General features: G+C 38.0%; 11 protein-coding genes across 11 annotated transcripts in view; 6 read left to right on the top strand and 5 right to left on the bottom strand.

Moving 5' to 3' along the window:
• Window positions 1-1,382, top strand: part of LOC145889564 (transcriptional adapter 2-beta-like) — a 3,886-nt gene extending 2,504 nt beyond the window's left edge. Inside the window, exons 6-9 of the mRNA XM_082980543.1 lie at window positions 1-106; window positions 179-286; window positions 576-715; window positions 1,225-1,382. The exon at window positions 1-106 is cut by the window's left edge and continues 46 nt beyond it. Of these exons, the coding sequence (XP_082836669.1) occupies window positions 1-106; window positions 179-286; window positions 576-715; window positions 1,225-1,341 (471 nt within the window). The 3' untranslated portion in view covers window positions 1,342-1,382. The remainder of the gene's footprint in view (window positions 107-178; window positions 287-575; window positions 716-1,224) is intronic.
• Window positions 1,383-3,123: 1,741 nt separating this feature from the next.
• Window positions 3,124-3,624, bottom strand: LOC145890186 (gamma-glutamylcyclotransferase-like). The gene has a single exon (XM_082981216.1). The coding sequence runs from the start codon at window positions 3,622-3,624 to the stop codon at window positions 3,124-3,126; it is 501 nt and encodes a 166-aa protein (XP_082837342.1).
• Window positions 3,625-5,984: 2,360 nt separating this feature from the next.
• On the top strand, window positions 5,985-10,878 carry LOC145888666 (cysteine desulfurase-like). The gene is made up of 9 exons (XM_082979467.1): window positions 5,985-6,188; window positions 6,487-6,639; window positions 6,881-6,963; window positions 7,029-7,137; window positions 7,232-7,399; window positions 7,511-7,669; window positions 8,310-8,499; window positions 9,341-9,506; window positions 10,183-10,878. The coding sequence occupies exons 1-9, from the start codon at window positions 6,024-6,026 to the stop codon at window positions 10,334-10,336; spliced, it is 1,347 nt and encodes a 448-aa protein (XP_082835593.1). The 5' UTR covers window positions 5,985-6,023; the 3' UTR covers window positions 10,337-10,878.
• A 1,991-nt stretch (window positions 10,879-12,869) lies between these two features.
• Window positions 12,870-24,825, bottom strand: LOC145890185 (uncharacterized). The gene is made up of 19 exons (XM_082981215.1): window positions 24,217-24,825; window positions 23,802-23,999; window positions 23,403-23,534; window positions 22,425-22,592; window positions 21,695-21,895; window positions 21,263-21,421; window positions 20,825-21,055; window positions 20,054-20,334; window positions 19,667-19,810; window positions 18,953-19,172; window positions 18,647-18,742; window positions 18,023-18,144; window positions 17,421-17,615; window positions 16,891-17,134; window positions 16,499-16,609; window positions 16,255-16,434; window positions 15,572-15,741; window positions 13,508-14,552; window positions 12,870-13,187 (listed from the first exon to the last, which is right to left on the bottom strand). The coding sequence occupies exons 1-19, from the start codon at window positions 24,823-24,825 to the stop codon at window positions 12,870-12,872; spliced, it is 4,824 nt and encodes a 1,607-aa protein (XP_082837341.1).
• Window positions 24,826-26,069: 1,244 nt separating this feature from the next.
• Window positions 26,070-30,783, bottom strand: LOC145890184 (multicopper oxidase mco-like). Its single transcript, XM_082981214.1, has 13 exons — window positions 30,648-30,783; window positions 30,411-30,595; window positions 29,379-29,480; window positions 28,900-29,031; window positions 28,468-28,667; window positions 28,267-28,407; window positions 27,921-28,125; window positions 27,241-27,494; window positions 26,940-27,036; window positions 26,725-26,842; window positions 26,523-26,665; window positions 26,353-26,458; window positions 26,070-26,263 (listed from the first exon to the last, which is right to left on the bottom strand). The coding sequence occupies exons 1-13, from the start codon at window positions 30,781-30,783 to the stop codon at window positions 26,070-26,072; spliced, it is 2,013 nt and encodes a 670-aa protein (XP_082837340.1).
• Window positions 30,784-33,038: 2,255 nt separating this feature from the next.
• Window positions 33,039-37,777, bottom strand: LOC145890183 (multicopper oxidase mco-like). The gene is made up of 14 exons (XM_082981213.1): window positions 37,642-37,777; window positions 37,231-37,415; window positions 36,927-37,028; window positions 36,653-36,784; window positions 36,005-36,204; window positions 35,784-35,924; window positions 35,452-35,656; window positions 34,977-35,230; window positions 34,743-34,839; window positions 34,517-34,634; window positions 34,307-34,449; window positions 34,142-34,247; window positions 33,848-34,073; window positions 33,039-33,087 (listed from the first exon to the last, which is right to left on the bottom strand). Exons 1-14 carry the CDS (start codon window positions 37,775-37,777, stop codon window positions 33,039-33,041), a joined length of 2,094 nt encoding a protein of 697 aa, XP_082837339.1.
• Window positions 37,778-43,380: 5,603 nt separating this feature from the next.
• On the top strand, window positions 43,381-46,392 carry LOC145889839 (thyroxine 5-deiodinase-like). Its single transcript, XM_082980878.1, has 3 exons — window positions 43,381-43,450; window positions 43,703-43,897; window positions 45,673-46,392. Exons 1-3 carry the CDS (start codon window positions 43,397-43,399, stop codon window positions 46,048-46,050), a joined length of 627 nt encoding a protein of 208 aa, XP_082837004.1. The 5' UTR covers window positions 43,381-43,396; the 3' UTR covers window positions 46,051-46,392.
• Window positions 46,393-48,652: 2,260 nt separating this feature from the next.
• Window positions 48,653-51,112, bottom strand: LOC145890600 (tubulin gamma-1 chain-like). The gene is made up of 3 exons (XM_082981717.1): window positions 50,293-51,112; window positions 49,702-49,978; window positions 48,653-49,207 (listed from the first exon to the last, which is right to left on the bottom strand). The coding sequence occupies exons 1-3, from the start codon at window positions 51,084-51,086 to the stop codon at window positions 48,920-48,922; spliced, it is 1,359 nt and encodes a 452-aa protein (XP_082837843.1). The 5' UTR covers window positions 51,087-51,112; the 3' UTR covers window positions 48,653-48,919.
• A 6,179-nt stretch (window positions 51,113-57,291) lies between these two features.
• LOC145890182 (IgGFc-binding protein-like) lies at window positions 57,292-75,654 on the top strand. Its single transcript, XM_082981212.1, has 42 exons — window positions 57,292-57,360; window positions 57,694-57,899; window positions 58,295-58,554; window positions 58,739-58,927; window positions 59,477-59,615; window positions 59,781-59,871; window positions 60,027-60,182; window positions 60,443-60,581; window positions 60,801-60,915; window positions 61,052-61,146; window positions 61,369-61,553; window positions 61,902-62,030; window positions 62,315-62,403; window positions 62,579-62,744; window positions 63,301-63,478; window positions 63,631-63,776; window positions 64,234-64,341; window positions 64,500-64,671; window positions 64,898-65,015; window positions 65,344-65,473; window positions 65,837-65,966; window positions 66,324-66,434; window positions 66,588-66,679; window positions 67,056-67,200; window positions 67,434-67,699; window positions 67,915-68,079; window positions 68,451-68,623; window positions 68,912-69,041; window positions 69,405-69,568; window positions 69,947-70,068; window positions 70,321-70,457; window positions 70,774-70,868; window positions 71,186-71,345; window positions 71,558-71,679; window positions 72,094-72,261; window positions 72,474-72,889; window positions 73,070-73,161; window positions 73,452-73,590; window positions 73,722-73,844; window positions 74,291-74,386; window positions 74,731-74,887; window positions 75,459-75,654. The coding sequence occupies exons 1-42, from the start codon at window positions 57,292-57,294 to the stop codon at window positions 75,580-75,582; spliced, it is 6,207 nt and encodes a 2,068-aa protein (XP_082837338.1). The 3' UTR covers window positions 75,583-75,654.
• A 5,854-nt stretch (window positions 75,655-81,508) lies between these two features.
• LOC145890181 (IgGFc-binding protein-like) lies at window positions 81,509-99,643 on the top strand. Its single transcript, XM_082981211.1, has 42 exons — window positions 81,509-81,601; window positions 81,807-82,012; window positions 82,408-82,667; window positions 82,847-83,035; window positions 83,611-83,749; window positions 83,918-84,008; window positions 84,164-84,319; window positions 84,579-84,717; window positions 84,930-85,044; window positions 85,181-85,275; window positions 85,463-85,647; window positions 86,015-86,143; window positions 86,426-86,514; window positions 86,608-86,773; window positions 87,321-87,498; window positions 87,650-87,795; window positions 88,256-88,363; window positions 88,518-88,689; window positions 88,920-89,037; window positions 89,370-89,499; window positions 89,863-89,992; window positions 90,337-90,447; window positions 90,596-90,687; window positions 90,959-91,103; window positions 91,332-91,597; window positions 91,813-91,977; window positions 92,331-92,503; window positions 92,782-92,920; window positions 93,285-93,448; window positions 93,788-93,909; window positions 94,161-94,297; window positions 94,611-94,705; window positions 95,199-95,358; window positions 95,558-95,679; window positions 96,098-96,265; window positions 96,476-96,891; window positions 97,073-97,164; window positions 97,455-97,593; window positions 97,724-97,846; window positions 98,291-98,386; window positions 98,746-98,902; window positions 99,484-99,643. Exons 1-42 carry the CDS (start codon window positions 81,533-81,535, stop codon window positions 99,605-99,607), a joined length of 6,216 nt encoding a protein of 2,071 aa, XP_082837337.1. The 5' UTR covers window positions 81,509-81,532; the 3' UTR covers window positions 99,608-99,643.
• A 9,106-nt stretch (window positions 99,644-108,749) lies between these two features.
• On the top strand, window positions 108,750-130,991 carry LOC145889026 (IgGFc-binding protein-like). Its single transcript, XM_082979900.1, has 42 exons — window positions 108,750-108,855; window positions 109,307-109,512; window positions 109,747-110,006; window positions 110,174-110,362; window positions 110,613-110,751; window positions 110,883-110,973; window positions 111,106-111,261; window positions 111,492-111,621; window positions 111,789-111,903; window positions 112,012-112,106; window positions 112,898-113,082; window positions 116,947-117,075; window positions 117,254-117,342; window positions 117,843-118,008; window positions 118,405-118,582; window positions 118,817-118,962; window positions 119,115-119,222; window positions 119,456-119,627; window positions 119,930-120,050; window positions 120,355-120,490; window positions 120,697-120,826; window positions 121,113-121,223; window positions 121,507-121,598; window positions 121,962-122,106; window positions 122,312-122,577; window positions 122,770-122,937; window positions 123,497-123,669; window positions 123,871-124,009; window positions 124,343-124,506; window positions 124,949-125,070; window positions 125,174-125,310; window positions 125,452-125,546; window positions 125,944-126,103; window positions 126,345-126,466; window positions 126,942-127,109; window positions 127,373-127,788; window positions 127,966-128,057; window positions 128,323-128,461; window positions 128,793-128,915; window positions 129,300-129,470; window positions 129,890-130,046; window positions 130,296-130,991. Exons 1-42 carry the CDS (start codon window positions 108,787-108,789, stop codon window positions 130,417-130,419), a joined length of 6,294 nt encoding a protein of 2,097 aa, XP_082836026.1. The 5' UTR covers window positions 108,750-108,786; the 3' UTR covers window positions 130,420-130,991.
• The last annotated feature ends 11,574 nt before the right edge of the window (window positions 130,992-142,565 follow it).

The raw sequence follows: 142,565 nt of genomic DNA, 5'->3' as shown, positions 1-142,565 counted from the left end.
GAACAAATGTGCAAACTCATGGAGGGAATTAGCAAAGAAAGGAAGTTAAAACACAGAATAAAGAAACTAAAAAATTACAGGAAAAATGGGATAACAAAGCTTGATGGTAAGTTGACCACTCACATAGAAATTATATTCCATGTTCAAATGTCCATAAAATTAATGGATTTTATTTCAGGTGGTACAGAATTTGAAGCTGCCTGTTTTAAACGAATCAAGCAGAAAGAAAATGTCCCTAAACCACCTGACCTGAATGAAAACAGTCTGGCACTTAATCTAATCGCTGGTAAGCACATGACCTTCAATCTGCTAACAGTACATTATAAATATGTTGTCTTTGCTATCCTATGAGGTGGGAAAAGCTTGCAGTTAATAACTTATATAAGAAAGCCAAAATATAGTATGCCGGTCTGCCTGCTGCTTTGGGCACAAATTTGTCTTTAAAACTTAGTTAGTTATAGCACTTATGATGAGCACAGTCATGTTTGAAACATTTGCTAAAGATATATTAGCATATTAGCTTTGGCTATTTAAAGCTATTTAAAAAGTTTTACACATAATTTATGTACTTTTAGAAGCAGATGGTGACAATGACTTTGGTTCCTTGTCTTGTCTTCCATATTTCAATTATCTGAGCAACAGTGAAAGAATGCAATGCAATTCTCTCAGCATGACCCCCTCGCAATACCTCACTTCAAAAGCCCTTATCATAAAGGTATGTCCTTAAATACACAGGGAGGCGTGTACTTCAGAGTAAAGCCTGTGTAATTTTGCCTGTTACACTTATTTTATGCCATGATGTGTGAAGGCACATTGGAACAATAGGTTCTTCCATTAGGGGTTTGGTTTTTACACATACTTATGGGCATTTTTAAAAATTTATTTGTTAAAATGTGAATTTTAACTATTTGATTACCACAGAACAGATACACAAATGATTATGACATGGGTGGGCCAAATCTGACCGTTTGGGTCTTTGTATATGAACCGCCAGAGGTTAATGCGAATTGGTTCTATTTAAGATAATTGTTTATACATTTTATCGTCACTATTTTTGCGGCGCTGCATTTACAATATTGATCATTGTAAACAGGTTATTATATTAACTATAGTGTAATACTGTTTGTCCACTTTTGCTCTTGTGATCCATAACAATCCACAGCCCTCCAGTAAATCATTACAGTAACCAAAATAATATAATTGTTGTTATCATGTGTTTTTCAGGATGCCTCATTAAAACACTGTGGTCTCCAAATGAAGCCAAGGTATTCTACTGTTATTGACAAATCCCAGCGACGAAAGATATCTGCCTTTTTACAAGAACAGGGATGGCTGCCTTAACACAATTTCTAACACATGGTGTCTGAAGTCGATTTTTGCCAATCCAGTTTTATTATCAAAATTTTCTATTTATTTTATTTTACTTGCTGCGTGCATTTTTCCAGTGGCTCATTACTGGGTTAGTGTTTAGCTGAGTTCAGAATGATTAGCCGACGTTTATAACATACTGTACAGTTTATAAAGTTAGGTAGGAAACTATGGGCACATATGTGGCTCACTAATTTTGTAGTTTAAAACATAAAGCATTTTCCACAGCACAGAAAAAATTTTAGTCCTGTTTTGAGAACAAACCAAATATGGAAATAGTTCCTCGACTGTCATTAAACACTAGCAACGAATAGTATTTGTTCGGCAGAGCAGGCCAACGAACAATGTCACAAAACAGCGGTTCCACAGCCTACGTGTGTGACGTATGTTATCGCCTCCTAATGTTAGCTTAGTTACGCAGCAGACATCATAAAACTGCACGGAAGAGAAAGGTATTCCAACGTATACCAAAGGGCAATAGTACACAAAAACATAACTGTGTCATCACAAACCAATTGATTATTACAACGGCTTATTATAGTCTGTGATAATCGGCAAACCAAAAGGTACAGCAGCAATAATAACATTACTCTGTACTTTAATAAGACCGGGATGGTTCAGTGAAATCACTTGACGTATCTTCTTTGGGTGATGCCATAACTTTAAACCTATACCTTTGTGGTGACGTTATCTGACGTTTCTAACATTCCTTGACGAAATAAATTTGCGCAAAATACGTTGGTGGTTGATTGTGGCGGAATTAAAAGTAAAAATAAACTTGAACAATAACTAATGAAGTACCACATAGTTTAACCAGGTTATTATGACTGAAACCGATTATTCGGCGGTTCTAATTAATCGCATCACTTATGATGTAACGCGGACCCATTGGTTATACGCTACTGCCAGAAAGTATAGTGCTATGACTTGATTACTGTGTTCCATTATTATCTTAGTTTAATCGTTTTTTACCGGCGATCTGATTTGGCAACGCATACTATAATAAATACTAATTCCATAAATAAACCAATAACGACTTGTCTTGATCGTGTTTTTGAAAAATTTATGAATGTAGTTGGCAATCAAAACGTCGAAACCGTGGCCATCTGTCTGCAGCCCAATAAATAATCAAAATCCGTTTGTTGATGAGCTCCTCATTAACGCAAGGCTACTAAAGCAACGTTTTTTATTGTTTCGCATAAGCCTCGCTGGCAGCTCTCGTACGACTACGAAAAACGCCTCCTATGAGGTCACGCAACAATTATCTCGTTTTCACACGATCACGTTCGCAAAGAATCAAACGTGACTTAATCTGCTCCCAGAAACCTGTGGCCGTATCAAGCTACTTTTTCGCCAAAACTTGTTAAAAGTCCCCATAAAAAGCCTCGAAAATATCTTAGATAAGTCGAGCACAGTCGATTTTTTTTTGTTCCGCACAGTCACAAGTGCTGATATGCCAATTGCACACAATTAAGAAGTCCAAAATAAAAAAAAACGATTATAAGTACTTTATATATAGGCCCACAGAAAGAATCACTACTTATAGCCCTTTTAAGCTAAATGTTATCATCAATATTAAATAGGAATTGGGGGTGCAGCGGTTCAATGGTGTCTGTTTATGCGTCGCCACTGCACTAAACATGGATAGATCACTGCTGATCGGTCGCAAAACGGGTGTTCTGAAACTTTTGTGCCAACCTTTCACACCTCGATTACAAATATGAAAAACACTCAGGTTTTGAGATGTGTTTTTATTTACTCCAAAGCATTTTTCATTCCGTCGGTAATAATTGTGTTGCCATTTGTTGGAAATGACTTTAAAAAGTCCACATACTTCTGCGGTAAATGGTTGCGAACAGCCCCCTGTATTCCCAGCTGCAAATACTGTGGAGATGGAAGTTGGGCATCCACTTCAATAACACATGGCCGTTTAAACAACAAGCAACTGTATGTCTCATTTTCTTGACTCACAATCTCGACAGTGGGTACAGAAAAATCAATGCTAGCCCCTTTTTCTGTGCCTTCCAAATCTTCCAGCTCACTCTTGGCAACTTCCCATATAACGCCCCACAGCTCCTGGCATTCTGCTGGAACGCAGTTGGCACAAGCTCCCTTCCATTCTTCCTTGTAGCCAATGAAAACAAGCTTGTAGTTGGGAAGCTTGCCGATACCTTTAACTTTGGCACTGGGACAGGATTGCAAAACGCGCTTTGGTGACATATTGCTCATATATGCAAAGTAGAAAACGGTGGCCATCTTTCAGGTCACAGCTTGTTGCTGTATACCTAAGTGTATTCTACGGACAAACACAAAATACTGAGCAGAAAACACTTCAACCATATTCGCAATAAGCCCAAAGGCGCCTGACCAAAATATACCAAGTCTGACCAGAATAACCTGGCTCCAATGCCCGGCGCGGTAGAACAAAAAAATGGGTCTAAAAATTAAATAATACTAAAATCAACCCATGCAAGCCACTTCCTATAATGTTGCAAATTAGAAATCTGACCATACAAAAAATGGCCGCTCGATCGGTGTCACATAAAACGTTTGAATTCCACTTGTCTGTTGAGTATTTACGAGCACTTTATTAATAATTATCAAAAACACTCATCAATGCGCCTGTTTGAATGGACCGCTGACATTATTGACCTATATTGGCTGACGCACTTGAACACTGCAACAAGCCAATGCTAAACCAAGTCTTCCGTGCACCACAGGCTATCTCCTATAAAAACAAGTGTGATTTGGATACGTTTATTGTTCGACAATGGCTAGCTGAACAAGATTAGGCTAATAAGCATATATGAAGTTACAAAAAAGGGCTATTTTTTAACAAATTAAATAAGAAACCGATTACCGCACTCCTTTAACCAACAGAGAATGCTATCAATCATTTCGAAATTCGTAAATTTAAGGATGGTAGCAAGCTTAATGTATAAGTAACCGACTTTGCTTCCTTACCTTGTCTTTCATCTTTCAATTATCTGAGCGAAAGAGTGCAATGCAAATCTCTCTGCATGACCCCCTTGCAATACCTCACTTCAAATGTCCTTTTATATACATAGGGAGACTATATGTACTTGAGAGTAAAGCCGAATAAATCGTGTAATTTTGACTGTTGCACTTGTTGTATGTCACGATGTGTGAAGGCACATTGGAACAAATAAGTCATTTTATTAGGTGTTTGGTGTTTACACATATTTATGGGCATTTTGTTGAAATTTCTTTGTTAAAAAGTGAATTTCAACTATTAGATTTCCAAAGATATACAAATGATAATGACATGGGTACACCTAATCTGGCCATTTGGGTCTTTATATTTGACCCGCAAGGAGTCAATGTAAATTGGTGCCATTTGGTGCCATTTAACAGTTAAGTTAATTGTTTATACACACTGTATTTTAACTATCTATTTATTTGCGCTTTATTTACAGTATTTATCATCCTATAAAAACAAGTGTGATTTGCATGCGTTTATTGTGCGACGATGGCTAGCTGAACAAGATTAGGCTAATAAGCATATATGGAGTCATATGGAAGGGCTATTTTTTAAAAAATAAACAGGAAACCGAACACACCCCTTTACCCAACAGAGACCGCCACCCAGCAGACTAAAAATTCGTAAATTTAAAGATGGTAGCGAGGATTAATGTATAAGTAACATGTAACCAAAGTGTTTTACCTACCGCTGAAATCCTTTTTGACAAAAAATAGATTTAAAACACCCCCATTGCCACTTTAAAAACTTTTTTAAAATTCTATGGTCATTGTTTTTTATTTCTACCACGTGATATTTTTGTTCGTTTGCATGTCATGTTGTTTTTGTGCTTGTCAATGGTTCGCTTTCTGAAAATATCGTCTGGTATTTATTGGAACTTTGCACGATGTCATTGCAACTATTCGTAGTTCCGACTTCGCGTCATCAATGGGTTTCACGTCAAAATGCTGCAGGTAAAGATTAACTGAAAAAATGCATCGGTTTACAAAAGGAGTTATTTAACAAAACGCGTGAGCGCCGCGGTAATTTCGTTAGTGGGAAAATTTTTTTGTGATTGGTACTTACTATTCCGAACATAAATGCCAAAGCTATTATGCTCATTGAGCTGACTTTCGAACACAACTGCGTTCATCATTAGTGGTAATTCAGATTGAGTTGCAGCAAGACGCGCGCATGCGCAGTTATGATCAGATTAATTCACTCCCAAGTTTTTCGCATTTAGGTAGGCTACCTACATTTTTCGATAATTTCTGCTTTACCTAAACGTATGCAAACACATTGATGATGCATCAATGCTTTTTTTGGTTTGATTTTGTGTGTGTTAACTTTTTTACTGCTTTCGTTACCTTCCACCACAACAATCACGATTTCTTCTTTCTCAACATGTATTCCTTCAGAATTTAATTTAATTCATCCACTTTCTCCAGACAGCGTTTTCACAACCGCTTTTGGTTCTTAGCTGGTCGGTTCTCGTTAATTTTGTGCAAAAATTACATTAAATTGTATTTGGTAATGAGACGAGAAAAATATATTGAATTGATGCAAAGTTGGAACCATGAATGGGCAACTTTTTTGTTAAATTAATTTTCAATTAATGGTGATTGCGGATAGTCTTTTTGCAGATTTAACGTTACATAACAAAATTTATAGCACAATGACAAAGTTGCTTAAGAATGCATGCAGCTTTTTAAATCGAAATTGTCGAGACTGGACAATTCCCTCAGTGAGAAATAATAGCAAGAGTGTTGCTCAAGCAACGATCGACAAGGGACATACAGAATGGAATGAAAACATCAGACCCATATATTTGGATGCACAGGTTTAAATATCTACCCTTGCTACAATTTAAGTTTAAATGAGATAATAACAAATAAACTACCATCTATAGAGCATCAATTGTGCTGCAATGGTTAAATCATTTTTAAATGCTCCAGTTAAATACTGAAATTCAGGTATTGGTTATATCCTTGTAGTTGTAGCCATATTGGAATGTAGTTTACGGTTTGGAACATTTGTTGCATTGGAAAAACTTTGCCAACCTATTGTGGGTTTCAACATTTATTTACATAATTTCCTTTCTTTTGGACAAATCCCAGAACTCTGAATGATTGTTTTAGGCCACCACACCGATGGACCCTAGAGTTCTTGACAAAATGTTACCGTATCTTGTAAGTTATTATGGAAACCCACACAGCAGAACACATGCTTATGGCTGGCAAGCAGAACATGCCATGGATGTTGCTAGAGAACAAGTTGCAAGTTTAGTAAAGGTGCCATTGACGTTACATTTTTATGTGGTATTACATTCTTATTTGTATGTTTTGTTGGCTGACCTCTTTCATTGCATAGGAAATAATTGCAGTAAGGCATTATTTCAATAACTGGTATCCTTTTCTTGTGCAGCTTTGTGTTTAATGTGTATCATGGGCAATTACGTTAATCCATTAGGTTGTCTTTTTAGGCACTCACACTGCAAAAAAATCATAAACAAAGTGAATTTTATAATTGCAGGCTGATTCACGAGAAATTATTTTTACAAGTGGTGCTACAGAGTCTAACAATCTGGCAGTGAAAGGGGTGTCAAGATTTTATGCGTAAGATATTAACATTCTACATAAGCCACATGGGCAAAAGCACCACTAACATTGTTAAAATGCAGATCAAGAAAGCGCCATATCATTACATCACAAATTGAACACAAATGTGTCCTTGATTCATGCAGAGCTATGGAAAACGAGGGATTTAAAGTCACATATCTTCCTGTCAAGGTCTGTTTAAAGCTGTTGACCAAATTTAAACGTGGACAGCTTTTGTTTTTGGGGCAAGAAAGCAATGAAATGGTAATGTGTTTTGCATTAACAGAGCAATGGATTGATTGACCTCAAAGACTTGGAAAACGCCTTTCAAGATGATACATCTTTAGTTTCAATAATGTTTGTCAACAATGAGATAGGCGTAAAACAACGAATTGCTGATATCGGGGCAATGTGCAGAGAAAGGAAAGTGTTTCTACATACTGATGCTGCACAGGTGAGCCTGCACAGTGTACACAATATTGGGGGTGAAATTGCCTCATGGCTAGTGAAACAATGCTTAGCATACAAAACAGTTTTTTAAACTGTAACCATTACAATGTTTCAGGCCGTTGGCAAAATTCCAATAGATGTAAATGAAATGAAGATAGACCTGATGTCGATCAGCGGACACAAAATCTATGGACCTAAAGGAATTGGTGCATTGTATGTCAGACGAAGACCTCGAGTCCGATTGGAACCTTTGCAGAGCGGTGGAGGACAAGAGGTGATAAAAAGGACATGAATTTTAATGTGAAAAGAACAACTGGGAAAACCAAGAGTGCTGAATAAAATAAATATGATAGGAGATGAAAAGTAGGAATTGAAACAAACATGTCTGATTAGATGTTTGGCACTCAATTATAAACTATTTTTTTCATGTAGTTTGCAATCTGTTACACAGAGTGTTTATGTGCATTTTCTTACCAAAGCCTGGGTCATGCTTGCTAGCCATTTCTAGTCTGTGGTTACTTGTGCCAGTAATGCCCAAATATGAAGAAAAACGTGTAAAAAACATCCTATTTTAATGTATAATGTATTAAAATCCAAACACAGCGATCTTCAGACAGCTCAGATCGACTTATTTAGAGAAAAATATATTTCGCCTAAAACGGCATCATCAGTTTCTCCATTTACCAAAACTTATTCAAATAGAGCGCACTTGATCCAGATTTGATTTACTAATCACCTATTTTAATGTTTTATTTTTATTTTAACATTTGCTGTATAGTGACAAAGCTGTGTGACGGCATGACAATGAATATGTTTACTGCTAAAAGAGCCCCTTTTGTACATCAGCAACATGTCTGTGACCTTCACCAACATAATTCGTTTACATAAACCGATAAATGTAATTTTGAATGCAGAGAGGATTGCGGAGTGGAACGGCACCAGCACCCTTGATAATTGGATTGGGAGAAGCATGTAGAATATGTGAAAATGACATGGAGTTTGACAGAGTGCACATCGACCATCTATCACATCGATTAAGGGACAAAATCCAAAGTGCTCTTTCTGGGGTCATATGGAACGGTGATGATGACTCTACTTACCCAGGTTAGTATTCAATGGTCTGTAGGGGCGAAGTTTGTTGGCTTCAATTTCCTATCTCTGATATTCTATGTTATATCTACATTTGCAGATCACATAAAAAATCCAAACAGTTCTCCTTTCTCAGACTGTCTGTTTCCTTTTTTTGGGATTTGTTGTTCTGTAGAATTGGATTTTTCCAAGTTCTTTAAAAACCATTCTTCCTGTAGTCTTCCATGTTTTGCACTGCAAGCCACACTTTTAGTTTATCAAAGTACTTTCAAGCTGCAATACAGAAATTTTTTAACTTACCCTGATCTCAAATACAAGAGGAAATGACTTCAGGAATCAGCCTGAGTAGTATGTTATTGTTCAACGGATCTGTCTTTTAGTGTATCATGTATTCAGAGAACCCAGAAAAGAGTAACAAAAAATCAGTGTTAGCAGCGGCAGTTCTAGAAAAAATTTAAGGGAGATGTTCGGTTTCGGTACCTAATTAATGAAACCGTTAGCATGCAAATTCAGCTTTAAAAAACAGGTAGCACATTATAATAGTTGGGAGAAATATCGAACAACTTCCGTGAAACACAAGACCTTTTAGTTGGTGTTTGTGCATGTTCTGACACCAAAACACACCCCCTAGATCCCCACTGAGTGTCAGTATATGAGGTCTTTTTTCAAAATAGAATCTATTTGAATATGACAGTAACCGATGATGCCAATAGGTAAAATTAATATTTCTGTTTGATAAAAGATGACATATATTGACGCTGATCATATGTTACTCTTGTTTAGTTTCCGAAACTGATCAAAATTATTGCATAATCTAATCATGCACAGCAAAGTCTTCCATTTTCTCTTTGTTTAGGTTGCATCAACCTCTCATTTTCTCACATTGAAGGTGAAAGTTTGTTGATGGCATTAAAGCAAGTTGCACTTTCATCGGGCAGTGCCTGCACTTCAGCATCACTCGAACCTTCTTATGTGTTAAGAGCAATTGGATCAGATGATGTCCTTGCCCACTCATCTATCAGGTCGGTCGTCATAATGCAAACGCCCTTTATATGCGCAAAAGAGCCATAATAATCAATGAGAGCTGCAGACAGGGTGTATACACGCACTGTTTCGACCTGTAAGGTCTCATCAGTGCAGCTGTTGATGTGGCACTGTGCTAGCTGGTAGACTAGCAGGCACACAGATTTCCACTTTGTGGTACCTTTCGGACAATCGTCGATATGTTGGGTACCAAACTAGGTATCAATCAACACAGACGAACCACGTGGAGCGCACTATGGCCAAAACAACTGTTAGGGACCCAATAGCGCTATCGGCTCGGCTTTCACCCAAATCATATTATATGCGCAAAAGAGCCATAATAATCAATGAGAGCTGCATGTATACACCCTGTCTGCAGCTCTCATTGATTATTATGGCTCTTTTGCGCATATAATATGATTTGGACATATCGTAGTTACATGGAATATTGTTGGTAGCTTTAACAAAGCATGATTGATTTTACTTTACCTTTCATCATAAGCTTGTTGATTTAATTTTTTGATAAGGATAGCAGTGGAAAACAATAGTTAATTTACCACTTATTAAAAGATACTGTGGCAAAAATGGTCAACTCAAAACATGAAGTCTTACCATAACTAGAAAAATGTATCACGATATTCCTGCTTAGCTAAATTCTTATTGTTTTTTATTCAGATTTGGCATCGGGCGTTTTACCACAGAGGAAGAAGTGGACTTCACAGTTGATCGCGTGATCGACGAAGTTAACAAACTGAGAGCTATAAGTCCACTCTGGGAGATGGAACAGGAGGGAATCGATCTCTCCAAGATCCAGTGGACACAGCACTGATCACATGACTGTAATTAAACTGATATTCCACGAAAAAGTCCAGTGCCAAGTTTGTAAAGAAGAGTGTGTCACGTATTTACTACACAAATATTCATGGCTAAATGCTGGATGACAATTGATGTTGCAGAAACCATACTGTTTCTGGAAATGTTGGCTACCTTTAAATTCTTTTGATGGTATAGGGTTAAAGGCGGTGGTACTACCTCAATTCATTACACAATTGATTCTATATTGCAAACCATTATGCTTTGGATCAAGTTTTGACCTAATTAGCTGAATGCTTGACTGCAATAGCACAGTGTTATAGCAGAAGCCTGCATAACTTTTTTAGCTATAGCAGACCCTAATGTTACTTTCGAAAAAACTATTAAACTGTACTGAATTTAAATGTTCGTTATTATTTAGGCCTACAAATCCCAGTTGAACAACTGATGTTTATTGTCAGAGCTTTATTGCTGAGCTTATTTTGTGGGGTAACAAATTCACTGGCGTATCTTGTTGTACCATTGCTTCTTGTAATTTTTGGTCAATTAAATTCATTCGAATAATTTTGTTGAGTACATTGGCGTATCCAGGAAAAAGAGGGTTCAATATTTGTTCGAGTATTTCCTGTTTTTGTTTTTACTATAATAATTCGATAAAATGATATATCAGTTGTACCAGAGCTGACGACGCACATCCTTATATGTGCTGTGTTCGAATGAAGTGAGGTTCACGTTGTGTTACGTTTCCAAACAAAACAAGTGCGTCAGATAAACAACATATTTGTTGCACTTGCTTTTATTTTAAAGGAAAGGGCTCGACTTGATTTTACGAAGAATCGTATAAAGAACTTAATTGTAGGCTACACCATATTCAGCACACAAAAATTGGCACGCGACTTTATATTCTGCAACAAAAAAAGAGAGCCATTTGTTAGCAAATAATAGACAAGTCACAATGACAGACGATTGTAATGTTTTTTTTGCCAACAACACAACGTAGTACCCGCAAGGTAAATTTGCAAACAAAAAATACCATGAGGGATAAGCAATTCCGAACTGCCCACCAAACAGTCACGACTGACCACATTTTTTGTTGGCAATGCAAAGCCTCGCTGTTGAAAAGAACGTCCGAACAGCTGTGGCCAGACAACAGTCAACTCCAACTCTGACCCATTCCATGTTGGCGTGCTGATTATTGAATAGCCGTTGGTTGGCGGACAGCACCAAGCTTGCTCTCGTTTAGCGTGTGGGTGCCGACAAAGTGCTTCAGTGTTTTTTTTTGTAGATGCAAAACCTTTCGCAATGAAAGAAACTTTTGTACATTACTGCAATTTCGAGCGGACTCTGATGACGATGACCTCAGGCAGCATCTGGAAATGGGAGCTTAATGCCATGTATACCAGTGGTTTAATACAAAATGAATTAGTGAATATTATTAGGGAAATGCTCAGGTCTGTAATCGTTGTTGAGGGGAAATACAATGCAGGTTTTTTTCGGTATTGGCAGATCAGATGAGGTCACTTGTATCTCCGACAACGAGCAAATGTTTATTAGTGCCCTGTATGTGGACGATACAGCCGATGTTCCCATTCTGAGAGATGACTTTTTAGGCTTTGTCAACGTTACAGATTTGACAGCCCGAGATCTTAGAAACACCATTCTCCAGCCACTGGCTTCTTGGCGCGTTGATTTAGGTGCATTAAGAGGTCAAGATTATGATGGGGAAGCATCTATATCTGGTGCTATGAATGGTGTCCAGGCGTTTATACGTAGGTGTACATACCAGATAATTAGAATATCGGTCTTTTTTTGCGAGAGTATTTTTTTTCCTTAACACATAAAATTTCACAAGCGTTGATCCGACTGGGGTTTGATTTGCATGCAAGCCAACAATGTTTTTTTTTACCAACTGTGCTGCAAATTCTTTTTCGTCGCCAATTACTTTCTACGTGTGCATTAACTTATTTAAGTTTGCTATAGTTACCATGGTTGTGGAATTGCAAAAGTAATTATTGACTTCGACTCGTTTGGTTTGTGAGAGTTTCATCAACTAGACTATGATCGCGGCTTTGACGTCACAAATATTTTGATTTGACTGAATACCCAAAGGCAATTATTAGGATTTAAATTCAGAGTAATTTTGTTTTGCAACATCCTTACTTTCATGTTAGCCAAAACAGGTGGGACGCCCCTGATTTAATCTCTGAGCTGCATACAGATGGCCACTGTTTTTATCAGTGTAGCTTGGTGCGACTATAAACGACCCTGCTTCGGTTAAAAGGCTATAATAGCAGTTAAGATGAAATATGTACTATCGGCAAGGAATAAAAGTCTCACAAAACAGCGCCACACAAATTTGCAGGAATGTATTCGACGACCACCACGGTTGTGTAAACAGAAAGAAAAAACAAGAACGAATCGAAGAGAAAACCACAAATATCACAGCACAGATGACACGTGCAGATCAACATAATTGTGTGAAACTGAAAACAAAGGGAATGGAACATTGGACAAATAAACACTTTGACTATCAATTTGTTGTTGCTGCGTTACTCTGTAACATGTAGAGCCGTTAGTAGCTGTGCAACAATGGGACAAGGTTTCCCATCGTTGTTCGAATACAGTTTAATGCAAACGTCTTCACCCCGAACAGACTTGACGGAACAAGTTAACACTTGGGGGCCGATGAGGGCTATCAGTGTATTAATGACGGCCGTTTCTGGAAGGTATATCTCTTCAGGATGGGGCATGTCGCTCAGAACACATTTCAATGCTTGTGCTCTGGGCTCTCGATGTTCGGCAGTGAGGACTCGAATACGTTCTTGGACGGACACGACTTCACAGGCGCCGTAATCGACGTATATTACCTAAATTGAACATTTCTCAAATAAAATTTTAGAAGAAATGGTGGATTGTCTCCACAACTGCTTGAATTGACTTAACGGCGCAGAATAAATTTGTCTCACGCCGAAGGACATGCACACATTTTGATTTTAACGAAAAAGCCAGTTTCAAAACGTCAACTACCAGGAACTGTAACCTTCTGGTAAAAAATATAAACGTTTAATTTTGTCACCCATGCCACAAGATTTCATTAAGGTCACGATCACAAACAATTAAATACTTTTACCCCAGGTTTCAGTACTTTCGTTGTAAAAAGTATATAATAATGCACAAAATTGCTTACCTTGGCGAGCCCCTGGCTCTGATAGTATTTCCTTATCTCAGCTCTGTACCAACGATCGTCGTCCGTAAACTGCGCGGCGCACGGAGTGCCTGGACGGAAATCCTCCAACTGTTTGAGACGCAATATCTCTTTCTCGCTTGGGCACAGTTCCTCAACGGGAGTTGGACGTACATACAAAATATTGTAGTTCTCAATATGTGTCACGATGCATTGGAAACGGCTGCCTGGTTTCGGAATACGAGTCTTTCCTATCCTCGATTTCGGCTTGAGGATTTTGTATTTAGGTGCAGCAGACTGGGAAATTTGTTCGGCGTCGATTTTTGCTGAAGGACACTCTGGCGGGTCTGGTGTACTGTGTTGTGTGCTCATGGATGAAGATGCTTCCTCGTCAGTTGATGACGTAAGTTTAGGGTGATTTTTCGTTTCAATTTCCTGGATGTTGCACTGCTCGTTGCTAGCTGTGCTGGCAGAAGAAGGTCGGCTGAGCAACGGCTCCTTGCACATATTATTATTATGAATAGAAATTGTCTCTCCCACATGCGAGTCATTTTCAGAGTCAACCTCAACTTCCTCGTGCAGTTCGGCATCATCAAATATACCATTTTCAAAACTTTCCGCTTCCAAAGGAGATGATTCTAAAGACTTATCAGACACATCTCCGTCATCCACTGGCTCCATTACTTTTGCATTGAGGGATCTGTTTAAAGGACTTTCTGCACAGTCATCCACGTTTAATCCACTTTCTTGTGCAACAATTTCCTGAATCTCCAGGGAATTATCATCAGGTGTGGAAGCAAGCGGAAAATCAAATTTTTCATCATTGTCAGTGGTTCCGTAGCGAGTGCTTGGGTCCATAAGATCGCTTATGCAAGGTTTCTTTAATTTTGACGCTTTTTTAGGGGTTAAAGGCTCTGAGTGGTGAGTTTCTCGAAGAAACCCTGGTTTCAAGGTTGATTTGCGGGAAGAAGATTTCAAGTTGATGGTCTCGAATTCGGATTTGTTGTTGTTTGAATTTTCGGCCAATTGGAAAGTTTGGTTTGTCACACTGAGAAAAAAAAACATGAGGCAAACCAACAGTAAAATATTCAGAAGGCAAATTTCAGTATAATAAGAAAAATGCATATGTCATTTAATCAAACACATGATTTCATGATGGCATGATTCATAAACATGGAAATTTTTATCAATATTAACATCTTGGCTATTCTTATGTTGACCACACAAGTACATTCTGGGCATGGGACAATATGGTAAAACCATTAGGTCAGTCCGTCATTCGTTGAGCCATGGGCGTATCCAGGGGGGGGGGGGGTGCGAGGGGTCCGGACCCCACCCTTTTGTGAAATATTTTGGTCTTTTTTGATAACTAAACAAACGCCACTGTATTTTTTTGTCAAAATCCGCGTGAAAACCAGAAATTTTCTTTGACGTTGACCTGAAAACCGCATCGTGCTTGCATTCGCCATTGTTTCCAAACAGGGAGCATTGTTACAGAAAACTTGGCATTGTTACCAAACATGTTGCATTGTTACGAAACAAAGGTCATTTTTCGTCAGTTTACGGACGAAACGTCGTTTTTCAGTGGCCACGTTGCAATGACAAGCGGAAGCGGTTTACTTGCGTGAAAGTCAATTAGTTTAGTTGTTAAACTTTGAAAGCAGTAGTAAGAACACTACGGCGCAAGCACTATACGGCAAAACCTCGCATCGAGTGTCCCATAGCGTTACACAATTGCGCAAGCCAGAAAGCCACCGTTTATATGACGATTGGCGCGAACACCGGCGTTCGTATTTTGCGATTCTCGCCCACAATTAACCTTAGTTTATACCTGAAAATCGGGGAATTCCATAAAAAATTTGGACCCCCCCATTAAAAATTCCTGGATACGCCCCTGCGTTGAGCTATTATAGGCAAACTTACAACAACAAAAATAAACAATCAACAGCAGTATGGCATTCCTTAACAACAATATGTGTAAATTGGCAAGAAATTAACTAGTAAATAAGCACGATGCTTAATCAATCCTATATTTATATTAATGATATGGATATACAATTCAACTACCATTTAAACATTCCAGTCTTGCAAGGCAAAGCAACTCCATTCATAACCAATTCCTTGTTGACATTTGTTTTCATTTCACCATCAACAACAAACAGATCAACAGGTACTGGGTGTTTATTTAAGTCGTCCTCATTACACAGCATTTGGCATTCTTTGCCAACAATTAGGTTCTGCAACAAATTAGATACAGAATTTGAGATATCAAGAAAGAGACATGCCTCACACTCAGTAAGTATAGCACAGTACTTCCCAAAAGCTCTTTATCGAGGGCTGCAAAGCATGTTACCATTTGTATGGGTCAGTTTAAGTCTAAAGTTCACGTTAAAGTACCTTATAGGTAGAGATAGATCGATAACATTACATTTTAAGGGTTAGCAAAGTTGCTGACTGCAAGAGCCATCTATCGATTCACATATTTCATTTCCCTTTAGTACAAAACACAACAAATTATCATTGTATTAGGAGGTTCTATTTGAATATGCGATACTGATGATGCCTGCAAACACAGGCGAAATATATATGTCAGAGAAACTTTAACAGACAGACTACTCAGGATTATTTATAATATTTTGTACTTGGATGTAATTTTATTTCAACCTCCAAAAAAAATGTAATTGACCATTCACCCAGTTAACAAACATACTTTCCACATTGCCAACCAAACATATTTTCTGTAAATATACCTGCAAAACCTCACAAGCAGTTGTTGTCCAATGTTCACTTCCCCCTGCCGGGTAAATATACTTTAAAGTGCACGGAGTCGTCATTGGGTCGGTGCAACGATACTCATCAGGAATTGGCTTAACACACTTTGTTTCCACTATCTCCTTGCTGCCAAAATCTAGTAGCTTCACTTCAAAATTCTGAAAATTAAAATCTACTCTATAGAGATGTACTGAAAACAGTGGGAATGCACACAGGTCATACATTTTTATGGAATTTATTTTCAATCTTCCCTCTGCACCATCTTTTCTCTGTACTTGAGTAAATGGCACAAACATCCCCACATTCCCAAATCATTTCTTCGGACAGATCATTCTTTAATTGCCAAATAACAACACCAATAGTAGCATAACAGTTGATTCTTCTTTCAAACAACTTTTTATTGATAATTTTAGAATCACCTTGTGAAAATGGGAAGATTTATATGTGTAAATATAACATATAAGCCATAGCACAAAAAATTTACAAATAAATCAAAGCTATAAACTGTTTATTAGATGATTGCAATAGTCTCAGTAGTGCCTGCAATGCTAACTTGAGAATATCAAGAATATAGACATTCATCTTATTACACAGACATGCATTTTTACACCTACCTTTAAAATTGTCAAGTGTTGGTGCAAATCTCGAACCAGACGATTACACTCTGTCCACTGTTCCATTGTTTGGACATAAATACAAGACGGTGAGTCAGCATATGTGACAGTCACAAATACTTTGTCATCTTCATTTTCCTGCAGTGAATTAGTTTGAGGCGATTGGCCTGGTGTTGAAAGCAAGCACGAGGCGTCGGACACAACTTTGCTTTCATCTTCTGTGGCTGGCAAATGTGAAATCTTGCTTATAATTTCTTCAGTTTTAAAGAGAAAATCATAAAGAGCATGTAGAAAACCAAGTGATTTGTAGTTATGCAAAGACCAGTGTTGTCTAAGCATGTGCAAGGAAATTAGAATTTTAGCATTGAAAAAAATCAGTTTTCCTTCTTCAGGTCACAATTTTCTCATATATAAAGATACTAACACCTAAAAATACTTCTCATTTTATGTGTTTAACAATTTCATCAAGTTGTGATGCACACAAGGTGAACCCCAGTAAGGATGGGCCAATTTTTAACATAACTCAATACTTTGTTTCAGAAAATGAAAGCATACCAACAGCATGTGTATGATTGGTCCCAAACTGTGTAATGTTTCGCACAGTGAGACCAACAGCAAGGCCTTCATAAACCAGTCTCTCATTGATGGAAAGAACATTTTCGCTCTTCTCCTGATAGTCCGAAGAGTCGAACAGCTCCACGAAGTAACAATCATCCCTCATAGATCTAAAGATAAACATTTAACTTAAATACATTACGAGGTTTTCGGGCTTCGCAGCCAAGGCATTGCAGCCAAGCTGGATCAGCCACTTTTTCCTGACAAGTCGGAGCAAGATTTGAAAAAATCAAGCTCCCGGTGAGGTTTGAACTTATGACCCTGGGCTAACCAGGCCCAACGCTCTACCAACTGAGCTACTGACAGGAGCTCAGTAGTTTCAGGGGTAATATTGATGTACACTGGTGTGCACAACTTGCCAGGCAACCGTCACATATACATAGGGGATCTCTACCACCGTATCGGGTGGGGCGATCCTGCCTGTCATGCAATTGCATGTAATATTACTGCGTTTAATTTAAATATGTAGAATTTAAAGAATACATTAGTTTGTATTGTAATCCTCTGTACCTCTTACCTTACATACATCAATAAAGAACGGTCATCAGCTGCAAGATCAATGAATCTTTCATTTGCTTCCCTCGTCCACTCATTTTCACCCCCAAAAGGATGAATGTCAGCCAACTTGCATTCCAATGCCTGAGGACATAATATTACTATTTGTGCACGATAGTATTTTTTGTGCATTATTTTATGCTGAAGTACGTAAGATACTGCTGAGGTTTGGTTGAATCAGTCCATATTAAATTTTCAAAACTCTGCTTTCATTTACATATTTTGCTTATTTTTGAAAGTGCGTATATTTTTTCAGAAGAAATCAACTGGCCCATGTTGCAGAAAATATTAAAATGGGTGGTTGGCGGATTTCACCAATAAATGACATCACCCCTCACAAGAGCAATATCAACTAACTATCTGTGATGTCATCCAAGTAAGCTGTCAGTAATTGTGGAGCAAGAACAGCCACAACATTTTATTGAAATAATGATGGTATAAGTGTTTGTCTCTCACTCTTAGTAAGACATATCCTGTGTTTCTGCAATACAGGCCAGCTTTTTTGTTCGCAGGATTTTGAGTAAATCCAATAATGATGTTTTCAACACATATTTTTGTTTAAAAAATGTTCCTAATCACAACATACCTGTCGAGGGAGCTTTAAAAACTCATCAGGTATCTTTAATGTATCAATCAGCTTTACAATGTCATCATTTCCGTAGTCAACAAACAGCACTTTCACCTACAAACCAATAATATGGTCAATATTTTACATTGTTTGCATGACTATTATACACATTTTTTTACAGAATAGTTTTTGCAGTTTTTATTGGACATATTGAAAAACTCAGCCAGTCCCAAACAAAACAATTAGGGAAATGTTGTTAACACAAGACAAACTCTCAGAGTGTGATTTGCCAAAATCTACATCACATCTTATATATATATATACCTTTTGTTCTTCCTTCCACACTTTCATGACTGTGGCTCGGTACCATGCTTTGCAAGGGGCATATCTCGCCAGACAAAGCATTCCTTCATAAGGAAACATGACTGTAAATGGAGCAGATGGATCCAACTTTGCCCTGGCCTTTTTGTTGGCAAAATCTTGGATTTTGTTGGTAAGGGATTCAAGATATTCAGCGTGGCTGTCTAGTTGTTGCACAAAAAACCTACAAAAAAATAAATGCACAAACTAACTTTTTATGAATTGTGTATAAGCTGCAGACAGATGGCCACTGTTTCGACCTAAAATGTCTCATCAGTGCAGCTGGTGTGACTTTCAGACGACTTTGCTGACCAAACGGCCAAGCAAAGACTTCCACTTTGTGGTGACTATACAATCACCGTTATCCGTTGGGGTCCAAACTAGGTGCAACCTTACAGTGAAAACAAGGTGGAAACACTATGGCCAAGCAAAGCTCAACCAATAGTACCACCAAACTTTTTATGCTTTGCTGTGATGTGTTTCTACAACTACGTCAGAAAACATTTTGTGCAGAAAAAACATACCCAGTGAAATTTTTACATTAAGTATGCAAGTTGTCACCCTACCCTGACATTTTTTGGTTATAAACTATGCCTTGTTTATGAATATAAGAATAACAGTTCACAACATAAATTTGGAAAAAAGTGACATTTTGTCATTCTTAATACATTGTCACACCTGTCGATGGAGCGAAAATCACTCAGTGTAACATTGATGTAGGATCGAGGCATGAGAACAGTTGGTTGCAAATACTCTCTTGCTCTGACTGACTTCGCATTAGAAAGTTGTACATCAGACACAGGCACTTGCTCTGTGCTGTATCTGCGGAAAGAGTAACATGTTTTTGTTTGACAGGGAAGGATATGAAAAGCAATTTTTATGCACAAAATCATTGGATATCCCAGAACAGAGCACGAAAGCATTAATTGAGATTTAATGTATCATGGTATAAAAACATAAATTATATATTTATACATATTTTTTTGGGCAGTTTTTCTCGTTTTATCTTCTGGCCTAAGGAAAAAATACTGTTTAAGCTTGTCACCACCACTACCATATACTTACTTGGCTAAATTCAAAAAAAGAAGAGCATCCCGAACAGAGACAGGAACATCCTTGTCTATTTCCTCCGGAGCTGGTTTATGCAGATCCACAAACCTTCTGCCGGCTTCTCTGGCAAAAGTGGTCATAAGCACAGGACGATCTCTAATCATTCTGAAGAAGTTGTTGTGAGCTTCATGCGACCAATCACTGCCATCAGCAGGACAAATTCCTCCCAACGTGCAAAGAATTGCAAGTGATGGGATTCGATGAAGGGTGCGTGGCAACCAACGAAGGCAAGAAACCTGAAAACCACAAAGGCAACCACTGTTTTTGTTTGTACAAATTGATTGATTTTTAATGACATTTGGGGTAATTATTGATAGTTTCTGGGGTAATAATTGACATAAGACTTCTTGAAAATGACCATTCATAGATACAGAGAACCATCGAAAGATAATAAAATCACTAAAAAACAATCCTTAAAATTTTGTGTAGAAAAAGGAAATATCTGCTGCTTGATGCTGACCAAGCTTTCTTACAATGTAACCACAGGGAATTAGCAATAAAAACTGCATTTTGTTAAGGTATATACAAAAAATTATGAACACAAAAAACTGCAGTAATTTATTGTTAAATTAGTTTTGTAAGTTATACTATCATGGTAGAGTAAGAGCAGCATAAAACAAATCATGTACAGGTATCACAAACAGAATAAGGCTTATAATGATAGAAAACTTACAATTAACCATAATTTCAGGCAAGCAGTTTTTGTTTTATTGTAAAAAAGTGAACCTTAGTACGTTCGTTGTTGCCATAGTCAATGTAGTGGATCTCAACTTCGTCATCCACTCCAGCTGTAAGTGGGTCGAACAATATTTCTGTGTCGTCATGGCATAAGGAATTTCGAAAAACTTTTACAACTCTGGCACGATACCACTTGCACTTAAAACAACCAACGCAGAGCTCACCAACCCTTAGACTTGTTGGCAACTCATCATGGTGGGGGGGCCGTACACTAAACACCTGTACGTAAAGCATTAAAAAAAATAAATATGTATACTGTAATATTAAATACAATTGTCACATACATTTTATTTGTAAGTGTCACTGTGTATTCAGGCTTATGTATTGTTAGCATTAGACAAAATATAGCTGGGGATACTGCAGTATTTCCTCTACATAATAAATGTTCCAATCAAATAAAAAATAAATCACACACAAATTACTTACTTTGAGAGTTCTTTCAATAAGGGAAACTTGTTTTCCATCATGTGCTCGTTGCACATAAAATTCACCAGGGTTTTTAATCCACCTTACAAATACAAGCTCCTGGTTGTGAGCTGGGGGAACCTGGATAATTCGGATCTTCTGCTTCATCCCAACATCAATCTGAATAAAATCCAGTAATTCTCCCAATATTAAAAAGCAAATCTCTAAAGAAAATTTACAAAATAAGTGCTCAGTTAAAATCCTGTTCTAAAAAAAAATTCTTTTCAGAAAAAAAACCTGATACCAGTTGCAGTAGTAAGTTTTTTGATAAAGAAGTTTTATTTGGTTCATACAAGTCTGCCTGTATTTTGAATAGGTCATGTAAATTTTCTGTGTGTACACATGGATTTTAAAAATAAATACCATTTCAGTAATTAATCAGTACACAGTAACCTGAATAAGATTTTCTGACAAAACAGAGCTGGTGTCAGAAACACTGTTAGTTTCATCTTTACTGCAGGTGAGTTTAAGCTCCTCCTCATTGGGACAAGTGATAGAATATTTGAAGTTGCACGTATCATCAATTGATCCCCAGTTCTTGGATGCATCAATCGAGTCATCATGGAATTGCAGAATAAATCTAAATTCACTATACTATGTAAATCTACATGCACCAGATTTTAAGGTTCACAGGCTTCGCAGCCAATGCATTGCAGCCAAGCTGGATCAGCCACTTTTCCCGACAAGTCGGAGCAAGATTTGAAAAATCAAGCTCCCAGTGAGGCGACCCTACGCTAACCAGGCCCAACGCTCTACCAACTGAGCTACAGGAGCTCAATGGCTTCACAGGGTATATTGTGGCCAAGGTACACTGGTGCACAAGCGCACAACTTGTCAGGCGACCTTCACATGCGTAGAAGATCTCCACCACCATAATCAGACAACGCAGAAGTAATACCATGCTTTTGCATGTCCAGATTTTACCACATTATTTTTCAATATCTTGCCTGTAATTCTACTTTGAAATGCTATATTGTGTTTCAGAAATATAGCAAATACGTTTTTTTTATAGTGAGCTACAGACAGGGTTTTGACCTAAAAGGTCTAATAAGCTTTAAACACATGTATAGACCAACTTGTAGTGTTTGTTCTTCGCAATGCAGACAAACCTGCTTTCATCGACAACACAAACACTTGCTTCCGAATCTTTGTTGGCTGATGTCTCACTCTCATCACTTTTGATAGGGACTTTGTTAAGAACGCATGGTATTTTGTACACTTCCTTCAGCTCTGAGAGGGTTTTGAAAGGATCAATCACCACAGGTTCTGGGGCATTTTCCACATTTATGATCTGCAACAATGCCAGAGTAGTGCACAACTGAAGATGATTTCTCAAATAATTTCAAATTTTGCAAGCTTATTAGTAACTTATATTATATACCCCTCAACCATTATTGTTAACTTGGAGATTTTGCTCAAAAGTGTAATGGGCCAAACTGTTGTGATGCCCCAAATGTAATGTGACATCACAAAAGCGAGCATATGCCAATTTGGTGGGGTAGATGTATTCAAAAAAGTGTGCTCACTTTATAACCTTGCTATGAAAATTTATAACAGAATGGAACAAAACACACAAACTGGACATACACAAGAATTAGGTTTCGAAAACTGTTCAGTTTAGCATTAAATCCCACTTTAGTTTGCGAAATTTACTCACTGACTGAGGCACAAAACTTATTTAAAAACTATGCAAAAAAGGATAATTGGTGATATATTTACGAGGAAATTTAAAGGATTCATAAAGCGATGTTGGTCATTTTGCATCCCGCGATGTTTCACGCTATTGAATTAATTCATAAACGAAACTTTTATGTACTGTGGGAAGAGCACAGGTATACAAATGATGGGGGCTGGCCCCTGACATAAAAAACATGGGGATGCCTCTGGGCCCCAGGATCTCTGCGCCAATTGTGGTCACTTTGTACAAAACCTATTTTATCACTGTATGATTGTTTGGGTAAGTCCAGTGGAATATGGACCCATTCCTAGACATGATTGACATCTGGTTCTATCCAGTCATCATGTTAATCCAATTATAACCAAACCTTGCTATGTTCAGATTACAAGCCCAAATAAATTTCAACAAAACCAATAATCAAACCATATTGGCATCAGAAAGTGAATTTTGGACTCTTAGAAGGTTATTTGATGCTGCATCGCGGTATGTAAGAAGCTTCTTGACATGACTAGCAGATATTCTATCCACCTCCACCATTAGGTACAGAAACGTTGCCTACAAAAAAAAAAAAAATATGTTAGAATGTAAATTTGTCATGAAGTAATGTTAAATTGTAAGTTAACTTTGTCATTGTTCTAATATTCATAACTTTTAATCTTTGTTAAAAATATTTTTCGCAATATATATACGTATCTTACTTACCTAGTTTATTTGTGTATGTAAAGAATTTATAACCTCCCATGTGTTTTACACATTTTTGGCACTTTTTCATGTAAGGTAATAATATGCCAACCATAGTTATTATTAATAACATAATGGAACCTGCACAGATCCAACTATGTATAAAAATCGTTTTATCAGATTTTCTGCTTTTTCCTGTGCTTCCAGTTTTGTTTCTGCCACTTCCTCATCGATTTGTGTCATGAACTGTTTCAGTTGGTTCATAACTGGTGCAGCAAACTGAACAGCCTCCAATAAATCTTCTGTCATTTCTCCAGACTTTTCACGAAGGGAGATTATCTGTTAAAAACACACGCCATAAAAAAAAATTGCGGTATGGTTGGGTATTTTAAGAGTTTAAATGTATATGCATCAATGGAATAAGAATGAAATAAATGTTTTGACATTTTACTAATGCAACCAAGACAGCAAATATTTTATCCCAATTATAGTATATATACACAGAGAAATTGCAATTTTACAAGAAATATTAAAGATATATAAATCTTAACCAGACCTTGTGCTCAGCGTGCTCTGCACCAATGCACTTTCTACAAATCAACTTCTCATCTTCCACACAGTAATGCTCCATCAAGGAATTGTGTTTGACACAGTTCAGGGATGACAGGTCTTGCTCACTGTGATGGAATGGAATTCCCTGATGCAACCGCAGAGGCCGAGGACTACGATGTGTGATCTCAAAGCAGTGTGCACAAAAGCTTACTCCACACTGCAAGCAACTCATCACAGCATCGTCCTTTACACACTCTGAGCACTTTTGCCTGACAGTTTTGTTGCCATGTCCTTTCCTCTTTTCAATCACTTGCACCAAGGTCTTCAGGTTCATCAGGTCCAGAGAATTTGAAGGCATATTCAGCATTCCTAGCACAGCAACGTTGGGAAAGAGATCTTTAACCTTCATTTTGTCATATTCACATTTTGTTTTCTTCTTGCAACTTGGACATTTAAATATTTTTTCCACACCAGAGTCTCGCACTACACACTTCTCACAAAATGTGTGTCCGCATCTTAATAGTATTGGCACAGCAGGTGCAAACAAAATGTCTGAACCAGTCTTTGGAAGTGCATATTTTCGACAACACTTCGGGCATTTTACATTATCCATCTTCCCAAAGTTATGGATTTACTACCAATGAACACAAAACATGACACAACCTGGTTTATTTGTGATCATAATACAGTTGAGTGCAATTCTGCACTGCACTACACCCCATAATTTAACATTTAACCTTTGTACACTGGGAAACTTTTGTTTATTCTTTTCTCAGTGAAATATAATCTTTACAAGTAACTGCCCTAAGAAAAGTTTAATAATTCCCAGCACAAATTTTTGGACAAGATCATATTGTAAAAACGCCAATAAAAATGTGATTTTTACATTCATGATTTCGTCTTGTATATAGTTGAAGTCTTTGCATATCTCAAATCTCAAAGTGCGTCTGCATTTTATCTCTGCGTCTGTGGTCCCGCCAAATTTTCTGGTCGCATTTTTAAATGTATTCGTTCAGCACGTGGGCAGTCAGTGCGATGCAAACCGGGTTGAATTTGTTATTTCGCACAAGTACATTTTGACCACAAGAAGCCCATTTATTTACAACCACAAGTAAAAAATCATATCATGAAGAAAAACTGAACGGGATTCGAAGCCAGGTTTTCCAAGGATTAGATCCCGGTCTGGTAAAAAAAAAAACGCACACGAGCATCGAGCGGCCGCGTTCTTTTCAATAACACATTGCCTTTTCGACACAAACATAAATCGACCCTGGTGAACAAACAATTTGATTTGTTGAGTGTTTAGTAAATAATTTTGGGGTATCTGTTGGGAATAATTGCCGCTTATTAAATTGTTCCGTTTTTGGAGCAAAGGATTTTGCCTTATTTCGATACATGATCTCCGAGTATATTCATGCATGATCCGGTGATACCAGTTCTGTATTCAGTATGGTTCATCCCCGTATCCAGAATCCAGAATCCAGAATTATGTTGAGATTAGGTGGTGCAAATAGTATGATCTTATATGATTACCCCGTGACATTTATGCTGATGCGGGCATAAATATCCGACAGGAAAATACAATTGAAAAATGTTATTTATAGATGGTTTTTCATCATTATGACATCATCGGCGATAGGCCACTATCAAGCACAAAATGATGGCAAGAAGAGACCTAAACAACGAATGAATCTTGGTGTCACGTTTTTGGGACAAAAACAGATAAACAAAGTCTTGTAAATACAGTAATGAGGACTAATAAAGTTTATCCAAGAAATGGGTGGCTTCATTTTAAGTTTTGAAGAAGATATTTTGCTCGCCAACTGTTATTCTTTAAACAGAAACGAAATACCTACATTACCTGTTTCGAGCATGGCTGTTTGCTTTACTTGTTGTTTTATCAGACGCTGGAACATCTGTCACAGAAACCGTGGATGTTGTATTTGATGCAGGGCAAGGGTCAGGCATGTCAATGTAAGGATATGTATCACATTCATCGCAAGTGGTTGGGTATGAATTCCCTGACGCGATCGCAGCTTCCAGATCAGCTCCTGTATTAAAAAAGGTAATTACAATTCATCTCTTTGAAAATGTACACAAAATTACAAACTACAAAAAATGTTGAGTCTATAGGCTATACCTTGTGGAACAATTTCTGCAGTCAACATCATACCGGCGTCTTCGTGACTTAGTATATGACAATGCATTACAACTGTACCAAGAAATTTGTGAGGAAAAAATCTTATCTGGAAACCATAAAACAATGTTTGGTATGGTAATAATGATTTTGCTTGGTGTAGAATGACTAACTGTAATGTTAGATAGGGGAGGCACCCAAACTACGTCACGAAATTCCCCTGCTTCTGCGTAACCAATTGTCCCGCTTCCTCCTGCCAGCCAGCGTTCATGATGACCATCAAATTGTTGTTCCGGATACGGGATATAGTGGGTTGCTGAACAACGCGCCATGTTATTGGCACACCGTTGTTGCCGTGGTAACAAGGATACTTACGATCGTAATTCGAGTGTTGATAAAAACAAGTTTCCTTTTCTCGGTTATACAATTTCCAATCCAAAGTAAAAATATCAAACGCTCCTATTGGGCCCGTGTACGATTGGAAGTTGATAATCTTTGAAGGGAAATGTGTTGAATTAACTTTTGCCGTTTATGAAAAACGTGACACTATACACATATTTCGCTGTAACGAACAGTTACTTGCGTCATACTTGGAAATGATTGACGTGAATATGAATCGGATGCCCGAGAGAAGGGGAGGTGTTAACAATTTGCCATTCCTGTATTGAATTCACTTCCATCTTGTACCTGACAAATATTAAAAGAACGTGCAATAGCTAAATACCACAAGTATTCAACGCATAGAAATTTACACAGAACTGGAATATGAATAATATGACGCAAAATCAAGAATGATAGCCTCTATTGTCACAGCATAGACAGAACTACAAAAAGATAGACCTATACAGTCTACACCACTTGCCACTGCTCACGTGACTTTACAACGAGTACCTGTAATTTTCTTCGCCAGTAAAAAGATCTCGGTTGAGACCGTAACGAGCAGCCAATTCCAAAACCCATCTCCCGCCAATTTCATCTTCAGTGACGTTTAAAAAATCACCAATGAAATCCGGTCGTCTTGGCAACTTGGTGTCAATCTCTGTGAAATTTTCCGCTCCCTCTACATTGATGGTTAGAAGCGTTCCGTTCCAGCGTATTGCGGGTCCAAGTGACGCAGAGTCTTCTGAAGCGGCGTTGGAACGCAGCTATAATACCACTGAGTTTGATGGAGTCATACCGGCATGTGAACCTACCTTATTGACCTACGCTGATTTTGCCAGTGTTTGTTTTGTGCAACTTCAGTTTAGTTTTTCTATCTACTGTCAACATTAGTATTTGACTGATTATTTAATACCTGAACTGTTATCTATAACCCTTGGAAATATAAAATGTTCGTCAAAATTGGCACGCAAGTAAATTACAGCAGTTTTGTGCAAACTTTCGAACAACTTTTAATTTGATTTCTGTGAGCTGTATACAGATGGCCACTGTTTCGACCGATAAGGTCTTATCAGTGCAGCTCGCTGTGTCACATTGACGACTTTGACGACTAAAACGGCTGATTGGTTTGTACAAGTTTTTCCAAGCAAATATAAGCTGTTGTTTAGGCACCTGTATGTGGGCCAACTTACTACATAAGTTCCAGGCTTGTCACACATCACAAGCCAGTCGCAACGTGCCGCAGTCATTAGAAACGTTTTGTTCATTCGTTGCTTCCTGGCTTCGTTTAAATAAACGCCGTCTATAGAAATCTCATACACTTCACATGCAATTTGACCACTTGTGGCATCAACGAGCTCAACTTCAAGTGGAGGGCCGCCACCAGCGTTCGCCATTCTGCAATATAAACAACTTTCTTCAAAAAACGAATGATGATTTGATACAAAACTGTTAAAATTGAGTTATATGATATGTTACATAGTCCCAAAAGTATAGAATTTAAACAATGTAACGTCCTTGCACTTTCTCTCTTTATACCTGAATCTTTTCACTTGGCCAGTTGTCATGTTTAGTAATGGTGCAACTTGACCGTTTGTTGTGAAATAATCGAATTCATTGTCAACGTTTTCGACCCACTGTCGGAAAGTTCCTCCACTCGAAACGTTGTAGAGACGCAAACTACCAACGAGAATAAAAAACCTTAACAAACTTTCATAAACAAACTCAAATAGTTCTCACTCTTCAACAAGATCACCAATTTCCTCCTGGATTAATGAAAACGGAGTTTTTTCAATAGTATCGACATAAAGTAATGTGGGTTGGAAAAGAAGCTGGACGTCATGCTCACAGTTAAAGGGACACGATACCGACTTCAGTTGCTCGCTTAAATCTGCTTCTTCGTCTTCGACTATTATAAACCCTGCCATTCCGCTGTGAACCTACAAACGTAAAAATAGAAGTTGACCTGCGCAGCGGTGAGGGTTGCCACCCTCTATGAACCATCAAATGCGTATTAATGGTAAAAGTTGATTGTATTTTCTTATTTCAGTAACAACAGCGGCAAAAGTCGAACTGCGAGAACGACTTCATGTTCTGGTTATTACAAATTTTCCATTCATCTAGATATTTTCTGACATGTCTTCGTAAATTGCTGTCAAACATCTGACTTACTTGAAACTCGGTGGAGCCATGGAGATGGGGGTGGTACCAAAACGTTCCTGATGGGTGATCTGGTTCAATTGAGTATTTGTAAGTGAATTCCTCTTCTGGGTAAATGTGAACAAACACGTTGTCGCTAGGAGCCTGACAAAAAGCGTGTAACACAAATATGGAACACCAGCATATGCCTAACGTTAGGAACATAACTCACAGCGTTGTAAATCTTAGAGAAAAAAACAATATAACCTATGTATAGCTGATTTAATTGAGATTCATTTTAAAACGTTCCATATTGCTAATACTACATGTTTTTGCGATTGTCAATGTCGAGTTTTCGCATTGAAAATGATTGTAGATTTTATTGAAACGTTTCCAAATGAATTTCACGTCAGCCATATCGGCTATATTGTTTACATGTTCAATGTAAAATGTTATGCGTTGGATTACAGCAGTTCCAAAAACAATGTTTGAGTGTTGCAAATAACGATTACCTGACTTCCGATATGGAGACCGTGGGTGTGAAGGTTCGTACTGTTTGGAAACCGTTGTTGGAATTGTCCAAAGTTTGGATCAGGCCATGTTAGTTTATTCATCTGCAACAGGTAAGCATAACACAAATGAGGATGCCCGTCGAACATGCTTTTCGCGTAACTTTTTAAGATCGAAGTAATTGCCAATATTTTACAAACACTGTTTTTCAAACATAGTGCTATTCTTATCGATTCCCCGTTTCTTGCATTTTTCTTACGTTTTTCTTGCATTTTTGTATTTTATGCGCTTGACGTATTATTGTTGATACATAACCCTGAAGAAGTCTCGCCGGATGGTGGACGATGCGTTATCAATAAAACTTATTTGCCAGAAGAACAATTCTTATCAACTTTTTTGCAACTTTAAGAACTTTAAGCACTTAAAAAAGTTAGCATAATATCATTTTCATTTTCCAACAATTTCCCTTCACAAAATTGGCAGAAATGACTGAAAAATATTTCATGAATCACAAAAGAAGTATTTTAGGAAAAGTTTCTTCCCGATTATTCTGCGTGTTAAACCAGGGATTCCCAAACTGGGGTCCGCAAGAACTGCAAGGGGGTCCGTAATGATACCTCAAAAACAATTAGTACGTTTTATACAGTGCGTATAAGCATTAATCACCGCAGTAATTCATGCCTGGATTGGTTTCGTAAGCTTTACAATACGTATATTGTACAATTACTCATTGCAGAAAACACTTTTGAATGGTTCTTGCACTATTGTTGTATCTTACGATCTCAAAATTGTTTAAAATTTTTTCTTTCTTTCGTTTCTTTTACTACGCGTCTGAAGAATTCACACTTACCGCTATTTTGATATTCGTTATTGCTGATATTATTTGTAGTATTTTCAACGATAATTAGGTTGCAAAATGATGTGATGTAAGACAGGGGGTCCGAGAAAAAACAGGTTTACAAAATGGGGTCCGCGACCAAACAATTTTGTTAACCCTGTGTTAAACTATTAAATCAACAAACATAGTTACTGACCAGTCGAACTTTGACGCTGTCCCCTTTTCTGATGTTCCATGTTGGACCACATATTGATCCGTTGTACATCCTCCTCCTTAATGTCATCCAATCCACGACAAAATCTCCAACATCCACAACCAAAACCATCTCCAAAGTTCCGTTATTGGAGAAAACTTGTGGTGGTTCTACCAGATATTCCCCTCCTGCAGAAAGAAAGATTAATAAAAACACAAAACCTTCCAATAAGTCAAATACCTTTTAGTGGACACGGGTGAGAGAAATTGCAAGTGGTCTCTCTTCCTGGTGGCATTTTTTCCACTAGTTGTTGGCTTTGAACTTCATCCGACAAGCTGCCAATCGCAAATACCAACAGGACCACGCAATAATTCATTTTATTTTTTGGATTTACACCTAAAAGAGTGCAATGCTTTAAATTTGATATTACCCTTCATTACTGGTAAGTATGGTTCATTTCAGCCAAAAATGTGTTGTGTGGGATTTGAACTAAATTGCTTACTTCGTGTTTTGCGGTGTGTACTCGCAACGCGGTAAAATCTTTTTGACTTGATTATGGTGGTGGTTACATGAAAACGCCAAGGAAAATGACGTTGTATAACGGTCCACTCCAACCGTCTAGCTCCAGTAGGTCAGTTTCGTGAGTGAACAAACCTACAAGCTTCACCGAATGCGTGTTTTTTCGTGTCCCTATTTAACTTGTTCTAGCTTATGTGCAACAATACTTTTCTGGGACCATCTACTGACTTAACCTTTATAATTCTATCGGTGCTCATGTCATTTCATTTCTTTGTATATCGTTCATCTGCGTAATTGTTTTTTTGCGCAAAATACACATGATTTGATTTTATTTTTCACACACTTCATTTTTCAGAAAAATTCTGTTTCTTTCTACTTCTTGGTCGCACGTAACAAACTAGTCAAATAGTTTTCAATTCTTTCCGCAAAACAAAGTAGTCATCACTTTATCCTGCGAGAAGGGGATTTTTATGGAGCAATTCCTAGATGACATGGGGGCCTTGTCTTTCTGTCAAATCTTGCCCACAAAATATGTCGCTGCTAGCCAACTGGTAAGCTAGCTGGTGGTTTGTTTAGGGGAGCCCAGACGAGTAAATGTTTACCGGACAAATAGGGATACATGCGATTTGTCGGGTTGATGTCTGATGGACGGCACGAGGCTTGGTGATTGGAATGCAAGTTCTTCTGTGCTTAATCGAGCGTGGCTTCCATTCTTTGCGTTTACTGGTTGGCATGTTATCATAACTGTGCGAAATACATTCTCAATAAAAAGCAAATATAAGTTATAATGCCGATAAGATAAACATCGGATAGATAATTTGGATAGCGAGGTTTTCATGGGCTAAAATTTACCAAGAAGCAGCACATAGGGTTACGCATGACATCGCCGGCGACTTCTACACCGCAAACTTTTCAAAACGCCTTTTAAATTAAATGCCGATACCGTGGTGCCTACGTGACTTTCTATATTGCTGAACTTCGACATGTGGAATAACACTGGTCAAACATTTACCGAGCGCTTGGTGCATGGACTTGGAAAAGTAGATTGCATGACCGCAACAGGCTGGCATGCAGCCTATGCTGTAGAGATGTACGCGATTCAAAAGTGTCTGCCGAAAATTTTGGTCAAAACGAAGAAATAGTGTTTAGGCAAAGAAATGAGAAAATTCAATCTTTCCATAATTCCAACAAATCAAAGGTTATCCATAACCCGTTGATTCACATAAGAATAAAACAACAACATGCAGTTAAGAAAAAACAACAACATGCAGTTAAAAAAAAAATTTTTTTGCACTGTTGAGGCATGAGTTTACTGAGGCACGGGTCAAAGGCTATGGTGACAAGCGACAGTTGGTAAACAGTTTAATGTGCTGACTTGGGAGGCAAAGTCCGAGCGACCTGAATCAACGATGTATATATAGGGTAGATCAGTAATTATTAACACTCAGGAGTGTCACATAAATTTCGTACAATCAAATTACTTATGGCATAGCTATGTGCAAACCTGCAAAGTTTGGGTTCTGAAATGATAGTGCTTCTCAGCCAGGTCCCACGAGAAAGAGGTGCAGCCGGAGCGGCGCACTAGGGTCCAAAGCAATTTATATTGCCCGTAAATTGTGAAAAGGGGCCCAGTGACACCATTGTTTGGCTCGAAAATAAGGGATTTCTTGCGTAAAGGCTTGTCCCACCCACAATTAATGAGGTCTCTGAAAGTAAGGTCCCCGCAACGACACAATTTTTTTCTCTCAATGGCCCTGATATCAACTTCTATGTGTCCTGTAGTAACTATAAAACATGCTTTATTACGCTTAGAGCATTTGCCAAACACACAAAAGGTTTTGGACATATATAAATGCAAATAGTAGTAGAAAACGAGTCACCATCGAACAAAGAAGTAATGCTTATTATAAGCACGGTAATACAAGATAATGGCAGCTACAGAAATCAAGCAAAGACTAAAAAATGGTAAATCGAAAAATATATTGACGATTGCCAGCATCGTTTACCAAGGTTTACTATTGACATCTGAATATTGCAGCATTTGATTGTTACGTCACATGTAGATGTTAGTTCGCTCGGCTCACTCCAGAACCAAAGTTTCTTACGTGTTTTTTACAGCATGGGTAAGAGTGCCATGCACGACACGACGACACAAAGTAACCTTAAAAGAAAAAAAACATTTCTTTCGTAAGGAACAATTACATGAACATACAAAAGGTTTGTATCAGTTAACCAAGTGGTTCCCTTTTCCGGACTGGTGACGCACTTAATCGTAACATTGCGTTACTACGACGCACTCAAAAGCGTTGGCCATTTTTAGACTTGTTTGCTTGCACTTTTCACTGCAATAATTGCAACGCCACGCAACTCGACATGAAAATAGATGAAACACAACCTGAAAGCAAGCTTACGAGGCCGTAACAAAATTTAAAACGACGCTGATGATACGATAAAAATAGATACGGTAACGACGTTTTGGCACTGGAGTAACGTCGATTTAAAAGATGTAGGATCTTATGGAGTCCAAGATATACGAGTCAAATAAAAGTTGATGGATATTCAAAAAGCGCGAAATGTTCATTAAATGATTCACAGAGGTGAAAGACTCCTACTATCACCTTCAGCAGTGTTTCCAAATTTTTTTATCCGCACGTTTATAAAGAGTATTTAAGCCAAAAAACGCCCAAAGTTCAAGCAACTAAACCTAAATGATCCAAAACAAGTTTCAGAAAATTCTTCTCTTTCCTGATTTCCTTGCGCCTATTGCCCAAAACCTATACAGATGCATTCAGTGGCCTTTGCTTAAGGCAGGTCATGAAGCCCTTTACATTTTGTCATGGAGCCTACTGTTATAGAATCGCTGATCTAATTGTTTTGGCGTGACACAAAACCAAATCACATGAAGAAAAGAGTTACAATACCTGCTAAGAATGTTGCTTGTTGCTTTGCTGGTTGTTTCAATAACACCAGTAACTCCCGTATGCGTAGTTGGTTCATTGTTTAAAGTTGTGTTTACCAGTTCGGTTGTGATCGTAGTATTTGATGCAGGGCAAGGGTCAGGCATGTTAATGAAAGGATATGTGTCACATTCATCGCAAGTGGTTGGATATGAATTCCCTGACGCAATCACCGCTTCCAAATCAGCTCCTGCATTTTAACAAATCAAGTTAATCATCTGTTGCAATAAGTAGTAACCTCCAAAGTAGTTTATATACCTTGTGGAACAATTTCAGTGGTCAGCATCATTCCTATGTCCTCATGATTAAGAAAATGACAATGAATCACAACCGTACCCACGAATTTGTCGGGAAGAAATCTTATCTGGAATCAAATGAAATGTATCAAGTGTCACGATGCTGTTTTACGTTACGTCGACTTACCGTAATGTTGGATAGGGGAGGCACCCAAACTACGTCACGGAACTCCCCTGATTGTGCGTAGCCAAGAGTTCCGCTCCCTCCCGCCACCCAGCGTTCATAATGACCGGAATATTGAGTTTCCGGAAACGGAATGAAGTCAGCGGCTGCATAAAGTGTCTGATTATTTGTAATCACATACAGCTTGCAATGATTAAAATAACGCGCACTTACGATCGTAGTTCGAGTGTTGATAGAAGCATGTCTGGTTATTTTGACTAAACAACTTCCAATCCAAGGTATCGAAATCCAGATTTCCTACCGGCCCAGTGTATGGTTGGAAGTTGATGATCTTTAAAACAAAAGGAAAAATAATTATCAGTTTATTTTGTGACAAACTGCGTCTTAAGTGTTTATCACGGTTGGATGCGTAAAAGTGTTACGTCTGGAAATATCTTACTTGGAAATGATTGACGTGAATATGGATCGGATGCCCGATAGTTGGGGAAGTGTTGACAATTTGCCATTCCTGTATTGCATTTTCTTCCATCTTGTACCTAAATAAAAACCTAATTATATCACTTAATAGGTTTTTAACAACTGGCACGAATGTCAAATTGATAACTATTACATGAACAGTCGATTACAAACTGTCCTTGGAACTGGAAATCAAACTGTCAATCCTACAACTTGCCTGTAATTTTCTTCGCAAGTAAAACGTTCTCGGTTGAGACCAAAAGCGGGACTCAATTCCAGAATCCATCTTCCGCCAACTTCCTCATCCGTGACGTTTTGAAAATCACCAATGAAACTCGGTCGTCCTGGCAACGCGGTGTCAATCGCTGTGAAATTTTCTCCTCCTTCTACGTTGATGGTTAGAAGCGTTCCGCTCCAACGCACAGCGGGCCCAAACGACGCCTCGTCTTCGGGGGCGGGATTCGAACGCATCTAAAGCATTGTCGTATAGTAGCTATACATTCTCAAAGGTAAACCCGCATATTTATGATTAGATTTAAAAACCTGTGCCTACATTGCACAATAATTTCATCTGTAACAATATTTTTATACATGTACAAGGGACAAGAATCTTACAAAAAAAAATTATATAAATTTTCTACAAATGTATTTAGTTTGGCTTAAAAACCTTGATGAAGGCAGTGTGAACTTACCACATAGGTTCCAGGCTTGTCACACATCACAAGCCAATCGCAACGTTGCGAAGGCATCAAAAATGTTTTGTTTAATCGTGGCTTTCTGGCCTCGTTTAAATAAACACCGTCTAGAGAAATCTCGTACACCTCACACGCAGGTTGACCACTTGAGGCGTCAACGAGCTCAACTTCAAGTAAAGGACCGCCCCCAGTGTTTCCCATTCTTCAAACAACAAACATCTTTTCCATAAAAACGTTTAACATTTTTAACACGGATCTTTTTGAAATAATTAATGCGATATATCGGTTTAGAACTAACCATATACCGTAGCCACACTTTCTTAAATTACCTGAATCTTTTGATTTGGCCTGTTGTCATGTTTAGAACGGGTTCTATTAGTCCATTAGTTGTAAAATAATCGACACCATTGTTGTCATTCTCGATCCATTGTCTAAACGTTCCTCCACTCGAAACGTTGTAGCGACCTAAGCTGCACATAGAGCATAAATGATAAATAATTTACTCATGGAACGAGCGATATTTTCCAGTACAACGTTCAGTAGCACTCACTCTTCAACAAGATCACCAATCTCTTCCTGAATGGCTGAAATCTGGTATCTTGTTGGAATATTGGAATAAAGAAGAGTTGGTTGGAATAGAAGCTGGACGTCATGCTCACAGTTAAAGGGACACGATACCGACTTCAGTTGCTCGCTCAAATCTGCTTCTTCGTCCTCGACTATTATAAACCCTGCCATTCCGCTATGAACCTACAAACGTAAAAATAAAAGTTGACATACGCTGTGGCCAGGTTTGCCACACCGTCGTATTTCTAAGAAGCGTGCTCATTTTTAGACGGTATATGCTTGGTAAATACATTTTTTAAAAGTATGTGGATTGTTGATAACATGACGTGGTACTAATCGTTTTTGGATGTACCGATGTGCCTGAAATTACAATCTATCTCCGTTTGCCTACAAAAAAGTGATCAACTCAAAGTAATCAAAATAACATCAGCCAAAATCGGCCATGTTTTTGAATTAAATTTAACTTAGGCTAAAAATGCTTGTTTTTGTCCAGACTGTCTATATGGAATTCTGGATTCGCTAATGCTTTGTAATTTATTGCTGTTTAAAACATGTCATTACATCCATCATTTAAATAAAGCGATCGTGTCATATTCAAACAGAGCTGGTTGAACAGTCGGGTATAACTTACTTGAAACAGAGTGGAACCGTGTAAGTGTGGGTGATACCAGTACGTTCCTGATGGCTGCTCCGCTTCAATCGAATATTTGTAAGTGAATTCCTGTTCGGGTCGAACGTGCACGAACACGTTATCGCCTGGAGCCTGACAAAGGACGTGAAGCGCAAATGTAAAATTCAAGCATAGATTTCATTAATGTAAAATGTGATGCGCTGAATTAGAGCGGTCTCAAAACCAATGTAAAATTGAAACAAATGTTTTGATGAGTGTTGCAAATAACGATTACCTCGCTTCCGATATGGAGACCGTGGGTGTGGAGGTTCGTACTGTTAGGAAACCGTTGTTGAAAATGTCCGAAGTTTGGGTCAGGCCATGTTAGTTTGTTTATCTGGTATAAATAGGCGGATACTTGGAACCATTTAAACAATAACCATTTTACAATACTTCACGTTCTAAACTGAAACCATACATTTTATCTAGAGCAAGATATTTTTTTCCAATTTGCGGATATGTTGTCTGTTTGGTCACCGTTGGCAGTAAGGCGTGAAAACGGGAGATACCATAATCTATTGAATAAATAAGGCACTGACCAGTCGAACTTTGACGCTGTCCCCTTTTCTGATGTTCCATGTTGGACCACAGATTGATCCGTTGTACATCCTCCTCCTTAATGTCATCCAATCCACGACAAAATCTCCAACATCCACAACCAAAGTAAAGTCTAAGTTTCCGTTATTGGAGAAAACTTGTGGTGGTTCTACCAGATATTCCCCACCTGTCAACACATTGATTAAAAAACGTGAAACCTTCTGCATTTTTATCCAGCAATACGGGTCAGTGTTTGAATATCTTCTGATTTGCTTTTGTTTAAAGTAATCGTAACTTAGTGCCTATTGCTGCACGTACGAATATTACTTGCTGTAATGTAACACAGAACATTCTAAGATTAAACTTAATTCCTAATTGATTGTATTATGCCGTCGTTAATCAAATTATCAAACCTTGTAGTGGACATGGATAGGTAACATTGCACGGATTTTGTCGTCTTGTTGGTATTCTATTCACAATTTCTTGACTTTGACACACACCCCAAAGGCAGGCAATCACAACAGGCAAAAGCATCAGGTGAAAGTGCATTCTTTATGATTCAAACTTAGCTGATTTCGCGAACCATCTGTGTGAGTATGAGTAAATTTGTTTTGAGGAGATTTGTGTTGATATGATTGTAGATTTACGGAACTAGATTGCAGATAAGATATTTCATAATTGTTTGATGTGCGATTTCGGCGATACTTTTCAATCCCCCTGCCGACATCTAATGATGGTCCGGAAAAGTAATGCTTTGCAAACATATGGTAATTGCCCACAAGGATTCATATACGTTGTTCAACCAATTAACATGTTGTATCTAGTTTTGTCTTAATATTAAGGCAATTTTACCAGAAACATTTGTAGCCTGCGTAGAATCACAAAACTTCACAGAATATCGCACGAAGTTTTTAGTTCTTTTCGTTTGCTTTGCCAAACATTCAAAAAATATTACATCACAAGTGTAAAGTATTATCTCACTTGCCATCTCATTGAAAACAGGGTGTTTACATCCTCTAACCTTAACAAGCGACCAATTACTATGTTCTCACTACTTTTTCCCGAGTTGGCGTTCTACATTTGTACACCCACTCCATGGAAAGCGGTCTTTATATACACGAAGCGATGCTCAGGTTCTTGCGAAACAGTCCTTTGTTTGTTGGGTTGTGCGTCGGTGGGGGAGTGGTTTGGTATTTCCCGACAATTCGCGACATCTAAATCTGTCCAAGGCAATCAGAAGTTGACGACGCAGGTGCGACAATTCTTCTGCCTGGTCGACATATTTGCTTTTTCTTTTACAGCGGTAATTGCTGTGCTTGTTTTACAAACATCACGTACTAGGGAGCTGGGATTAGCTTGGGGACTTCACTTTCAACCAAAGGGTTTTTCCGCAACATTGCGAAGATTCCAAGTATCCGCCAAGTTGTTCAAAGAAAAAAACCCACACAGAATAAGTATCGATGTTTACTCGGTAAACAGAGGTAAATGCGACCTCCACGCGACTCGACAAGTTAAGGTTTCCACCTCCGTAAGTCTATTTGACTGTTTTGTGTAAACCATATCGATGGTAACCATCGAGATTTAGATTGCAGGTAGGTGTGGGCCTGCCCGAACGTGCATGGTTTCCATTGTTCGTGTGTATCGGTTGGAAATTTGTCAAAACTACAGAATGTGCCAAACTTCACACAAGGAAAATGCCCCGTGAAGTAGTCATAAAGTACAAGTGCGTAGCTAATATACGGGGTATGGCCTATACTTCACATTAAATAAAAATTGGAAATTTTGTTGGAAGTCAAACATGATATAGTCTGTTGTTTTTCGTACAAGTTTTTGTGCCTATCCCCTAAATGTATCATTTTCATATTTATTGGATTTCCTCTGACAGTGGGAAGTGCACAATTTTTTAATATCAAGCTTTTGAATTTTTACAAAACTAAATTGAAATTTACTTGGCCATAAAATTCAATTTAAAACGGTCTGCAAGCGCGAAAAGGTTGAGAACAACCGATATAAGCCTGCAACTATTGAGTGACAAACGAAGCGGTTGAGGATTGAATGTCGCTGCCGAAGCGTATGTTTACTTGGAATTTCAACACGCCGTAGCGTCGTTGCCACACGCCTCAGCATACATGGGAAACTAAATAAATGTTACGCCATGTGTAATGGTGGTTTCCGTTCCTTTAAAAGTTTCGGTAAAAAAGGAATTTGAACCAATATGCTTTACAGCGCATGCGTAGTTCCCAAAAGCTTTTATGATAAGTGTACCACGCAGAAGTCCAAGGTCGACATACTTGATTCACACAGAAGTCTGTGTAATATAAAACGCTTTGCGAATGGTGACGGTGAGTTGTGGACAAAGCAACCACCTGTTATTTGTGGGTAAATATTTGAATTGAGACACTACACTAAAATATAGCGTTGGCAATCGCACAGAATTCTACGTCATACAGAATTATATGGATGAAGTACAGCGACATGGCCGCGTCCCTGTGTTTTACCTTGTTCCTAAACACGTTGGAAAACTTCGTGCGATCTGCAAACCGTTGTTACCTGCTTGCATCGATTGTATTCTTATACTTGATTATCGGATTCAAGCCTGAAAATTCGTTCAAGTTGTTTTACCTCAACATAACCTGCAAGATTAACGGTAAGAACTCCAGGCATTTTTGATAACAAAATGCCTTTTTATGTAAGTCCTATTCTTGGTTGCATGTCTATGTTTTGCCCACGGTCAGATAAAATATCGGTAATCTTGTATTTATTGGCTGGATAATTTTGATAAAAAGCAAAATGCTTGTAACTTTTGCGGTTGCACCAGGACAGGAAAAATCTCACGCATTCTTGTGTGGCGCCACAAGTTGACATAAATTTGCCATGTCGTTTCAACATTCAGGTCGAAGGTTACTCGGCTCATGTTACGAGCGAGTGAACTATGACGTCATGACTGGGAAGTTTAACGCCCACGCGTACTAGGTCCCACACTGCTGTCACAAGATACGCTTTTTTTGAATATCCAGTCCACAAATCCAGATCAGGTTTTCTTCTCGGTGTATGGGTCGCCGAACGCTTTGATCAATGTTGGCAATCGCTAGTCCAGATACGCAATCATTTGTACATTGTGTGCTTAAAGTGCATGTGACACGGAAAAATAAAACATATCAATAATTAAACTCATTGATGGTCATAAATTTAAAACATTTTTTGCGAAAAATATAGCTTGACACGGCGACTGGTTTCTGAGATACAGCTGATCAAAGTTACGTTTAAACCGTTGCGACCGTAATCGTGCGAAAGCGACATTCATTGTTTCGTGACGTCGTAGAAGGCGCTTTAGACGTGCGAGTGCTGGCAGCAAGCCTTGCTCGTAGGCAGGGCGTCGATTTTTTATTGCGTGTCGAACATCTTGAGAAAAATTGTCGTGCGTGTCGAATAGCAAAAATGTCTTATCTGGTAACTAACGCATGAGGCTTATTTCGATTACAGGTTTCTTGTACTTACATAAGTTTAGAATACACGTTAAAAAACGACAAAACAATTAAAAATCTTGCATGCTATAGGCTGCTATGTCTCATAACATCCGATTGAACGAAATAATCATACTTGTTTCGTAAAAATGCAACATGTTTGGTAACAATGCCACGTGTTCGATAACAATGCTCCATGTTCGGAAACAATGGTTAGTATTGTCCAAAATTTATTGCGGTTGCGTTTATTTAGCCATCTAAGCAAACAAATTTTTTTTGGGTGGGATCCCAAACGACGATGCCATTAAGTTTTCAACACTACGCAACCGTTCAGTTAAATGCTGTTGTTTAATAGAGAGTCGAAAAAAAAATTTCTCCCCAAATAATTGTTTGCGCTTCGAAATTAAACGACTTATACTGGTACCAACGTCTTCGAACCACTTTTGCCACCAGCATGTATGGCAATGGCAAAAAAATTGACAACTACATGTTAATAGGAAAATCGTTGCCGTCCAATCTTCGAAAAAAGAAAACTAGTAAGATCGATGTGAATGTTGCAAGATTGGCGCAACCGATACGTTAGGCTTAATTGGTCTGTTCGCGGTACTGCATACTGGTAACTTAACAGTTATTCACGCCGCCCGTGTCGAACAGTGGCGTCGCGTTTCGAACACTTAGAACGGCGAAAAAGGCATAAATCGACACCCTGCTCGTAGGAATGGAAAACTGTATAAAACTCTGGTTTAGTAGTTCAGGAGCACTACTAGTGAACAAGCGCAAATAACGGATTTTGTTGTTAATTTGAGCTGCAGAGAAATGGGCGCTGTTTCGACCTATTACGTCTTATTTAGTTGCGTAATAATAAAACAGTTACTGGGACAGGGTGTTCTTGTGGTTAAAGCTAGTGATGCACCGAAACAGCTATTTTTATATTCGGCCGAAACCGAATATTCGGAAAAAGTTGCCGAATTAATTCGGCCGAATAAACCGAAACTAATTTTGGTATATCATCTCTTTCAACGCAATAAATTTAAACAAAACATGTGCTGGATTGGATCTAATCTTATCGTACAGCCTTTTTTGGCTCATAAAGAATAACCGCGTATTGTTCTAACTGCTATAACTTGATTTTTATCTCTTTACCCAACACATTCTTACAGTTTAAACAAGGATTCTAACCTTTTCTAAACTTAGCGTATCAGCGTTACATGCAGTAAAAAAGTTTCGGTTTCGGCCGAATTTTGCAGAAATATTCGGCCGAAACCGAATAATTGCGAAAACCTTAGTTTCGGCCGAATAAATTCGGCAAACCGAACTTTCGGTGCATCCCTAGTTAAAGCATTTATTATCGCTAACGTTATACATGAACTTTTCAAAACACGACAGAGACAAATCGTCAATTAAGCATTGTTGTTTGTCCACTCACAGAAAAAGAAATTGAATTTTGAGGCTGGCAAAGACCGACAAAATTGGCTAATTATGCAATACAGTAATTCTGTGATAGTACTACATTTTGTCTGACAGTAGCGTTGCTTACGAGTGCGCGTCATATGATGTAATTAATTTGCCACAATCAACCACTAATGTATATTTCGTAATATAGTTCGTAACTAGAAATGCTGGAATCATCAAATTAAAGTCAACACAAGGTGAGGTTATAGTTATGACATTGACACACTCAAAAGGACGTCATGTAATGTCAATGAGCAAAGAAACGCACCATCCCCGTCTTATCAAAGTACAGAGTAGTGCCGTTGCTGCTGTACCCTTTGCTTTTGCGATGACCAAGGACAAATAAGAATTTGGTTTGTGACGTCACAGTGACATATTTTTGTTTGATGTGAAACCTTGTTCTGACCTTTGAGGTAACGTAATTTGTGGATTCTCCTATGTTTGAAACTATTCGATATCTGCAATATAAGGCGGCTTCCTCTATGTAAACAATGCATTTTTGGCGCGAGCGCCTCATGTGGCGTTAAATTCGCTACAGCGAATAACGCTTCTCCACTGTTCTGGACTGCTTGCGTTGCAGTTTTGGGTTTGGTCATTTTATTCTGATGCTGATTTTATTTTCCATCGGTTTCCACGTTAACTGCTCATGTAAAAAGTTAACGTTGCCTGCCTTGTGTTTCCATAATGGCACTTGGTAAGAAAAAAATTTATAAATCTTAATTGGAAGATTGAATTGTTAAAAAAACCAGAAGAAAGGAGATTACCAAATTATATAAATTCTAAATTGAGGTTCGCTAAGAAACTCAACGCCTTACCTAAAGAGTAACCCATAGCGGCATACGTTGCATACTTAAACAGACGTCAAACAGCCAACCAAGAGTTGAGTTTGTTAAATTAGAATTTATTGAAATGACCAGTTAAATGCATAATAAATAGAAACGTATTTAGACAAGGCATTACCAAGGAAGGTAAATATGACCAACAGCACTAAATGTGTTTGACACCCTTGCAATGAGCTACAAAGTTTGGTCATTACTTCGGACTTTAGTTAATATTTAACCATAACCGCGCAATATTTGATCATCGATGCTGAGAACTTCACCTCAGACAGCACATTTTGTCAGGGCAGACTGTAGTACTACATTACAACGAAATGGCTGTAAGGCATATAGCCTGGGCTCTGCTCACGGCTATAAAGGTGATTTTTATTTTGCTGATAATGGATATTGTTCAATTACTTAAAATACCATGTATGCTGGAGAAAATCTTTGGCATCAAAATGAGAAGAAGGGAAACAATTGTAAAGGTAATTTGAAAGCCGGTATATGGGGCCCAACCTAATGAGTATGTTCCTAAAGTATTGACTTATAACGAGACCATATAGCAATATGTTGATATTTGTATAGACCCAAGTTTAGATGGGCCTGTTTTCATGATTGCGTTTGATACACTTGGAGTTATTAAGTTTTCTTTGCAAAAACAAATTGGACAATATCTCGGCATATTTTTAACTTGCGATATTCATTGTAATGAAAACGAAGACAGTATTCTTTCACAGACGACCACATTCCCCGAAGTTTTACGAAGCAAACTAGTGCAGAGCCGCAACGTCAGGCTTGGCGAGAAAGCACCAAATATGATGGTGAATGACTTGAAAGCTTCCATGGATCGACCGCTTTTGCAGTTTATGAAGAAACACCGACCTTTGGTTATCAACTTCGGGTCGTGCACATGACCACCGTTTATGGCAAAGGTTTGTGCAAAGTGATGAATGTGTGTTGTATGGCCTTTTTGATGTAAGGTACCTGCAGGTACAAGGCCCACCTAACAAACGTTTGCCTAAAACTAAAAAATCGTTGAAGTGTTTGGGTCCAAATTTGGCATGATAGTGGAGAAGGTTGATACTAAACATCTATCAAACTGTCAGAAAGGTTTCCTGTTTAGTTTTGTTGAAACGTCCGTTTAAAACAAACATTTTTTGCGGGTCTCAGGAAGCCGTTGAAAGTATTTGCAGCAATGTTACATCCCAGATAAAGCCTAAATAAACTTATTTATCGCAATATCACCTAATAATATTACCTTTATAACATAAAATGCAATACAACACACAAACAACATACAAGTTCAAACTGTACTAAAGGAAACGATCGGTTTAATATTGCTTTTTAGCTTTTTAGGGGTCTTTAAGCACTATGTGGAAATCAAAAATGTTTGGAACGAATTGTTTCTGATTACCGTCAGTCGTTTTATTTTTGAAATATGAAAAATCCATTTCGCCTACATAGGCATCATCAGTTTCTGCAAATAAAATACAATAAAGCACTCGAAGCTACCTGTACGCAAAGTAGGCAAGCAAATAAAATAAAACGAAACGTTGAACACTGTGGTCCCTACCACTGTATCTACATAACTACGAACTGCACTGCTGTGCAAGGCTCTCCAACACCGGAGGCAGAAAGATAAGCGAGTGCGAATCACGTGAGCACGTAAAATAGTAATGGCGACCCTCAGCATAAACGCACGACGTCATTGAACAACATTTAAACTAATGGTAAAAGATGAACTTCATCCATAAAAACACACAGCAACATCAAGCAAAACTACTGCTAACGAATTCGGGGGAGGATCATTTTTTGAATGTTTATTAAGGCTTGTGTGCGGTTCAGCCTTTTTGCTTCGCACACATCCAGCCTTTCGGCCATTGGCTGTTCTACGAACATCACCGAAAAATAACTTGAAATGCCCAGGTGCGTTTCTGCCAGTGGGTGCGCGTTTGCAAAATGGTGGCGCAGAGTCGTCTTATAAGGTCACACATAAAATAACCTAAAGGGAAGTCTTCATAAGTTTAATGTGTGTTTAAACTAGCGGTCTCAAGTGCTCGCATACGTTGTGCACAAGATCATAAAGTTGTAGTTTTTGTGTGGCCACGTTAACACCAGCACTATGCAGTTTACACATAACATTTAATGCTGAATTGATAATGCGGATTATTGTATGCTCGGCGGGAAAGACATAATTCAGATATCATTACGTACGACGTGATATCACTATCACATGTAGCAAATGAGGTCAAAGGTCGCGTTAAACACACCGTACCTAAGGATCCATCCGTTCCGTTTTGATTTTTTAAGGGTAGTTTGCTTGTACAGCGCACCGTTGTGGATATTCGTTAGTTGCCTTTGCATTTCTGTCTGAATCGGAATTGATTCAATCAGATATAGTTTTTTGGGTTTTTGACAGATGTCGCCATCTTCGCATGATACAATAAGGACGGTCCTGGAAATTAAAAAACGAATGTGGGTCCGATTTGACCGGTTCTAATGGCGCCTAAACGCGCCAGTATTGGTGATGTAATATTATTTTGCGAAACATTCGCTAAGGCAGATGCTGTTAAAAATGTGCTATGTGTCAAGCCAGGCCTGGCAGTGTTTAACTTAACCACTGCCACTTTCATGACCTTTCTTTTACAAAGGCTTCTGTGCCTTCCTAGTTTACAAGTTATTCCATGCTCCCAATTTTATTTCACAGATCAACAGCTTTGCCAAAATTGTCAACAAATATCGACGGGACGCCGATTTTGTTGTCGTGTATATACGAGAAGCTCATCCGTTGGAAGGATGGGTTGTTCCAGGCAATCAATTCCAAATGAAGAACCACCGGTCGTTTCAGGAACGCGCACACGCCGCCCAAATGCTTCTTGACGCAATTCCACAACTGGACGTGCCTCTTCTAGTCGACAACATGCAGGATGAGGCTTGTCTTGCGTACGGAGCCGTGCCGGAAAGGCTGTACATCGTGTTAGATGGTGTTGTCGTGTTTGAAGGGGGCTGGGGTCCCTGGTACTACGATCTGGACAAAATGGAAAGAAAACTAATTGAAATATTTGATGAAAAGAAGCATGCCTAAAAAGAAATCGCTGAATTTCTTTACGTCTCCAACAGAAATAATTAAACGTTCAAACAGCTATTAATTCTAATATCTTGAAACGTGAAAAATATTAATTTACTTACGATTTGGTTTAGAAACCATCGCTGTAACTTTGCTGCGTTTTATTTGTTTGAAATATCCACTTGCACAGATAATGATAGACCGGGTTGAAATTGTAAACTCGGTCCTGACACAGTTGTGCAAACAGATTGGTCAAACTCTTATTTCGCTTTAAAATAAAAAATATAACGCCCCATGACCTGTACCGATTTTGGCTTTAAACAAATCCGCTCAATTTCCAGTCTACAGCTTTTCGTTCGTGCCGCGTTGTTTGGTTTGTTGGATTGAGCCATACCATTTTATCGTGTATAATCCAAACGTACAGTGGCGATTGGTTAGACATAGTGTTAACACATATAATGAAAGATGTTGTCGAAATTTTGACGCAGTCCTGAAAATCTAATTAAAACTTGCGTGTGTGTGCTCAGAGTTATAACTTTAACTTGATGGAAACAAAAGCTTTTGCAAATACGCGTTTATTTTTCAATCAAGTTATGTATTGTTTCACACGGGCCCCTAACATGATAACCCTTATGGTATTGTAGCTCCCCATACCATTTGATGTATCATTTTTTTGTTCATGTGCGTATATTAACTTTGCGAACAAAATAAACGTGATTTGATTAAATTTATGACACCGAATGACATTTGAACGCGTATTAATTTTTATATTTGAACTAAAACTTTTTCATTTGATAGGAATACTCACTTTTGTATGCTAAGTACCCAGAACCAGCAGTTAATTATATTGTTTTGAGAACCAGCAGTTGAGTATAAGTTTTTTGTCACATCAAAAACAAATATTTTTTATTACTGGTATACACTTTATTGCGCGCATCGAAGTAAATGTGTACAGCAGTGATAAGTCATATTTACATAATTTCGGCCATCATCCACATCATTCAAAAGTGATTCATGTTTCGTTGAGGCGAACTCCAAATTAGGTTACGTTACTCCATCGCTGTAGTTTTTTACTTGAACACAACCCTGAAAACCACGAAGTTTTTCTTAGTCTTGGCATTTTGAAACTACTCCATCCACTCTTTATATTAGATTCATCCAGGATCAAATCGTCATCCAGCATATCAGGCGGAGGTGGGGGAAATTCCTCCTCAGTTGTAACATCTGGTGTTTCTTGGGTCTCTGCGACATTCATTGCAGCTGGAGCGGCAGCAATGGAAGCGTCATCTCTTTGTACCTCATCTTGTTTCTTTTGATTTTCATTAACTAACTTGTCTGGAACTTCTTCTTCTTGCACGGAACCTTCAGGAATTTTGTCAGATTCCTTCGAAGGATCAACAGCTCCAATCTTCGGTCCATCAACAACTTTTAATTCCTCTTGTTCGTTATTTATTTCTTCTTGCTGTTCATTATGCTGTTCTTTCTGTTCCAAGGTTGATGACCCCTCTTGCTCAGACAACGCTTCTTCCGCCTTATCCGAAGCATTTTTACTTAAACATTACCTGCAAGATTAGAGGTAAGAACTCCAGTTTTGACATTTTTGCCAAAAAGTTGCCTTTTAAGTCGTATTCTTGGTTGTATGTCTATTTTTTCCCATGGTCAGATAAAATATCGGTAATCTGGTATTTATTGGCTGGATAATTTTGACAAAAAACAAAATCCTTGAAAGTAAACTTTTACGGTTGCACCGGGACAGGAAAAATCTCAAACATTCTTATGTGGCGCCACAAGTTGACATAAAGTCTGTCATGTCGTTTTAATATTCAGGTCAAAGGTTTTTCGGCTCATGTTACGAGCGAGTGAACTATGACGTCATGGCTGGAAAGTTCAACGCCCACGCGAAGGTCCCACACTGCTGTCATAAGGTATGCCTTTTTAAAACACATCGGGATTCGAACCCAGAATATCCTGGCCACTTACCTTGATCAGGTTTACTTCCCAGTATATGGGTCGCCGCTTTGATCATAGTTGTCAATCGCCCGCAAAGATTTGCAATCATTGGTACGTTGTGTGCTTTTAGACAGTAAAAAAGTCCTCTAGTTCCACCACGCGGATTTTCATTTAAATAGTCCTCTAGCGTTACCACGCGGATGTTATTTAAAGAGTCCTCTAGTTGTTTTAGTGTTTTTTACCCGGGATATCCTGGTTACGAATCCCGATCAGGTTTTCTGCAAGTTATACGGGTCGGGCACGTGACCAATGCTGCCAACCACCCGTCTGTAGTCCTCTGGTTTCACCAAAGGAATGGTTTTTAAATCAGTCCTTCAGCTCAACCATACGTAAATAATGCACACATTTTTGTCGCATTTGTTGGAGTGTGTTCGCAATGGTTCAAACTCAACTTTAATCTTCTGTAAAAACCCGCGTCTATCTTAAGCTATTTTTTAAAATAATTATAGTTAAGTAGCTGTGTCATTACTTTTAAACACAACCTTTCAGTTCACTGACCACACAGGGGGCAATTATATTGAAGGGTTCTTTCAGATCCACAAAAATAGGGGTGTTTCCCCCAACGCAAAACATACTAAAACCGGAAGCGAAACGTTACATGTTTGCTGGTTTGCGTATCCAGCTACTTTGCAACTAGCACGCTCAACAACTATAGACTAGCCGGTTTCAAGCTCGCACACAAGCAAGATAGGTACAACACAGTCATACAAAAGCGGCAAATTTATAGAAAACAATACTACACAGTTGTACAACCGACTTGAAACATTTCAGCAGTTTGGCGAACCCACATCTGGCAACATCAACATCAAGTTTTTCCAGGATCCATATTCGAAACCATACACTAAAATTGCTTGGTAACACAACTAAACAAAATGCTTCAAGCCGCGCTTTTTTCGCCCCAGTTAAGATATTCCGGGGTCGCTGCAGCTTCGTATTCATCGGTAAGTTGTTGAACAATCTCACGTGACGCGTCCATTTCATCCAAGTTTTCGGTAAACATCGCCTCCTTGCGGAATTGTTCCAGAAACGCCTCTCTTTTTCGCAGCTTGTCAAATTGCCGTGCTGCTCGCTTGAAAAGTGCACCGATGCTGGTGTGGTTTGCGAGCATTAGGCCGCTAACTCGATGTGCCGATGATACGTAGGGCGATTTTCTTGACAGAGCAACCTGAAAATGTTTTGTCTTTATAATACTTAGCTCCACCTCCCCTAAAGCATCCAACTACTCTTTGCTGCATAAGCAAATATTTATCATGGCATGGGAGAATTACTTAGTTGTACATTATTGTCTCACAGTAGTTCAGTTAAAGTTATATAAGATAAATAGTTTTGCATTTTTTCCATGTTGATACATCTATCTTTTCAACAGGTGTGATTTTTTTATGTCTTTTTTTAGCAATTTTAAAACTGTTTCATGTATTGTACGTTAAAAATGCGAACAAACTATTGTAACAAAATGAGAGCAAAATTTATTATACTGGTAATTAAAATCATATCCTAGCCAAAATGGAAAGGAGTTGTGTTTGAAGCAATGGTATATGTTTCACTAGCTTATTAGCGTCACCATAAATTTGGTTTTGAGATAAGCCATAATGTGTTTAAATGACAAATGTGGTTCATTGCAATACATTAAATATGCAAAGAAAGTGACAACACACCCACCTGAATACTGGCTGGGCCCCAGGGGATAAACTGTGCAAGTTTCCGCTCTCTGATCCTTTGCAAACTTTTGTGAACTTGAGTTGGATCGATTTCGCCTTGGATGATATTCAATATAGAAATGTAACAATGCTGATTCATTCTCTCCCTGCCAGTGAACACCATCATATTTTTGGGTTGTAGCAGCCTTCTCATCACGTCGAGTACAGTGGTTTTTCTGACAGATGCCATTGCTTGGTCCGTCACCAATGGTGTATAGCCCGTCATTAGGTAATGAAGTCTGTTTGCACAGAAAACATAATAAAAACCTATTTTTTTAACAAAAATGTGTGTTTTTAGAAACATCATAGTTTTTCGAATTACACAACATAGTATATACATGTAAGTGGTTTTGCATTATAAGAACAATGTTGATACATAGAATATTTCCGTGCTATTCTTGCTGCCAGGCATAGTAAATTAATAAGAATTGTTCTTCTGGCACATAAGTTACGATCCGCCGGATGGTGGACGAAACGTTGGTTACAATAAAATAACTCTCGTAACTTATGTGCCATAAGAACAAATCTTTTTAAATAGAACAGTATAAATTACCTTGGGGTTGGAATGAGTGATGCAACTAATCCTATGAGGTCATTGTTCATGTAACCTGGGTAACGGAGTGTGGCAGTACTAGCTGACATAATAGTTGACACCATTTTATTGATTTGTGAAAATGATGGATTCTGTATGTGCAGTCTTTCAGTTGCAATGTTATTTAAGGCAGTGTTATCCAAAACAACTGTGGCATCGGCATGTAGCGTCAATCTCTTCATTGTGAGCATTGTGTTGTATGGTTGCACCACTACATCAGACACTTCATCTTGATTTGGGAAAACGCTGTAGGTTTGAATAAGCTTTTTTGGGTATCTATCATTTAGGTTTTCAAGCATGTAAGAACCAAGGCCAGAACCAGTGCCTCCAGCCGTAGAATGACACAACATGAAGCCTTCCAAGTTATCTGAGCCATCAGCTTCTCTGTCAATTATGTCGAATAGTTCTTCATGGATCTTTTCTCCTGAGTGAAAACCTGCTGCCCAATTGTTGCCAGCACCACCTCCATGTTCAGATAGGTATATGTTTTCTGGGTTGTACAAATTAGCAAACTCCGAGTTTTTTATTGAGTTGATTACCCTTGGCTCCAAATCGATAAGCACCGATCGTGGTATGTAGTGATCATCATCTGCCTGGTAGAAAAACACATCCTTGCGGTCAGTTCCGTCAGTTGCAAAGTCTTGCAGGATGCCATCAGGTCGGATTCCATGTTCTTGACAGAGCTGTTTCCAATATTCAAATCCTATCTGATTACCACACTGCCCAATTTGCAAGGTTATAATTTCTCGTGGCATTGTCCTCAAAGTTTGCAAACCAATTTTGTCCTGTGAGAGGTAATAAAGTTTTAAAGACAGTAATGTAAAATGATTGGAAAAATTGACATAAATCCTACATGCAAATTTTCACAATCATAGGTGCATAGTGTTCAAATTTCCAGTGGTGGGGCGGGGTATATTATGAAGATATAATTGTGAACTACAACTTTCTTACCAATCTGTACAAAATCATTAAACTAATGCGCAGATTTGTCTGCACAATTCATGTTCACCGACAAAGGATTCTCCATGCAAAAAAATACAAACTTTTTAATCTGGATCAAATGTACAAATGTGATTCATTAATCTTTTTTGAGCATATTGTCAACCAAATTTTGAAACATTGCAACCACAAAGGAAAAATTCTCTGTGAAATGCATTTTTCCAATCCGGGATTTCCATTAAATTGCATTTTTATCACAATATAATAACAAAATATTTAAGGCAAGTGGTTATCAAGACTGATTAGACGCCATTACAATACCAATAGTTATGCTTTAATTCCCTAAAAAATAACAACTTGTTTTCGCAGCCCAATTTGAACTTATAATGAAAAAATAATTATCAAATAGAAACATGAAATTGTTGAAAGGTTATAAACATCAATGCCATGTGACACTAACAGAATCTGGACATCTAAACGTAAATAACCAACAAAAAAAAAAAAACAATTTATTTTCTGTTGCGTTCGCGGTTCGCGCGTCAACGGATTTCTGACGTCACAGCTAAATTTCTTTCTCCGAGCCAACAGAAGTGTTGTTGAAAAAAATGCACCAAATTTATGATCATTACGTGAAAATTGATGTCAACAAACAAAAATTACCCCCAGCACTTTGTTAACTTTTTTTTTAAACAAAATTTAACAAGACTGCATATTTGTCAGTTCTATTCCCAGGTTCACTTGTTTCGCTGTCATACTGTTGCGTGCATCCGTTCAATTTGTGGTGCACCTGAGACCTTGACTACGTTACAGAGTTAAACGATAGATAGTTGTGTCTCTTTTTTGATCAATTAATTTAACAAGCAGGCACTATAAATCCGAAACCACAATTAAGTAATTCCTATTTATTTAAAATGGAATTTCAAATCCTGGAAACTAAATTCCGATTTTTTCTGCTTTTGTTATCTTGGTGTGTGTTTTCAAGACGTTAACTTCACCACTGAAGAACGTTTTTGTGCCGCGAACGAGGGTACACAATAACACAAATTCATTATCCCATTGATTGACATTTGCTGTTTACTGGTAAATATTAAGAGCAATGTTTAAATTATATGTTAACGCACTTTGGCCATTTTTTTCCCACGATCAACAAACATCGTTGTTGGGTTTTGGATTACAGATTTGATTCAGCGTCGATGTTTTTCAATACAGTTTTGGCAATGTTCGTTTATGCGATGTTTTCTTCTCAATAAATTTAGAAACAAGGACCAAGAACAAAAAAACAGAACGGTATTTTTAGGCTTGTGGGGTTTTACAAGTTTCACATGGGTTTAAAAAAGTTTCATACTGACGCCAGTTTCAATGCGGGAACCTTAACCGTGGTGGCTAAGTTGATAAGCCAGTTTATGGCAACAGAAAGTCAAAACGCCGCAGGTGCTCCTGGTTTATTTGGAAAAAAATTTGATGCAATGATCAAGTAATTGGCATGGGTAAAATTGTATTTGTTATGAGTGGATTTATTGAGAAACATCGCACACACATATTCTGATTACCTCATAAAATTCATGTCCGAAATTGGACAACAACCAAGAGCATCATATATTTAAAAGTTCTTAAAGATACTTGTGTAAACCTGCGAGTAGCCAATCACATCAAAGAGACTTTCATACAAACCTTATCTTTTAATGACCAAGGGTCTTTTTAGCGCACAAAAAATGGTGTTTTTTGAGCTTGTAGTCGACTTCCGGTTTTAAGCGTTTTGTGGTCGTTGTTAAACCAAAAATTACAAATGAAAAACCTGGTGATCCCCTTTTCTGTGGTATTGCATACAGAGTCCATGTTTTAAAACAGGACGAGCAGGGTACTTTTTCGAATAAACATAACGTCTAATTGACACTGTCACTATTTTTCTTAACATGAATGAAATACAGCTGGACTCTTTTACTTTATAAACAATAAAAAATGTATGATTTTAGAAATCTAATAATCGACCGTAACGAACTTGGAGCGAAAACGACCAGTTTATATTTGCTGGTATGATATCCACAATTTGATCGTGAATAGCTTTTGTTGCTAAATAAATTCTGCCTCGGGGCATCCTAACTTTCTTCACAAAAAGAATCTGCATTTTGTGATAATTCCTAAAGAATGTTGTTCCAGTTTCAAAGTCACTGGTTTGTCTGTAAAAAACTCTTTTATATTCTGAAAACCCTAATTCATTTTGCATGGTCCTGTCAATTACTATTACTAGACTTTAGTGGTCTCGGGCGATGAAAATACAATCAGGATGAATGGGATGTCCGAACATATCGGATCGGGGCCGATACAGCAACCGATACTCTTAAAAACAATCAAAAAATTATACACTGCTTGCCCAAAGTAAAAGAAAGACACAACTTGTACATCTCGTGAAAGATTAGTTGCACAAGATTGCAACTCACACTGATGACGAGACAATCGCAAGTTTGCAAATTTGCAAGTTTTAGTTTTGTGTGCGTTGAAGGAACGTAATTGAAATTGCTTTGGGCAGAATTGTCCAAAAACAACCACGGTTATGTTCGCCTTTTTATATCTTGGTAAAAATCATAAAATTAAATCAGAGCTTAATTAGAAATACCACGTTTAACAGAGCTATGTGGTTTTATATTGCAACTTTAATTTAACGTCGATATTTTCCAATAAAATCTAGGCAATGTTCGTTCATGCGATGTTTTCTTCGCAATAAATTTCGAAACAAAGACCAAGAACTTAAACAACATTTTTGGTTTGAAACAATAATGATTTACAAGTTTCATACTGACGTCAGTTTCAATGTTGAAACCATAACCGTTGGAATTTTTTAGCAGCTGTGTGTAACGTGGTGACTAAGCTGATAGTTTATGGCAACATAACATTAAAACGCCGCACGTACTCCTTGGTATTTTGGAAAACAATTGACGTTATGGTCAAATAATTGGTGGGTAAAGGGTATTTGTTACAAGTGAATATGTTAAGAAACCGCGCACGCAGATGTTCACAGAACTTAATTGTTGGTTTTGTATGCACAATGTGGTCATGTATTGGCTTTTGTCATGAAATAAATTTTGCCTCATGGCATTCCTAATTTGTTTTTGGAATCCTGAGGTAAATTAATATACTTGTTCGCAAGGTCAGTAACATGAATGCACTTCACGAAAAAGGAAGAACTTTTCATTGATAGCGCCTTCTCTAAAGTGTTATTGTACGTTTGAAGTTGTAATTAAATTGCAAACATAAGTAAAGTTGATCCTGATTAGGATTGCGTAATTTGATACAAGTTTATTTTACCCATATATTAACTCTATGTAATATATTTCGACAAGAAACTGGTAACGGCCCAATGCGAAAGATTTGTTGGTGTTGATCGGGATTGCATTTTCCGCCATTTTTCAATATTAACAGCAATGTTTAAATTATATGTAAACGGACTTTGGCCATTTTTTTACCATGTTCAACGAACATCGTTGTTGGGTTTTAGATTACAGCTTTGATTCAGCGTCGATGTTTTTTAATAAAGTTTTGGCAATGTTCGTTCATGCGATATTTTCTTCGAAATGATTTTCGAAGCAAGGACCAAGAACAAAAAAACAGAACGGTATTTTTCGGTTTAAAACAAAAATGATTAACATGAGTTTTACAAGTTTCATACTGACGTCAGTTTCAATGCGGGAACCTTAACCGTGGTGACTGAGTTGATAAACTAGTTTATGGCAACGGAAAATCAAAACGCCGCAGGTAATTCTTGTTTTTTTGGTATTAAATACGACGCAATGATCAAGTAATTGGCATGGGTAAAGTTGTATTTGTTACAAGCGGATGTATTGAGAAACACCGCACACAGATATTCGGATTGTCAAAAAATTCAGGTTCGAAATTGTATAACAACCAAGAGCATTATATATTTAAAGTACTCAAAGACACGTTTTCGTCGCTTGCACAAAATCAATAAAAAGTGTAAAACTGCGAGTATAGCCAATCACATTAAATATACGTTCATACAAACCTTATCTTTTGATGGCCAAGGATCTTTTTCGCGCACAAAAACGGTGTTTTTTTGGGCTTGCAGTTGCCTTTTGGTTTCAAGAGTTTTGGGGTCGTTGTAAAACCAAAAAAATTACATAAAAACCTGGCGATCAATGCCTTTTTCGACAGTCAAGCCATTGCAGCCAAGCTGGATCAGCCACTTTACCCGACAAGTCGGATCTGAAATCTGAAAAATCAAGCTCCCGGTGAGGTTTGAACTCACGATCCTGGGCTTACCAGGCCCAACGTTCTACCAACTAAGCTGCAGAAGCTCAGTGGCTTCACGGGGTATATTGTGGCCAAGGTACACTGGTGCGTAAGCGCACAACTTGTCAGGCGACCTTCACATGCGTAGAGGATCTCCACCACCGTAATCAGACAACGCAGAAGTAATACCATACTTTCGCATAGCAAGGCAGTATTGCCCCACTGCGCAGGCCCTTAAACAACATTTTTAGTTTAAAACAAAAATTATTTACAAGTTTCATACTGACGTCAGTTTCAATGTTGAAACCATAACCGTTGGAATTTTTTAGCAGCTGTGTGTAACGTGGTGATTAAGTTGATTGTTTATGGCAACATAACATTAAAACGCCGCAGGTACTCCTTGTTATTTTGGAAAACAATTGACGTTATGGTCAAATAATTGGTGGGTAAAGTGTATTTGTTATAAGTGAATATGTTAAGAAACCGCGCACGCAGATGTTCACAGCACTTAATTGTTGGTTTTGTATGCACAATGTGGTCATGTATTGGCTTTTGTCATGAAATAAATTTTGCTTTTCGGCATTCTTAATTTGTTTTTGGAAAATAATGTATATTTTTCTAAAAATGCCTGAACAATATCAAGTTGTTCAAGTTTCAATGTCATTGCGTTATTGTATCTGTAAATTAATATTCTGAAAATCCGAATTCGTTTTTCAAATCCCTGCAAATCATTATTACCCGACATATGGGGGTCTTAGGTGAGAAAATTTCAATAAACATAAAAAGGCGAAATGCACATTCCTGGAAAATACCTTAAACTTTGTCCTGTGACTATGGCGCCAAGGTATGTTGTGCACCTTCATGGGAAACGGGATGTGTTGCTAGGGGATGCGTGGAGGCCAAACAATTAGGGTTCGTTTTGTAAATGCTCGTCATAATAACACACGACATCTATATTGGGAAGGGTTACGGAATCGGCTGGTGATTTCCGAAGGGTGGCGACAATTCAAAATGTGCAAAACCATTCCTCTGGGGGAATCGCCGGTTTCGTATTTATAAAGAATTGTACAGATTTTATGCAGATTTAAAAAAAATTATCATGCCCAATAAAAGGAAAAATGCTAACACCGCGACACAGATTTGTCGCCAAACTTGGTCCAAATTTGCGCGTATATTAAAGGAATAATTTTGGAAGATAATTGAACTTTGGTAGGCATTGACAAGGTGACCATGTTTTATTACCCTACGTTAATTTAATGTACTTGTTCCCAACGTCAGTGACATGAATGCACTTCACGAAAAAGAAAGAACTTTGAATTGTCGGCGCCTTTTCTAAAGTGTTAATGTGGGTTTGTAGTTGCAAGTTAATTACAAACATTATAGTAAAGTTGATCCTGATTTGGATTGCGTAATTTGATACAAGTTTGTTTTAACCTTGATATGAACTCTATGTAATATATTCCGACTAGAAACCGGCAACGGCCCCAGGCGAAAGATATGTTGGTGTTTATCAGGATTGTTTTTTCGTCGTTGTTCAAGTTTCTATTGGAAAAAGGAAATGTGGAGGCCCATAGGCCGTTTGCAGGCTATAAAAGCATTCGGGTCCAATCGAAATATTCACATGTTTTGAGGGATTGTCCCAAAGGTTTCAAGGAAAGGAATCCCGAAGGTTAACTATTTGACTCTTTCTGACGAAACACTATTGTAGTATACGGTGACGTGATGTCTTGTTTGCAGCGTTAATTACGACTGGTGATTCTGCAGCTCTGAAAAATTATGAAAGTTTTTGTTGTAATCTCGCTGGTTCTGTTGGCCGGCATGCTGAACAGCGTTGGAGGTCAAAGCGTAAGTTCGTCATATGTTCATATTGCACGGTTGCACGTTGTTTTGTATGAACAACATTGTCCCGTCGCTTGTTGGTAGAAACGTCAATGCTATCACAAAAATTTTTAGAAACTGCAATGATCCATCAGTAAAATTCTTGGTTTAAAGAAAATTGATGACATAATATCAAAAGTACTAAAGTATCTTTTAGCATTCCCCATTTGCAAAATCTCGGCAAATTACCGTTTTTCTTTTATAAATTTTGACTCCCAAATATGTTATTGCATCAGGTTTGCGTTTATTTCGCGCCACGATTGCATAATCCTAAAGCTTGCAGTGCTTCGTACATTATAGGATTTACAGACTTTCTGTGGAGATCAACCTCTTGGCACAAGGACACTGAAGCAAGTGTTGCAGCAGTCACTGATCAACGCCATGACTCGTTACTTCGCAGACCAAGTGGTCGGGGATGATGGCTTCAGACCTATTGATGTCACCCTTTCATATGAGCTGTATGAACTCTTCACTCTTCGATACAACGGACCGGCTTCAACAGCTAGGTAGGGTCGAAAAAATCTTGTCAAGTCGCCTTTTACGATTACATACAGTTTCCCAAAAACCTATGGCCTATCATTAGTCTTGTGTGTTATTTAGATAGATACTGATAGGAATTCTTGTGTGTTGATGCAACTGCTAAAAACTTTGCTCAGCTACGAATGTGCGGGAAAATTTGACAATGCAACTAAGTGTCTCTGTGAGCTCCTGCCAGATCTTTTGTTAATGTTTAGCAAGTGGTGAAAAAAAACTGCCGAATATTCAATCTCTGACAAATTAACTATTTCCTTTGTGAATTGTTTTATCTGTTGCAACACAGTCATATTGTAACTAAAAAAACAAATAAACGCTATGAGTACAAAATACTTGTCCGTGAAGGTTAATGTCTTCCACTTTGTAGCGTCCTTAACTCATTCCTTGATGGATTCTATTCACCCTTGATTGGGGCGGATACTGGTGACATCGCCAAGGTGATTGGACTTATCCAGGTCGGAGAGTACGATGTGGCGCGCACTGAAATGTTCTATCTGATTCTGCATACCATTAACACCACTCCAGACATCGGGTCGACAATTAACTTTGAGGCAATCACTAACGAACAGTCAGCAATCATCGAACCACGCATTGCCCAGCTCTATGAAACCATCAGCGCCGCTGTTTGTAAGACCTTGTTTGCTTTGCACTAATTCAAAAAAAAATCTGTTGTAGCGGTTTATGAAGGATTTAAATGTGTTTTAAAATGATTCAAGTTTAATCTGTTATTTTTGTCTATCCTAAAAAGACTTTCATCCAATCTTTATACAGCAGGTCCTTAAATAACGACCTAAAACTTCTTTATTTTTAGCGCAAAGTGAGTACGAGCTGTTTCTGAGCGTAAGGGTTGGCACAACTCTGTCGTTTGCCATCGACACAACTGGAAGCATGGGCAGCGAAATAAACGATGCTAAATTAAGGACCATCGCCATTATAAAGGCAACCACAGGAACTCTTAATCAACCTCTTCGCTACGTCCTCAGTCCATTCAACGACCCTGGTAAGTTGAATCTTTGTGGTACTTTAGGAAACCGCATGATTTTTGATGCTTTCGCAATATCAGACAAATATATTTTTTATGTAAAAATACCGAGAAAGTTCGATCATTTTCCATCTTTTCTCTTGTTTCTCGTCATTGCAGTTTGTTTCATTAAATTAAGGCAACTCAATTATAACATATACACTAAGTTGGCCGAAACACTCGCTTATGTGTCACCTGAGGTTGCCGCATTGTGTAAAAACACACTTTGGTCTTGGTTTCGTTAAATATTGCAGCAATAATGGTAAGCGAGATGACGCAGCGGCGAATTTATTTAAAATGAAAGTAGTAAACCAAATTGTCATTGCATTGCGTGCCGATCCAACTCACTTTCGCATACATTTTGTGGTATTTTCCGATTAGCTTAATGCAGATTACCCGCTGGGCGTATGCTGTCGGGCCTGCTTGGGAGTTTGTATAATTTTCCAAATATTCAAATTGCTCTACGTATATTCAAGTCCCAAATGTTGGTTGAGGATTTGTAAAGTCGTTTATGTGTGTCAAAAACAGGATATGGGCCAATTACTGTCACAAGTGACCCAGCCGTAATTACCGAGGCACTTAACAACCTCACTGCAAGCGGTGGAGTTGATTTTCCAGAACTTTCGATGAAGGGAATAGAACAGGCAATTCTTAAAAGTTCGAAGAGGTTTGTGAGTTTACAGTTGGGGAAAACAAGTTTTACTACGAATTTATTGTCATAAAATAAAAAAAAATGTAGGCTTCATACTTGTAAAATAACTTGGAGAACGGAAAAGTGTACAACGTACGGTTATTGTAGAGTCGTTGAACTAAGAATGACTTTATTTGACAGGTCAATCGTATTTATGATCACTGATGCTGAAGCTAAAGACGAAGAGCTCGAAAGCAGAGTTACAGCGCTGGCAATTATCAAGAAAGTTCGGGTAAATGTCATGAACTATTTGAACAAAATTTTATTGAGCTATAGCAAAAAACCCGCAGGCAGGTTTGCATACCTAAGTATTGAAAATATACGAACTAGCCATGATTGCATAGCATACATATTTTTAAACAGTATTTAAACATTATTCTTCTGCAGGTGGTTTCTCTGTTGACAAACACACTTTCAAACCCCAACGGCTTTCCTTTATACGACCGAATAGCAAAAGCCAGTGGCGGTTTGGTTACAGTGACAAGCAAATCTGATTTCAATACGGTTACAGAACTTTTCAACACTTTAACAGCACAAGGACGGGTAACTATTTATGGTGACTTTTTCCAGCTAATTAAAACTTTACATTCATGAAATGCTGAGAAACCTGAATGAAAACACGTTTAGGTGTAATTTTAGTTAAATTTTTCGTTAAAATTCGTTTAGGATTTAACTTATCACCGATTAACATTCGGCCTCATTGCCACTTTGTTATACTTCTTGCAACCAAATATAAGTGGATATGACAAACCAACAACGGGCAATAAGTAATTAAATTGAAATTTCTTGTTTGTTTCTTATAGGTCCTTCTTCTGAACGCAGTGGATCGGAACGAACGTACGATAACATTTGCAGTTGATTCAACACTTGATTACGTGACAATTCTGCTTTCCGGATCAAAGGGATCTTTTGTCTTCGATCGCATTGAAGATGAAGCCGGAAGTAAGTCCATTATGTCTACTTTAAAAATTTCGCTACCTGCAAAAAACTTTTAGCTATTGTTTGAAGTTAGTGTGAAACTGTTGAACTTTTCTGTTGAACTTTGAGGACTTTAAATTTAAACACCTAATTCATAGCGTAGTTTAAAATATACCCCTCTCACTGCAGTCACAAATGCATAAATATAGTCATTTAACAAGATTTCCTGGTTGCTTCCTTCAGATGAAGTTACAAACGTGACCGATCTAGCAAATGCCAAGGGACTGCGTCTTCTTCGTGTGCCGGTCGGCAATCACACAGCGTTCACAGTATATCTGTCCACAGCAATTCTATACAAGTGGGTCCAATGCGTCGCGCGTAATATACAAATACACGTTGTATTAAGAGACTTTCCAGTTGCATAAGGAGATGTTGGTGCGTTGTAGCCAGCAAATGAAATGTTAATTTAACTTTTATGAACATGTTCCTTTCAGTGTGGAGGTATCGGCTCTCAGCATTTTTGGAGCGATTCCAACGATGTTTGAAGAAGTAAATGGAGTTCTCGTGCACAGGACACAACCAAGAGCAGGTATTCGAATTTAATCTTCTTCGACATGTTTTTTAAATTCCAAAGCACAATCTCACGCAAAATGTAAAACTTATTTTGTTGTTGCCCAATTGTTCCAACCTCAAAACTTGTATACACTTTCACGAAATTTGCACAGGTTTACCTGAGAAAGATCATGGCGACTGGACTTGTGAGTGTGCGAGGTCTAAAATTATAATTTAATGTTTAACTCATTTTTACCAGGAACTACCGCACACGTCTATGGGCATTTGTTTGGTGACGTCAGAGGTGCTGAATTAACCAAAATTTCCCTTGTAACCTTGAACGGCACCGAAATCTTATCACGCAACATCGATCGTTGTGGATCAAGCAATGAAGAGTTTAGAACAAATACCTCCTTCCAAGTTCCAGAACAGCGATTTTTCATTGTAAGTTGAAATGTCCGTAAATGGTGCATGTATCACCAACAACGTAGGATAAGTTCCTTGTTATTGTATTACATCGTATTTATACACAAGGGAGCATTTACGTGATTCTAATGAATTTAAAATTGCCATGGCCTTCTTTGGTGGATTTCCCTTGAAGGCTGTAATTAAGTTTTCTTTTTCTGTGGATATTGGACGATTTTGTGGGTACATTTGCCACATAATAAAACAAGATTGTACAGAAATTGTTGAAAGGGTTAACTATAGCTGTTTGTTTGCGATGAAAGTTCTGTTTCAAATTACATTGTTTACTTTATACTTTACTCTCATGCAATTTATTCTATTTTTCAGAGATTTCAAGGCACAATAAATGGAAGAGCTTTTACCCGAATGGATCCTTGCGCTGTGTCGCCCCTATCGGCCAATATAACACTCGACCCTATTGCTGACCAGTTGCTTGATCCCGGTACTACAATTACGGTAGGTCAACAATTTACACGGATGTATAATGTTGTACACATCTATCCGTACTTGTGAATTAGACAGCAGTGTTCTAAACTGGTTCTGGGTCTATGTAAAGTAAAAAAAAAACTGTATACGCAGATTTTCGTAAAAGTACTGTTAAGAAACAGAAGTTTTCTTTTTAAAAGAAGTTATATATCATGCCTGGCGGTACGCAATTTGGCGTAATTAAAGACAGTTTGAGTAGCTTCAACGAAAAAAAAGATTCACAACAGACAAAAAACTTTCTAAACACCTTTCAGGTCACCACCTACCTCCACACGGACCTCGAAGACTCATTTACATTTGACATTTCCGATCCACGTGGTTACGCATTTTCCTTCATACGTTCGTAAGTATGAAGTTTTTTTTATAAAGTTAAACCGAAGGAAAAGTCGAAGGAGTATGAACCGCAGTTGACAAACCATTAAGCTTGGTACAAAGTATATTTGTAAATTTAAAGAGGACCATGAGTTTATGTAGTTTACCGAAAGTAGAAAGGTTTATCGCGATATTTTTGTTTTCAGTTCTGTTATCAACGCAACTACAACAAGATTGACCATCACAATCACTGCACCAGCAGATGCATTGGCAGGGTCTCTCAGTCCAGTGCTTCTGACTGCAACGCCAGCCGCCAGTTCCGAGTTCGTCTTCCAAAGTTTTAATGTGCGAATTCGTGATGCTGCAATTAAGGTAGTTTGGATATTTGACTTGTGACAGGTTAAGATTATAACCATTTTTTGAAAGTTTAGTGAATGAATAGTCGTGAGTAACATGCGAACCAGATAGACATATTTACTGCGTTATAAGCATTGCGAGTTTGTAGCGTGGTAACGATGATAGAGAGCCAAATAAGAGGCTGTGACATTGTGCAATGGCCACAAAGCCAACTGTCAATTGCCGCAAAAGAAAACAGAGAAACGCTACGACATTCATCCACAAAGTAATATGTGAGTTGTTCTACAACACGAACAATGTTGTAATAGTCTACAATTAACACAAGCGGTGAGATAACTTTAAAGTTGCAGATAGGTGTACACACTGTTTCGACCTGTATGGTCTCATCAGTGCAACAGGTGACTGTGGAACAGGGTAGCTGGTAGACTAGCAGACACACATATTTAAACTTTGTGGTACCTTTCGGTCAATCGTCGATTCGTTAAGTACTAAACTAGGTACCAATCAACACTGACGAACCACGTTACTTTAACATATATTCTCACTACTATTTTGTCTTTATGTGCTTTAGTGCCCTGTGGAGCTTTTGAATGCTGGAGCGGGAACTAGAATTACTTGTAAGGACCTTAATAACGATGGATCGCAGTGTACAGTTGAGTGCGGCCCAGACTACGTGCTTGATGGAGCTGCATCGAGCACATGTGTGAATGGTACCTGGACCGTAAACAATCTCAGATGCAATTTTGTAGGTAAGTGTCAACTGCACATGGTGAATTCTTGCCTGGTTGTGATTTCTACGCTTTGTGTTCTATTGATTTGAGATATTATTTAAAGTTGAAACATTTGTTGTAATTTTATAAAATGATACACCTTTTTGCAATACTAATTCAAAAATTTTCAGAGAGGCAAACTTGTCAGGCGGTCGGTGCCTCGCATTACAAAACATTTGATGGGAAATATTACGACTTCCAGGGTACCTGCATTTACACGTTGGTAGAAACTACTTTTAGGACTGCCATCGGCCAACTACGACCTTTCTCAATCTCGGTAAGGCGTATTTTTTGTTTCCATTTAAGATTTGAAGGGAGCAGGGCCTGTTGCGCAAGATATACATGAACTGAAAATTTTTTTATTTTGGTTGGAAAACAAAAATTACATATTATACGCACAAACGAGCCATAATAGAGTTTAGCTGTAGACAGGTGTACACACACTGTTTCGACCTGTAACTTTTCCATCAGTGCAGCTGGTGACCGTGGCAAAAAATACATATATTTGTTATACCTATGTTTTGCCATCAAAGCATCGACTTTCGTCGGGCCCCATACTACGTAAATCTTTGCAAGAAGAGCAGTTGTATTATACCTGGCAACAACTCAGTAAAATTGACGGTCTAAAGTGGGGTGTGTTTGAGCCTCTGTTTTGTAGCAATTCAATATATTGTAATGAAATGTTTGATTTTCTACCTTGCGTTTGAAATTGGTATTCAATTTTTGCCTTTTAGGTTGAAAATCAATTTCGCGGCGGCAACACCAGAGTTTCTTGGTTGAAACGAGCTTCACTGAATATCGGAAACCACACCATCCAATTTATTGCTGGAAATCAAATAAGGGCAAGTTATATTTTACACAGAATTGATTTCCAAGAAATGTGCTCAACATAACTTTTAACAGTATGTCCATAAAATATAACAATAGTAATTAAAAAGCGTAGACCTCAAGTTGTAGACTAAAACATTTCAATTGACTGTAAATTAATGCATATATTTAGGTTGATGGAATGGATATCACACCACCTTACGCGTTGGTCAGTGAAGGTGTTACGCTTGTCAGAACTGGTAGAACGTATGAATTGACAACAACTTTCGGGCTTACCATAACTTACAACGGTTTCTACAACTTCCGTGTGTCCTTATCTGGTTCTTACGGAAATTTAGTCACCGGTATGTAAACTGTTCTGACTTGCGGACCACAAAAATACGTAGTTTGGTAGCTGTTTACCGCCTGATCAATGTCGAAGTTAATAGAAAGCATAATACTCAACAAACTAGATTTATAGCTGATCATTTAATTTCGACATTTTTGTGTCCTGAACCACTGTAGACCAGGTTCACAACACTGCTTTTGGTCATTTTGGAACACGTTTTTAGAAATCTAATCTATTTGCAGGTTTGTGTGGAAATCTTAACGGTGACATGAGCGACGACCTTGTCCTTTACAGCAACACAAGCATCATATTGAATGCAGTTGAGTTTGGAAACAGTCAGAAAGTTGGTGGCAACGCAAGGTACGTTATTCACACTGCTACAGTACAAAGAGTAGTATAATGTAATGAGATGGCACTAACATGTTTTGAACGTTGGCAGTTTATTTCGTTAAAACGTTGGCAAACAATTACTGCATTCCATACTCATCAGCTACAATAGTTTCTTCAGTATACCACCAAATTTTCACAACCGTGATGTCATAACTGTAAAATCTTATTGCGTGGTTCGTGGCGACTTTTAACATCCTGGAATTCAACGGCGAAAAACGTGACATAACATTACTCCTTTCGGGTTAATGAAGTTTAGCTTTTTTTGTTTTAAAAAATATCTTTGTTTTCCATATGTCAGATGCAAAGTCGTAACTGAAGGAGAAGGCGACTGTTTAGATGAAGCCGCCTATGAAAAAATTTGCAACGTCATAAACGAAGACTGTTTCAGGACCTGCAGAGAAAGATTTCCTGAGCCCGAAGTTGTCAGGGTGAATGTTTTATTTGAAAATATTTTTTTCATTGGTTTCGTTTGTTGATATTAGTTGAACTTTTAGTTGAAGATTGGCCACATAAATGCTAACACGAAATCCCATTGAAATGGCAAAACTTCTTCTCTTTAGGTAAATTTACGTTTATTTTAAGAGCTGGAATTCAAATCACCGAATAATGAAACCAAAATTTTATTTGCCCAATATACCAAAATAACGATTAAAATTTTTTTTATAATGTTGACTTAATTTTCGGAAAACAACCTTAACACAAAACTTCTCGCTCCATTTCAGGCAGCATTATTGTCGTTACAATTTCAATATAGTGTTTATTTATCCTCACGATTCAAATTCTATTTGCAGAACTGCGTTTTCGATGGGTGCGTTACCGAAGGCGACCTAAGAACAATCGAACGAGCTATTTCCGACTATGCTGATCAATGTCAAAAGAAAGGCATCGAAGTCTGTAACTGGACAAACGCAACAGGACTACGTAAGTATAAAGTTACTGCTTTTATTGGGTTTCACGCTATTACGCATCACGAAAATGTTTTTTATCGTAACTGAAGGTTCTATAATCAAATAATGCGATACATAAAATTGTTTGGCATCATCAGTATCACCGAAACACAGTAAATGTAAATATCCCATAATAAATACAAAAACCTATTCTTGAAGAAGAGACCTGCTTATATATGAACATAAATTGTTAATTATTCTTACGACCTTTGAAATTCCAAGCTGACCGACAATTTTTTATCCTAAAGTTCGGGACTAAACTGATATCCCCCATTTGTTCAAACAACGCATCTTAACAACACATCTCAGTCAAATATACGTTTTAACATAGCGACTCCGCCCTGTCCTGCAAACTCTCACTACGAACACGAGGGTACAGCTTGTCCAAACACATGTCGTCGACCAACAGAAGCTGCAAGATGCAAAAAACCTCAAGTGTCAGGTGCACAGATTTTTTTGCCTCAACATTGACCATTTAGTCTTAGTGGGTGCAACAACGAATCCTTTGCAACAAAAAACAAATGCAATTTAATATCACGCATTCAATTCTATGAATATTTAACTTTAGTTGGCTAACTTATCATTTTTCACCCAGGTTGCGTTTGCAACGATGGCTACGTATTGTCCGGTCTAAAATGCGTTCCACTTACTGATTGCGGGTGCTCAGCAGCTGGCGTCTATTATGAGGTAAGTTTATTCTGTTTTCACAATGAACTTTTTTCACAAAATCCGGTACACTGTACGAATAACAATTTCGACGCCAGGAATAACAAGTTTTGTTGTAATTGCATCAACGTACTAATTCTTTCTTAACTTCGCAGAATAGAATAGAATTTTTAGATTTTTCCTGCACACAGCTATTTACAAAATAACCAGTTTATTTCCAGGACCGGCAAATGGCCGAACAAAAGCTTCAGTGTTCCTTAACCTCGGCACCAACACGCAAATTAAGGGTTTGGTTGTGGCCATATATTGAACACAAGCGTACAGGCGGGAGTAAACCACTACACCCAAATATGTTACCACAGTAACATAGTAATTACTTTCCCCACACTTGTTCCAGAGTGGTCACACTTTCGTTAGAGCTGGTTGCGTAGAAAGATGTACTTGCTCAAGGACTGTCCTCACTTGTACTGCAACAAGCTGTGGTACAGGTGAAGTTTGTCAAGTGTCACCGACCACCCACCAGCTGGGCTGCAAAGATACAGGTACGTGTTTCAGGCCGTTGCTAATATGTACCTTGGAATATTGACGCCGCGAGTTTCCATGTTTTATCTCCCGTTACTGAAAGTAATATTTAGTTGATTTATTTTCGGTCAGTCAAGGAACGTCTGAATCAATTAAGGGTATTTTTGCGGCCCTGCGTTGGTGTAATAGAAGTACCAAGCCAAATAAAACAAATTGTTGAAACCTTCTCTATTTGATTAATATCGAAAAACAGATTTCGGAGAGTGTGTGGCTGCTGGAGATCCGCATTACGTATCATTGGACGGTCGCCGATTCGACTTCCAAGGGGCGTGCAGTTACCTTCTGTTTGAAGGAACGAATTCCAAAACGGGAAATCACCTTTCGGTGGTAACCCAAAATGAGTTCCGAAATGGCGTGACGCATGTTTCATGGCTTAAGTCAGTCAAAGTCGCTTTTAGTTATGATGGGCGTGACGTCACTGTGACGATGAATCGGGACGGAAGCAGAGTTACCGCCACGGTATGAGTATTTTGTTTAAACCGAATCGAATGACATTCTTGGGGAACTTTGTAAGCAAACATCATGTATTTCATAATTTACAAAAAATTATGTAAACAATTCGATATGAAATATTTTGTATGGTAACGCATGCACTTTGTTCCATTAAACAGCCTACTGCTTTAAACATAATATATGAGCATAAAATATAATACACATATTTCAAAATCCTGCAGGTTTGGAATTTACTTGCCAATGTGACATTCACCACGATGGATCGAACCATTGGTGGCGTTCGAATCTTCACCAGCGGAAAAAGCCTTGTATTGGAAGTTGAAAACTCTAGAGTGAAATTCAACGGAAATGTTCTCAAACTCCGAGTTCCAGGAGCCGTTCGCCGCGTAAGATTTTAGAACGTTTTTAAAAAACATTTACACTGTATTGCAGTGTTTAAAAAATCATTGCCAAATTGCACCAAAACAATCACATAAACAGTTCATGAGGCGTTTCACAAAGTTTCATTAAACACCAGAACATTCACTACGGCTTGTTCTGTTGCCATCGTTGTTTTCTCTACTGAGTAACAGAAAACCAAAGTTAAAAAGCACTTCAGGCTTCGTTAAAACTAATAGAAAGTTTTTAACGAAAGTTTTTTTTGACGAAGTTTTGACGATTGTCAATTTCAATTATTCTAATGACCAACCTAACTACATGCAAAGATAGCCCTCTGATTGCTTTTAGCGTAGTAACAAGACATTTTAAACTGTGACAGGTACGCGGACTTTGTGGTGATTTCAACGGTGACCCAACCGATGACTACCGAAATGCCAACGGCACTGTAGTCACAAGCGTGAACGATTTCGGGAAAAGCTTTCAAGTTGGAGATTGCGGTACTCCAGAACCTCCACCAGAGTTCGTGTGTTCCGACGCTGATAGGGAACTATAGTAAGAACTACTTTTTCATGTGTGAAGAAATAGATTGTACCGAAGTCGTAATTTTATTATAATTTGTATCTGGGAAAACGTAGTACAAAAAGCGGCAAAACGATCGATTTAGGCGAAACTCAGAAAATATTTGTGCAATATTTTTGCCTAATTTAGGCGTGATGTTTGATTGTTGATTGTCATAGGATTTTCAGACAATTAACATCCCATTTACAGAAAAATTATTTACTTGTGTTATAATGGTCGTTTATTATATATAAGACGAAACATTTTTTCCAGCGCACCAATTTGCAACATTTTCAAAGAAACATCAAAGGTCTTCGCCGCTTGCTCCTCGGTTGTTAACTTCACCGCCCTCTTCAATGATTGTCTCTATGATGTTTGTGCAACTCGCGGAAACATCACTATAGTGAAAGACGTAAGTTAGGTTTCTTCATGTTTATAGAAATTTGGTAGTTGTAAAAATGGGCAATAATTTCTAGGAAGTGTTTAACCCACATTTTTTGTAACTTAAAAAATTAGTTAACTTAAAGCGGGTGCTTGATAGCTTGTATTTTATTGAATGTCTGTCGATTCTGGTTCGTTCTTTTTCGAGAGAGGCGCTGAAAAAACGAGACACAAAAAAAACGCATTCCGCTTTAATAAACTGAAGGGTGCCATCCGCCACAGGTTCATATTTTTTGTTTTCCGTCCAATTCGCATATTTTGCACTAATAGCATTTATTATGTGTTCTTTTTCGCGACACAGATGTTACCTTTTTATATCGTTTCGGGTTTGTAGGTTTTAGACCGAGCATTGGACGACTGTCGTGCAGCGGCTGTGTCTTTGTGTGATGCGCGGGAACAACTGAATATGACTGAATCAGAATGTCCTTCAAATTCACATTATGAGACTTGTTCCACCGGGTGCCCGAATTCTTGCAGCGATCCATCTGCCGAGGACAGGTAAACCTAATATAAAATGCTCCTTACCAGTTGTTTATCATTTCAAAACCTAAAACCACGTGTTTCATATCACCTGATGTTTACCAAACGTTGTTTACCTGAACGTAATGGAACCGTTTTGATGCACCCATTTAGCACAACAACACATTGCACGAAATATTATGGAGTAACATACAATAGTCAAACTGCCTTTGAACACAGTTCGCTTTAAAGTTGTAACTTGCTTATAGTTGGCGAAGTTTAAAGGTTTCAGAACATTCTCGAATTTTATTCTAAATCGTTTGAAAGGAAAAATGCAGGAGATTCATAAATCTGCGAGAAACCATCAACTTTATCATATCTGAGGGTCCATTTTGTATCACGGTATCGCCATTGCAGGTGCGCTTTGCCAACTGTTGACGGATGCGTTTGCAACTTTGGTTATGTTCGGCAAAATGGAGTTTGTGTTCGACTGGAGTCTTGCGGATGTTACCCCGACGACAGAGCATATGTTCCTCAAGGTAATGGTCGAAGACTATAATGCGGGACAGTTATCATAGTTTTAGTTCCATTTCCGAACTTCTTGATTATCACTTGTTCCAATTCCAAGCTAATTCATGTTCTAGAATGAGTTTTATTTTTTATTTTCGTAAAAACTTTCGTAAAACCCTCAGTATGGTAATAGGGTTGCAGGGTGGTCTTTTCTAATATTTGCAGCCAATCTGTTTTGATATTTCCCCAAACAAAGATTTTCCATTTTTTTCTATCCACAGGTTTTACGGAGACAAATGCCGACTGTACTCGTCGCTGTGCTTGTAACGGACCGAATAAATGGGAGTGCAACGATTTAAGCTGCACCGGTGAAGAGGAATGCGTGGCAGTGGGAGGCGACTACAAATGTCTTGTGCCGGTCTGTAACATTTGTTGTTAAAATGTACTTCTCTATAGCATTCTTCACGTGATATTGGTTGACTGAGGTCAGAGTTTATCATGTGAAGCCTTGAATTAAACGACAAAATAGAGAAATTTAATTTAGGAAGTTGGACTAACTACGTATAAGCTGTTGGGATGATTTAAATTAAATTTTTAATCTAGATTGCATTCAATAAAGTACAGAAAAAACGGAAAATGTACTTTTACAATTTGTGTTGTCCACTGTGTGCGTTTGAAACTATAGTAGATAATCATAGTTGCATTATTTAATATGAGTGGAAACTTGTCTACAGAATGCAGAGTGCTTGGTCTGGGGAAATACATTCGTTTCCACCTTTGATGGACGTCAATACAACTTTAATGGAAGTTGCCAATATATCGCCATGGGGTAAATTTTCCATATGTGGTCAGCTAATGAGTAACGGCTGATAATATATATCGTAGTGTTAGAAATAACATGTTTCAGTATTCGATACATATAGGTCAAGTCTAGTAAACATTAGTTGCGTTTGGTATTAGGATACAAGTCACGTCAAGGCCAATAAGAGCATACCCGACTCGAGGCAATCATAAATTAACAAACCTGAGCAAAATTCGGTGTAGTGCTGCTATAACGTAGTACAAGCCTCCATTTAGTGAAAATATTTATTTTACCATGGACAGTTTAATTGTATTAACAAGCGACCAATGCAAATGCCTGTAAAGGGTTTTGGGAAGTGAGGAACTCGGCATTCCGACACTCAGAGTCACTGTACAACGCAACCATAAGTTGGCAAATGGAAAACGTGGCTTGTTGGTAACACTCACAACGACCAGCGAACCTCGCTTCAAAGTCCAAATGCACTCCCGCTGGAATTTCGTAAAAGTAAGCATTTTATGAAGGCATTCGTCACAAACATTTTGTGCTGATTTTCATGAAAGTATGCTTATGTGAAAGTAATTTTTCAATCGTGTTTCGTTCTTCAAGACTCTTTTAAAACAAACAACCACGTATTTAGTTAAAACTACAATAACATTGCCACTAAAAATATTTCTCAGTTTCTACTCAGTAAAACTGACTTAATTTTCCTTGGGCAGGTCGACGATCTGAACGTTCTTCCAGGAAGCAATTACCGTGGAGTGCATGTCATCTCACGAGGCAGCTTCATGACCGTTCGTTTCGAATTTGGAGTCACCCTCCGACTCAGCTCAATGGAAGGGTAAATAATACATCCCAAATTTTCGTTCAGTCAATGCAACAATTGTTGTACAATATTTAATTTTAAAAGCAGGGAAATTTTAAGTCAGAATTGCCAGTTAATCGATGCGTTTTGAAAAGGTTTTCTCAACTACAAGATTTAGTTGTATGGACACTGGAAATCCATCTGGGAAATCTTATCATACAAATTGATTTAATTATGTGGTGATAAACTATTTGATTTGGCGCTCTTGCATAAGCACGCTTACACATAGAAATTTTACAGCAATGTTTGACCAGTATTACCGCCTAGAATGTATTTAACTGCAATCAAGTGTCAAAATCCTACATGACCACTGTTTGATGATTGACAAAACCAATACGAAAGAACTCTAATTAAAAAGATGTAATAAACTAAGGTCTAATTATTTTTCAGCCTTGTGATTTCGGTTAGCGGACTGCTCCGTGACCGAACCACAGGACTCTGTGGAACATTTGACAACGACCCACTCAACGACTACATCATGGACGCCGACGGCACTCTGGCGAGTGGAGTTGCTCAATTTGGAAACGCATGGAAGTGGCCAAATGTTCCCGATAACACGTGAGTACAATTATGTTACAGACAGTACAAAAAGGACACGCTGGGAGGACGATATATAAAAAATATTTTTTATTGTTTTATCCAAGGGATGTTAAATGACGTATTAGAAGCACACAAGTTTTTTCCCTAAAACCAACATCAACGTTTGTTTTAGCCAAACTAGCGTTCAAGATTGGTTTAGTTCCTCGCGCAACATTTATTTTAATTATTAGGTGTAGTGATGGCAGCGAGGGCGACGCTTGTCCGAACTCCCGCTTCCTCGACTACTTACAAGGTCCCAGCTCTTGCGGAGTGCTCGACAGTGCCATCTTCGACTCGTGTCGATCTGTCGTCGATAAAACCGCTCACCAGTGGGCGTGCGTGAGGGCGCTGTGCAACGAAGGACAATGTGATGAAGTTGATTTCCTTCATGCCACCGAAACCAGCTTATTTGGATTCATCACCGAGTGTATAGTACGAGGCGGGACTTTCCCAACAGGTGTTCGCCCGTGGATCGGATTTAGAGTCACGTGTCCGAAAAATTCTCATTACGAAGAAGGGGCTTCCCCTTGCCAACCAACGTGTTCTGACAAGGACGGTTCGATGTGTCGAGGATGGAGAGAGTTGGTCCGCGCTCCTGCAGTTGAAGGTAAACAAAGATGGAAACGAAATAATTAAAGTCGGCCTATTGCGAATGTATTGCCTTGTTAAAGAAAATTGGATTTGATCTTTCAAACATAGCTTTAGAAACTCGATGGTCAGAAGTACGTAATGCGTATGGTGGCAACTTAATTATATCGACCCCGACAAATTGCTGTTTTCTTTGCAGGATGTGTGTGCGACGAAGGTTATATCTTCAGCGCAGGGGAATGTGTGCCGATGAACAAGTGCGGTTGTTTATCTGAGGGACTTTTCTATAAGGTAATCTTCGTCTGCTCACTTAATTCAACTAACATTGAAATGTATTGGTGGAAAAAACTTATTCATAAACATCGCTAAAAATGCAATTATAATTGTGTGTGGATCTGAGTATTTACTATTTCTTGGGTAAACCACTCACTGAAGCAACGTTTTGGTGCATAACATGCAACCTACGTTAGTAAAACAAGAAGCTTTTATTTAATATTTTGATATTTTCACACAAGGGAATACTTCAAGGTATTTCGAAGCTCAGGGTGCTTTGCTTTATTTTTACTCCATGTTAAATTCAGCAAGGTGATTGCCAAGCAGATGCCAGATGCGAGCAAAAGTGTCAGTGTCGCAACGGGGATTGGGATTGTGAACGTGATACTTGCCTTACGGATGAAACATGCGGACTGAGAGATGGAGAATGGGGATGCCACTACACTGGTTAATTTTTTTATTCCTTTTGTAAAAGCTGGATTGTGTTTGTTCATACTTTGCAGCAATTTTACTTGCTATTATTCATCTGGCTGCGGAATTAATTCAAGAACCAATCCTATAAAATTTAATTCCTTCAGATTTATGCAAGTACAAAAATGGTGGCTGCAGTCAAAACTGTTCTAGGTCCAACGGCGCGGCCATCTGTAGCTGTTACCCTGGTTACGCGCTTGGTGAAGATGGAAAAACGTGTTTCCGAATCAGTAAGTAAACATGTGTCCTAATTGTTGTTACATGCCTTGACGCATTTAGGCATCTATCCGGATACAACATGACTCATACCAGTAAACGTGCTTGCAAACCGGATGAAGTCTTGCTCTGTCGCAGACGAAACGTTGGACAAATTAAGCACGTTAATTTTTTGCCTGAAGAGCATTTCTGTTTAAATTGTACTTGCAAACGACCAAGTTTTTGTGACTTACGCAGCCAAATAACCTTCTGATTATAGTACAGCAACAGTTTGACCACCAACAAAACGTGTAATGCAAACTAAAACAACCATACACCAACAAAAAGTCCCAGAAAAAAATTCTTTCCTAATTTTCGGTTGCAGATCGACTTTCATTGTTTATAACACAATATGCTCGCCAGTCGAAATGACACAAAATTTAGACGATTTAAAAACAATTGAAAATTTAATGTTCTGTAGCATTTGATTGTCCTTCTGCTCTAAACGAATCAAGAGAAGGTTTTGACGGTGGAATCATTTACAGAAGGTCTTTCCTCGAAGAGCCTTTTACTCCAGGTACGCTAAGAAATACGTTTCAAATAGTATATTTTCACACGAGTTTGTGCAAACAACTTGCGAGAAACCCCAATATCAGTTCTATTTAATTTGGGTTGAATCAACAATTATGATGTGATATAAAAATTGCCTTTCCATGTAGTTGTAAAAGTTTTTATTGTTCGAGTAATTATTTCTTGTCTAAACGTATAGTAAACTAACTATTGCTAGTAATATAACTTTCAATAAATGTACATTTTTCCTGTTTTAGAAATAGTTCGTCTTTAATGTGCCAGCCGTATAAATTTTATTTAGTATATATTGATTTTTTTCACATACACAAGAATATCTTTCTATTTGAAAAGCTTGCGATTTGACTTGGACTGCCTGGCTCGATACTGACAACCCAACAGGATGTGGGGATGATGAGAGCTGGAAGAGGATCCGAAGTCACCATCCTGATATTGAATGTGATCACCCGGTTGCAGTTGACAAGAAAATCATTGCTTTGCGCTCACCTGGGTAAATTATTTGATCTTACGTCAACCTAGTGACAAGTTTAAGTTTGACACACAGCAAAATTATTACTTTTACCTCTGAGAAAGATACACTTTCTTGTCGCATAAAATGATGAACAGATTAGTAACCAATATTTAATCTCTATCAATTAGTCTTAATTCATGTTTGCCTTGGAATTTAAAATTAAATGTGTCAGAAGAGTAATAAATGATGGTCTCCTGTATAGGCTACAGCATCAAAATGACAAAGTGTGTAATATTCGAATTCACCAACGGGTCTTGAACGCCCATTTAATATAATGGCAAATTCGATGAATTTATGGTCATTTTGGCACTTTCTAATCTTGACGCAACACAAGCCCGAACTTATGGCAAAGTATTAGAGTATGGACTTGTTAATAACATAGGGTGCCATGATGGATTTAAATTCGAGATTGCCGACTTCGTGTGCTGCAACCACGTTAGACCCCTAATTGTGTAGATTTTTAATTTTGCATCAAAACCTACTGTACTTTAATGTCATACTTAACTTTTGTTCATACTAATGGAGATATGTGTAACGTGCTTCTTTGCAGAACTGTCTTTAATGTGACACTTCGCTACGATTCACCGGTAGAGGGAGTTATGTGCGACAACACCGACCAAGAAGATGGCAACCTGTGTCCAGACTACAAGATCAGGTTCCTTTGCGTGTCGTAATTGACACGTGATCCACGCAACTACCAATGATGGCTTCCCAACACATTTTTCTTTATTGCTTGCATTCGCTATTTGCTCGATATTTGTATAATAGCTTTTTGCAGTATTATCCTTGAAACGTGCAAAAAATGTTGTTTATGCATATAATAGTGCATTTGGTACATCCGATATGATGCAAACCTTATCACTAGAATCCTTGAAGTTCCGCATTGTTTTTTTCTCTGTTATGAGCGGTTTTGATAAGCTTTATCATCGGTGCTGCGCAGAAAAATAAATCTCTCAAGTGCGCACTCATTTGTGATGATTTCGGGTTTAGAGTCACATCCTTGCGTAAAAGCCGAAATTACTTGCGAGTCGAATTCTTTAATTGCTGTTCAGTTTTGCAACTGTTCGCCCCTAAGGAGCACGAAACCACATAGTTATGTACCCATATTTATAAATAACATTGGATGCGGCTAGAATTACTTTTCTTTTTGTCGTGGAATATTGTGCAATGTTGGGGAATCTGAAATGTTGATACAAGAAAACTATATGCCTCCATAATCCAATTCAGTTTTAGTCTGTGGCTTCTCGTTAACCTAAAAGTAACGAAAAGACTTCGCACCTGTAACTGTTTAAATCTTTAAGGGCAATTTAGTTTCATTTTAAATCTAAAAGGCAAATTTTCGACAATGAGCTCCTGAGTCGACGGTCTATGACATTTTACTCTCTTGTTTGTATGTTACATATATAACATAAAAGATACACAATAATATCCCAGCCAAAAAAACGTTTAAAAACTTAGTACTTAATTAAAGTTTGATATCTGTTATTTTAGGCCTTTATTTCTTACCCAACATAATCGGGACGCCTGTACACAGTGTGAAAAAATAAAAAAACGAAATATAAAATGAACGAAAATAAAATGAATTGAATTGAATTGAATTTGGCCATTTTTTTACCACGATCAACGAACATCGTTGTTGGTTTTTAGATTACACAGTTTTGATTCAGCGTCGATGTTTTTCAATAAAGTTTTGGCAATGTTCGTTTATGCGATATTTTCTTCGCAATCAATTTCGAAACAAGGACCGAGAACGAAAACAGAACGGTATTTTAGGCTTGTGGGGTTTTACAAGTTTCACATGGGTTTGTAAAAGTTTCATACTGACGTCAGTTTCAATGCGGGAACCTTAACCGTGGTGACTGAGTTGATAAACCAGTTTATGGCAACAGAAAGTCAAAACGCCGCAGGTAATCCTTGTTTTTTTGGTATAAAATTTGACGCAATGATCAAGTAAATGTTATGGGTAAAGTTGTATTTGTTACAAGCGGATGTATTGAGAAACACCGCACACAGATATTCGGATTATCAAAAAATTCAGGTCCACAATTGTATAACAACCAAGAGCATCATATATTTAAAAGTTCTTATGAAGACAGTTTATCGTCGCATGCACAAAATCAATAAAAAGTGTAAAAGTGAGAATAGTCAATCACACCAACGTTCGTACAGAGCTCACCTTATCTTTTAATGATCAAGCGTCTTTTTCGCGCACAAAAACGGTGTTTTTTGAGCTTGCAGTTGACTTTTGGTTTCAAGCGTTTTGGGGTCGTTGTGAAACCAAAAGCTACAAATGAAAACCTGGCGATCAACGCTCTTTTCTGAGGCATTGCACAAAGTGTCTATGTTTTAAAACAGGACGAGCAGGGTACGTTTATGAATAAACATAAAGTCTAATTGACACTGTCACTATTTTTCTTAACATGAATGAAATACAGCTGGACTCTTTTACTTTTTAAACAATAAAAAATGTATGATTTTAGAAATCTAATAATCGACCGTAACAAACTTGGGAGCGAAAACGACCATTTTATGTCTGCTGGTATGACATCCACAATTTCATCGTGAATGGCTTTTGTTGCTAAATAAATTTTGCCTCGGGGCATTCTAACTTTCTTCACAAAAAGAATCTGCATTTTGTGATAATTCCTGAAGTTGTTCCAGTTTCAAAGTTTGTTCCAGTTTCAAAGTTACTGGTTTGTCTGTAAAAAAACGCTTTTATATTCTGAAAACCCTAATTCATTTTGCATGGTCCTGTCAATTACTATAACTAGACTTTAGTGGTCTCGGGCGATGAAAATACAATCAGGATGAATGGGATGTCCGATAATATCGGATCGGGGTTGATATGGCGACCGATACTCTTAAAAACAATCAAAAAATTACACTGCTTGCCCAAAGTAAAAGAAAGACACAGCTCGTAAACCTCGTGAAAGATTAGTTGCGCAAGATTGCAACTCACACTGATGACGAGACAATCGCAAGTTTGCAAATTTGCAAGTTTTAGTTTTGTGTGCGTTGAAGGAACGTAATTGAATTTCCTTTGGGCAGAATTGTCCAAAAACAACCCCGGTTATGTTCCCCTTTTCATATGTTGGCAAAAATCATAAAATTAAATCGGAACCTAAATCAGATATACCACGTTCAACGGAGCATTGCAATGTGATTTTATATTGCAGCTTTAATTTAACGTCGATATTTTTCAATAAAGTCTCGGCAATGTTAGTTCATGCGATGTTTTCTTCGCAATAAATTTCGAAACAAAGACCAAGAAATATATGTGCATAAAAGCCATATTATTGAAAGCTGCAGACAGGGTGTGTACACACACCGCTTAAGGACCAAGAACTTAAGCAACATTTTTGGCTTAAAACAATAATGATTTATAAGTTTCATACTGACGTCAGTTTCAATGTTGAAACCATAACCGTCGGAATTTTTTAGCAGCTGTGTGTAACGTGGTGACTAAGTTGATAGTTTATGACAACAGAACATTAAAACGCCGCAGGTACTCCTTGTTATTTTGGAAAAAAATTGACGTTATGGTCAAATAATTGGTGTGTAAAGGGTATTTGTTACAAGTGAATATGTTAAGAAACCGCTTACGCAGATGTTCACAGAACTTAATTGTTGGTTTTGTATGCACAATGTGGTCATGGATTGGCTTTTGTCATGAAATAAATTTTGCCTCATGGCATTCTTAATTTGTTTTTGGAAACCCTGAGGTAAATTAATATACTTGTTCGCAAGGTCAGTAACATGAATGCACTTCACGAAAAAGGAAGAACTTTGCATTGATAGCGCCTTCTCTAAACTGTTATTGTACGTTTGAAGTTGTAATTAAATTGCAAACATAAGTAAAGTTGATCCTGATTAGGATTGCGTAATTTGATACAAGTTTATTTTACCTATATATGAACTCTATGTAATATATTCCGACAAGAAACTGGCAACGGCCCCAGGCGAAAGATATGTTGGTGTTTATCGGGAATGCATTTTTCGCCATTATTCAATGTTAACAGCAATGTTTAAATTATATGTTAAAGCACTTTGGCCATTTTTTACCCACGATCAACGAACATCCTTGCTGGGTTTTAGATTACGGATTTGATTTAGCGTCGATGTTTTTCAATAAAGTTTTGGCAATGTTCGTTCGTGCGATGTTTTCTTCGCAATAAATTTCGAAACAAGGACCAAGAACAAGAAAAGATCGGTATTTTTAGGTTTAAAACAAAAATGATTAACATGGGTTTTACAAGTTTCATACTGACGTCAGTTTCAATGCGGGAACTTTAACCGTGGTGACTAAGTTGATAAACCAGTTTATGGCAACGGAAAGTCAAAACGCCGCAGGTGCTCCTTGTTGTTTTGGTATAAAATTTGACGCAATGATTAAATAATTGGTATTGGTAAAATTGTATTTGTTACAAGCGGATGTATTGAGAAACACCGCACACAGATATTCGGATTGTCAAAAAATTCAGGTTCGAAATTGTGTCACAACCAAGAGCATTATATATTTAAAGTACTCAAAGACACTTTTTGTCGCTTGCACAATATCAATTAAAAGTGTAAAACTGCGAGTATAGCCAATCACATTAAAGAGACGTTCATACAAACCTTATCTTTTGATGGCCAAGGGTCTATTTCGCGCACAAAAACGGTGTTTTTTTGAGCTTGCAGTTGCCTTTTGGTTTTAAGCGTTTTGGGGTCGTTGTGAAACCAAAAACTACACATGAAAACCTGGCGATCAATGCCCTTTTTGATAGTAAGGTTCAAAGACTACGCAGCCAAGGCATTGTAGCCAAGCTGGATCAGCCACTTTACCCGACAAGTCGGAACGAGATCTGTAAAATCATGCTCCCGGTGAGGTTTGAACTCACGACCCTGGGCTAACCAGGCCCAACGTTCTACCAATTGAACTGCAGAAGCTCAGTGGCTTCTCGGGGTATAATGTGGCCAAGGTACACTGGTGCGTAAGCGCACAACTTGTCAGGCGACCTTCACATGCGTAGAGGATCTCCACCACCGTAATCAGACAACGCAGAAGTAATACCATGCTTTCGCATAGCAATTCAGGATTGCCCCACTGCGCAGGCCCTTAAACAACATTTTTAGTTTAAAACAAAAATTATTTACAAGTTTCATACTGACTTCAGTTTCAATGTTGAAACCTTACCCGTCGAAAGTTTTAGCAGCTGTGTGTAACGTGGTGATTAAGTTGATAGTTTATGGCAACATAACATTAAAACGCCGCAGGTACTCCTTGTTTTTTTGGAAAACAAATTTGACGTTATGGTCAAATAATTGGTGGGTAAAGGGTATTTGTTACAAGTGAATATGTTAAGAAACCGCTTACGCAGATGTTCACAGAACGTAATTGTTGGTTTTGTATGCACAATGTGGTCATGGATTGGCTTTTGTCATGAAATAAATTTTGCTTTGGGGCATTCTTAATTTGTTTTTGGAAAAAAATCTAGATTTAGTGATAATTCCTGAACAATATCAGTCGTTCAAGTTTTATTGTCATTGCGTTTTTGTATCTGTTTCTCAAATCCCTGCAAATCATTATTACCCGACATAAAGGGGTCTTAGGTGATAAAAATTTAATCTAACACAATAAGGCAAAATGCACATTCCTGAAAAATACCTTAAACTTTGTCCTGTGACTATGGCGCCAAAGTATGTTCTGCACCTTCATGGGAAACAAGATGTGTTGCTAGGGGATGCGTGGAGGCCAAACAATTAGGGTTCGTTTTATAAATGCCCGTCATAATAACACACGACATCTAAATTGGGAAGGGTTGCCGAATCGGCTCGTGATTTCCAAAGGGTGACGACAATTCAAAATGTGCAAAACCATTCCTTTGGGGGCATCGCCGGTTTCGTATTCATAAAGAATTGTACAGATTTTGTGCAGATTTTCAAAAAATTATCATTATCCCAAGTTAACCTCCGTTTTATGCCCAACAAAGGGAAAAATTTTAACACCCCGACACAGATTTGTCGCCAAACTTGGTCCAAATTTGCGCGTATATTAAAGGAATAATTTTGGAAGATAAAATAACTTTGGTCGGCATTGACAAGGTGACCAGCATGTTTTATTACCCTACGTTAAATTAATATACTTGTTCGCAACGTCAGTAACGAATGCTCCCCACGAAAAGAAAGAACTTTGAATTGATGGCGCCTTTTCTAAAGTGTTATTGTAGGTTTTTAGTTGTGAGTAACAAACATAAGTAAAGTTGATCCTGATTTGGATTGCGTAATTTGATACAAGTTAGTTTTAACCTTGATATGAACCCTTACGTAATGTATTCCGACTAGAAACCGGCAACGGCCCCAGGCGAAAGATATGTTGGTGTTTATCGGGATTGTTTTTTCGCCGTTATTCAAGTTTCTATTGGAAAAAGGAAATGTGGAGGCCCATGAGCCGTTTGCAGGCTATAAAAGCATTCGGGTCCAATCGACATATTCACATGTTTTGTGGGATCGTCCCGAAGGTTTCAAGGAAAGGAATCCCGAAGGTTAAATATTTGACTCTTTCTGACGAAACGCTATTGTAATATACGGTGACGTGATTTCTTGTTTTAATTACGACTGGTGATTCTGAAGCTCTGAAAAATTATGAAAGTTTTTGTTGGAATCTCGCTGGTTCTGCTGGCCGGCATGCTGATCAGCGTTGGAGGTCAAAGCGTAAGTTCTTCATATGTTCATATTGCACGGTTGCACGTTGTTTTGTATGAACAACGTGGCCACGTCGCTTGTTGGTAGAAACGTCAATGTTATCACAAAATATTTTATAAATTTTGACTCCCAAATATGTTATTGCATCAGGTTTGCGTTTATTTCGCGCTACGATTGCATAATCCTAAAGCTTGCAGTGCTTCGTACATTATAGGATATACAGACTTTCTGTGGAGATCAACCTCTTGGCACAAGAACACTGAAGCAAGTGTTGCAGCAGTCACTGATCAACGCCATGACTCGTTACTTCGCTGACCAAGTGGTCGGGGATGATGGCTTCAGACCTATTGACGTCACCCTTTCATATGAGCTGTATGAACTCTTCACTATTCGATACAACGGACCGGCTTCAACAGCTAGGTAGGATCTAAAAAATCTTGTCAAGTTGCCTTTTACGATTACATACAGTTTCCCAAAAATCTATGGCCTATCATTAGTCTTGTGTGTTATTTAGATAGATACTGATAGGAATTCTGGTATATGTTGATGCAACTGCTAAAAACTTTGCAGCTACGAATGTGCGGGAAAATTTGACATTGCAACGAAATGTCTCTGTGAGCTGCTGCCAGATCTTTTGTCAATATTTAGCAAGTGGTGAAAAAAAACTGCCGAATATTCAATCTCTGACAAATTAACTATTTCCTTTGTGAATTGTTTTGTCTGTTGCAACGCAATCATATTGTAACTAAAAAAACAAGTAAACGCTATGAGTACAAAATACTTGTCCGTGAAGGTTAATGTCTTCCACTTTGTAGCGTCCTTAACTCATTCCTTGATGGATTCTATTCACCTTTGATTGGGGCGGATACTGATGACATTGCCAAGGTCATTGGTCTTATCCGGGTCGGAGAGTACGATGTGGCGCGCACTGAAATGTTCTATCTGATTCTGCATATCATTAACACCACTCCAGGCATCGGGTCGACAATTAACTTTGAGGCAATAACCAACGAACAGTCAGCAATCATCGAACCACGCATTGCCCAACTCTATGAAACCATCAGCGCCGCTGTTTGTAAGACCTTGTTTGCTAAAAAAAAAAAAAAAATCTGTTGTAGCGGTTTATGAAGGATTTAAATGTGTTTTTAAATGATTCAAGTTTAATCTGTTATTTTTGTCTATCCTAGAAAGACTTTAATCCAACCTCTATATAACAGGTCCTTAAATAACGACCTAAAACTACTTTATTTTTAGCGCAAAGTGAGTACGAGCTGTTTCTGAGCGTAAGGGTTGGCACAACTCTGTCGTTTGCCATCGATACAACTGGAAGCATGGGCAGCGAAATAAACGATGCTAAATTAAGGACCATTGGCATTATTAATGCAACCGCAGGAACTCTTAATCAACCACTTCGCTACGTCCTAAGTCCTTTCAACGACCCAGGTAAGTTGAATCTTTGTGGTACTTTAGGAAACCGCATAATTTTAGATGCTTTCGCAATATCAGAAAAATATATTTTTTGTTTAAAATTACCGAGAAAGTTCGATCAGTTTCCACCTCTTCTTTGTTGTTTCTAGTCATTGCAGTTTGTTTCATTAAATTAAGGCAACTCAATTATAACATATACACTAAGTTGGCCGAAACACTCGCATATGTGTCACCTGAGGTTGCCGCATTGTGTAGAAACAAACTTTGGTTTTGGTTTCGTTAAATATTACAGCAATATTAGTAAGCGAGATGACGCAGTGGCGAATTTATTCAAAATGAAGGTAGTGAACCAAATTGTCATTACACTGCGTGCCGATCCAACTCACGTTCGCATACATTTTGCGGTATTTTCCGATTAGCTTAATGCAGATTAACCGCTGGGTGTATGTTGTCGGGTGCTGCTTGGGAGTTTGTATAATTTTCCAAATATTCAAATATTCAAGACCCAAATGTTGGTTGAGGATTTGTAAAGTCGTTTATGTAAAACTGATTGTAATAAAGCCAGAAACCCCCATTTGTGTCAAAAACAGGATATGGGCCAATTACTGTCACAAGTGACCCAGCCGTAATTACCCAGGCACTTAACAACCTCGCTGCAAGCGGTGGAGATGATTTTCCAGAACTTTCGATGAAGGGAATAGAACAGGCAATTCTTAAAAGTTCGAAGAGGTTTGTGAATTTTCAGTTGGGAGAAAAACAAGTTTTACTACGAATTTATTGTCATAAAATAAAAAAAGGATGTAGGCTTTATACACGTAAAATTACTTGGAGAACGGAAAAGTGTGCAAGGTGCTGTTATTGTAGAGTCGTTGAACTAAGAATGATTTTAACTAACAGGTCAATCGTATTTATGATCACTGATGCTGATGCTCAAGACGAAGAGCTCGAAAGCAGAGTTACAGCGTTGGCAATTATCAAGAAAGTTCGGGTAAATGTCATGAACTATTTGAACAAAATTTTATTGAGCAATAGCAGCAAACCCGTAGGCAGTTTTGTATACTTAAATATTGAAAATATACGAACTAGCCATGATTGCATAGCATACATATTTTTAAACAGTATTTAAACATTATTCTTCTGCAGGTGGTTTCCCTATTGACAAACACACTTTCAAACCCCAACGGCTTTCCTTTATACGACCGAATAGCAAAAGCCAGTGGCGGTTTGGTTACAGTGACAAGCAAATCTGATTTCAATACGGTTACAGAACTTTTCAACACTTTAACAGCACAAGGACGGGTAATTATTGATGATGACTTTTTCCAGCTAATTAAAGTTTACATTTGTGAAATGCCGATAAACCTGAATGAAAACACGTTTAGGTGTAATTTTAGTTGAATTTTTCGTTAAAATTCGTTTAGGATTTAACTTATCACCGATTAACATTCGGCCTCATTGCCACTTTGTTATACTTCTTGCAACCAAATATAAGTGGATATGACAAACCAACAACGGGCAATAAGTAATTAAATTGAAATTTCTTGTTTGTTTCTTATAGGTCCTTCTTATGAACGCAGTAGATCGGAACGAAAGCACGATAACATTTGCAGTTGATTCAACACTTGATTACGTTACAATTCTGCTTTCCGGATCAAAGGGATCTTTTGTCTTCGATCGCATTGAAGATGAAGCCGGAAGTAAGACCATTATGTTAGCTATTGTTTTGAAACTGCAAATGTTAGCTATTGTTTGAAGTTAGTGTGAAACTGTTGAACTTTTCTGTTGAACTTTGAGTGCTATCAATTTAAAACACCTAATTTATAGCGTAGCTTGAAATATATCCCTCTCACTGCAGTTACAAATGCATTAATATAGTCATTTAACAAGAGTTCCTGGTTGCTTCCTTCAGATGAAGTTACAAACGTGACCGATCTAGCAAATGCCGCGGGACTCCGCCTTCTTCGTGTGCCGGTCGGCAATCACACAGCGTTCACAGTATATCTGTCCAAAGCAACTTTATACAAGTGGGTCCAATGCGTCGCGCGTAATATACAAATACACGTTGTATTAAGAGACTTTCCAGTTGCATAAGGAGATGCTGGTGCGTTCTAGACAGCAAATAAAATGTTAATTTAACTTTTATGAACATGTTTCTTTCAGTGTGGAGGTTTCGGCTCTCAGCATTTTTGGAGCGATTCCAACGATGTTTGAAGAAGTAAATGGAGTTCTCGTGCACAGGACACAACCAAGAGCAGGTATTCAAATTTAATCTTCTTCGACATGTTTTTTAAATTCAAAAGCACAATCTCACTCAAAATGTAAAACATTTTTATACACTTTCACGAAATTTGCACAGGTTTACCTGAGAAAGATCATGGCGACTGGACTTGTGAATGTGCGAGGTCTAAAATTATAATTTAATGTTTAACTTATTTTTACCAGGAACTACCGCACACGTCTATGGGCATTTGTTTGGTGACGTCAGAGGTGCTGAATTAACCAAAATTTCCCTTGTAACCTTGAGCGGCACAGAAATCTTATCACGCAACATCGATCGTTGTGGATCAAGCAATGAAGAGTTTAGAACAAATACCTCTTTCAAAGTTCCAGAACAGCGATTTTTCATTGTAAGTTGAAATGTCCGTAAATGGTGCATGTATCACCAACAACGTAGGATAAGTTCCTTGTTATTGTATTACATCGTATTTATACACAAGGGAGCATTTACGTGATTCTAATGAATTTAAAATTGCCATGGAGAAGCATAGCGTTCTTTGGTGGATTTCCCTTGAAGGCTGTAATTAAGTTTACTTTTTCTGTGGATATTGGACGATTTTGGATTCGTTCTGGGTACATTTGCCACATAATAAAACAAGATTGTACAGAAATTGTTAAAAGGGTTAACTATAGCTGTTTGTTTGCGATAAAAGTTCTGTTTCAAATTACATTGTTTACTTTATACTTTACTCTCATGCAATTTATTCTATTTTTCAGAGATTTCAAGGCACAATAAATGGAAGAGCTTTTACCCGAATGGATCCTTGCGCTGTGTCGCCCCTATCGGCCAATATAACACTCGACCCTATTGCTGACCAGATGCTTGACCCCGGTACTACAATTACGGTAGGTCAACAATTTACACGGATGTATGTTGTTGTACACATCTATCCGTATTTGCAAATTAGACAGCAGTGTTCTAAACTGGGTCTGGGTCTATGTAAAGTAAAAAAAAAACTGTATACGCAGATTTTTGTAAAAGTACTGTTAAGAAACAAAAATTTCCTCTTTGAAGGATGTTATATCATGCATTGCAGTACGCAATTTGCCGTAATTATAGACAGCTTGAGTAGCTTTAACGAACAAAAGATTCACAACCGACAAAAAAACTTTGTAAACACCTTTCAGGTGGCCACCTACCTTCACACGGACCTAGAAGACTCATTTACATTTGATATTTCGGATCCACGCGGATACGCACTTTCCATCATAAGTTCGTAAGTATGAATTTTTTTTTATAAAGTTAAACCTTAAAAAAAAAAAAAAAAAAAAAAAATTTGAAAGGTTTATCGCGATATGTTTGTTTTCAGTTCTGTTATCAACGGAACTACTACAAGATTGAACATCACAATCACTGCACCACCAGATGCATTGCCAGGGTCTCTCAGTCCAGTGCTTCTGACTGCAACGCCAGCCGCCAGTTCCGAGTTCGTCTTTCAAAGTTTTAATGTTCTAATTCGCGATGCTGCAATTAAGGTATATTTGACTTGTGACAGTTTAAAATTATAACCATTTTATGAAAGTTTAGTGAATGAATCGTCGCGAGTAACATGCGAACCAGATAGGTATATTTACTGCGTTATAAGCATTGCGACTTTGTAGCGTGGTAACGATGATAGAGAGGCAAATATAAGGCTGTGACATTGTGCAATGGCCACAAAACCAGCTTTCAATAACCTCCAGAAAGCACAGAAAAGCCACGACATTTATCCGCAAATTAATACGTGAGATATTCTACCACACGAACAATGTTGTAATAGTCTACAATTAACACAACCGGTGAGATAACTTTAAAGTTGCAGATAGGTGTACACACTGTTTAGACTTGTAAGGTCTCATCAGTGCAGCTGGTGACTGTGGCACATGCTAGCTGGTAGACTAGCAGGCACACAGATTTTCACTTTGTGGTACCTTTCGGTCAATCGTCGATCCGTTGGGTACAAAACTAGGTACCAATCAACACAGACAAACTACGTTACTTTAACATATATTCTCACTACTATTTTGTCTTCATGTGCTTCAGTGCCCTGTGGAGCTTTTCAATGCTGGAGAGGGGACGAGAATTACTTGTACGGACCTCAACAACGATGGTTCGCGGTGCATAGTTGAGTGCGGCCCAGACTACGTGCTTGATGGGGCTGCATTGAGCGTATGTGTGAATGGTACCTGGACCGTAAACAATCTCAGATGCAATTTTGTAGGTAAGTGTCAACTGCACATGGGTAATTCTTGCCTGTATGTATTTTCTACGCTTGGTGTTCCATTGATTTGAGATATCATTAAAGTTGAAACATTTGTTGTAATTTTATAAAATGATAGACCTTTTTGCAATACTAATTCAAAAATTTTTAGAGAGGCAAACTTGTCAGGCGGTCGGTGCCTCGCATTACAAAACGTTTGATGGGAAATATTACGACTTCCAGGGTACCTGCATTTACACGTTGGTAGAAACAACTTTTAGGACTGCCACCGGCCAACTACGACCTTTCTCAATCTTGGTAAGGAGTATTTTTCGTTTTCATTTAAGGTTTGAAGGGAGCAGGGCCGGTTGCGCAAGATATACACAAACTGAAAATTTTTTATTTTAGTTGGAAAACAAAAATTACATATTATATGCACAAACGAGCCATAATAGAGTTTAGCTGTAGACAGGTGTATACACACTGTTTCGACCTGTAACTTTCTCATCAGTGCAGCTGGTGACCATGGCAAAAATACATATATTTGTTATACCTATGTTTTGCCAGCAAGGCATCGACTTTCGTCGGGCCCCATACTACGTTAATCTTTGCAAGAAGAGCAGTTGTATTATACCTGGCAACAACTCAGTAAAATTGACGGTATAAAGTGGGGTGTGTTTGAGCCTCTGTTTTGTAGCAATTCGATATATTGCAATGAATTGTTTGATTTTCTACCTCAAGTTGCGTTTGAAATTGGTATTCAATTTTTGCCTTTTAGGTTGAAAATCAATTTCGCGGCGGCAATACCAGAGTTTCTTGGTTGAAACAAGCTTCACTGAATATCGGAAACCACACCATCCAATTTATTGCTGGAAATCAAATAAGGGCAAGTTATATTTTACACAGAATTGATTTCCAAGAAATGTGCTCATAATTTTTAACAGTATGTCCATAAAATATAACGATAGTAATTAACAGAGTAGACCTCAAGTTATAAACCAAAACATTTCAATTGACTGTAAATTAATGCATATATTTAGGTTGATGGAATGGATATCACACCACCTTACGCGTTGGTCAGTGAAGGTGTTACGCTTGTCCGAACTGGTAGAACGTATGAATTGACAACAACTTTCGGGCTTACCATAACTTACAACGGTTTCTACAACTTCCGAGTATCCTTATCTGGTTCTTACGGAAATTTAGTCACTGGTATGTAAACTGTTCTGACCTGCGGAGCACAAAAATACGTAGTTTGGTAGCTGTTTGCCGCCTGATCAGTTTAGAAGATAATAGAAAGCATAATGCGCAACAACTTAGATTTATCAAACGCTGAATATTTAATTTCGACATATTTGTGTTTTGCAACACTGTAGACCAAGTTCACAACATTGCTTTCGGTCATTTCGGAACAAGTTTTTAAAAATCTAATCTATTTGCAGGTTTGTGTGGCAATCTTAACGGTGACATGAGCGACGACTTTGCCCTACCCAGCAACACAAGCATCATATTGAATGCAGTTGAGTTTGGAAACAGTCAGAAAGTTGGTGGCAACGCAAGGTACGTTATTCACACAGCTACAGTGTAAAGAGCAGTATAATGTAATGAGATGGCACTAACATGTTTTGGACGTTGGCAGTTTATTTCGTTGAAACGTTGGCAAACAATTACTGCATTCTATACTCATCAGCTACAGTAGTTTCTTCAGTTTACAACCAAATTTTCACAACCGTGATGTCATAACTGTAAAATCTTATTGCGTGGTTCGTGGCGACTTTCAACATGCTGGGATTCAACGGCGAATAACGTGACATAGCATAACGTTACTCCTTTCGGGTTAATAAGGTTTAGCTTTTTTGTTTTGAAAAATATCTTTGTTTTCCATATGTCAGATGCAAAGTCGTAACTGAAGGAGAAGGTGGCTGTTTAGATGAAGCCGCCTATGAAAAAATTTGCAACGTCATAAACGAAGACTGTTTCAGAACCTGCAGAGAAAGATTTCCTGAGCCCGAAGTTGTCAGGGTGAATGTTTTATTTGAAAATATCTTTTTTCATTGGTTTCGTTTGTTGATATTAGTTGAACTTTTAGTTGAAGATTGGCCACCTAAATGCTAACACGAAATCCCAATGAAATGGCAAAACGTTTTCTCTTTAGGTAAATTTAGGTTTAGTTTAAGAGCTGAAATTCAAATCACCGAATAATAAAACCAAAACTTTATTTGCCCAATATACCAAAATATCAATTGAATTTTTTTTTAGACTGTTGGTTTGATTTTCGGAAAACAACCTTATTATAAAACTTCTCGCTCCATTTCAGGCAGCATTATTGTCGTTACAATCAAAATAGTGTTTATTTATCCTTACGATCCAAAATTCTATTTGCAGAACTGCGTTTTCGATGGGTGCGTTACCGAAGGCAACTTAAGAACAATCGAACGAGCTATTTCCGACTATGCTGATCAATGTCAAAAGGCGGGCATCGAAGTCTGTAACTGGACAAACGTCACAGGACTACGTAAGTATAAAGTTACTGCTAAAAAATGCCTTTTACGCATCATGAAAATGTTGAAACTGAAAGTTTCATAATCAAATAATGCGATACATAAAATTGTTTGGCATCATCAGTATCACCGAAACACAGTAAATGTAAATATCCCAAAATAAATACAAAAACCTATTCTCAAAGAAGAAACCTGCTTATATATGAACATAAAATGTTAATTATTCTTTACGACATTTAAAATTTCAAGCTGACTGACAATGTTTTATCCTAAAGTTCGGGACCAAACTGATATCCCCTGTTTGTTCAAACAACGCATCTAAATAACACATCTCAGTCAAATGTTTGTTTTAACACAGCGACCCCGCCCTGTCCCGCCAACTCTCACTATGAACACGAGGGTACAGCTTGTCCAAACACATGTCGTCGACCAACAGAAGCTGCAAGATGCAAAAAACCTCAAGTGTCAGGTACAACGATTTTTTTTGCCTCGACATTGACCATTTAGTGGGTGAAACAACGAATCCTTTGCAACAAAAAACAAATGCAATTTAATATCACTCATTCAATTCTATGAATATTTAACTTTAGTTGGCTAACTTATTATTTTTCACCCAGGTTGCGTTTGCAATGATGGCTACGTATTGTCCGGTCTAAAATGCGTCCCACTTACTGATTGCGGGTGCTCAGCAGCTGGCGTCTATTATGAGGTAAGTTTATTCTGTTTTCACAATGAACTTTCTTCACAAAAGCTCGTGCACTTTCTGTTTCGCAAAAATATTTTTTTCACAAAATTTTTTAGAATTTTTTTTGTTTTAGTAGAAAAAAAAACAAAAGCTTAAGTGTTCCGGCACCAACACGCAAATTAAGGGTTTGGTTGTGGCCATATATGTAATACAAGCGTACAGGCGGGAGTAAACCACGACACCTAAATATGTTACCATAGTAACATTGTAATTACTTTCCCCACACTTGTTCCAGAGCGGTCACACATTCGTTAGAGCTGGTTGCGTAGAAAGATGTACTTGCTCAAGGACTGTCCTCACTTGTACTGCAACAAGCTGTGGTACAGGTGAAGTTTGTCAAGTGTCACCGACCACCCACCAGCTGGGCTGCGAAGATACAGGTACGTGTTTCAGGCCTTCGCTAATAGGTACCTTGGAATATTGACGCCGTGAGTTGCATCTCTCTTGTTAATGATAGGTTATCTTTAGTTAATTTATTTTCGGGAAGTCAAGAAACGTCTGAATCAATTAAGAATATTTTTGCGGCCCTGTGTTGATGTAATAGAAGTACCAAGCCAAATAAAACAAACTGTTGAAACCTTCTCTATTTTATCAATATAAAAAAACAGATTTCGGAGAGTGTGTGGCTGCTGGAGATCCGCATTACGTATCATTGGACGGTCGCCGATTTGACTTCCAAGGGGCGTGCAGATACCTTCTGTTTGAAGGAACGAATTCCAACACGGGAAATCACCTTTCGGTGGTAACCCAAAATGAATTCCGAAATGGCGTGACGCGTGTTTCATGGCTTAAGTCAGTCAAAGTCGCTTTTAGTTATGATGGGCGTGACGTCACTGTGACGATGAATCGGGACGGAAGCAAAGTCACCGCCACGGTATGAGTATTTTGTTTAAACCGAATCGAATGACATTCTAGGGGAGCTTTGCAAGCAAACATCATGTATTTCATAATTTACAACAAATTATGTAAACAATTCGATATGAAATATTTTGTTTGGTAACGCATGTACTTTGTTCCATTAAACAGCCTACTGCTTTAAACATAATATATGAGCATAAAATATAATACACATGATTCAAAATCATGCAGGTTTGGAATTTACTTGCCAATGTGACATTCACCACGATGGATCGAACCATTGGTGGCGTTCGAATCTTCACCAGCGGTAGAAGCCTTGTACTGGAAGTTGAAAAATCTAGAGTGAAATTCAATGGAAATGTTCTCAAACTTCGAGTTCCAGGAGCTGTTCGCCGCGTAAGATTTTAGAGCGTTTAAAAAAAAATATTTACACAGTATTGCAGTATTTAAAAAATCATTGCCAAATTGCACCAAAACAATGCGGTTCGCAAAAATAGTGCATGAGGCGTTTCACAAACTTTCATTAAACACCAGAACATTCACGACGGCTTGTTCCGTTGCCGTCGTAGTTTTCTCTACTGAGCAACAGAAAGCCAAAGTAAAAAGACACTTCAGGCTTCGTTAAAACTAATAGAAAGAAGTTTTGACGATTGTCAATTTCAATTATTCTAATGACCAACCTAACTACATGCAAAGATAGCCCTCTGATTGCTTTTAGCGTAGTAACAAGACATTTCAAACTGTGACAGGTACGCGGACTTTGCGGTGATTTCAACGGTGACCCGACCGATGACTACCGAAATGCCAACGGTACTGTGGTCACAAGCGTGAACGATTTCGGGAAAAGCTTCCAAGTTGGAGATTGCGGTACTCCAGAACCTCCACCAGAGTTCGTGTGTTCAGACGCTGATAGGGAACTATAGTAAGAATTGCTTTTTCATGTGTGAAGAAATATAATGTACCGAAATCGTAATTTTATTATAATTTGTATCTGGGAAAACGTAGTACAAAAAGCGGCAAAACGCTCGATTTAGGGGAAACTCAGAAAATATTTGTGCAATATTTTTGCCTAATAGGCGTGATGTTTGATTGTTGATTGTCATAGGATTTTTAGACAATTAACATCCCATTTACAGAATTTTTTTTTTACTTGTGTTATAATGGTCGTTCGTTATATATAATACGAAACATTATTTCCAGCGCACCAACTTGCAACATTTTCAAAGCAACGTCAGAGGTCTTCGCCGCTTGCTCCTCGGTTGTTAACTTCACCGCCCTCTTCAACGATTGTCTCTATGATGTTTGTGCAACTCGCGGAAACATCACTATAGTGAAAGACGTAAGTTAGGTTTCTACATGTTTATAGAACTTTGGTAGTTGTAAAAATGGGCAATAATTTCTGGGAAGTTTTATACCACATTTTTTGTAACTAGAAAAGTTAGTTGATTTAAAGCGGGTGCTTGATAGCGTGTATTTTATTGAATGTCTGTCGCTATATGGTTCGTTCCTTTTCGAGAGCGGCGCAGAAAAAAACAAGACACAAAAAAAACGCATCACGCTTCAGTAAATTCAAAGATGGCATCCGCAACAGGTTCACATTTTCAGTTTTTCGTCCAATACGCATATTTGGCACTAATACCATTTATTATGTGTTCTTTTTCGCGACACAGATGTTACCTTTTTATATCGTTTCGGGATTGTAGGTTTTAGACCGAGCATTGGAGGACTGTCGTGCATCGGCTGTGCCTTTGTGTGATGCGCGGGAAAGACTAAATATGACTGAATCAGAATGTCCTTCAAATTCACATTATGAGACTTGTTCCACCGGGTGCCCGAATTCTTGCAGCGATCCATCTGCCGAGGACAGGTAAAACCTAAATTTTGTAACACCTGATGTTTACTAAACGTTGTTTACCTGAACGTAATGGAACCGTTTTGATGCACCCATATTACCACAACAACACATTGCACTAAATATTATAAAGTACCAAACAATGGTCATGTCTCAAACTGCCTTTGAACAACTCGTACAGTTCGCTTTAAAGTTGCAACTTGCTTTTAGTTGGCGAAGTTTAAGGGTTGCAGAACATTCTCGAATTACAATCTAAATCGTTTGGAAGAAACATGCAGGAAATTCAAAAATCTGCAAACCATAAATTTTCTGATATCTGAAAGTTGGTCAATTTCGCGGTATCGCCATTTGCAGGTGCGCTTTGCCAACTGTTGACGGATGCGTGTGTAACTTTGGTTATGTTCGGCAAAATGGAGTTTGTGTTCGACTGGAGTCTTGCGGATGTTACCCCGACGACAGAGCATATGTCCCTCAAGGTAATGGTCGAAGACTATAATGCGGGGCAGTTATCATAGTTTTAGTTTCATTTCCAAACTTCTTGATCATAACTTGTTCCAATTCCAAACTAATTCATGTTCTAGAATGAGTTTGATTTTCTATTTTTGTAAAAACTTTCGTAAAACCCTCAGTATGGTAATAGGGTTGTAGGGTGGTCTTTTCTAATATTTTCGGGCAATCTGTTATGATATTTCCCAAACATAGATTTTCCATTTTTTTCTATCCACAGGTTTTACTGAGACAAATTCCGACTGTACTCGTCGCTGTGCTTGTAACGGACCGAATAAATGGGAGTGCAACGATTTAAGCTGCACCGGTGAAGAGCAATGCGTGGCAGTGGGTAGCGACTACAGATGTCTGGTGCCGGTGTGTAACATTTGTTATTAAAATGTATTTATCTATAACATTCTTCACGTGATATTGGTTGACTTAGGTCAGAGTTTATCATGTGAAGCCTTGAATTAAACGACAAAATAGAGAAATATAATTTAGGAAGTTGGACTAACTACGTATAAGCTGTTGGGATGATTTAAGTTAAATTTTTTTTTGCATATAATATAGTACAGAAAAAAAATTGGAAATCGTCATTTTACGATTTGTGTTGTCCACAGTATGCGTTTGAAATAATAGTAGATAACCATAGTTGCATTATTTAATGTAAGTTCAATCTCGTTTACAGAATGCAGAGTGCTTGGTCGTGGGAAATACATTCGTTTCCACCTTCGATGGACGTCAATACAACTTTAATGGAAGTTGCCAATACATCGCCATGGGGTAAATTTTCTATATGTGGTCAGCTAAAGAGTTACGGCTAATATATCGTAGTGTTGGAAATAACATGTTTCAGTATTCATTGCACACAGCTTAAGCCTAGTAAACATTATTTGCGTTTGGTTTTAGGTTACAAGTCACGTCAAGGCTAATAAGAGCAAATACCCGACTCGATAAAGTGACATACCTGAGCAAAATTTTTTATTGATAATTATCGTTTTTGGTAACATTTTTAAAATAACTGGAAACCGTGACAACACAACTGATGCTAAATGAAGACATGTTGAAGTTAAAATAAACTTCGAAGTCGTATTTATATTGCTCTCATTGTCACTTCCTGATAGCGTTCCTTAAATAAAGAATTCGATTTAGTGGTGCTATAACGTAGGAAAAGCCGAAAAATAAATTTTGGAAGCACCTCCACATAGTGAAAATATTTACTTTACAAAGATCGTTTAACTCTATTAACAAGCGACCAATGCAAATGCCTGTACAGGGTTTTGGGAAGTGAGGAACTCGGCATTCCGACATTCAGAGTCACTGTACAACGCAACCATAAGTTGGCAAATGGAAAACGTGGCTTGTTGGTAACACTCACAACGATTAGCGAACCTCGTATCGAAGTCCTAATGCACTCCCAATGGAACTTCGTAAAAGTAAGCATTTTATGAAGGCATTTGTCACAAATATTTTGTGCTTATCTTCATTAAAGTATGTAAAAGTAATTTTTCAATCGTATTTCGTTCTTCAGGGCTTTTTAAAACAAACAACCACGTATTTAGTTAAACCTACAAGATCATTGTCACTAGAAATATTTTTCCATTCAGTAAAACTGACCTAATTTTCCTTGGGCAGGTCGACGATCTGAACGTTCTTCCAGGAAGCAATTACCGTGGAGTGCATTTCATCTCACGAGGCAGCTTCATGACCGTTCGTTTCGAGTTTGGTGTCACCCTGCGACTCAGCTCAATGGAAGGGTAAATAATACATCCCAAAATTTCGTTCAGTCAATGCAACAATTGTTGTACAATATTTAATTTTATAATCGGGGTAATTTTAAGTCAGAATCGTCGGTTTAATCGACGCGTTTTGAAAAGGTTTTGTCAACTATAAGATTTAGTTCTATGTACACTGGAAATCTATCTGGGAAATCTTATCATGCAGATTAATTTAATTATGTGGTTGTAAGCTATTTGATTTAGAGCTCTTGCATAAGCACGCTTACACATAGTAGCTTTACGGCAATGTTTGACCAGCATTACCACCTAGAATGTATTTAACTGTAATCAAGTGTTTCAAAATCCTATATGACCACTGTTTGATGATTGACAAAACCAATACGAAAGAACTCTAATTAAAAAGATGTAATGAACTTAGGTCTAATTATTTTTCCAGCCTTGTGATTTCGGTTAGCGGACTGCTCCGTGACCGAACCTCAGGACTCTGTGGCACATTTGACAACAACCCACACAACGACTACATCATGGACGCCGACGGCACTCTGGCGAGTGGAGTTGCTCAATTTGGAAACGCATGGAAGTGGCCAAATGTTCCCGACAACAAGTGAGTACAATTATGTTACAGGCAGTACAAAAAGGACACGCTGGAAGGTCGATGTCTAAAATATTTTTTATTGTTTTATGTAAGGGATGTTAAATGACGTATTAGAAGCACACAAATTTTTGCCCCAAAACCAACTTCAACACTTGTTTTTGCCAAACTAGCGTTCAAGATTGGTTTAGTTCCTCGCGCAACATTTATTTTAATTATTAGGTGTAGTGATGGCAGCGAGGGCGACGCTTGTCCGAACTCCCGCTTCCTCGACTACTTACAAGGTCCCAGCTCTTGCGGAGTGCTCGGCAGCGCCATCTTCGACTCGTGTCGATCTGTCGTCGATAAAACCGCTCACCAGTTGGCGTGCGTGAGGGCGCTGTGCAACGAAGGACAATGTGATGAAGTTGATTTCCTTCATGCCACCGAAACCAGCTTATTTGGATTCATCACCGAGTGTATAGTACGAGGCGGGACTTTCCCAACCGGTGTTCGCCCGTGGATCGGATTTAGAGTCACGTGTCCGAAAAATTCTCATTACGAAGAAGGGGCTTCCCCTTGCCAACCAACGTGTTCTGACAAGGACGGTTCGATGTGTCTTGGATGGAGAGAGTTGGTCCGCGCACCTGCGGTTGAAGGTGAACAAAGATGGAAACAAAATAAATAAAATCGGCCTATTACGAAATTATTGCCTTGTTAAAGAAAATTGAACTTGATCTTTTAAACATAACTTTAGAAACTCTATGGCCAGAAGTACGTAATTCGTATGGTGGCAACTTAATTATATCGACCCTGACAAATTGCTGTTTTGTTTGTCAGGATGTGTGTGCGACGAAGGTTATATCTTCAGCGCAGGGGAATGTGTTCCGATGAACAAGTGCGGGTGTTTATCTGAGGGACTTTTCTATAAGGTAATCTTCGTCTACTCACTTAATACAACTAACATAGAAATGTATTGGTGGAAAAAACTTATTCATATTCATCGCTATGAATTCAATTATAATTGTATGTGGATCTGGGTATTTCCTATCTCTTGGGTGAACCCCTCACTGAAGCAACGTTTTGGTGCATAACATGCAACCTATGTTAGTAAAACAAGAAGCTTTTATTTAATATTTTGATATTTTCACACAAGGGAATACTGCAAGGTATTTCGAAGCTCAGGCTGCCTTGCTTTATTTTTACTCCATGTTAAATTCAGCACGGTGATTGCCAAGCAGATGCCAGATGCGAGCAAAAGTGTCAGTGTCGCAACGGGGATTGGGATTGTGAACGTGATACTTGCCTTACGGATGAATCATGCGGACTGAGAGATGGAGAATGGGGATGCCACTACACTGGTTAATTTTTTTATTCCTTTTGTAAAAGCTGGATTGTGTTTGTTCATACTTTGCAGCAATTTTACTCGCTATTATGCATCTGGCTGCGGAATTAATTCAAGAACCAATCCAAAAAATTTAATTCCTTCAGATTTATGCAAGTACGAAAATGGTGGCTGCAGCCAAAACTGTTCTACGTCCAACGGCACGGCCATCTGCAGTTGCTTCCCTGGTTACGCGCTTGGCAAAGATGGAAAAACATGTTTCCGAATCAGTAAGTAATCATGTGCCCTAATTGTTGTTACATGCCTTGTTGCATTTACGCATCTATCCGGATACAACATAACACATACCAGTAAACGTACTTGCAAACCTGATGAAGTCTTGCTCTTTGGCAGACAAGACGTTGGAAAAATAAAGCACGTTATTTTTTGCCAGAGGAGCATTGCTGTTTGAATTGTACTTGCAAACGACTAAGTTTTTGTGACTTACGCAGCCAAATAACCTTCTCATTATAGTTCAGCAACAGTTTGAACACCAAAAAACCGTGTAATGCTAACTAAAACAACCATGCACCAACAAAAAGTCCCAGAAAAAAATTCTTCCCTAATTTTCGGTTGCAGATCGACTTTCATTTTTATAAGACAATATGCTCGCCAGTCGAAATGACACAAAATTTTGACGATTTAAAAACAATTGAATATTTAATATTCTGTAGCATTCGATTGTCCTTCAGCTCTAAACGAATCAAGAGAAGGTTTTGACGGTGGATTCATTTATAGAAGGCCTTTCCTCGAAGAGCCTTTTACTCCAGGTACGCTAAGAAATACGTTTCAAATGGTATATTTTCACACGAGTTTGTGCAAACAGCTTGCAAAAAACCTAATATCTGTTCTATTTAATTTGAGTTAAATCAACAACTATGATGTGATATAAAAATTTCCTTTCCAAAATAAATATTCAAATAGTTGTGAAAGTTTTTATTGTTCCAGTAATTATTTCTTGTCGTAAACGAATAGTAAAATACTTATTACTAGTAAAATATAACTTTCAATAAATGTACATTTTTCCTGTTTTAGAAAAATTTTGTTTTTAATGTGCCAGCGGTATAAGTTTTATTTGGTATATATTGATTTTTTTGACATACACAAGAATATCTTTCTATTTCTAAAGCTTGCGATTTGACTTGGACTGCCTGGCTCGATACTGACAATCCAACAGGATGTGGGGATGATGAGAGCTGGAAGAGGATCAGAAGTCACCATCCCGATATTAAATGTGATCACCCGGTTGCAGTTGACAAGAAAATCATTGCTTTGCGCTCACCTGGGTAAATTATTTGGTTTTACGTCAACCTAGTGACATGTTTAAGTGGTATTGTCGTGGTTTAACAAAATTATTACTTTTACCTCCGAGAAAGATACAATTTCTTGTCGCATAAAATGATAAACAGAGTTGTAACCAATATACAACCTCTATCAATTAGTCTTAATTCATGTTTGCCTTGGAATTTAACATTAGATGTGTCAGAAAAGTAATAAATGATGGTCTCCTGTATAGGCTATACACTTTCAAAATGATAAAGTGTATAACATTCCAATTCACCAATGGGTCGTGAACGCCTATTTTATTCAATGGCAAATTCGATGAATTTATGGTCATTTTGGCATTTTGTTACCTTGACGCAACACAAGCCCGAACTTATGGCAAAGTATTAGAGTATGGACTTGTTAATAACATGGGGTGCCATGATGGATATTTAACTCGAGGTTGCCGACTTCGTATGCTGCAACCACGTTGGACCCCTAATTCTGTACATTTTAAATTTTGCATCAAAACCTACTGTACTTTAATATCATACTTAACTTTTGTTCATACTAATGGCGATATGTGTAACGTGCTTCTTTGCAGAACTGTCTTTAATGTGACCCTTCGCTACGATTCACCGGTAGAGGGAGTTATGTGCGACAACACCGACCAAGAAGATGGCAACCTGTGTCCAGACTACAAGATCAGGTTCCTTTGCGTATCGTAATTGACACGTGATCCACGCAACTACCAATGATGGCTTACCAACACATTTTTCTTTATTGCCTACATTCGCTATTCGCTCCATATTTGTATTATAGCTTTTCGCAATATTATCCTTGAAACGTGCAAAAAATGTTGTTTATGCATCTAATAGTGCATTTGGTACATCCGATATGATGCAAACTTTGTCAATAGAATCCTTGAAGTTCCGCATTGTTTTTTTTCTGTTATGAGCGGTTTTGATAAGCTTTATCATCGGTGCTGCGTGGTGTTATAAAAGCGCAAAATAAATCTCTTAAGTGCGCACTCATTTGTGATGAATTCGGGTTCAGAGTCACATCCTTGCATAAAAGCCGAAATTACTTGCGAGTCGAATTCTTTAATTGCTGTTCAGTTTTGCAACTGTTCGCCCCTAAGGAGCACGAAACCACATAGTCATGTACCCATATTTACATAACATTGGATGCGGCTAGAATTACTCCTCTTTTTGTCGTGGAATATTGTGCAATGTTGGGGAATCTGAAATGTTGATACAAAAATACTATATGCCTCCATAATCCAATTAAGTTTTAGTCTGTGGCTTCTTGTTTACCTAAAAACAACGAAAAGATTTCGCATTTGTAAATGTTTAAATCTTTAAGGGCAATTTAGTTTCATTTCAAATCTGAAAGGCAAATTTTAGACAATGAGCTCCTGATCGACGGTCTTATCGGTGTCTATGACATTTTACTCTCATGTTTATTTGTTATGTATATAACATAAAAGATACACAATAATATCCCAGCCAAAAAAACGTTTAAAAACTTAATACTTAATTAAAGTTTAATATCTGTTAGATCAGGGTTTCCCAAACCACGGTCACTTATTTTTGAATCTTTTTTTTTCTCAGACGCTCAATATTATTTACATATTTTTTCTGTCTAATCAATGCGGAAGGTATTAGAAAACACAAATTAAATAACGCAACAGCCTACAAAATAAATTCTAATATTCTTTTGGCATATCGCCATGGACCCCACCAATTTTTTTACAGGTTTGTGAGGAAATCTTAACTATGACATTGGTTACGCTCTGTTCTGCCCAGCAACACAAGCCTCACAGTAAATGTAGTTGAGTTTGGAAACAGTGCAGAAAGTAGTTGACAACGCAAGGTATGTTATTCACATCGCCGTAAGCTTTCAGGTTAACAGAGTTTCGATGTTTAAAGATATTTGCAAGTGCTTTTCATCATTCAGGTGCAATGGCGGGGACGCAACGCCGGGAAAATAGATTGAACAATGTCTATCACAAAACTATTTTCAAACTGTTTTTCAGTGATGTTCGTATCGATAGTTTAAAAATTTACCATAAATACGTAACCAACACCAATTATCGCGGATCTAAAATTTATAAAAATTACCCCGGCCTATGTCAAGTGAATAAAATCGATGTATTCTGTATAATCCTGAACGTAATCAAAACTTTAAATTTTAAAAGTTTGGAATCGATTCATTACAACAAATACAGCTAGGATTTTGTGCCCTGTAGATTTACGTAAGAGATGCGCATTCGTGTGCTTACTGGACCACGTATAAAGATCTCCACATAACTGATAAATAACTTACAGGTGAGTGTAAACAAATAGCAATGCTGATCAAGGCGTCTGACATTGAATGGACTGTTTTTGTAACGTGGAAAATTTTGTGTGGTGTATATCTTATACATGAAATGTTTGGATGCTATCACTTATTATCGCAAAATGCCAAATATAAAAGTTTTAAAATTACAGTAGTCGATCTTTATTTAATTAATTTTAAAAGGAAAAATATTATTTTGATTACAGAATCCCCGTGGAGTTCGTGAAGCACCAAATACCACGAAATGTAAAAATGTATTTTTACTCGACCAGTAAATGAGAGAGCATCGGAATCAAACGTGTCGACATTGCGAAATTTAGGCTTCTTCGTACGTCACTATTGTTTTGCAAAAAATTCCTTAACGTCACTTAGAGGGAGCAGAGGCCTGCGTAAACCCCGTGCGTGATGCGGGGGCGAAAATATTCTTCAGTGTTCAATCTCGGCGTTTTGGAAACGCCCTATGACCTCACTAAAACGGAGGGAGAACTAACAATACGTTTCCGTATTCAAAAATTCCATTGAAAATATAGCTTTTTTTGGCATATCTTGTTTACTACTTTCGATTAGTGTTTGTGCTTGTTTGTTTGTTTAGTTGAACACAAAACACAAGCCCTGACGACACTTCGCTTGAACTATCGTGCTTTTTTGTGTTGCATTTTTTCGAGTTAAATTATTTTTACCGCCGATTAGACTTTCAACTTTCACTAAAGCTTGTTTACACGCAACGCCATATTATATTTCTCCCAAGTTGAAGTTAAAACCCGAAGTTTGCTCGAGCGTGTCCGCCACATGTATATGCGACTCAGGAGGATATAAATGTAAATTATTCGTTTTATCATACGTTAGTGTTACACGTTTTGTTTTTGTCGGCGCACAATTTTGGCTACACCACTTCGTTTTGTATTTGTACGGACAATGCAGACGTGATTAGGTTTTGAGTTCTAGTGCTCACGATAAAATATCGTATAGTCAACTGGCGCGCAATGCATATTTGTGTGACGTGGCTTAACATTTAAACCTGTATGTGGTTCGTGGTTCTTTCATATTGCAGCAAATTCCTTCCAAAAGTAACACATAACCTTAGTTTGTTGTGCAAAGACAGCGTAAATTGTTTCCTTGAGAGTTACGAATCACTGAACATGCGTCATTAGTTTTCATTTTAAGTTGTTGTCCAGCAATGAAGTCTTGGCAAAAACATACCAGCTATGCGACCTTTTCCTCGCAAAATTTGAGAAACAACGAATCATTGTGTGAAGCACAGAATCAAACAAAACAATAACATGTTTTGGTTTAAAACAATAACAAACAAGAGTGTTCAAAAATTCCGCATTGACGTCAAATTCAATGTTGAAACCTTAAACTGTCAAAATTTTGTGCCGCTTTTTGCAACAACCTGTGTGTGGTCAAAGATCTGCGTGGTGTTGGGAGTACAGACTTATGTCAACAGAAGTTTACTGAACCGTTACGGGCACTCCTTGTCAGCATGATGGGAGAAAAGAGAGCTTCGCGTAATTTTTACCATTGCCACTGGATGCCACTTGCTTGTAGGCATGTATAGTCAAAAACACTTGCAACCTACGTAAAGGCAAACATGCAAGGCAAAACTAATTCTGAGAATATTAGTTTATGTTTGTGTAATAGTTGTTTCGACCGAAAATGTTCGTCAACTTATTAATTGCGATCCCGAATGTTCCGATGGAGAATTGTAATAACAGTTTACGGAAACCTACCTTTAGTTAATAATTTGCATACTCGAACCATGCAAGCTGAGTGGCACTAAACAGTGAAAACTAACACGAAAAAACGAAAATACAACATTTGTTTATCTAATTGAAACTTGTAGGGTTATTAACCCTTTATGTAATGTAGATGATACTTCAAGATGTTTTATTCATGCTGCTTATCGCTACGCCTTGATGGACACAGACAGCAAGTACGTATGTTTGCAAACTGATGACAATTTTCTAAAACATACATGTCGTGAATGACATCACCATAAGCACATTTGTGTGTAATTACGATGCCAAGGTGCCGGAGTGTGAATCCGGCCTGATCTTCTATTAAACTTAAGCCCCAACCCGAACCGCAGGAAAATTAGGAAATAATTCTTCTCAAGGTTTTACACGCCGAACGCTCAGTGCTTTGTTACGGTCGGTTCTCACCTATTTCATCGTTCGGCGTCGTGGGCGGGATGTCATGCACCCTGCGTCAAGCTCGATGATGCTGAGAAATGTGCTAATTTTTAATAAATTAACTTCACGCCACAGATGGTGCCTATATTTTTCACCTTCGTCAGATGGGCAGTCCGTTGCCGTTTGTGTGGACATGCCTGACAGTTAGGGGCTCTGGAACCGCGGGCTGCCGACCACTATAAGGCCACCAATCAATCACATATTCAAAAAATATTGCGACGCACACGTATCTAAATAATATATGAGTGCTTTATATTGCTCCGCTTTGTGCACAATTAATGCGACCCTGCTTTCGAATTCGAATAATTCAGGGAATCGACAAACTTTGCAATGAAATTGCGCCAGCATCCCACAACATTCCACTTGTGGACGTATTCCTCGCAAACGTGCGCGTGGGATATTTGATATGGGTTTTGGATGTACGTAGTGTGGTGGGCAACAAATTGTTTGGCGGGAATGATTGTGCGTAAGGACCGTGATCTGGCCTAAATATACCTTTGTGTTGTGGCTGGCCTCGTTTTTGTTTCCAGTTGTTCTTAGTTTTAAAAGTTCCGAACTTATTACTTAATTTTAACTTTCTTATAACCTAGATTTCGCTGGTATGTGGTGAAATCCCTCTACAGATTTTTGGAAGTCATTAATGTAGGTTAAACTCTTTTCTGTCAGGCTGCAAATTAAATGCAAACAAATGCCATATTGTTCACAGTCAAATACGTTTGTATTTGGTGTCAAACATACAAAAAAAAAAAAAAAAATCATTTATTTTATGCGCAACACTGCTACGCGGTGGATCAATAAAATGAAATGGATCAAAAATACCATTACGGTCATCCAGCCAGACGATTTCAATTTTCCTTTATGTTTCATTCGGCCACGTCGGCCAACAAAACAAGGCCCAAATTGCATTTACGAGAATAGAAAACGTCAATAAGCTGTCTAATGAGGCAAGACCGAAAAGTTCTTCGTGATCTTCTGTGGGTGTGTCAATGACGGTTCATTGAACTTTTAATAAGACTTATCACCGCAAACCGAAAACCGTTGACAGCTAAAGAAAACAAATCATTTCCTTGCTTTCATTCTCTTCAGATTACAATCTCTGTCGGCAAAATTGTTACATTCATGTGAGGGGAAACGGTGGTAAAATAACAGGTTTTGTTTCTGCTGTGTTTGCTTCTTCTTCAATCAAATGTTTGGTGATGGCTTTTGCTTGATGTATGCTGCTTTTCCTTATTTTGACACTCGTAATAAGCTGCACCACTTTGTTAACATAGTTACCCAAATAATGTTGTTTTTTTTTGTTTTTTTTGTATTCAGGGTACAACGTGTTTGGAAGAATAATTTCATTCTCCGTAAAAAACTAAAAAGGATCACGGCAAGCACTGTCCGTTACGTGACGTTACGGAATTTCAGAGGTTTAGGATCGAGGATCGTGACGTACGGAGTCCATCAAACTAAGGTGATAACGCCCAGATGTAAATTTTTCTCTTTTGTCGCCGCAATGTAGGTATGTAAGATATAAGTGTAAAAACTGCCCATGCAGTGCGTGTTTTTTTGCAATTTGAAAGGGTCACATATTCATCGCAAACTTTTGTTCGTGTCTTCGTTGGTCAGTCAGGGATTACGCTAATGCATATGTCTTGTAAATAATCATTGGAAAATGGTTATGCAGAAAAATCTATCAAGTAAGATAACTAATACCTCAATGTTTTTTTGTCCATTAGAGGTAAGAATGATTTTAAATATAACCTGTGTTATTTACCATCCATTTCGGGCCAATACATTTCAACCTAATATAACCAGAACGTTGGTGTACATTTTTTTTACCTGTGCGTGCTGACAAACAAGCGGCATCTACGAGCAATGGTAAAAATTACGTCAAACTCTCTTTTCTCCCATCATGCAGACAAGGAGTGCTCGTAACGCTTCAATAACCTTCTGTTGCCATAAGTCGGTACTTCAACACCACGCAGACCTCTGCGGGTCAAAATATCGACAGTTAGGTTTCAACATTGGATTTTAAAAGCGGATTTGTGAACACTCTTGTTTGTTATTGTTTCAAACCAAAACATATATTTTCACTGTCCGAGTATTTTAGTTGCTCACAATAGTGCTTTGTTTTTGAAGTTTATTGTAAAGGTCGCATGGCTTGAATTGTTTTTGCCAAGATTAATAGCTAAACAACAACAATAAATCAAAACGCACCACACAGCGATCCCCTCAGTCGTAAATTATATGGTGGAATCTCAAAGCACGCATAATGCAGCAACTTGATGCGTTACATTTGATAGAGTTTTCTGTAATATGAAAAAACGCAAAACGGTTTAAATGTTCGTATAAATTTGCTTGTGCAATACAATTTGCGCGCTGTTGTGAGGTAAAGACGTTGAATACGATAACAACACAAACCGACTCATAGGGGTATCGTCAATATTCCGGTGAAAACATAAAACGAACTGGTGGAGCCCAAATTGTGCTTTGACGAAAACAAGACGTTTTACTTTAAAAATACGCTTGCCCGGGTATAATATATAATATATATCGTGTGCATCCTACGTGGTGGAGTAAACCGGTTAAAGTTTAATTTGGGTGGAACTGAACATATAGCGTCTCTAATTAAAATTAAAGACGTTTGTCGCGTGGAAACCGTGCAGAACAATTCATGAAACAGAGAAAAACAGCTGTTTAAGCAAGGTAAAAATGTTTTTGCTGGCCACATGTTTTTGCTTTTGCGTTAATGCTGCTCCCACAGAATACCAGAGGATTGTATACGACTCAGTGTCAAATGACAACATGCCTAAATTCATTTGGAGTTTGTTTCGCCGTGTTGTGAACAAAAATTGCCGAAACAAACAAGTACAGAATTTAGTCGAAATCTAATCCAATACAATTTTAAAGATTAGGAGATATATTCTCAGACTTTCCTCTCGGTGACGTCATATGTTTCCAAGGGCGTATAATTTGACAACTGAAGAATGTTTTCGCCCCCGCACGACGCATGGGGATCACGGAGGCCGCTACGTGACGTTAAGGAATTTTTGGCAAGGATTAGGATTCTAACGTATACGAAAGGGTCTAAATTTCGAAGAATCGACGCTCGTTGATCAAAACAATCGAACATTATGACATTTCGTGGTATTCGATGCATTACGCCGAACTCCATCGGGTTATTGCGGTTGGAATAATATTTTGCAACATCAAATTTTTGGCAAATGCGAAGCACAGATATTAGGATTGCAACGTACCACGGTATCTAAATTTCGTAGCATCGACGCTCATTTTAAAAACTTGATGTGTCATATTTTGCCACTAACACAGTACTGCCATGATTGATGTCATCCAAAAACTCATACGCCACACATGATCGCCTTGTACAATGCTATTAAACAGTCGAGTTAAAGTCGAAAATCACCTACCGCAATAACATCGTGCTATGTGACTGTGCCCCTGCAGCGGAAAACTCACCTTAAAGTTATTTATTAAGGTTAGTGGTTGTATGTAAACGTGCCCCAGGAAGCAAACGAATGCGCACATCTTGCGTGAACTTAGTGGGCGTAAATTTCTGGCCGAAATCCGAAATTCTTGTCGAGCTATCCTTGCTGTTATTAATTGATTCAAAATCCTGTTCAGCTGAAATCCGAGAAAATTTAAAATACATTGAATTTATTGACTTGACAAAGTTAAATTAAAGTGTGTTTTGTATTGGCGAACATATTATAGTGCAGGTATAATTGGGAAGCTATAATTTGTTTGTTGCTGAGGGTATCGTGCCACAATTTTCACATTAAGTCACAAAGCCATTTTACTTAAAGCAGCAAAACTTTGAAGACAGGATGAACCTGGTTTGCTAAAAAGGGAATATATTGTTCGCCCTAGGAGTAGAAGACTAATATAGACATATCATTTTATGTACTGAAATATATACATTCCAGTATAACACCAGTCAAACAAATGCTTCGTGAAATATAAAACTAAAATAGAATATGTTATTCTGAGATTGCTAAGAACTAGGTATTTTTATGGGTGACACAGGTCTCTTGTCGTTTCTCAAATAAAATGTATATGAATGTTTACTCTTGCACGGTGGCGAAATCATAAAGCAAACATTTATGGTCCGTTGCAATATGGGTTTGGCACATTACAATCCTCTGTTCAAATTTACATGCTCCTACCGCAACAAAGGGGGGAATCTATTTGTGGTCGCTATATCGGGATGCGCTATTGTGCTATCGTTACGGGAAAGTATTGTGAAGAAGAGCATGCTCGCGTGCAATGCATAGCAAGTACTGCGTACTATGAGCTATCGTAATCCAATTTTTGCATCCACATAGGGTGAAGTTATGGGCAATTATGTTGGCAATCAAGCGTTATCAGAAAATTAAGGAATTGCGGGTGAAAGACTGCGTTACAAACTTGCCAGACCATAAACTCACACCGGAGCAGCACCGTGCTTTGGCGCTAGGTAGAAAATGATTTTCACCTCTGTTGAGAAAGGCGTTCTCGGACAGTCCACGCATGTAGGGCGATGTTGTTGGGTGTTCCCAGGTTCGATACCTGTGCATCGTCATACTACCAGCCGACAAAGGAAAATTTATACAAAAGTTAGTCGGAACAAGGACGGTACAATCAGCACCAGGGTTTATCGGAAGATGACTTACACCAGCCGCAACCTATCATTTTTCTCAGCGATTTAAGAATGCGCTACAGAAAAACGTGTATCCGTCACGCAGAATATGAGGGAATCCGGCATTAAAGCAATAAAGCTCCAATCTGTAACATGGATTTTTTGCCATACGTTCCTGAGTTAACGGACATGCTCTCATGACAATGGTCCATAACAAAGAAGTTTACACCCACCCGTCCACGACGCTGCGCATGTTAATATCGCACCCCACTAAGAGCGTTATTTCACGAAACTAATTCAACGGAGGTTGCCTCGCCAAACCCCGATACAAAGCCCCTTTTCAGTCAAAAAACGAAGTTCGCTTCGAGAAAAAAGACCGGGCGACTATATAACCCAGGACCTAATCGACACAATGGCACATTTTGTAGACTCGTGCCGTCGATGGAGCGGAATGTGAAATTGAATGGGCCACATTGCTGTGGTTGTTAACCTCATACAATTTTACAAGGTTTACGGTAACATCTTATTTGTTTATTGTGGCTCACCAAGCTGCACTGGTTTCATAACTCGAACAAAATTGGTTCATATTCGCATTTTTCTACTATGACGTGGTGCGTATTCGGAAGCCAGAGCATCAAGATTGCTGAATTTTTGCTGGTGTAATAACACACGGTGTGAGTTATGGTAACATGGTGTATTTATTGTTTTTACAGCGTTAATTACGCCTGTTCATTGTGAAGATCTGAAAAGAAACATGAAGTTTTTTGTTGGAATCTCCCTGGTTCTGTTTGCCGGCATGTTTATCAGCGTTAAAGGCCAAACCGTAAGTTGAAAGCGCAACATATCATGTTGATTGGTTGCAATCTGTCTTAAATAACTGTGATTAAGCACTAATCCATACACAGCGCTTGAAATCGAGAGGTTAAATTACATATAGTGTAATCTATACGCACACTGGTTCACTATAATTGATGATCAAGGTCGGTTGGATAACAACTGAACGAATAAATAAGTTTTGCCAAGAGCTTTGAATTTATTGATCACTTCACTATATTTTATGCATGGACGGGGCAGATTAAGCAAAATTATATGGCAAAGCAATCACAAAAATCATAATGGCATTCGCCTTGCATGTTTCCTTTCATATGCCACGAACTTAGGAACATGTAATTGCAATATATTTCAACAATTTGCCTAAACTGCATTACTTTTGTGGCTATCAAGTTGTATACCTTACTCAAAACTCTTGTTTTAATTGTGTGCGCTACCTACAGGATGTTCAAACATTCTGTGGAGATCAACCAGTTGACACAAGAACACTGAAACAAGTGTTGCAGCAGTCACTGATCAACGCCATGACTCGTTACTTCGCAGACCAAGTGGTCGGGGATGATGGCTTCAGACCTATTGACGTCACCCTTTCATATGAGTTGTTTGAACTCTTCACTATTCGATACGGGGGACCGGCTTCAACAGCTAGGTAGGATCTAAAAAAGTCGACGAAGACTTGCGTTTTTGCATCGCCTTGTCCGTAATTATATGCAGTTTACGGACATAGGTTATTATGTCTAGATTTAGTTCGACCCGCGATTTTCAATTTAGTGGGCTTGGACTTTTCTGTAATTTTTTTTTTTTTTGAGTAAAACAAACTAAAATAAAGATAGGAGCACCTGTACTTGTCCGTGAAGGTTAATGTCTTCCAATCACTTTGTAGCGTCCTTAACTCATTCCTTGATGGATTCTATTCACCTCTGATTGGGGCGGATACTGGTGACATCGCCAAGGTCATTGGTCTTATCCGGGTCGGAGAGTACGATGTGGCGCGTGCTGAATTGTTCTACCTGATTTTGAATACCATTAACACCACTCCAGGCATCGGACCGACTATTAACTTTGAAGCCATCACTAACGCACAGTTAGTAATCATCGAACCACGCATTGCCCAACTCTACGACAGCATTAACGCCGCCATTTGTAAGACTTTGCATGGTTTAAACTCATGTAAACAAAACAATTTGTTACGAATGGAGAAATTCTGTAGTTTTTCTGCTGTTAAACAATATTTTCTATCAAAAAATCTAACTTTAAGGAAGTTTGTATTGCACGACACTGCTTAACAACTTACACCGTGAAAATTTTAGCCATAAGAGAGTACGAGCTGTTTCTGAGCGTAAGGGTTGGCACAACTCTGTCGTTTGCCATCGACACAACTGGAAGCATGGCAGGCGAAATAAACGATGCTAAATTAAGGACCATCGCCATTATTAATGCAACCGCAGGAACTCTTAATCAACCACTTCGCTACGTCCTCAGTCCTTTCAACGACCCAGGTACGTAGAAAAAAATGCCCAAGGTTACACTCACTTCAAACATAACGAATACTGCATTAGGGTTTGATTTTTATTTTACTCGTAAGGTTTATACATAATTATTCCCTATTAGTAAAAAAAATCTGTTTTGAGCATTGGTAAACTCAACGTTCTTTTGCAATGTATATGATCCTGTGTTGTAATTTTCTGCTGCCATATATGTGCACCTATTTTTGTTTGTTCTTATACAGTATTTTTGGGGTTTTCATAGGACATGGTCCAACTACTGTTACAAGCGACCCAGCCGTAATTACCGAGGCTCTCAATAACCTCACTGCAAGCGGTGGAGGAGATTTACCAGAACTTTCGCTGACGGGTATCGAGAAGGCAATTCTTTTAAGTTCGAAGAGGTTCGTGAGTAATAATTGTTGCAAAGCAGCAAAGAAAAGAATAAAACAAAAAGCTTACTTATAAAAAACTGAAAGTTATTATAATGTTGTAGTGTCATTGAATATAACAAACACACAAGGCTTTGATTCAGGTCAATCGTGTTTATGATCACTGATGCTGATGCTCAGGACGAAGAACTGGAAAGCCGGGTTATTGCTCTTGCGATCATCAGGAAAGTTCGGGTAAATGCATGTAATTTTGTGTATAATCGTGGCAATACGTACAAGTTCATGAAAACTCTGAAACGCCAAACGATTATAAATACTAACAAAAACATAATATTACAACAGTACATGAACATGTTTTCTTTTTAGGTGGTTTCCCTATTGACAAACACACTTTCAAACCCCAACGGATTTCCTTTATACGACCGAATAGCAAAAGCCAGTGGCGGTTTGGTTACAGTGACAAGCAAATCTGATTTCGATACGGTTACAGAACTTTTCAACACTTTAACAGCACAAGGACGGGTAATTATTGCTAATATTTTGCTTTTGTTGACCTATTGAAAAACTGTGAACTTGGTCAGATTTTTCTTCTAAATAAACCAAGTTGATCAAAATTTTTTCACTTGTAAAAATTCCTCTTTTGTATTCACGAATTGGTTTTGCGTAAGGCTTCTCATAATAATGCGTTATACAAAGCATTTTGTATGGATATACAATATATCTACCCATCTTGCATTTAATATGTTCCTTAGGTCATTCTTCTGAACGCAGTAGATCGAACCAACAGCACCATAAACTTTGCAGTTGATTCAACACTTGATTACGTGACAATTCTGCTTTCCGGATCTTTTGTCTTCGATCGCATTGAAGACGAAGCTGGAAGTAAGACCATTCACTTCTTTTTCAGTTCTAGCGGTTGTAAAAATTGGTGTGATGACCAAGTCTAAAACAATTACGATACAACTGTTGAGTCCTAAGAAAACCCGCCAGTACGAATATTTACGATAGCACGCTTGTTTTCATAATCTGTTGTCCTTTGTTTCATTCAGATAGGGTTACAAACCTGACCGAACTGGCAAATGCCGCAGGACTCCTCCTCTTTCGTGTTCCTGTCGAACATCACACAGCGTTCACAGTGCATCTCTCCACAGCAGTACTGTACAAGTGCGTCTCGTGCCGTGCACACTATATTCAATATTTTTGAATTTAATTCCATGTTGTAACGGAACGTTGTGAGTGCAATGTTAATTTACCGGTTCATGTTTCTTTCAGTGTGGAGGTTTCGGCTCTAAGCATTTTCGGAGCGATTCCAACGATGTTTGAAAATGTGAATGGATCCTTCGTGCACAGGACACAACCAAGAGCAGGTATTTTAATTTCATCTTCCTCGCAATGTTTCCAAATCTCAATGACACAACTTCTTACTCTGCTATTTCCTTAAATTGTCAAATTTACGGAAAACGTGAGATTAGCACAGGTAAAGGTAAAGGAAATAGCATAAAAAGGTGTTAATCGTATCGCAGTAATTCTGCTATGAAGATTGCTTTATTGGAATAAACACTGCATTCAATTTAATACAGATGAATTATGCGGTATAATACATTAGAACGGTTTTGATCGTCTCATTTACTCGGGTTCGCCCCGGGTCGACGGTTGAAGCTTCAACATTTAGATTGTTGCTATGACACAAGCACTAATCCATCATTCTACCGAAAGGTGCTCCAATATTTGGTTAACATTTTCCAGACAAAAGCACTGGAAGCGCGACGTGACACGCAAGTGTTTCACAAACTTGAGTTACGGCTTCCCGTAGTCGGTATGACTTAATGTAAACATCGATGCATTGTCGTGGGACAATACGTTACGACGTATTGGGCGTATTTTATGTGTTTTGTTCATAATTTCGAGGGTGTTTATACGACGGCACGGCTTTGTGATGAGCCCGAACAGCCCTTTCAGCTCTAAGCCTTCCACACACTTTTCACACGAAATAAGGTTCATTTCCAAGTCCTGCCACAGGATTTTCAAATAAAACCGAATAAACCGGACAGGGTTTGAAATTTTACAGGGCCTAGGTACACAATTTTCAATTCATCAACAAAAGTTTTTTTACATTTTTTTGCCTAACTAAATTACCATTCTCCATTTTTTTTTCCAGGAAGCACGGCACACGTTTTCGGACATTTGTTCGGTGACGTCGAAGGTGCTGAGTTAACCACAATGTCTCTTGTAACCTTGAGTGGCAACGAAATCTTATCACGCAGCATCGATCGTTGTGGATCAAGCAATGAAGAGTTTAGAACAAGCACACCCTTCCAAATTCCAAAGCAGCGATTTTTCATCGTGAGTTAAATCACTTGTAAATGTATGTGTCCGGAATGCTCAATTCGTGATAAGTGCATATAACAGCAGTATACGGGAAACAATATTATAGGGTATTCGGGCAAGTTGATTTTGTACGACTTTCGTCAACACACAGCCAGAAAGTGCGTTTGTGTAGATTGCGTGATTGTAAAGTTACTCAAAACCTGAAACTGCTTTGCACTGGGAGAACTATGCATCACTGCCCGGCTAACGGCAACTTTCGTGTTAATGCCTTGTGCAAATATTAGGCGGGTAAAAAACTGCCCACGTGTTGTCGGAACACGTGTGCTGTAACCTCACAGAGAGTTGCCCCCCAAATGCACGTCTGGCCATGCGCGTGACCCAACCAAAGCACATAGCATCAATGGCCACCTGGGTATATGCCCCTAAACACAATAAATTTAAACATTTAACGGGCCACGATTTACGCCACAGGGTTAACATTCCCTTTCGGCGTGATCCGCATTATTCAGGCCTCACCGCGCAAAATGTGCCCCCGACTAATGCGTCTGGCGGTTTGGCCCTTTCATAGGGTCACACGTTTGTTGAAAGTTTTCGTATGGCATGCACATGCGTTTGTGCGTAACGGCACGCTCTTGGCGGCATTCTTTTACTGATGGACAGAACGCGGTATATTCTTTATGAAACTTATCCTGATGAAGAAGTCTTTAAAGTGGCATTCAAGTACTGCATTTTTTTACCAAGCCTGCCTAGAGCCTGAGACTTGCGACAAATGTTAGGCCCTGGTTTTTTGTAATTAAAGTTTTTCCTGATACGATTCCCCATATGTTAGCAGCGCTTCAAAAAATCGAAAATGTAAATAATAATTCGACATCCGATACCGACAGTACGGAAATTGAATGCGGTTGTATTTTTTTTGCTGACAAGGCAGGACGTTTACGCGGCAATCCACTTTCTTTATATCACACTTGCTTGCGTCGCGTCCGGCCTGAAGCAGACTAAACATCTCCCCACAATAATGTTCACTACCCACCGAAACTGGGAAAATTCGAAATGGAATTCTAAACCCTAATGCATTTGAACTTCACTTAAAGCGCCTTAACATTATACGAACAAACCACGTGATTTCAGGCGTAAAGTTCACGTTGGTGTCACGTTTGAACTACATGCGAGAATCACTTTCGGAAACCTCCCAACTTCAAAGTAAAATTACGCCGTCACAGTTTGTGTAATATAAATGTTCTGCATTCTAACATTTTTAAAATAACTCTCAAAGCACGACCCGTTGCTGCATCGAGCAATTTTACTCTGTTTTTTCCTCTGGATTTTTTTCGAAATAACGTTTCAGCGGCACCTCAAGGGTAGTAGTTCGTGTGTTCGTCGCACAATTTAACGGGTCACTTATATTCGACATACCACCTTGGTGACGAGTTGTGAAACAGAAGAGACATTCATCGTGCATTTCCAAAACTAAAGTGGGCAATACGGTATGGGAACAATTGTTTGGTTGCGCAAAGGAAAGTTGTCTGGCAAAATATCCCCAAACCACGGCGGTTGGAAGTGAGAATCGATCGAGCGTTTTATCCGATGACGAAGTACGGATTTACGTTTGTGGACAAATATTTTAAACCTTCCCATTAGTCAATCTTATAAGGGATTAAAGCGGGATGACAGCAAAGAGGCGATTTGAAATAAAAGCTCTTTATTTGCATTGAAGGGTTTGATAAATTTGCTCAAACGTTTTGGCTTCTGAAAACAAAGCACTGCGTGAATTTCCACATCAGGTTTTTCATTGGTTTTTATTACCTGTGCCTATTTCATGCGATTTAGGCCTGGTTGGTTGTTTCTCCTTTTTATCAACCCCCCAAAAGTGGTTTGTGACGTGGATGTCTTCAAGGTGACTTACTTACAGTAAAGATAATTCAATTGTTCGATCCTTTGCAACAATACATCTACTGTTGCGTAACCTTTTCAACGCTATCCAGGCAATAAAAAGTAACAATGGCACGAAAACGTAACAGCGCGACGTCCCGCAATTTACGAGCATTCAGGGTGGGGCGTTTCAATAAAGGACGCGACCACTTATCACCGAAATTTCGTCTCTGTGGAATAATTATTTCTGGCTGGGGAAGAATGGGGCGGGGGCACATGGGGTTGCATTGGGGCGAAACAGTTCAAACAGCCCTTACGTGAGAGCGCGTAGGCGGAGGTCATTCACTGGGGCGTTCAAAAGCACGGGAGACAGAGACTTGGGTTTGAGGTTTTGCTGGGTAATCTACGTTGAATTGAATTAGTGAACTTAATAAAAATATATAAGTAACGGTTTCATAGGTTTTTCAACGTTTGGTGTTATCTTGATTTTCGTGCATTGGGAGATTTGCAGACAACCACAAGGATGTTGTTTAGTTTCCGTTTTCTTATAATTTGCTCACTTTAAAATGACAGTTTACTTTCCTGCCGTACAACGATTTACATCACGACCCAAAAATTTCAAATAATTCAATTTTATTCAGAATTGTCAAAGCTGTGTCACAACTTCCTACCTTTGATACTGTTTGCAAAACAAATTATTTCGCTCTAGTTTTAAATGCGGATGCTGACAAATGTTTCGAATTTATGTATTTGCAGAAATGACGCAAACCTGCACCATAGCTGTGCCGCCAAACGCGTTAAAACAATTTTCGCTGCAAACCTATTTGCCAAAAAGTTTCACGTATCCTCCAGTTGACCCCGCGTAAAGCGCTTGGGGGATAAAAACAGGAACAAGGCGCGCGACAGCAGGGCTGTCAATCAAGCGCCGATCACGCTTGAATTGTGTTTTACCTGGAAACGATTTTTTGAGTCAAAACACTCCCCTCGGGGTCAAAGCGCTGAAAATAATATTGGCGCAAGGTAGGTATGGCACCTAAAGATACTAAAGGGTGGTTTGGAACCAATATTTATTACGGAATCGTATTTCGTGGAGTTACCGAACTTCAGATTTCGTATTTGAAATTGTTTAATCGATACCATGGCAACATTTTTTGCAATATTATTACGGTGCATTTTTGCTCTATAAAGCAAAAGTATTGATGTAATATGTAACATAAATAATCGTCATATTAACTATGCGCAAAATTGTGCGATTCAAATAACTTTTACGGTTGCAGTTTGTATCAAACGCAAGAGCACATGTTCTAAGTCGTTTCCACGTTAAATGTAATTTAATCGTAAAGCGGAAAAATTGAAATGCAATAGATATCCTGATTCCACATGGCGTGACAACGATATCATGTTTAGTGCCACAGAATGGAAACTCCACCCTGCTACTGTCATTGAGCGGTATATTGGCAAACCTCGTTCTGTGATCAGTGTCCTTTGACGTTTAACATATCATGACCGACAAAAGGACAATTTTTCTATTTTTTGCATCTCTCCCCGTCGCTTAACTTGTTATGAATGGATGGTTATACACTTCAATGCCAAGCAACAGCGCCTACACACATCAAACACGCCCTAAATTATTTGGCGTTAAAACACATTTCCTTTAAATCTTTTTGAAAGGAACCTGTAATCACATTTTGACACATGTAATTGTATTTTCCTTGAATATAAAAATAATCGTTTATTTGTGGTCAAAACCAATCATTTGCTAAAAATATCAAATACGCTCTGATTATAAATTGTAAAGCAAGATTGCTGGATTTAAATGATACGCATTGGCATTGGACGTCACTGGACGTCACGTCAGTGGATATTGCATTGTTACTGTTCAAATGTCCTAATTTTAATTTTATTTACGCTTTAATTTGTATTTGTAAGTATATAGGAAGAAACACGGAATTCAATCCTCGTCGAAATTAGATAACCAATTATTTTATGATTTTTTTTATGTATTTTCAGCGATTTCAAGGCACAAAGAATGGAATGGATTTTACCCGATTGGACCCTTGCGCTATATCGCCCCTGGTGGCAAACATTTTGCTCGAAGCAATTCCAGATCAGCTTGTAGATGCTGGAAGTACAATCACGGTAAATCTTTAAGCACGATTGTCACATGATTTTCAAATGGGACGAAAAGTGAAACATGTTGGCTAAAAGAAGTTTCTTTGTTTTTTGAGCTGCTCAATTCGCTCATACAAGGATTGTTGTGTACAGGCCTACGTTTCCCATTGTACGAAACATTCGTAACTTTCTGCACACTTTACAGGTCACTACCCTCCTTCGCACGGACCTTATTGGAACTGTTACGTTTGATGTTTCGGATCCACGGGGTTACGCAAATCCTATCGTTACTTCGTAAGTTAAAGAGAAGAAAAACTTATCTCAAAAAAACGTTTTATAATATTGTAGTTTACTTACTTTACCAATAGCTGATCTGAATCTCTTTATTCTACAGTTATGCTTCCTCTGTATCGTAAATACATTATATTTAAGAAGGGACTTGCGCAAAACAATTGTATTTTTATACGGGTCTCGGGAAATGTATCTACCACTCTATTTAAAGTACGCACGTCGATATTTAGAATTGAACTTACTGTGATAGCCTGTGTGTGCCATGGATTTCGTCTGAAATAAGAAACTCATGATGTATATGTAAAGAGTAAACCGATTTTTCAAGTATTTTCAAGTAAACTAGATGAAATATATGCCTGTTTTATATTAAATATGACACCTTCCTTACTAATTTTATGTCGCTTGTGCTATTGCAATGACAATCGAGGGACAGAAAAATAGAGTTAGTTTTGGGACAAACCCAGAAAACAAAGGTTTACCACAATATTTTGTTTCTCTTTCAGTTCCGTTGTCGACGTAACAACAAGACAATTGACAATAACAATCACTGCACCAGCAGGTGCATTACCAGGGTCTCTCAGTCCAGTGCTTCTGACTGCAACGCCAACCGGCAGTTCCGAGTTCGTCTTCCAAAGTTTTAATGTGCGAATTCGCGATGCTACAATTAAGGTAAATTGCGTGTGGTTAAATTTTTAATTCCGACAAAAATGAATCGCAAGTTGCATACGTACCCTCGTGTATTTGACTAATAACAAAGAAGCCTAACGTGGTTCGGCAAATACAATTTGATTGAGTTAAATAAAACACTGAAGGTCTAACTTCCATCAGTGTTGTTTTTGAAACAATATTTAATTATGATAATGAATCTCAGACTCGTCAATAGCAAATGTAAGGCTGTAGATTGTATCATATCCACAGTAGGTAATGAAATATATGCAGATACTCGTTTTATTGTGGCATATATGAAGAACCCTATTATTCACAATGCAACTTCACCGCAGATTACCCGACACAATTTATATTCCAACTGCGCGAGGTTTAAAACTTGGTTTTATTGTGCTATAGTGCCCAGCGGAACTTCTCGATGCTGGAGCGGGAACTAGAATTACTTGTACGGACCTCAATAACGATGGATCGCAGTGTACAGTTGAGTGCGTCCCAGACTACGTGCTTATTGGAGCTGCATCGAGCACATGTGTGAATGGTACCTGGACCGTAAACAATCTCAGATGCAATTTTGTGGGTAAGTGTACATGCTAGACTCACTTCTATGTCTGTTTGCTTAAAAGATGTGTTTTTCTCAAGGTAAGTTCTTTTTGCTTGAGTATCCATTTGTGTGACGTGCTGCCAAAAACGTCATCTATTAGCGAAACTCTAACTGTAGATTCAATACTTTAAATCCAATAATATTCTTCCGTTGCAAATGCATTACTAGTGTATGTTTTGAAATTTACAAAACTTATCCACAACCTTTCAGGGAGGCAAAATTGCCAGGCGGCTGGAGACCCGCATTACAAAACATTTGATGGGAAATTTTACGACTTCCAGGGTACCTGCATTTACACGTTGGTAGAAACAACTTTTACGACAGCAATTGGTCGACTACGACCCTTCTCAATCTTGGTAAGTGCATGTCGTTGGCCGTACAAAAAAAATGAAACAAAATAAGCACAAAGAGTAAATATACGCTAAATAAAAAAAAACTTTGTTTGATTTTGTTTGATGCCATAAAAAACGGCCTCGTTTCCTGTTTGTAATTTAGATTTATTTTGCAGGTTGAAAATCAAATTCTCGGCGGCAACACCAGAGTTTCTTGGTTGAAACGAGCTTTTCTGAACATTGGAAATCACACAATTCAACTCATTGCTGGAAATCAGATAAGGGTAAGTTCAATGTTTTTCATACCAAATTAATTGCTGATAACGTGCCATACCCTTCAACGAGTATCTTTGTTTGGAAGCATATGTGACAGTAATGAAAGTGTAAATTCACTTGAGTCAAATCTGTTTCCGTTTGATCGAATAGACTTAATATTTGTTAGTAATCTATTGATAAGAACAACATAGCTCAGACCTTGACATGTGGTTTTAGGGATTTTAAACAAATGCTTATTTAGGCTGATGGAATCGATATTACGCCACCTTACGCGTTGATCAGTGAAGGTGTTACGATTGTCAGAACTGGTAGAACGTATGAATTGACAACAACTTTCGGGCTTATCATCACTTACAACGGTTTCTACAACCTGCGTGTGTCCTTATCTGGTTCTTATGGAAGTTTAGTCACAGGTATGTGATTGATAGTTCTGTTCGGCGAAGCTCAAATACAATTTGTAAACAATGAACTGTTTACAAATTGGACAGACTTTGTAAACAATGAACTGTTTAATTAAGCAAGGTAGTTCACACGTATGCAACTTTCCCTTACTGTTTCTTTATACCGTTAAAAAAAATTCTTTTAGTTGGTGCACCAAATGGCCCATTTTAGCTTATGAATTATCGTTATGGTTAATACCAGGAAAGGTCGGCAACATTCTTTTCCGTGATTTATTGAAACAAGTTTTGTTTTTATTATTCTTTTCTGTTTATAGGTTTGTGTGGAAACCTTAACGGCAATACGAATGATGACCTTGCACTCGCTAGCAACACCAGCGTTATAGTAAACGAATTTGAGTTTGGAAACAGCCACAAAGTTGGGGGAAATGCATTGGGGTGAGTTGTGCTGTTACCATTGTAAAAATCTTAAAATGGCGTAAATCAGCTGTGCCAGAATATTGAAGGGAAATGTTGGGCGAGTTATTCCCTACAATTTCAACCTACTTTCAGTCCGCCTACTGTTTGTTTCTCTGTGGACTTTTTTTAGTCGCCTTTGTAATATTATTACCGGATAAGATGCTTACATAGTTTGTAGCCTATTTCTTGGAACCGAGATACGCTGTATGGCGGCAAAACAACATTGATGTGTATCAATTTCCTCTTTTTATTGATTAAGATAAATTAATAATATCTTTTTCAGGTGCAAAGACGGGGATTCCACAGACGGCAAAGGCGATTGTTTAGATGAAGCGGAATATCAAGCACTTTGCAACGTAGTCAACCAAAACTGTTTCACAAATTGCAGAGCGAGATTTGGCGCCCCAGAAATTGTCCGGGCAAGTGTTTCAGTTATTTACGCAATGGAACTTTACAGATTATTTTCTGAGACGATATTCATAATCACAGAACATAAGATTCCAGGCCTACAACATAATTTGAAATGTTGCGTATGTTACAGGGAGGAATTTTCACAAACGTCAAAGCACGCACAAAATAAATGCTTATTTTTTACCTGACTTATAATTATTGGTGGTGATTACAGAACTGCGTTTTCGATGCGTGCGTTACCGACGGCGATGTGAGAGCTATCGAACAAGCGATTTCTGACTATGCTAATCAATGCCAAACACAAGGCATCTCTGTTTGCAACTGGAGAGACGTGCTTGGACTGCGTAAGTATATCATAACTATTGTGTACTATTTTTTTAATTTGTTGCTTATTATCAAATTGATTCGCCATGTCGGTACCCGGAAGGGTGTGCGTGTGATCAATGATTTTTCGCTCGTTAGAATACTCCACGTTTTTTTGCAATGTGTTATCGTATTTTTTCTATGGCACCAATGGTATCACTAAAATCCATTCCTGTTCAACTTTCAAAAGTTAATTAAAACGCTTTCTACACCTTTTGAAAACAGGATTTAATAGTCCTGTATAAGTAAACTGACTTTTCGACACAGCCAATCCGCCCTGTCCTGCAAACTCTCATTATGAACACGAGGGTACAGCTTGTCCAAACACATGTCGTCGTCCAACTGAAGCTGCAAGATGCAGAAAACCTCAATTGTCAGGTACAATATTACTTACTATTCTCTACCGCCTGTTCGTAAGAGAATAGGGTGTTGTTAGTGGAAGTTATATTTTGGGAATTTTTCTTTAATTACTTGTTTAGCTAGTTGGTTTCAAACCAACAAAAAAAAATATTTTATAGAAATGCCATAGTTTTGTAATGGAAAATTTCTTGGAAATAATGACAATTTATGCGCTTGTGGAACTAACAATAGTTCTTTTAATTACCGTGCGTATTTAATTTTGATTAACTAATTAACATTTCTTCATTTGTTTTGTGTTCAGGCTGCATTTGCAATGATGGCTACGTTTTATCTGGTCTGAAGTGCGTTCCTCTCTCCGAGTGCGGGTGTTCCGTGGCTGGGGTCTATTATGAGGTAAGTTTACTCTGTTCAAATTTGTTTACAACAGCTGGAATTCCGCATCAACAGTAAAGCAGTGGCAACGTTGGGAAAGCAGAATTTAATTGCACGAACGTTGTAATTGAGTACTCATAAAGAAAATCTTTTCATAAAAGCCGTGATTCAGCTTTTGTTAGTATTTTCAAAATATCCACAGCGTATTTTCACAGTGTTACACAGCGTAAACTTTCAGTGGTTGTAACTTCTTCCACTAAGACACCTTTTTCTTCATTTTGGTAGATTTTGTCATATTGAACAAAAGCAACTAGGTCAAGTAAATAACATCTGCTATAAAGTATTTGTAAACTGTTAATTTCTTCACTTGCGTTCCTCTTCTAGAGTGGCCACACATTTATTAGAGCCGGTTGCACAGAAAGATGCACTTGCTCAAGGACTGTCCTAACTTGTACTGCAACAAGCTGTGGTACAGGGGAAGTTTGTCAAGTGTCACCGACCACCCACCAGCTGGGCTGCCAACCTACAAGTACGCAAATTTAACAAATCTGAAAATAACTTGACTGCACATGTCAAATAAACCATGGCATTCTGGTTAACTATCTTGCTGTTCGTAGTAAAATTGAGTTGTTGTTTGTGCGGGAAGTTCCTGCTCTGCTCTAAAAAATGCCTGATCAAAGAAAATAATTTTATTAGAAACACCACAATTTGGATAAAACAGTATTACTTCACAGATTTCGGCAACTGCCAGGCCTCCGGAGACCCACATTACAGTTCCTTAGACGGTAGGCGGTTTGACTTCCAAGGTGCCTGCAGTTACATTATGTTCGAGGGAACGCACCCTGACACGGGGGATTACCTTTCGGTGATTACCCAAAATGCGTTCCGAAATGGCCAGACGCACGTTTCATGGCTTAAGTCTGTCAAAGTCACTTTCAGTTACAATGGACGCAACGTTACTGTGATGATCAAACGGGATAGAGGCCGGATCGTCGCCACGGTATGCTTGTAATGTAAATTACATAGTTCGCTTTAAATACAGTCTAGACGAGGGGTGCACAACCCAAGCAGAGATGCGTGCTGCTAATTTTATTACACACAACCTAACGCGTGTGCTAGATAAAATGGCGTGAATAAACAAATATTTGTGTTACAATTCACAGAGATATTTAACTGTAAGATTTGGGTAAAGGTTTGGAATGCTCTCGTCAATGTGACATTCACCACCAGGGATCGAATCATTGGTGGAATTCGAATCTTATCCAGCGGGGGTGGCATTGTATTGGAAGTTAAAAGTTGGAGAGTGAAGTTCGATGGAAACAAAATCAAAATTAAAGTTCCAGGAGCATTTGCTCGACACGTGAGTTTTTAATACATAAAACATGCTTTCACTTAGTGTTGCAGCGGTATATTTAAAAAACACCTGAAAGTAATCAATTTTGAAAATTCAGCCACAAAATGTTGAATTTTGCCGCTAGAGTGTCGTGGTATATTTTATTATTTGGTAGATTTGTTTCTAAACTTAAGGCCGTGGTTGATCTAAGGTCCTATTTTCAGCTGTTTACTGTTGGACAGTTTTGTCTTTATGGACTGCTTAACAGTCAAACGCATTAAATGGAATATTTTTCCCACATTAACGAAATCATTTTGGAGCATACTTCTATGTTAATAAAAAGTTAATATCAACAAGTTCAGTTATCAAAATGACAAAACAAATCTAAAGGTGCATTGATTGACGTTTTGAAATTCCACAAAGCATTTTATGACAGTTACGCGGACTTGCAGTAGAAAGCAAAAGCAGTAGAAAGGAGTTTTGACGATTGTCAATTTCCATTATTGTAATGATTAGATTAACTACATGCAAAGAGAGCCCGCTGATTGTTGTTTGCGTAGTAACATGATATTTTAAACCGTGACAGGTACGCGGACTTTGCGGTGACTTTAACGGTGACCCAACCGATGACTACAGACATGACAACGGCACTGTGGTCACAAGCGTGAACGATTTCGGCAAAAGCTTTCAAGTGGGAGATTGCGGTACTCCAGAACCTCCACCGGAATTTGTGTGCTCTGACGCTGATAGGGCGCTTTAGTAAGAATTGTTGTTTTTGTCGTGGTAAGATAAAGAAGTAATTTTCTTGCAAAGCAAACCAGTGCCTTATTCAGACAAAGTTTATAACTGTACCAATGATATTTTTTTCTTATTACTTTGCAGCGAATATACCGCCTCCCTTTTGTGATCAAGCCGTGTACATACGCAGATCGTGTTGATAAAAAATTGTTTAATTTTCAGCACACCAGCTTGCAGCATCTTCAGTGCAACGTCGCCTGTCTTCTCCTCCTGCTCCTCGGTTGTTGACTTTACCGCTATTTTCAACGATTGTCTCTATGATGTTTGTGCAACTGGAGGAGATCTAACTGTGATCGAAGGCGTAAGTTAGATATTGTGTTTCTTGTTTGTAGAAATTTGCATTTTAAGTAATTTTAGGAGAAGATATTTGACCAAATCTCACATTTGACCCCGTGCTTACATGGGCTCAAAGCTTAGCAACCATAAAATTTAGCTTTCTGGTCCAAAACAAACACAAAAAAAGGCCCAACTAAATCGGGCTCCAAATCTTCTGCGAACGGTTCTGCAACTGATGGCTGCAGAAAAGATAGTGGAGAGATATATGCCGCTCTTGGAGCCTTTGAGAATTATTGTTCTGTAGTATACCGTTTGAAGTGTGCTTTTTTCAACGTTTTCACACCAATTCGGTTTGTAGGTTTTGGACCGAGTATTAGACGACTGTCGGGAAGGGGAAGTCCCCTTATGTGATGCACGGGCAAAGTTAAATATGACTGAACCGGCTTGTCCTTCAAATTCACATTATGAGACTTGTTCCACCGGGTGCCCGAATTCTTGCAGCGACCCATCTGCCGAGGACAGGTAAAACATAGTCCTATTACCTATTGCTTATCAGTTGGAATAAATTAAAACAACATGATGAGTTGTGGTATTCTGAGTTGAGACAAAACAAACCAGCAAATTTGGCACCAAAAGATTGATCATATAGAAACGAATGAGACTGATCATTGAGCTGCAGACAGTGCACACATTTGGGTGACACCCGGGTCGATAAATCTCCTGTTTTTTTTCAAGCAGTTGACGGGTCATGTTCCTAGTAATTGGCACCCAACGGAAACTACCAAAAAAGTAAAAAATCTGTACCCGTCTGTAGCTTACCGTGTTGTCGAAAGCCAGCAAAAGCACTGATGGTACTTTCTTGTCCTAATAGTGTTCATTGTCTGCACCTTTCTGGACATTGGCCATTCTACAAGAAAAATCCTTAATTTCGTGCTGCGAAAAACCGTAAACATTCTCATTGCAGGTGCGCTTTACCAACTGTTGACGGATGCGTTTGCAACTTTGGTTATATTTGGGAGAATGGAGTTTGTGTTCGACCGGAGTCATGTGGATGTTACCCCGACGACAGGGTATATGTTCCTCAAGGTAATGGTGTTTTTTTTTCAAAAATATTATCTAATAATTTCTGTGAAGTTTTATTGGTTTTTCTAAAATAATATTTGTCCTATTGCAATATTTCTACATACAGGTTTTACTGAGACAACTTCCGACTGTTCTCATCGCTGTGCTTGTAACGGACCGAATAAATGGGAATGCAACGATTTAAGCTGCACCGGTGAAGAGGAATGCGTGGCAGTAGGAGGCGATTACAGATGTCTGGTGCCGGTGTGTAACCAGTAACCTATGTCACTAACATTTGCATGTCATATAGCATTCTGCTTTTGTACTCCATCGTGTGTGTGTCAAAGCCATTTCCAATATCATCTATTTAAGCTTATTTCAATGTAAGTTCAATCTCGTTTATAGAATGCAGAGTGCTTGATCTGGGGCAACTCGTTCGTTTCCACCTTCGATGGGCGTCAATACAACTTTGATGGTGGTTGCCATTACATCGCTCTGGGGTAAGGAAGCTATAGGTTATCGCTCGCTGGTAAAATTAACCAAAACAACACGGGAATAAATGCAGTATCATGCGTGAGTCCAATCCAATTGTTGACTTCAAATTTTGTGTAGTGCAGCATCACGAACAAATAGGAGTAAAATTTACGACTTGGGTTAATTTAGTTGACAAACATGAGTAAAATAAAGTTATATAGGTTAAGTTACGTTTACATTTAAGGTATGTTACATGACAAACCTTGGAACAACGCACACTCGTCTTTATTTCGCTCGTATTGGACCCTTTTAAAAATTCTTCTTAGAAGATCTATAGTATTTCAATTTACCAATTTATGTGGCGAAAGCATGTGTTTGCCACTTTAGTGCAAAACAATTGGCAGTAATGAATTGCCTGCTCAGGGTTGTGGGGAGCAAAGAACTCGGCATTCCCACGCTTGGAGTCACTGTACAACGCAACCATAAATTGGCAAATGGAAAACGTGGCTTATTGGTAACACTTACAACGATCGACGCCCCTTACATTAGTGTCATCATGCACTCCCACTGGAACTTCGTAAAAGTAGGTTGTTTAGGGGCATTCATAGCAAAATTATATATATACGTAATTATTTGTGCATTAGTAGTATAGGCTACATATTTACATCAATTTACTGCTCACTACTATTCTCGTGTATTTCTTTCTATTTGGAATATTCATAATCTATACAATCGTTGCCAATAAATATTCGCTATGTCATACAAAAATGTTTTGTTTCTTTTTGCTGCGGACGTAACAAAAATAATTAATATTCCTTGGACAGGTCGACGGACTCAGGGTTCGCCCAGGAAGCAATTACCGTGGAGTGCATTTCATCTCACGAGGCAGCTTCATGACCGTTCGTTCCGAGTTTGGAGTCACCCTGCGACTCAGCTCAATGGAAGGGTAAATTATACATTCCAAATTTTCGTTTAGTCAAATCCTGCTCTAAATGCCAACACACCTTTGGCTAAATAAAATTCGATTAATGAACACGTATCTCTGGTAATCTTGCAAATACATAAACTGGAAATTTATTTTACCTGAATTTCCAAAATAATATTTCTGTTGGCTCATATTGATATTGTCATCCATATATATCCTCTGGTTGATATTTCGTGGTCCGTCTACTGCGGTCACTGCCCGCCTAATAATAATGCACGTAGTGCGGTGAATTTAGAGGTACTAAAACAAACAAAAAAATAACGTTCTACACAAAATTTATAATAAATACCATTTATTGAAGACATGAATTCTTCCCAATAACGCTACAGCGTGCAGATCGGCGTTACCACGAGTTTACTAAACCACTAATGTCACTATAGCTTTACCAACACTAACAAACATAAACGATCATGGACTAAAGCTGTACTTTTTTCAGCCTTGTGATTTCGGTTAGCGGACTGCTACGTGAACGAACAGGAGGACTTTGCGGCACATTTGACAACAACCCTCACAACGACTATATATTAGACGTTAATGGTACCTTAGCCAGCGGAGTTGCTCAATTTGGTAACGCATGGAAGTGGCCAAATGTTTCCGATGACACGTGAGTAAAATTTCTTATTGATGTAATGCAGTTTGACTTCTTTGCTTGAAGCGCTTTGTATTATTACAAGTGTAGTTGGATATTTATACATTATGCTATCTGATGAGTTTTTTGTGATGAATTTTAGTAGTACAACATTCTGGTGTTTAGTCAGCAAAGGTAAAATTGAACAATCGTCAATCGTTAATTTCTCCTTTCCGCTAACACTTACACTACAGTAAATTTATGTATATGTTACAATCCCGTTTGGTTTGAAATTGTAGGTGTAGAGATGGAAGTGACGACTACTCCTGTCCGAACTCCCGCTTCCTCGACTACTTACAAGGTTCCAATTCTTGTGGAGTGCTCGACAGCGCCATTTTTGACTCGTGTCGGTCTGTCGTCAACAAAACCTCTCACCAGTGGGCGTGCGTAAGGGCGCTGTGCAACAAGGGACAATGTGATGGAGTTGATTTCCTTCATGCCGCCGAAACCAGCTTGTTTGGATTCATTACCGAATGTGTTGTACGAGGCGGGACTTTCCCAACAGGCGTTCGTCCGTGGATCGGATTTAGAGCCACGTGTCCGGAAAATTCTCATTACGAAGAAGGGGCTTCCCCTTGCCAACCAACGTGTTCGGACAAGGACGGTTCGATGTGTCGAGGATGGAGAGAGTTGGTCCGCGCACCTGCAGTTGAAGGTAATATAATAGATAAAAAAGCAAATGTGAATCGACTTGTGACAAAATATTGCTGTCAAGCAGTTTCTCGATATTGCTGAAATGAGAGAAAACAGGAAACTTCATTTTTTAACAGTGTAAATTGTTACAATTTAGAAAATATGGCAAACTGCAATTAATTTTATGTTTTCTTTGCAGGATGTGTTTGCGACGAAGGTTATATCTTCAGCGCAGGGGAATGTGTTCTGATGAACAAGTGTGGTTGCATGAGTGAAGGTCTTTACTTTAAGGTATTGGGAGTCATGTGTTGACGCAATCTAACTAATACCATCTGTATTGGTGGAAATATTTTCGATTAGTGTGGACTAGGTCCTTGTAGATTTTTCTGGGTAAACAATCACTTAATTGAAAGTCGCCTGAACGTTTTGAGGGTAAAACATGATTTACTGTTTACTTAGTAGAAAATAAAAACGTATACTTCAAAGTTCGGACATTTATGATAAAAATACTAAAAAGTTTTTAAGTTTTTTGATATTGATTTGACGTTAAATTTAGCATGGAGATTGTCAAGTGGATGAGAATTGTCATTACAAGTGTCAATGTCGCAACGGGGATTGGGATTGTGAACACGATCCTTGCACTAGCGACGAATACTGCGGACTGAGGGAAGGAAAGTGGGGGTGTCACTACAATGGTAAATAAAAATAAGTTTTGTCAATAAAGCTGGTGTGTTTTCCCCCCACATTTTTTTACTGTTTACCAGCATGTTATAACATAATGGAAAACAATGATTTTTTCTGTATTTATCAAACTATTGCCCTATGTTAGTGAAAATAAAACATTATGATTGTACCGAAAGGAAACTTTATCTTTTTGTCAAAAGCCAACTAAAAAATCTTTATCGCATTGGCGGATTTGTGATTAGAAAAAAGTTGTTTTTGACACTTTCATGGAGGCTATAATGCATATGACTGCGAAATGTATCCTAAATTTCAAGGTCGAATCCTAAAATTGTCTTCTTTCAGATCAATGCAAATACGAAAATGGAGGCTGCAGTCAAAACTGTTCCACGTCCAATGGTACGGCTATCTGCAGCTGCTTCCCTGGTTACGCACTTGGTGAAGACGGAAAAACGTGTCTCCGAATCAGTAAGGCGCCTTTTATTTTTTAGAAAATCTTTACGCATCACTTATAAGAAATCACAAATCTGAACAGAAACTTTTTATACAAAGAGACATTTCTTTCATACCAAATACAACTGTTTTGTTCAATCTAAATGTCACGCCTTCATTTTTAATTTGTCATTGTTTTGCCACTGACAAAATGAGTTTACCAAAATAAAGAACATTTGTGTGGCAAAGAAAAGAAGTAAATTCAATGATCCCTGATGTCTAATAGCAGTCAACGCTTTGGTGGAAAAACTCCCGTTTCAATTTTGCAATTGAAGCAGCAGTTGTACATATTACATTAAATCAGGCAGAAAAAATACTACTAAACTCAAGTTGTAACATAAAGTATATAATGTTTTGTAGCGTCCGCTTGTTCGTCTGCCCTAAACGAATGGAGAGCTGCATATTCCGAATGGCAACATTACTACCAGTACGAATGGAAACGCGTATTCGCGTCCTACAAAGCTGGTCGATCGATCTCCAAGAAAGACTGTCCTAAGGCGTGGTCTTTCCCAGACGAACCCTTTACACCATGTAGGTCTAGGGATAAGTTTGTAACCCAGGGTTTAGATGTACAGCTTTACGTAATCGCATTATCAAACCTCTTTATGGACAAACTTTGAAGTAAAACCTCATGTTATTAGTTACAATTCATAGTGAATCAACTAAAAAAAAATATGCAAGCCATGTATTTAACTTTTCCAAAAAGAAAAGTTCACGATATTATTTTCTATTTTAAGTAATTGGTACGTGCAGTTAATTCAACTCGATAATCGGCACATTATTAAAGTTTCTGACTTTCGGTTTGTCCTGCACTGAATTGTATTGCTATCAATAAAAAACTGCTGAGAGGTACCACAAACGTTCTTCACTAATGTTCACTAATATCGAGAAGCATGTATTTAGTATTTACAAGAACCTATTCTAACAGAACGTTGTACTTTTTTCAAAAGCTTGCACTTTGGCATGGACTTCTTGGATCGATACCGACAATGCAACAGGATGCGGAGATGATGAAAGCTGGAAGAGGATCCGAAGTCTTCATCCTGACATTGGATGTCACCATCCTGTTGCAGTGGAAAAGAGAATCGTTGCTTTGCGTTCACCAGGGTAAATTATTTGTTATCTACTCTCTGTCTCAGAAACCTAGACGACAAAAATACACCATTCGTTACTTTTATAAATTTTATTCGGACTACCAAGAACTTAGTTGTAGAATTAGTAGCCATTATGTATTCTCAAGTTCAGTTAATCAAAATCATATTTTTACGTGGCAATAAATACCCCTGAAGCACGGTGTCCCTCCTGTGTTGCAATCATTGTTTCTGGTGTCCATATATGTAACATATTGTATTGCAGAACTGTCTTCAACGTCAAACTTCGCTATGATTCACCGGTAGAGGGAGTTATGTGCGACAACACCGACCAAGAAGACGGCAACCTATGTCCAGACTACGCTGTGAGATTCCTTTGCGTGTCTTAATTGACACGTGACCCACGCAACCACCAATGGTGGCTTTACAAATGTCCCTATTACTTCCATATGCTATAGATGTGTTTTAGTTGTTTTGTCGGTGTAATCGCTTTGACCACAGGACTGTCACAGTTGTACTTCATTTAGCAACGATGCAAAAATGTGGCTTCTTCAGTTTCAACACATTACTGCGCTATTTTTAATTTGACGTACATGATGCAGTTAACATTTAATGAACACTTAGGGAAAAGGGATAAATTTGTTCAAACACATTTTATGATAAGCTGTTTGATAGTTTTTTTTGTTCATGCCCATGCTATTCAAGTAAACTACTAAATCTATGCAACATTGTGCGATATTTTTGCAATGACTGTTGATGAGTCAAATATTATTAAAAAGAATCCTCATTCACAATTGACCAAACCAAATTCTTACGTGTCTTGGGCAAATGAGACCATTTTTATAAAGATGTATAACAATGCTACCGTCCTATGTCTATATCATGTTGTGTTGTGTTGTGCTCTTTTAACCTTTCAATGTGGCGTAGAAAGTTCTAACAAATATACTTGTAGGAAATTTTACTGTGGTGGTGTCGGAAAGAAACAAGCTCAAAATAAGGCTAACTTAAACATGCAACATGTCAAGTAGTTTACGTTAGATTTTAAGATAACCAACATCATTTGATCATATTTTAAGGTCCCCATGATTGTATTGTTACAATATACACATTATTAAGCAAGTTCTTTTCTAATGCCTTGGTACTTTGAGACAGACTGTTTTTTATCAAAAAAAGTAGCAACACAAGCTTTCGCGCAAAAGTTCCAAAACATCAAGAAAGAAATATTTTAGAAAAAAAAAAGTCTCTATGCTTGAGAGGTAGGCAGACAATTTTAATTTATATTGAGTCATAAAGAGCATTGTTGACAACCTTCACAATGCTGCATCACGAAGAGCTTGTAACTGAACAGAATCAAATCAAAAAGCCAAAACGGAATTCTTGACTGATTTGCAATAGTTATGTTTATATATAGGACGATGTTGGTTTGATGTGGAAGGTGGTGGGTTACGTCCAAACTGCATTGACAGAATAGATGATAAATAGGCTTACTGATCCATATACTAATTGGTGTTTAACGTAAAATTTTAAAGTGTCAACTTTACATTCAATAACAAAACAAAATAATCATAAGATAGCAAGACATTTTCTTCCAACTCTTTCATTATGTCTGATTCCCAATTAAGAGATATCTGCATTATAGATAGTGAATAGACCTCAGCTAGATAAACAAAACCTATAATGATAAAACATCAGCCTAGGTTTTCGACTTCTGTAGGTTTAATGGTTCTGAATTTTCATTATGAAACCATGATTGCAAATTTATGCCGTTAGATTTCAAAACATAAAATGCTCCAAAATTATATTTGACGTTATATAGTTTGACAAATGATGGTCTATAATATTGTCCATAACTTGACAATGACATTGAGCAATTTAGCTAACGACGTTCTCAGAAAGATCGTAAGTATCCGGGCCACTAAGCGTTACAAATTAACCCAGAACGAATGCGAGAGCCACTACAAAAATGGCCAAAGCGTTTTTGTGATTAGGAGTAATTATTGGGTGGATTTATTGTATACTTAACGCTTGTGTGATCTTCCAATTTTACACCAACAATAAAAAACAGTTTTGTAAGTCAAAGATATTCAACAAACGTTTACCATTGCTGTGCGAAAAAATCAAACACACATTCCACAACCAAATAAATGTGACTACTATGGAGCACAACGACTGAGTGTGATTTTTAATAAATAGTTGCATCACGTTATTGGTAATTTCGGCTAAGACGGAGAAGGTGTCGCACACAAATAGATTTAGCAAGTGTAATGACTATTGGAATTCATCTGAGACAACACTTGGATTTAAACCCACACAGTTAGGGTGATGACCGAGAGTACAAGTTGGAAAAGTCGAAACATAATATTTAAACTATTCCCAGCTGACGACTACGTTGTGGCATTTTTCCTATTTTTCACCAGGCTGTTTCAAACTTTTCCGCTTGCACAAAAAAATGAAAGCTTCCTCGTTTTCCATTTGCACAAAAACAGTTTGAGGAAACCAGGGGGCTCATGCTGAAAAAAATGCTCCGCGAGGGTTCTTTCCATTGATTTCAACTGAATGGAACAAAAAGGAAGCTGCATTTTCCCAAACATAAGAGGTGTCGGGGATTAACTGCCGCCAAACACAATAAAAAGTATATGGTGATGTCTGCACATATTAGCAAATGATTAAGCTATAGGTGAAATGGTTTTGCAAAAGATTGTAGTTTCATATTAATCATTGTCATTAACGTTGTATAAAACTAATAGTAATTACATGAGAAAAGTTTAGTTACAACAATTGTAGTAATAGAACAACAAGGAATCAAATCTTTTGACTGCAAAGATGTTGAAAAGTACGTTTATATTATGTCTGGTTTTCTGCTTGGTTGTCAACGGATGTTTCGCAGGACCATTAGGCAGGTAGGTTATTCATTTTAACAACGACTTTACACGTATGCACAGAATATCCAGTCAAACAGGTGTAAGTTTGCTCGTTCGTCATTACAAACTATTTACCTCTATAATTGAAATAAAACAAACTTTTGAACTAAATGTTGATTTGCAAATAGCATACTTCAGCCTTACAATGTAACAACGAAAAGAGGTTGTATTTAAAACAAAACTGATAAAATTAAAAAATATAAAACGGTTTTCTACGTATCATTAATATATTTATGCTCTGATTAACAGTTCAGAAGATGGATCACGCGATGCTGACAAAGAATGTAAGTCGGAAATGCTTTCAATTTCCTTGCAGTTGTTGTTGCTTTTTTTGTACAGTCTCGACATCCTATTTGGGAAGATGTGGATTCGATGAGGAGGGTGTAGGTTTAAATCCAGATTGTATTGACAGCGAGGATGAATAATACCACACATGTTGCGGATGATCGTAAAATGTTTGGAATAAAGTTTCAGCTTCGTGATGTATGTTATGTTGTAAATGTTCGGCTGGGACTGATTTATGTGCAAGGTATATCGTACATGTAGTGTATTTTCACATCAGCTTGTAGGACTATATACATCATGACAGCCATTCCATAGGGGTTTAGCCTGCGTGGTTTCTGTAGGTAAAACACTTTCTTTGAACATGTATTTCACTATCATGCTATGCACACAGTTCAATTGTAGTAGAAGAACGAAACTTTATAATGTTGATTTAGTAAATCGACAATGTTTGCAACGTTGCAGTACAAAGAGAATCCGCTATTAAACAAAGAAAAGTTTTAAAATAAAACTTGTTTCGAAAATTATGTACAAATCAAAATGCCAATAATCATCAATGAGTTGCAGACAATTTACTCTATTTCGACCTCTCATCAAGACAGCTGGTGAATGGCGACGGTTTTGCCGGATAACTAATAGACACAGACTGTTCCAGTAAGTGGTTACTTTGCAGTCGATAAAGGTACCACACTAAGTGTGAACAATCAAGCAGTTGACTGACCATATTGTGTTTAGCTGTGGTTCGTCTCCCACAGTTCGTACCTAGTTCGGTACGTTTTCAAAACAAAATAAATGTTAATTGTAGTTATAATATTCAATTCATCCACAAATGCAATTGCACAAAAACAACACGCAATATAAATCAGTTCCTTGGGAGAGAAAAATCTTGTCCACGAAAATCTACACAAAAGAGCTTTTCATGTTGGTGCAAACGGTGTACAACAACTAGAGACACGATTTTGAAAATAAGGTCGGGTACTTTCTGTTTGGGGTTTGGATTCAAGTTTAGCAAGGGGGGAGGGGGTGCTATAAAAGCATACAAACATATTTTGCAGACATCACCAACGAACAATACAACGAAATTTATTCAAAATTTACCTACATGCGCCTGGGAGTAAACTGCGTAATATGTAAAGAAAAAAATGCATTTGCAACGATCCAAACCGGCTGTCACATTTTAAAAAGTTGCAAACGCAGACAACAATGCAAGCTTTACCGAGGAAGCATAAGGGTGTGTCAGCATTTGTTTTCAAAAACTGTCATGGCAGCTAGCTACAAAGCATTGTGAAAACTTACTGCGTGAAAAATAGTCGCTGTTTTAACATTAGTTTGTGATTTGGCTGATGTGAATTTTATTTGCTATAATGAGTAGCACGATGGATATATTCAAACATATTAAAATGCACCTATTCCCTTTTTAAAGAAAAATGTTAACATATTTTACATTTTATTTTCGCGCCACCTAGCTGGGTTATGGAACTTAACACTGCAAAACATTGGGTTACGTGGTTGTCACTCGAGTAAAAAAGTTGGCATAACACCAAAGACAGTGCTGATTTTTATTCGCACACCACGATGCATGTGATACCTTCAGTTGCGGAGCAGCAAAAACTTAAAGTTGTGTTGATCTTTGCCTACCTTCATTTATATTTTATTGCCCAAAGCGATCGAATGCACAGTTCGCTCTTGCAGTATAATCTGATGCCACGCATTTCCGCTCAGTTGCTCAACAGTCTGCGTTACCAAAAAGTGCTTTGTAATGAAAAAAAAACTTGCAATCCAAACAAAAGGTATAGAACAATATGCCTATGTCAGCATTTCCTTTTATAAAGTTGCAACATATACATTTCTTTTCAAAAACAGTCATGACTTGGCAGCTGCAAAGTATCCGAGAAAAACTTGCATGAAAATGGCTTTCTATTTCAACACTAGTTTCAAACGACATATTTTACTTTCACGCCGAAACGAGTGCTTTGCGCACCAGCAGTTTGCAATTCATGTTGAAGTACGTGTATTAATAATTTAACAATGTCTTTCAGACCCAACACCAGTTGTGGTAGACTGAGAAAGAAACTGTACAAAGGTACTAAGATGATAAGAGGAATGTTCATTCTATGTCTGGTTATCGGCGTGGTTGCAAATAAAAGTTTTGCAGCAAGATTAACGAGGTTTAAAACTCTAATATTTCTATTTTATTTATACCAATCAACAGCAACTGCAATCATTCCCAAAACTGAGTTCTACTTCTGTGGTGACAATGAATACCATTCAATGGTATAGTAATCACCAGATAAATGGCATTAAAGCTGTTAATTATGACATTCGTTCCGACATAAAATGATTAAAGAGGTGTTGTGGGTTATTTAATTAGCAACAAACGTTGTTCATGTACTTTTGCAGGGAGAAAGCTGGAAGTGAAAATCAATCCAAGCAATACGGTTTGTAAAATGAAAATTAATAAACACACGGTTTCACAGATGTTATTTAGTTTAATTAAAGCACAATAGATTTCATCTGCAGATGAAACATATAGTTTGCATTCACAGGTTTATGTATATTTACATCATAAAAATCGGTAATTTTGAAAAAAAGTTTGTTAAAAAGAGTTGTTTTAAAAAAACTGCCATAGTTGATAATTAAAAATCCACTTTGGTATCGGAGTTTTGTTTCAGGTACAATTGTGCAAGGTCTCGCCTTGTTTGACACCAAGAAGAAAGAGCCATCAATAAGTCTTCAAGACGGAGAGAGTTCCCAAGGGTAACCGCTTGGTCATCAAAACACCTGTGATTTTGTGCACAACCATTTCACCGAACTCTGAAAATAAAATTAAACTATGGTTAACAGGATTCATGTTACTGAAATTTCAAAGCGTTTAGCATAAGAGCTTTAATGAAAAAATCATGTAGATAACTTTCTAGCAAAAGAGCCCAGGACGAAAGCGCGCAAGGTGCGAAACAAGATTATATAAAGACTGAGTCGTATACATTGATATGCTTGAATGTGTTCCTTTCTTCACTTGCGCTGTTTCAATTTTAAGTTTTTCATTTGCGCAAACATGTATTGCGGAAATCACCAACAATATTGTGCTGCTTTGACTGTCATGCATACAACATTAAACAGGACTCCTCTTTGGCATTAAGAAACTTTCTTTTTTCGACGATTAGTCTGCCATACAGGGTCCCATGACTTTACCAGGGTTAAACACCGCAATTCAAGCGTAAACCACACAACATTCAAAAGCACAAAAAGAAAAATGCGACACGCTTAAACCAATTGTGAAAACACGTGATGGGGACAAAGAACATACTGCAGAACAGTAAATTGTTATAAAATGCCGAAAATACACACAATGTTCTTTGTCATTAACACATCAGCTTTTTTGTAGATATGGAACGTCTTAAGAAAGAGCTGTTTGTCAATGTCCAACTCTATCTCTAGAACGTATAGCTTTATCGCAGGCAACTTCGTGTCCAAGTATACAATGTTCGTTTTTAACGGAAATAGCCGATTAGATGAACTTTTCCTGTTGGTGCAAAATGCATGGAGCAGTATCAGAGCGACATTTGCCAACGTAGGTAAGTTCTTACAATTTATCGATAATTAAAATAGCTCATTCTTGGGGTGATGCAAGTTTGGCAATTTTTTCGGATAGTTTTCCAAATTCAGATGAAAATTTTCATTCTTATGTGTTCAAATCTTGCAGAAACCTCCAACTAAAAATTTAATTAAAACTTATATACGATTTGTAGGAAAGAAATATATGCAAAGAAATAGGGAAAGCAAATTTGCAACAATGCAAACAGACTATGATATTTTTTGTTTACTCTTCTTGCGCATAAAAATTGGCAACGTACAATTCTCGAGAAGTGCAGTGCAAAAACAGCTTACTTATATTCCAAACAAAAGGTATGGAACAATGAGCATTTATCAGCATTTTCCTGTCATAAAGTTATACATACCTATTTTTTTTTTGTTTAAAAACAGTTATGACTTACTCATGTGGGTAGGGCATGCGAAAAAAAAGCTTTGTAAATTGACTTAAATTGACAAACACTAGTTTATTTCGCTGCAAATCAATTATAACAACGTTAGTAATAAATGAATAACAACGATCAGTTATTCATAAGCGTATAAGGTATGACGGTATACCGCATATCGTCAAGTGAATTTTTGTACCGAAGTATAAAATTTGATTATGGCTGATGTAACATTTCTCTGCTTTTACAGGGAGGTTGGTTCTGGTTGTATTCCACCACGTAATACGGTAAGTATAATAAGCAGGATTAATCCGCAATGTGGAATCCTTTTTGTCTGCCAAATTGTCCACTTAATCACCAGCTACCATAATGAAACGGAAAACTGAAACAGATAGCCTACATCCTTGTCATTTTAATGTAAACAAATATTTCAAACCAGCCCCCTTTTTTCTTGTTCGAAACAGGAAATAGAAATATTTACAGCAGGTTTTTGCTAAACTACAGTAGTAGGCAATCATACATAGTAGCTACAGCAAGTTTTTTGGCATCTATGTTCTGGTTTGGCAATTTGTTGTTTTAAGCAGAATTTTGCTTCTCGTGTTGCTTTCGAACAGCACAATTTTGTTTCAAAAATTACAATCACAGCTCAATGACTTTAGTATATATTTTGATAAATCAACTCTGTAAATAATAGTGCTGTGCGAAGCGATATTTGTAAGAAAAATGCAACGCGCTATTTTATGTAAGACAGAAATCTTTCAGTCCATTTGCTCATTGTGCATATGATGGCATGCTGTGCACATGGCAATTATAATAGTGAAGGTTTTTGGTTATACGCAAGGGTTTTAATAATGAAGCTTTTTAAATGTATATTTTTCAGGAAACGAAACGAAAATGTTCAGTAAAAAATGGTTTGTCGTGTTTTTAATTGTCAGCTTTTCTGTGAAGAAAAATCAAGCCAAGTCCCATCAGCCGCCACCTCATTTCGTACTACCGAGCGATGGCGATTGGAGGGAAGGTGCACCTATTTATTACGATAATGAAGGTAGGAATTGAATTTACACTGGCTGGAGTGTAGCTAGACTACACTATATCTAGTTTATCAAAAATGACTAACCATACCACATCTAACTTAATCATATTTATTGATAAAATCGGTTTTAACTATTTTGCATTTTATGTACTAAGCCAAATAATGTCAGAAATAGTTAGTTGTCTTTTAGTGACGCAAAAAGGTAAAAGATATGTTTTCCACACAAAACTTCGCCTTATGAAAATTTTTTGCAATATCACGAGCCTAATAAAAGAGACTGCCGACAAATGATGACAATGAAGCCCAAGGCTTGACAACAATATTTTTGTACAGGGTTTGCTTTAGCGAATGTTTCAACATGTGATTTCCAGAATTTATTTTACCTGTTAAAAACGCCAATATCTTGTTGTGCCATTCGCCTGTTCAGGTGTAAAAGTGAGGGACATGCAGCCCTTCTCAAGCCGTCAGATACAAAACACTCAATTACCAAAAATGGCCCACCACGTGATGATAGTATTACGCAAAATATGTGTAAAAAAGCCATATTATTGGAGAGCTGCAGACAGGGTGTACACGCACTGTCTCGACCTGTAGGTCCCATCAATTTGCAATATCTAATGTTCCTAGAAAACTGGCGCTGATCGTCTTTTACTCTATTACTCTATTATTTGCAATATCTATGTATACTTTTGTGTGAATTCTTTGAAACCGTGTGAATAACGATCTGATTACCTCGACCTGTCACAGATAAAAGTTTTTAAGTTTAATAATAGCATTTTGTTTAGGTGAAAGCGGGTTCGATGAAGTACTTGTTGCCACCCTACTGGATGCAGGAAATGAATAATAACAAATCAGCACGTTAATGTATACTTGTACATGCATCAGCAAATAAAGTATAATTGGCATCATGTCGCTTATGTCGTCTTTGCAAGCAACATTTCAAACCATCAGCATCTCGGAAAATGAGCATACACTGGTAGCTTTTGGTGTATACTTCGCTGACTAATTACTTAAAAGTCTCTGTAATGTTCTGGGTTGGAGTTGAAAGAAGTGTTGATTGCAGCTGTCAAATTAAACAATAATATCACAAATCAAAATATATCAGTGCAGGGTAATAACGAATGAACGGTGAACGCGTGATTTTGTAACAACGAGATCTTCATTTTTATACGCTGTAACTTGTGCAAGTAAGTTTCTCGTTTTCTGATTATACAAACGAAAGTGGTGGAAAACAACAACAATCCCCATTTCATCATAAAGCACTCGGTAAATTGATCTTTCCGCATTGGTTCAAACATATTGTATGGAACAATAGGATATGGATTTCCCGCAAAAAAATAATTTTCTTAGAAAATAACAGACTGACATATCGTTGGTTCGCATTTTTACTTGCTCGCGACGCCCCTGCGAAATTTTAAAAGTAGTGCAGCGCAGCAGACCAATTAGCTACAGCCACGAATGCTATAACCAGACTTTCTATCTGATTCAAGAAGGGGGTTTTTGTACCATATCAAAACAGCTATATTGCATTACCGGTAAACGATATGATGAAAAGTATACCTGAGAACAATATTGCTTCAAAGGGTTATCTACTGCAAGTAAAGCTATTTACATGAGTTTTTGATAACAGCTGGGGTTTTGTAAAATGTGTAGCCCAGCAATGCGTCATAAAAAAATTAATAAATACGAGCCCATACATTTTGCCTGCGTGTCTGGTCATTGGTTTGGTGGTGAATAAAGAATTTACCAAGTTTGACAAATTGTTATGATAGTTTACAGCTGTGTGAGACATAACCCCCTCCAGGTACGTAAACAAAAAAAAGCAAGTAGCCTCACACTTTCATACAGTAAATTGAACGTAAATCTGAATAGTTTTGTCTTCTATGATTGCCGCAAATGATAAGATATGTGTTTTTTTTCATGGATATGTTCACCCTCGTATAAAACAAGGCTCGGAAACCTTTCACCAGCTGCGGACCCACGGTGTAAAACCCGTTTTAAACCGTCATACGTAAATGGAATCGTGTAAGCTGCAGACATATGGCCACTGTTTCGACCTTGTTAGGTCTCATCAGTGCAGCTGGTGTGACTATCAGACGACTTTGCTGACCAAACGGCCAAGCAAAGACTTCCACTTTGAGTAAATGGAATTATCCAAAACGAAACGTTTTTTTTCTAATATTATAAGCAAATCGATTGAACATAATAATTTTAAATAGAGATGTTTTGTTACTCCATGAGATAAGGAGAAGTCACAAGTTGCGATAATAAGACCTAAAAAATCAAAACAGTGTGCACTCTGTCCGCCGTTGTAATATAATAATTTGCTCTTTTGTTCTCCTTCATGTGATACTAACGTCATGTTATCCGGTAAGCTTTGCCTTCTTCTCTGGCACAACAAAGATTTGATTTTTAATTGCAAACATATGTTCGCTACGTAATGCTCATGTTACAGGAAAGGACTCGACAAAGGAACCATTTCCCATTGGTGCAAACGAGCAGTGAAAACAATAGAGGCTCGGCAGATTTTATCATTACTGACGTGTCCGTAACGGCCTCACAACATACTAAAAATTTCGCCAAAAATAGTTCCTTTGCTGCGGTTGCTGTCAGCCTTTGTAATTTTCACAATAGTAACTTAACTTTTAAATTTTGCATTTACATGAAATTACTTCCCAATATGCCTTGAATACAATTGGTTTGTACGATAGGATTTATAATGTGTATGATATGAATTAATAATTTTCTACAAGCTTAGATAACACCTATAGTTGTACACGAAAAGATGTTGACAAGAATGTTGATTCTATGTCTGATGATAAGCATAGTTGCAAACGTAGGCTTTGCTGCATATTCAACGAGGTTTGAATTTTTTGAAATAAAATGTAGACTACTGATATTTAACAAAATGAGCATTCTCTAATAACAATGTGCAGTACGAGCGTTTTCCAATTGAACGATTATTTTATTACAGGCGTGATGTTGATAATAACGACCAGTCTGAAGCATTTGGTACGTATTTTAAACATGAATGATATTAAGTTACAGTCGAACTCGGTTTATCCGCATTCAGTTAATCCCTTAAATTCGGCTATTTCGTACGAGGTTGTAGGTTGCAAATTATTCGGAAACTTTTTCCTGACAAAAACCTACGGATAAACCGGAATATTTAATGCTAATTTCGAATGACCTAAGAGTTGCATTTTCGCATATCGTAATGGAGATTAGGGAGTATTTTCCTGCTTTGTCCGTACATTCACTAAACGTTCATGTTCATGTTTGTTTACAACACGGCGTGCAGTGTTTTTTGTTACTTTGCCGATATCCTACCATATACAAAGCGACAGGCTTGAAATAAACTTCTTCAAGCATCCGGGAGTTTTCCTAATCAAATGTCGAATTCGTATTAACAGAGTTCTGCTTTATTTGTTTTACGTGTCTTGAAATTCAAATAACGATACAAACACTCCAAAAATGTGCTTTCAGGCTAAACACATTAGAATAGGCAGACAAACTCTGAGCAATTGTTAAACTTAAATAAATCAATAATCTATTTACAGTGGATCACACTCGACACTGATAGTAAAATGCATTCACATTCTTTCAATTTTTTGTAGAGGTTGACAGTTTTACAGATGGCGGAATACCTCTAAATGGCGATGAGAGCCACAAAGCACGAACTTACAAACAATGAAATTATCACAGTTTTGTGTTGGGTATTTGTACTGAAGCATGTGACAATAAATTCACAACACAAAAAAATTCACCAAATGTGGTTTTGATTTTATTCTAGCAAAATCGACATACGTTCATGTGCAGGTTACTGTCCCAGTATATAGTGCAATTAGTGACCAATATGGTGGCGAAATAGACCTACTTATATTTAATTATTTTAAAGGAATGTACGGTTTAGCATGGTTAGCCACGTGTGTTTGTCATATTTCTGTTTAGTTTACGGAGAAGTCCGTTATACAAAACTATTTGTGTCCGCTTAGGTTCGCTAGATATCCGTGTTTTGACCAAACGGCTGGTAGGATAAAAATGTTTAGGTGATGTAAATGACACGCGTTTAATTGGATTTTGCTGGATACATGTAACTTTAAAATTCTTTTTATGTGAATAACCTGCAAACATGCAACCGTTATAATAAATTTTATATATTTTCTGACAAGACATATAGTGTTATGTTGCCATTGCAGCTGTAGTCACTCCTATGTATTGCTGGACACTCGTTACATTTCGTTGCAATTTCCCTTTAACAAAATAAAAGATTTGTTGATCAGCTTGCGGTAACATCAGACAACCATGTGATTTTATTGACT

This window comes from Ascidia mentula, chromosome 2 (assembly GCF_947561715.1).
Source record: "Ascidia mentula chromosome 2, kaAscMent1.1, whole genome shotgun sequence".
Classification (NCBI taxonomy): domain Eukaryota; kingdom Metazoa; phylum Chordata; class Ascidiacea; order Phlebobranchia; family Ascidiidae; genus Ascidia; species Ascidia mentula.
This window is presented reverse-complemented; position numbering and strand designations above follow the sequence as displayed.

Bases quoted from the DNA above. Each gene is read 5' to 3' on its own strand.
- LOC145890186 (XM_082981216.1), bottom strand. From the start codon at position 3,624: ATGGCCACCGTTTTCTACTTTGCATATATGAGCAATATGTCACCAAAG.
- LOC145888666 (XM_082979467.1), top strand. From the start codon at position 6,024: ATGACAAAGTTGCTTAAGAATGCATGCAGCTTTTTAAATCGAAATTGT. The intron at 6,964-7,028 runs GTAAGATATTAA...GTTAAAATGCAG, and splicing joins GGGGTGTCAAGATTTTATGC to ATCAAGAAAGCGCCATATCA. The intron at 7,670-8,309 runs GTGATAAAAAGG...TTTTGAATGCAG, and splicing joins AGAGCGGTGGAGGACAAGAG to AGAGGATTGCGGAGTGGAAC.
- LOC145890185 (XM_082981215.1), bottom strand. From the start codon at position 24,825: ATGGATAATGTAAAATGCCCGAAGTGTTGTCGAAAATATGCACTTCCA. The intron at 22,593-23,402 runs GTTTGATTATTG...GCATTGTTGCAG, and splicing joins CACTTTCTGATGCCAATATG to ATCATAAATGTGGAAAATGC. The intron at 14,553-15,571 runs GTAGTTGAATTG...TTTTTTTCTCAG, and splicing joins AAGACTGGAATGTTTAAATG to TGTGACAAACCAAACTTTCC.
- LOC145890184 (XM_082981214.1), bottom strand. From the start codon at position 30,783: ATGAATTATTGCGTGGTCCTGTTGGTATTTGCGATTGGCAGCTTGTCG. The intron at 28,668-28,899 runs GTAAGTCAGATG...TTACGTTTGTAG, and splicing joins ATGGCTCCACCGAGTTTCAA to GTTCACAGCGGAATGGCAGG. The intron at 27,037-27,240 runs GTACTCGTTGTA...AATATTTGTCAG, and splicing joins ACTGGCGAAGAAAATTACAG to GTACAAGATGGAAGTGAATT.
- LOC145890183 (XM_082981213.1), bottom strand. From the start codon at position 37,777: ATGCACTTTCACCTGATGCTTTTGCCTGTTGTGATTGCCTGCCTTTGG. The intron at 37,416-37,641 runs GTTTGATAATTT...ATGTGTTGACAG, and splicing joins CTATCCATGTCCACTACAAG to GTGGGGAATATCTGGTAGAA. The intron at 34,840-34,976 runs GCAAGTTGTAGG...GTTTTTATTTAG, and splicing joins ACTTGCGAAGAAAATTACAG to GTACAAGATGGAAGAAAATG.
- LOC145890600 (XM_082981717.1), bottom strand. From the start codon at position 51,086: ATGCCACGAGAAATTATAACCTTGCAAATTGGGCAGTGTGGTAATCAG. The intron at 49,979-50,292 runs GTAATTTATACT...CTGTGCAAACAG, and splicing joins TCACTCATTCCAACCCCAAG to ACTTCATTACCTAATGACGG. The intron at 49,208-49,701 runs GTGGGTGTGTTG...AAACATTTTCAG, and splicing joins GGGGCCCAGCCAGTATTCAG to GTTGCTCTGTCAAGAAAATC.
- LOC145890182 (XM_082981212.1), top strand. From the start codon at position 57,292: ATGAAAGTTTTTGTTGTAATCTCGCTGGTTCTGTTGGCCGGCATGCTG. The intron at 57,361-57,693 runs GTAAGTTCGTCA...CGTACATTATAG, and splicing joins ACAGCGTTGGAGGTCAAAGC to GATTTACAGACTTTCTGTGG. The intron at 61,554-61,901 runs GTAAGTTGAAAT...TCTATTTTTCAG, and splicing joins CAGAACAGCGATTTTTCATT to AGATTTCAAGGCACAATAAA.
- LOC145890181 (XM_082981211.1), top strand. From the start codon at position 81,533: ATGAAAGTTTTTGTTGGAATCTCGCTGGTTCTGCTGGCCGGCATGCTG. The intron at 89,500-89,862 runs GTGAATGTTTTA...TTCTATTTGCAG, and splicing joins CTGAGCCCGAAGTTGTCAGG to AACTGCGTTTTCGATGGGTG. The intron at 92,921-93,284 runs GTAAGTTAGGTT...TCGGGATTGTAG, and splicing joins ACATCACTATAGTGAAAGAC to GTTTTAGACCGAGCATTGGA.
- LOC145889026 (XM_082979900.1), top strand. From the start codon at position 108,787: ATGAAGTTTTTTGTTGGAATCTCCCTGGTTCTGTTTGCCGGCATGTTT. The intron at 129,471-129,889 runs GTAGGTCTAGGG...TTTTTTCAAAAG, and splicing joins AGACGAACCCTTTACACCAT to CTTGCACTTTGGCATGGACT. The intron at 130,047-130,295 runs GTAAATTATTTG...ATTGTATTGCAG, and splicing joins GTTGCTTTGCGTTCACCAGG to AACTGTCTTCAACGTCAAAC.